Here is a 144,179-nt window from a genome sequence, read left to right on the forward strand (position 1 = left end):
AACGTGAAATCTTGGTTTCGATTACAAAGGGTGTAATTTTTATGTATATTTTTAAAATGTTACTTATATTCTCGAGAATCTCAACGTCTTATGTTTATTTCTATTAACAATTGTAACGTGGAGGTTGGGTTTCACGTTATTTCGTGGGTTCTGTCTCATGCTCGGGCGATATTTTGTAATAATGATAATAGGTATTTTTAGTTTTACATATGGAACGGACAAATACAATTTAGTAATTTGTCATGCTTCCATCTAACCAAAGGGCCTTCTTGAATGTCTTTCATGAAATATGGTACAGAGCTCGATTCATGCCGAATGTATAGAATTTTTGTTGTCACACCATTGTGAGACAATCGGGACCATTGGATTAAAAGATAACAAACCCCAATCTATACAGAATGAGACAACAACAAAATTATGTGAAGGGCTGACCACTTACTAATCAACTGAAATCCGTCTAATCGGCCATAATACTTCGTGGGTTGAAACGATAGAAAGAAAAAATAGTAGTGGTTATTATCCATTTAGCTATATTATTAGTTGGTTGGGTTGAGATTTAGCTTCCCTCTCAGCATCAAAGCTATATGAGACGTGAACTTAGAATGTGTGCTCCAGACCGCATGATCTCCAGCCGGGAATCGAACCCGGGACTTGAGCATCGAAGATGCGTATAGCCACGAGGGAGCTTAGCGGTATTATTAAAATCACTAAATCTACATAGTATAGGGGTTTGGAAAGAATTTAATCACTTACCAAGAAAAACAGAAAACACTTGAAAAAAAAAGAGAATAAATGAAATGCAATATTTTTTCGCTTGGTACGATCAAAATGTTTGCTCTTATGTCTGCAGGGAAATCACTCTCTATATTGCAGCCAATGGATGAGCCGAAGTCACGCGTGCGACGTCACAAACTTAGTAGATGTTTACGAAACAAACTGAGGTGCCCAGTCAGTCAAGATGAAGTGTATTGTTGAACAGAGTCATTTGAAAACACATCATGGAGAGCACACAGTTGTGAGTGCTTACCCTTTACGAGTTTAAACTAAGGCTTTTAACACACAATTATGAGTAGTTATCCTTTATGAGCTTAAACCGAGACATTCTACTATCTAGTCGCGAAAAACAATAACAATGCATTTTCTTGCCTGTGACTAGGGACTGATAAATGAGAACTATAGCAATCAACAAAAGGGATTTCTGATGAGCCCCTCAGCAATATCGTGGAAGCGGGCCCAGGAAAAAGTGTTCATGCCTTTGCAGACGAGTTGGCCATAGACTCTACCACTGTCGTTCGGTGGCTTCCTGTAATAGGTAAGGTGAAAAAGTTGGAGTGGGTGTCGTATGAGTTGACACCAGCTGACAAGGATCCTTATCTGGAGGTGTGTAGTTCTCTGAGTGTACTTAATAACCGGGAAGGTTTCCTACATCAGAGTGTCAATTAGATGAAAAATGGCTGTGCTGCGACAACCACAGTCGGTCAGGACTGGATGGACCGTGACCAACGTCCAAACTCACCTCTCCACTCGCATCATGCTTTTCTCCATCGATGTGAAACCGTCACTGCTGAACATTATAATGGAGAATTCCATCAAATCACCGAAAACGTGTCCACAACCATGCAGCAATAAGTGCCAGACATGATACCTTTCTGTTGAACTTTCATATTACGCTCGAAGGACGGTGCAGACTCTCCATAAGTTGCAGTATGGAACCCTTCCTCACCAACCATATTCTACTGTTCTACTGACATTTCTCCCACCGACTATCGTCTCTTCTGGCATCTTGACCACTTTCTGGCAGAGAATCCATAACAATCTGGCGTTGCAATGTGCAGTTGAGAGCTTCGCATCGCAGACTCTAGCCTTGTTTCGTCATGAATATGCTGCTATAGCTGGAGACTGTTCTAACCAGATATTTCTTCGGCCTTTGAAAGTTACACGTCAGTCGGAGATTTCAAGAAAAACAAATCCTATCTCTGTCTCTCTTTTCTCTTCTCTTCTCTCTCTCTCTCTCTCTCTCTCTCTCTCTATATATATATATATATATATATATATATATATATATATATATATATATATATATATATATATATATATATGGTGTGTGTTGTGTCATGACGTCTGTTAGCAGCGAAGTATTTATATGTTTTTTTTTTCCACCATTCATCTTGGAAACAGTTATATTGCTGTCGTTTCCATATTTGGGTAGGTAGTAAATATTACTTATAATAAAAATAATCCAAAGAACTAATCTCGTTTGGAATTTTTGGATTTATCATTAACTATGTTCTCATATTTTAAATTGGATTAGCTATAAGGAAACAAAAGAAACATTATGGGTTTTATGGTTTTAGTTCTTATAAAATTTTGCTTTATATTTTTAGTTCCAGTATTCTTCCACATAATTGTGAGAATAGCATCTCGGTGGTATAAAATTCTCTTCTGGCTTAAAGTATCGTACTTTAATCTTGGGTCATATGTGTGCAAATTAATGACATTATTCCCGCAGATTCTCCTATTTTCTTCCACATCCTAACTTAACTCCCCCCCCCCTTCTCTCCCAAACTTATTCACTTGCATCTATCAACTAAAAATTTTTATTCCATTTTCTTTCTACAGCACAACTCGTCCCATGGCAAATATCTTGGATAGTATATTAAACGGAATCTCCTTCTTTGTATTTAGTCATATGATTGGTGTGAACCAGTCCATAATGCATGATCATCTGCAAGCCCTTGTCAGTGTTAGTGCGTCTTTTATCCGTGTTTCGTAGCTTTTGCAACAGGTATCTTCTATTATCTGATGTATGCAAGGGCGTTCATCAGGGGGAGCAAGGTGGGGCGCTCGCCCCCCCCCCCTTAGAGGAAATTGTGCTTCGGAAGATTGAAAACCCAATAGATATTTTAGAATAGTTACGGCAAAAGTTGAGACTACATTTGAAATATCGCTTATACTTGCTCCTCCCCTTGGAAACCACAACATGGGCGCACTTGGATGTGTGTACTATAGTCTAGGTCTTACCCTAGGATTCTATCCCACTCTAAATCCTTCTTCTAACTTTTTAACTAGTCATCATGTCATAAGATGTGTTCACACCAGATATTCCTATTTTATCGTATCTAATCCTTTTCAATATTTTTTGATTTGTTACTCTGTCCACTCTTGGAATTTTGGAAACAAGTCTGTAGCACCACACTTCAAAGGCTGTTATACGTTTCTTATCTATTTGGCCGAGCATCCAGGTCTCGCTACCATATAAATATAAAGGTAGTTAGTAAGCTCTTGCGAATTCTCGTATCAGTATTACAGAAAGTAAATATATTCTGTTTACTGTTAAAGGTGGCTTTAACTTGGTTTATTCTACTAACAACTTTTACCTTGAATCTTCCATTTGGTGTTATCTTACAACAGAGCCGTAGCTAAGGGGGGGGCCAGCGGGGCGCCCGCCCCGGGCGCTGATAGAAAGGGGGCGCCGAACGAACAAGGAGAAAGAAAAAGTGGTGTTGGACATGATTAAAGATGAGTCGCCCCCAGAAAGTATTAGTGCCCTATTGGATCAATATTGCTGTCGGTTATCATTGAAATACATAGATTTCTTAAAAATTTTCTTGCTCGCTTCGCTCGCAATTCAAGAGTTTGAATAAGTCACAACAAGTTTTTACTTATTACTTAAAGAGTCATTATAGATGATTTCTTAATGACATGTGGTATACAAGGCGCCGAGTAATGACTTATAGTGTACGCAGGAGCATTTGCAAAATCCGAAACGAGCAAAGTCGTGTTCGGTGTTTTGACAGTGATGAGGTTGCTCAGTTCGAAACGTTTTTCTACCCAATCGGATTAATCACGAAACACAGTGGGGCCAAAGCACTGAATTCTTGACAAAAATAAGAATTCGCAATATGAAGCAGAACACTGAAAGAAAACCAATTAGTTCAGTGTGTGCAGTTGCTACAATAATATTATTTCGACATTATTTAATCAAAAACAGAGTTTTACATTATAAAAGGAAATATTCCTTATATTCGCACCTAAATTATATAACAGATTATATGATTGGCATAAAGAAACGCATGGGCAATATGCTTTGATTTGCCAATTTATGATTGGCTTACATTCTTACGCATGAAAGGAAAAAGTGTACTTATTTATTTTACAACTGAAGAGTAATAAAATTGAAGAAACGTTCTTGCTCCTCAAAATTATTTCAAAGTTGTGGAGGATTCGTTATGACAATGAGGATGCAAGGACGCTTCAATGCATAAAAATTATCTCATTACAAGTTCTCGATATGAATATATTATCAGATATATTAAATATATGATTTACAAACATCAGTAACCTGTTCAGGTTGTTTCATATATTGCATCGTGCATTACGTGAGCTCATTTCAGGGCTTGATTGGAACACTTCTGTGCACGCGTCACAGAAAATAAAAAATAAAATAAAATAAATAAATAAATAAAATAAAAAATAAAAATTCTGAATTGATCAACACCATTTTCAATATGGTTCTACCTTATGGTCCATAGATTGTTTAGCAAACATTGGCGTTTCAAAATGTCGCCACCATTAATCAAATATGTTTGACTAGAGTTTAGTTCTGTTGGTGAATGCCAGAAAAATATGACTAGATGTTGGAATCAAGATGGGTCCTGGGGACGAAGCCCCAACGAGGCCTGGGGGCAAAATTACCAGAATCGACCTATATTCAACCTTGTCACTGCGTACATGTGGAACACACGTCTAATAACCTAACACTTATTCTCACATTCATCCCAAATCAATTCAAAAGCAGCATTGCATCCAGAAGGCGGTTTTCCTCAAACATTTTCATGCGCTATTTTTTCCAAAAAGTGCAAATATGTGCAGGTTTACTCTTTGCATACAGTAAGAACAATGTTTTCGCTACAGGCATATTAAAAACTCACAGACATATTATGCCATATTTTCTACTAAAATGCCATTCTATCGTTTGACCATAGTTTATATGCTTTCAGTACCACAGCATTTTCCAAATATGATATTAAGTAGGGGATTATCATAGGAATATGATAATGATATTAGCATCATTCCAAATATGATTATTGACTACGCACCACATCAACATTCTAAATATATGATATAAAACGATACATACATGTCGGTTGTGTCACCATGTTTACCAGCCACTGAATATCTACACGTAATGGAGGAATAGTCGCATTCAAAATCAATTTCCTATTTTCTGTCACTAAGCAGCGCCTCTTCGACTTCGGCGGATAACCAAATTTACACGTCCCATGAGTTCATTGTAAACTGCTATCACCTCTTTTCCTGCACACTATCTTATGTGTACACTATTAAGGTTTCATTACAACAAATTATATCGAGTCAATCTTTTACTTCATTCTTCGAGTTTTTGCTAAGAATTGCCTAGTTTGGTCCCACTGTGCGACGGTGAGAATGAAGGAATGAAAGTGAGAAGAGTGAAGAGACACATTCAAACTGCTGTTTGCGCGGGAATATTAAAAAAAAAAAAGGTAAACGAGGAGAACAATAACATTTTCGAACTTCAATAGAATAGGGGCTTAAGGGATCAGAACTTAGCCCAACGAAGTTCGACTTTTGCCGACACTTATCACTACCAACGATTTATTTTTAAATTTCGTTGACATATCAAATGCTTCCAATTTGGAGGAATTTATTAGGGTCATTTTTTCATCAACTTTTTGTATCGCCAGCATATTATTTTGTGCATACGTGTCTAGTTGTGTGATGTTTTTATCTATCTACGTACATACAAAACGTAAGTACACACACTCTTTATATATGTACGTGTTAGTGTATTTTAATATGTTAATTAATAATAAGTATCTTAAATTCGGAACTTTCATTCATTAAGAAATTAAGTAATTACTATAATTTCAGACATATGTAGTAGCCAAAGTATATTTTGGATTTTAAGTACAAAAATTGAACATATTGTTCAACACCATCGATCAATACTTAGAAATTCACAAAGAAGGTTCCTTCTGAATTTCCATTACATTTTACAAAATATTTCTTACTGTAAAAAGATCGAAATTAAAATGCTATTGATGTGGTCACATAGAGAATAAAACTTAAAATTTTACATTTATTACTGGAAATTAATACTGTCACCCATTTCGAACAATTTAAAAGCACATAGTTTTTAATGTATTAAAATTTCATTTCGTATCGATAGTATGAAACGTTGTAAATAGTAGTAACTCTTCATAACTGTTCTCCTAGTGAATCTGTATACAACCAAAGATAGTTTTGTCAAGTTTAACAAAAAGGCCAAAATAAGACTCTTCTTGAAAAAGGATACATAATGATCGTTTTTGGTTCCTGCAATGGTCTTCCAAGAAGATTAATAAAAATTCATTGTACCATGACAACAAAAGCTGCTTTTCTGATATATCATAATTATTGGTAAGGTGAGTGTAAGGGGCGCCGAATTCTACTTCGCCCCGGGCGCCGAAATCTCTAGCTACGGCTCTGTCTTACAACCAAGATACTTGAAATCTGACACATTCTTCAACTTCTGTCCATCAATAGAACATCTTAATTTTGTTTAGTTCTTACTTGCTACCATTACCTTTGTCTTAGCTGTCTTAGAGCGATTGATCTTCATATTATAATTTTTGAGTACTTGACGAATCATATTAAGCACGGCTTTCTACTCTTGCTCATATTCTGCTAACACAACTATGTCATCGGCAAATCCAAAGAAGTCCACTTTCTCATCGTGTATCTCCATTCCTTTATTTATTTATTTATTTTATTTTCTCTTGTAATTCGTCCGTTCTGTTGAATATATTATCCATTAAATAGAATAGGTGATAAAGAACAACTTTGTCTTACACTTGCTTGATATCATCTTCCTCAATATATTCGCCACATCTTATCACAGTGGTTTATTTCTATACAACCGTTGTATGAACTCCCTATTTCTATAATTTACGCTCAACCGTTTCAGCATTCTAAACATTATTTTCCAATCAACTCTTCCAACTGACTTTTCCACATCGACAACAGCAATATACGTACTTTTATCTTTCGTATCCTCTTCTTCAAGACTAAATGCAATCCTAATATTGCTTTTCATTTTCTCTTACTCTTCTGAATCCAAATTGCTCATCTCAATGATAGATTCCAGCTTTCCTTCAATTATTCATAGAACGGTGGCTGTTGGTATTTTCAACTCATGAATTTATTAAGCTCATAGTTCTCGATTGTTCACATTTGATGGCAGACTCTGTTTTGCGTAATAGTACAGTAACACACTTTCTAAAGCCTTCCAGAAGTTGTCCTATCTCATACATTCTTTTGCACCAAGCGAAACAGTTCGTTAGTATTTGACAATCTGTGGCCTTGATAAGTTCTGTCAGAACGATATAAATACCCCCTTTCTTCTGTTTCTTTATGGTCTTTCAAATTCAGCGCCCAGTATACAATCTTCTTTCTCATCCTGTGCAGCCTTATCTTCCTCTTTCAATTCATTCCACCGTAGAACTTTTCCACGGAATAAACATATAATACAGAGTACATTCTGTGAACCACTTCAGCCACAAATAAGTATTCTTTGAATACTATATATACATTCAGTACTAAATTTTGATAAAGAAAAGAACAGAATAAAATATTTTATTGTCGTTAAACTTTACAATCTATAGGCAACGTCCATTTAGTATATAAATATAACTAATATTATTCATCAGTAATAATCAACCACAATATAGAAAATTTAGTGAATGGTTGATGTAATAACAAAATAAGCAAACTTCGTAATACTACAGAGATGATCAACCTTACGCCGAATTGACACCCATTCTTTTTCTTATATATATATATATAGTTTAGTATATAAGTCCATATGTTAACTAATGTTACTGAATACTTTGTACGTACTTAAGTGTTCTGTAATAAAAGACTAAGAAATCATGGACTCAATTTTATAAAGTGGTAATATTGATTTCATTATCATAATCATAATTTCTCAATATTACTTTGTTCTAAAGGTTATAGATGTAAAATGTAAAATTCAAACAAATAAAATTAGTTAACATTTTTTAAAAAAAATAATGTAAGCAAAAGAGGTATTGAGAGTACAAAAGAGGTTTGAAGTGACAAAGAAGGAATAATCTACATACATAATTTTATTTATTTATTTATTTATTTATTTATTCCAAAGTTCATTCTAAAGTTCAACATACTTTGCACATTATTGTTTAAAAACTTTTCCAAGATGAATTACTTGATCTTCTTGATCTTACCTGCAGAGAACTGCTCTTTGCTCTTATAATGTCTAAATCTTTTAAAATTTCAGTCTATGTTACTATATAGATTATAATCATAGGGAGCAAGATCTAGTGAATACAGTGGATTGGCCTTGCATTGAGCCTACAAATCCTTTAAATATCCAGTGATTTACTATCCTAGTATGAAAAAGATTTGTTGTTCGTTAAAAAGTAAACTTACATTTCATTCTCGTTTCCCTTTCAACACTTCTTAATTTTCTCCAGGACGTTTCAATTATAATCTTCATTAGTTCTTTGGCTCTTCTGACGATACTTTGTATTTGGTAACATTACTTCGCAGTTATAAAATAAGAACTATTATAATACAATAAGTAAAAAGCAATTGTTTACTCTTGTGTTTACCTTTACATTATATTATAAATTATTAATATATTCTAAACAAATATGTACTTTGAATTAAGAATAGATTCCTATTGTTTCTATTTGTTTCTTGTTACAAAAGTAATTAGCATTCTCAATATTTAGAGCGCTAAATATATTTTTGTCAATTTTTAGATCACTCAGAGTATGCAGCGTTGATTTTATGGTATGTAGCTTTAATTAAATGGTGTGGTTGGATCAATGGGTGGGTGGGGATCGTGTACCATCAATCTTCAGACACTTCAAAGGGTCAAAGGTGAAGATTGATGGTAGCTGGATTGACAGACAGGGGAACAGGCAGTGGAAGGAGGGCGTTTGGGCCGCTGGGCAGACGGTCGGATGTAGTTACGCCTTTTTTTTTTTAATCTGCGCTTTACATATTGATCTTTTTTTTTCTTGGGTGGCATCGGATTGGGTGCGTGGGATGTCTTACAGAGGTAATGCCAGTCAAGTCTAGAGATATCCCAATTAAGAGGCAGAAAGGTTTTACTCTGAACACACACACATCTATACGTAGACATATACACGTACGACACCACTTCCATGCACGCATACACAAGTACATACGTATAAATATATTAAATTACACACACACACACACACAGATAGATAGATAGATAGATAGATAGATAGATAGATAGAACACATACACATTTTGGCGCGGGAGATCCGGATCCGATTCTCGACGGGAGCTCAAGTGGTTTAGATCTAATGTTAAACTGTAGTCCACATCTCACATAGTCTCGTTGCTCAAAGGAATGTTAAACTCAAAAATCTAACGCTCACACATTTGACACTGCGACACCCACATCCATTATGTCATTCCTGGAAGATACTTGTTAACTGAATCCTGAGGATACCATAGTAATCCTAATTTTTTCGATGACTGTGCCTTACAGTTTCTTGCCAACAATCATCAAACATTAATATAATTCCAATCGCATCTATAAATAGCTATGAATTTATTTTTTAAAAGTTAGTCTGCTTCTTACAGGTTTTCTCTCCATTCCTAAAGCTGTACAAGGACACTGTTCAATTCACATAATATAGAGAAATGGTGTAAATTAGTCTTCGCTTCCACCCACCAAATTCCATAAATCACGATATAAATCGTAACCTGCTTTGATTTTAATTTGAACTTCGGAAACATAGTGACAACCATAAATCCATTTTTTACCAAACATTCACTGTTATCCCTTTCATTATGTTTTTAATATGCATTTTTGTCCTTTTTTATTATGTCCTTTGTAATACCTATAATTGTTTTCTTCGTTCTTCTCTCTCTACAACTTTTACTCCAAATGAATTCGCTGGTTAATGTTATCTCCTCTTGTTTCAATTTCGTCGATATAATCGCTTTTGTATCATTTATTTTCCAATTCTTTAACTTCCTCAAGCTTCCATCAAATTTTCCTTTTAATAATACTCATTGATCTCTACAGCTTTTTATCAAATTTTTATCCCTCTCTTTTTTCATTCCCACTATTCTGTTCTTTTCTAACCTTTCGTTTTCTTTACTCCGACATTCACGATAATTCAATAGTTACGTTGGAAATAAAATACTACCGGTGTGGTTATATCCAGAGATATGTCTTCAATATATTTTAATATTATAAAGCATATTTTTAATATTTTACAGCTGGCATGATCTTTATTTTTTTCTAATTTACTAACAGTGTGCCATACCGACTTATCGGCTTAATTTCATCACTGCCTTTATCATCTCATATTGTAATCTTGACTTTAAATGTTTCTACACATCTACATGTGTACTGCACATAATGACACTTCTTTAATAAACAAACGTACATGTTATATACAAAGAAGCATTTTATTGTTTTCAACTTTTTCTTTTCTTTCTTAATGACTGATACTGAGACATGGATCTATATCATAACATGTAATCAAAACCACATGATCTCCCACCGACAGTGGAACCAGAGACACCTACGATTTGTAGTTTTTTTTTTTTTTTTTACATTTTTTCTTAGTTTAACGTCCCATGTTTATGCACTGAGGCTAAGGAAGACGGTGATGATGATATGAATAATAATGTCGAAATGGCGAAAGTGGAAAATATGGAAAAACAACGAGAAAATCCATGCACACGGTGTTTGTCCACCATAAAGCTTACTTGGTTGGAGCTGGGATTAAACCAGGAAGTTACGCACCAGAAGTGAACGCTCTACCACTGAACCACCAAGATCTTTTTCGCATATTTTTACATAAATACACTCTAGACTGCACTGATATTTCCAAATACGCGCACTCTACCAGTTCAGTTCGTAAGTAAGAGGGATACCCAAACCAACCAGAATTGCAACACAACATGCACGCATTTTGTGGTTACGGAAAGCATGTCACTAGTCAAGTGGTGTCATCTCTGTGTGGAGTTGGAATTGTTTATCATTGATATTGCATTGTGTATGTTATTGCTCATAGCGTCCAGTGTGATGTATGACTACAAGGACTGAAGAGTGAGCCTGAAATTTAGTTGTTACTCGACAAGTTCTTAAAGATAATTATTTGAATAAATCACAAGTTTACATGTGTTTTCTCAGTTCAAGTCTCTTCTCAGTTGACTAAAAATTTATTAAGACTTGACCCCCTTCGTGTCTGAATGAGCAAGGAAGTCTTACGGATCACAAATGTCGTCTACTGTTACACATCCTTGATGAGTTCATCCACTTTAGCAACATGCTGGTCTGTAACACGCTTCGGTGCACCACTCTGCTTGTTATCCTCGAGCGACATCCGTTCTTCACGAAAGTGCTTGTTCTACTCATGAACGTCGGATAGTGATATACTATCTTCTTTTTTCTTTTACTCTTTCTTTTTCTGCTTATGTAGGATCGATATTTTTGAGTATTTGCTTCCACCTTGCTCACTCTCAAACACCAGTCTGTATTAACCTCTTTTCTTCTAAGTCAGTAGTTGTGCAATCTATCCACCTTGCTCTTCCTCTTTTGGCTTCTACTTCCAAATTCCCACTTTCTTGTCGACATAATAATCATTTCCTGTCATAGTATGACCATACCACTGGAATATTCTCTCTCGTACTTTCTTAGACATCTTGGTCATTTTAAAGCTATCTGTTATTCTTTTCTTTCTGAACTCTTTCAATATAGATTTTTCTGTTAACACCACATTTCTTCTGAGCACTTTTGTGTTGGCCAAGTCTAGTTTATTCTCTTACACCTTTCTTTATTTCCCATGTTTTTTTGCTCCGTACGAAATTGCAGGTCTTACTATGGTCTTGTAGACTCTTTCTTTCACCTTACTACTTATCCTTACCCTTACTACTTACTCTTGAAACTTACCCTTTAATTACAAAGAGTATCTGCGATCTTCTTCCATTTCATATCCCATCTTAATTGTGTGCTGTATTTCTCCGTCTAAATTCCCATTCTTATTCACCATGGAACATAGGTATTCAAATCTATTTACTTTGTTTATATCATGTCCTTCCATCTGTACGGTTTCGTCTTCATCTCCTCCAAAGTTCATATATTCAGTTTTCTTCCCTCTGGTTTCTGATCCTCTATCCGCCGAAACTTTTTTCCACTCTCCTAGCTCTTTTATGTTGGTATTATATTAAACAGTGTCATCTGCAAACAGCATATCCTAAAGGTGATTGATCTTTCATACCTTCCTTATACATATTTTGAATGAGACGAACACACCTTTCTGTTATACCTATACTTCTTATGAATCTTCAGAGCTCTTGAAGCGATATACAGTCATAAGCTTTCTCCAGGTCGAGAAACACTGCATGTAGTTCTTTCTTTTTTTCTTGGTATTTTCCCATCATTTGTCTAATTGCAAAAATCGCATCTGTTCTTCGACATGCATAAATCCAAATTATTCACCACCTATTGATGTCTCCTCCCGAAGCCATCTCTCAAGGATTCCTTCCCAAATCTTCATTTTATGGGACATTAGCTTAGTCCGTCTTAAACTACCGCTACCTTGAATATCATCCTTCTCCATAAAAATTGGTATTTTCATACTCTTCATTCTTTGGGTATTCTTTCTTCAGCAAATACCCTGCATCAAATTTAACAATAGATTTTCTCTTTCTTCGTCGAAGCAACGAATATCCATATTTCCACACATATTTCATTATGGCCGGTTGTGTCCCTATTCTTTGTTTTGAGTACCGCTAATATTACTTCTTCTTCTTTCCTTATGTTGTCTACAACTCCTTGGTTTGGTACATTGTTCTTCAAGATTAGTCACAAGTTTTCTTCATTTAACAGCTTTCTATAGAAGTCTCATATGTTCTTGTGACTTTATTCTTTCTGTAGTACTTCCCCTTTTTCGTTCTTTATTTGTAAAGTATGAGAGAAATCTTTTGTCGCTTTGTCTCGTGTCTTAGCTATCCACAGGAGTTTCCTCTCAGTTTTGCTAGTTTCAACCAAATGTCTTTATCTACTGGAGCACTTTACCTGAAGTCATACCTATTACTTCTTCCCCTATCTTTTTAATGTAGGGAGTATTCATCTTCCACCATTTCTTGGCTCCTTTCAGGGGTTGTACTCTTTGTAATACATTTCCCTTGGACTCGCATCTTAGATTTTGGTCTTTGAATTGACACCACTTAATGTTAGCTGTCGTTCTCTTATCGATTCTTGTCCTTTTGCAGGTGAATCATGATCAAGTACTACGACTCTTGTTCCAACTGCTTCTTTGTTGATTATTATAAAATTCTTTGCAAGTTGTCTTCTGCATAAGAGAGAATCTATTTTGGTTCTCCCTTGTTCCACCTTTATATGTAACAAACTGCTTTGTATTCTCTTGGATTAATGTGTTACATATAGTATAATAACATGGCAGTGCAAAATTTAATATTCTCACCCCTTACCCATTATTTTCTCTGACATTTCAACCTTCGTGGGCTTTTGATGATATAAGTCCTCCTCTAGTACCAACATACCCGTTTAGATCGCCAATTATTCTTCCTTTGGTATGTTCACTCCAAATCATTCCACAAAGTGTCATTTTCTTCGGATTCGCATCCAACTTGCGGGTTGTGCACGCTCATAATACTAAACATTTCCTCAAGACACGGTTTGATACTCATTGTTCTATAAGTCCTATTTGCACCAACTAGTTAGTTCACTAGTCAGGACAATTTCTGCCCCCATTTCTACCTTGTTGAATTGCTTCACCATACAATAGTTCATATCTATTTCTTAGGTTCTTCGCTGTATTTCCTCTCCACCTTGTTTCCTGCACACATAGTGCTTCTATTCTTTCTCTTGCCATTAGGTCTGCCATTTTTTCTTTTGTTCTGCTCATTGACCTCACATTTATGATTCCTAATCGTATATGGAGTAGCTTCTTTAAGGCAGGCTCTTATGCATCGCTTCCGAAGAACACTATCATTTTCTTAAGCATTATGTTGGTTTGACAGGATATTGTTACATCCGGATGCATTTCCTGACGCTAAACCTTACCATTTATCCGGGCTTTGAATCAGCACTAAATTGTACTGGCGTGCACCTCCAGTAGTTCGTTTGAGAAGAACATTAGGCTCGGGTAGGAGAATACACAATGTAGTATCAAGAAGGAACCACTTCACAAAGATTGACACTACTTATGACATTGATGCGGGAACTCCAAGCTAACAATGTCTAGTGGCACATTCCGTAACTACAAAACGTATCCATACTGTGTTGTAATTCCGATTACTTTTGTGTACCCTCTCCTATGGTTGATAGTTATATGAACAATTACACTTACACGACACATACCTTACCTGGCTCTCCATATGTTATGTATATTTCTACATAGCCTATGGCATTTTTATCAGCGCCCTAACACTTGGTCTGATGCCTACATTTTCATCTGACCCGATGTCCTATGGCCCAGATGTCTCTCCTGAAGTTTTCGTGCTCCTTTGTCTGTCTTCCCCCTATCCAGCCATTCTTTCAGCCACCCCATTGAAGCTGAAGGAGGAAAGCTGTTCTAAAGTTGGCCTAATAAAAAGGAATACTGAAGAAAAAGCAATGGAAGAAAGGAAGATCAACGTCCAAGACAGGAAATACCCTTCCATTAAGAAGATATGTAACGTTAGAAGAGATTCGTAATTTAAAGCCAAGTTGAAATCATAATCCAAGGAGAGGGAAGAAGATCGGCGAAGTACTAGTCAATGGAAAGCTGGATCATCAATAGAATGAAAAGAACATTAAAGTCAACATTGGATAGATTTGCTGGCAAGATCCATTATGTTCACATACTTGTTTTATAAATGAATATAAGAATTTGCTTTCAACTCAATACGTTTCTTTTAATTTCTTCAGTTTGTTTCTTAAAATATATTTTTTGAGACATGTTTTAGCGATGTTGAATACCTACGATATCTTTATTTTTTTAGCTTATTGATTTATACGGGGAATTATTTTTTCTTTCTTTGAAGTGAAAGGGAATTTTACTAGTTTTATTTTAAATGTACCTTTGTAAAAATTAAGTTTTTGTAATACAGTAATTTGATTATTTAATGATCAAATTTAATTTCAGTAATATTGTAATGCAAATTGGTTTCGAAAAAGTGGCAGACCAAGAAGAAATCAGTAAAATAAGATCTTTAAAATTCCAGTTTATTTCCAAGAAAACAGAAAAGTAATTCCATATACACAATAAATCAATGGGCTATGGAATAAAGATGTAGGTCTCAGCACGTGTTAATAAGGACATATTCAGTGGCTTTTAAAAGGGATGAAAAGAAAAATTTACGTGAGACCACGCATCCACATAACTTGTTAACAATAACGTTATCCATGAATTTCTTAAGAATTCAAAAACATACATTATCTATTGTCACTACTACTTATGTTCACTATCTTACCTCTCCTTTCCAAAGAGGGAGGGGAGGGGACTAAACTGCTATTTTTATGTCTTACCTTCAACTGGAGTGACCCTGACAAGTGTTGATCTGAAAAGTTGTTGTATTCTATGACTAAACAAAGTATAAAAATAAAATGATCATATCCAGGGAAAATGATTTTTTATTGTCATATTCTTTATATGAGACCCTTTCTAAACAATCGAAATGTAAACGGATAAAATTCTGGTAATTAGTTATGCTTGTACCCATCCTCTGTTTTTCAATGTGTACAAACATGAAATTTATTAGCATGCAATATATATATCTATTGTATAGAGAAATGAGCAAGTTGTCATTATTATTATTATTATTATTATTATTATTATTATTATTATTATTATTATTATTAATAATAATAATAATAATAATAATAATAATAATAATAATAATAATAATAAAGTGAAAACTTATCAGAGCTTAGACCTCGGAAAGAAACTAGAACATCATGTCTTCAGGTCGCCGTGAGAGGGAACTAGCACCGATAATGGAAGAGACGACATCCTTGAGAACAATTGAAACTCAAGACTTCCTGGCTCTTTGTGTATAGTCATGTACACTCATGTCCAAAATTATTGTCGCATGTCTATAAATATGTTGTTGTAGGAATATAATTTGATAACGAATTCCGCCCGGTATTTCTTACAATGTTAGTATGTGCTTAATCGGCAAAGACATGTATGTGGCAAATATCTTGTCAAAAGAGCAGTAAATAAGAACAATAAAATGAAAATAAGACTTTCTTGTCCATTTACCAACATTTTGTTTTACTCATTTTAATTTTCGTATTTATAATTCTTTTCCTATGAAATTTACCACAAGTATACATTTCCCGATTACAGACATAGTATTAGTATTAAAAGTATCCTGCAAAATCGTTATCAAATTAGTTTTATATTCTTACAAGAAGACAGTAATAGATATACGACAATCATTTGGGACATGAGTGTACAAGGAAAAATCATATTTAAGTAGAGTAAAAAATTATGGAGAATATAATTACAAAGTTCAGTACATGAAGTCTGTTGGCAAAAATATATTTCTTTGACCTCCAAAGTCTGATATTTTGTGGTATGAAAGAGATGATATTATAGGTTTCAACATATCTGAACCTCAGCATGTAAGCAGAATAAGATGACATGTTCAAATTGATCCAATTCAGTGGAAAGATTTTTGTGACTATTACAATTTGTAGTGTACATCAACTGTTGGATTGTTGTTTATTTATGTTATAGCATTATGTCATTACTACAACACTAATGTCATTCCAACAACGGACTAATAATTTGTAGTTAATATGTAAAGTAAACAGGTATCAGCTACAGCAAGGTTCTAAATGTACACAACTAATGCATATTTTTGGTATTACGCAATAATTATACTAAATTATTACTTAATTGTATGGTATATAGATATTTTGGTGTTACTTTTGTGTTCGATTACCGTACTTCCACAGTTATCAGTATTAAATAAGTATTTTTAGTTTGTTTTTCACTAAAATTGTTTATATTACTGTTCAATATATTACAATAGATCTAGCAGGTATGAGAAATAAAAGAAAATTGCAATACATCAATTATGGCGAAGAAAAATGTAAATGTGACGGTAATGACAAAAATTTGCAAGTACTTCTGGAAAATGAATAATTTCTCTGAAGTAGGTCATGTTTCAGCTCTGTCCTATACTGACAAGTATCTTAAAACTATGTACTATTATCTGATGTATCTTTGCTTGAAGAAATATATATTTTTTTAAACATGACGTCATTTTTGCCTCTAATCTAATATCGGCCCATATATTCCAGTAAAATAGTTTAGAATGATCGAGCCCCTGGTATGATGACCACAGTATTTCATGCCATGGACCCCCCTTTCACGAAATCCTGGCTATGTGCCTGAATAGACTCACTATGGAAGGTTAACGACAAAAGTGCAATTCAACATTGTAGAAAGTTCAAAAATTGGTAAAACTAAAATAAAGTATAAACAGGTAGATAAACGTGTTTCTTTTTCGTTATTTCCTAGCTTGTCGTATAGACTAAGAAAAATTGCAATAAACCATAACTTAAAAGTCAGCTTGAAACCACTTAAATAATTGTAAAGATCTTTGAGTCAATTTAAAAGCTATTTTGATGATAAGAGTTATGTTAACAACCAACAGCGCCGACTTTCCAAAGTTTGTGTGGGTGTATATCAATGGCCTGACGTGTTTGATTGATTTATTTTTAGTTAAAATATTTCATGAACACTGTCACAAAGGGCTGTACTGTGATGAAGTAAAATATACCGGTACTATAAGGATAAGTTGGGGCTGCTCTAGTTGAGTCGGTAACAGTGCTGACTTAAATGTAACAGAAACGGGTTCAAACCTGGGTCCAAACTAAAAATACAAATATTATTTGTGTGGGTGCTGGATCCCCGGAGCACCCACGTAGTCAGCGCGCATGTTAGCAACATTTACGTGGTATCTTGTTCGTGCTTAGACACTTATATTGGTATGATCAAAAGAAATATCAACACCACACTAAAGAAAGATATAAGAAAGTCATAAAATGATATATATTTTATTTCGGAGTTGTCCAAGCATTTATATAAAACCAACATTATGTGTAGGATCTTCAGGTTTTATATCAACGATTGGACGAAAAGTTTTTGAGGCTTATTGCATTAGAACAAAAAGTTCTAAACTAAATACCGCAAAAGGAAATTTGGATAGAGAATGGGATACCATTTTCACCAATCGTATTAACAAAAATTTAACTCTTACGCTTGTATCGTGTATTTTATTTTATTGTATACACGACTCCAAAAGTTCATTACCACCTGCAATTCTCCTTCTCCTGCAATAGCAGGCAACCCAAAAAGCTCGGCGGTTGTGTGGATTGCAAATTCGAGAGGCGTTGGACTAAACCTCAATTTTGTCACAAATATATCAATGTGGCAATCTGCAAATAAGAGAATAAAACAAATTGTTAAGAATAACAATTTAATTATTGTGACGGAGTTGGATGACATCAAAAGTTACAAAATGACTTAGTTAAGCAGTTGAAACAAGATGAATGGTAAGAAACATATATCAAAAGAAAGCATTTCTCTCTTTCTCCCCACCCCACCCCAAAATGAAACTTATCAAAAGAAAAAGTTACATCATATAAAAGTTTCATATAAAAACCTAACAGCACAAAAACAAATACCTACACGAAACGAAAAAGAGACAAACACAGAATAGGGGACACCAGTGGCGTAGGAGACTTGCGGCCCTCCCATGCAAGATAAAGAGATGGGACCCTAGTTGTAAACCCCATTGTTATAATAATAATAATAATAATAATAATAATAATAATAATTATTATTATTATTATTATTATTATTAAAAAGTCGTTTCCTTTTCAAAATCTCTGACTCTGCCTCAGAGCATGAATTCAAATAGCGATCATGTGTGCACCTTTTGTCAATGAGGGGTCCCAAATGCCAAAAGGGGTGGAAATCTCCTAGAGAGAGAAACAAAAAACTTTCTTATGGTAAATTCTAGTTCAAAGTTCGAAGCACTTGCTTTTGCACGTGGTTTTTTGTTTCTTTTTTCAGGTAACAGAAAAGTTCTGGCGCCTAAGAAATTACACAATATAATATTGCAAATTTGCAAGTGGATGTATTTACATTGCAATGTTTGGTAATAAAGATATTATGATTAGAAAACAATATTGCGAAAAGTTTAATTTCTTCATCCATCGCAAGTCTTAGGGGCCCTTTATACCTCGCCTCCCCATCCCCCGAATATCGATATCGAAAATTTAGAGTGATATATTCATGTCCATATATTTGCGATATCGAATGTTGATATATGATAATATAGATATCGATGATAGCGATATATCGACATATCACAGGCCCAGGTTCCGAGAAGTGATGCTTGAAATATACTGGAATCAACAATCAAATTCTAAATAAGTTTTCCATTTCCGTATCCAATGTTGAGGGGGAAGGGTATGGACCCGAATAGAAATTTTAAGAAAAAAAATGTTAAGATAAAAGTAGGTTTTCCGTTTCCCCCGATGAAAGTGAATGAAAATATTGTTTATTTGTTGAGATGTGCAAACTGAATGTGAATAATAAGTGTTCATTCACCCATACTCTTGTCCAGAGGCGGATCTACGATGGACTTCTGGGGGCTCGGTGGTTTGTAATACTGCTACTTAGAGTTACGTTTAAGAGCTCCAAACTCTGGAATGGGTTTTATTTATATATAAAATAAGGAAGATTTTCCTTCTGGGGGGTAATCGCCCTGATCGCCCCCTGGATCCGCCCCTGATCTTGTGTAGCAGACTTTGAAGACATTTAGTTCGTGTCTGCTCCTGACGCTGCTGATCCTGCTTTCTAGGGATGGGCAGATGCAAAGTGGAGCAAGTTTTATTTGACAATTAACTCTGTTTTTGTTATGTATTTTTTGGGGTATTCATGAGAGAAGGAACTTACAAGTAACACATCCGAAGTGTAACACTCCGATTTTGATGAAATTTGGCAGGTAGATACTACACACAAAATAATCGAATAGGTGTTTTTTTACTTTCTGCGGAAAAACGGTTTTAGGGGCAAAAGCCCAACCCAAAATTTTGAAAGTTGACACCCGAATAGCAATAACTAGTGAACCGAAGTGACTGAAATTGTGCACAGATATTTCAGACGTAAAATGAGAGAACACGGGTTTCGTATTTTCCTGAAAAAATAAAAAACGGTTGGGTGGAGCACGGACCCCTCCAAACCTTTGATCACGAATTATGAAAAGTGCTAGTAACAGTATGTCAAATGTGCGTAAAAGACATGAAGAATTGCAACCAAACTTTTTGTATGGACAATACGCAAAAATAAACGAATACGGTTTTCTATTTTCTGCGGAAAAATGTTTTTCTGGAGCAAAAGCTCCCACCCAAAATTTGTAAGTTGACGTCCAAAAAGCAAAAAGAAGTGAAAGGAAGTGAATGAAATTGTGCACAGTGAAGGAATGCAACTTTCGTATTTTCCTGGAAAAAACGGTTGGGTGGGGCACGGACCCACGAAACCTTTGATCACGATATATGAAATGTGCAAATAACAGTATATCAGATGTGTATAAAGGACATGAAGATTTGCAACGAAACTTTCTGTATGGACAATAACCTAAAAATAAACGAAAGCTGTTTGTTTATTTTTTATTTTTATTTATTTATTATTATTATTCTTTTTTGTTGCGGAAAAACGGTTTTAGGAGCAAATGTCCCAACCCAAAATTTTGAAAGTTGACGCCCGAAAGGCAAGAAAAAGTGAACCGAAGTGAATGAAATTGTGCACAGATATTGCAGACATAAAAGAAGAAATACGGGTTTTGTGTTTTCGTGGAGAAAACGTATGGGGCACGGAAACCTCGAAATCTTTGATCACGAAATATGAAAAGTGCTAGTAATACTATATCAGATGTGTGTAAAGGACATGAAGAATTGCAACCAAACTTTGTGTTTGGACAATGCACAAAAAATAAACGAATAAGGTATTTTTTATTTTCTGCGGAAAAAACACTTTAAGAGACAAACCCCTTCACCCAAAATTTAAAACTTGACGCCCGGAAGGCAAAAAGAAGTGAACCGAAGTGAACGAAATTGTGCACAGATATTACAGACGTAAAATGAAGGAATACAGCTTTCGTATTTTCCTGGAGAAAACGGTTGGGGAGAGCAGGGACCCCTTCAAGCATTTGATCACGAAATATCAAAAGTGGTAGAAACAGTATGTCAGATGTACGTAAAGGACATGAAGGATTGCAACCAAACTTTGTGTATGGAAAATATTCAAAAAATAAACGAATACTGTTTTTTATTTTCTGTGGAAAAACTGTTTTTTGGGGCAAAAGCTGCCACCCAAAATTTTGGAAGTCGACGCCCGAAAGGCAAAAAGAAGTGAACCAAAATGAATGAAATCGTGCACAGTGAGGGAATACGGGTTTCGTATTTAAGTTGGAAAAGGGACTGGGTGGGCATTGTCCCCTCCAAACCTTCGATCACGAAATATGAAAAGTGCTCTTAACAGTATGTCAGATGTGCGTAAAGGACATGAAGAATTGCAGCGAAACTTTGTGTATGGACAATGCGCAAAAAGTAAACAAAAACGTGTTTTTCTTGTTTTTTTTTTTTTGCGGAAAAACGGTTTAAGGAGCAAAAGGCCGCTTGAAACTTGACGCTCGAAAGGCAAGAAGAAGTGAACCGAAGTGAATGAAATTGTGCACAGATATTGCAAACATAAAACGAAGAAATACGGGATTCGTATTTTCTTGAAAGAAAAACGGTTGGGTGGGGCACGGATCCCTCCAAATCTTTGATCGGGAAATATCAAAAATGATAGTAACAGTATGTCAGATGTGTGTAAAGGACATGAAGAATTGCTAAGAAATTTGTGTATGGACAATACAAAAAAAATATACGAATGTGAGTATTTTTATTTTCTGAGGAGAAACGGTTTTAGGGGGCCAAAGCCGCCACCCAAAATTTGGAAGTTGACGCTCGAAAGGCAAGAAGTGAACGGAACTGAATGAAATTTTGCACAGATATTGTAGACAGAGTCAGGGAATACGGGTTTCGTATTTTCGTGGAAAAAAGGACTTGATGGGGCGCGGTCCCCTCCAAACCTTCCATCACGAAATATAAAAAATACTAGTAACAGTATGCCAGGTGTGTGTAAAGGACATGAAGAATTGGAACGAAACTTTGTGTGTGAGCAATAGGCAAAAAAATAAACGAACACGGGTCTTTTATTTTCTGCGAAAAAAAACTGTTTTAGGGAGCAAAAGTTCCCACCCAAAATTTTGAAAGTTGACGCCCGAAAGGCAAAAAGAAGTAAGCCGAAGTGAATTAAATTGTGCACAGATATTGTAGACATAAAATCAGGGAATACGGGTTTCGTATTTTCCTGGAAGTTCATTTACCGAAGTCTGGTTTGCTCCTTTATGTCTATTCTGGACTTTAAAAGATGTTATAGAAGATAACACATTATAAGAGTGCCAGTGTGACATTGCTCCGTAGAATCGGTAATGTATGGGATTCTAAATCCAAAGATTTTTAGTTCAAATCCTGTTATGGAAATTTTTTAAAGCGCATTGTAATCGCTACTTTGAGTTTTCTGAGTTATTCGTCGTTAGTTTTGGTGAAATCACATTTAATATAATAATAATAATAATAATAATAATAATAATAATAATAATAATAATAATAATAATAATAGCGCCTGTCATTACTATTATTCGCATGAGACAACACAATCCTCTTTATTGTTTTTATTCTTCACGCACTTAAAATTAGACTTTATATGAAACGCACATGGTCAAATGGGTTACATTTGTATGGTAGGTCTAATTCGTTATTTGTACGTCTAGCCGATTATCCAGTCTCGCATTATCGCTGTATCCATCCTTGAGCAGTCTTTGCAAAGCCGTAACTAGGGAAGTCGAGCTAGGTAGTTATTCCGGGCACTAATACCGAGAGGGCGCCGAACGAGCAACAACAAAAGAAAAGTGTTGGAAATGAGTAAAGGGTGCGTCGCTCCAAAAAGATATTGGCGCCATATTAAATCAATATTGTTGTCGATTTGCTAAGAAATAGATTTATTAAAATTTTCCTGCTCGTTTTGCTTGAAACCCAAACGTTAAGAGTCACAATAAGTTTTTACTTTTTATTTAAAGAAATTAATTATATATTTGTTAATGACAATGTGATATACAAGGTGCCGAGTAATTTTTACATTGTACGCAGGAGCATTCTGAAAATCAGAAACGGTCAAAGTCTGAAATACATGTTCGGCGTCTTCATGGTGATGATTTTGCTTAGTTAATCACACTTCTCTACCCTATCGGATTAATCACGACGGTGAGAATGAAAATATGAAAATGAGAGGAGTGAAGAGATATACGTAAGCTTCTATTTGCGCGGGAATGTTAGAATTGAATGTAAGCAAGGGGAATCATAATATTTTCGAACTTGAAGCAGCTGTAGAATAGGGGCTTAAGGGGTCACAATCAGGGACGTACCCAGGGGCGGGTCCTGGGGTTCAAATCCCCCGAAATTTCGACTTTTGTGTGCATTTAGCCTAATTTTGGGGGGTAATTTTAGGAATTTTAATATGAAATACCCTGATATTGAGTTTGGACTCACCGAAATAAATTTCTGCCTACGCTACTGGTCACAACTTAACGAATTTCGTCTTTGCTAAAGACTTGTCACTACTAGTGACTTTTTTATTCCGTTGGTATATGAAATGCTTCCAATCTGAATGAACTTGTTGGGATCATTTCTGCAACAACTATTTGTATCACCAGGATATTTTTGTGCATATATATCTATTTATAGTTGTGTGATATTTTTATCTATCTACATACATACAAAATATATACACATATGTGTTAGTGTATTTTTAATATGTTAATTAATAATAAGTAACCATAAATTCAGAACTTTCATAAAACATTTTGTAATGTACCATTACAGTTGAGAGTAATGGCAACTTTTTTTACTCACCCTGTACCTACTAATTTTTTTAAAACAATTCTATTTCGGTTTAATTACAGGATTTATTTATTCTCTCCACTTCAAATTAAATGTAATGAATCGAAAGGTCTCATTAGGAATCATATTTTCACTGAATAACATATTTATTTATATTTTGATTAATTGTAAATCCCATTTTCGCATATACAAGTTGAATAGTTACAAGGTTTACCATTCTGACGTCATACCGAAATATAGTTCCGCCATTGGATATAAATTTTCTTAATTTCAGACCAATGTAGAATTTGGTCAGGTACCTAAACTTTCCCTCACCCCCTCTCACTAGTCCATAGTCATTTTTAGATCCGGTTATATCTGGATTTCACCAATTTCTATTTGCTTTGTAATTTCCGCGGCTGAAAGATTTCGCCCTGATTGGTGGAATCCTCCTATCTCTGTCGTTTTCGGCGCAGTTATTATTATCATCGTGGACACATTAAGAGGAGCAACCTGCAACATCTTACGGCCACATATCTGCCTAAAAGACTAGGATTTCCAGGAAAATTAAGATAAAATCTAATCGAATGTCATAGTAAACACCGTGTGATCATTTAGGAGCCTACAAATCTATAATTTTGTTGAAAGAACTGTAAAACCAAGGAGAAATATCAGATTTCGGTTTGCAGGACCCCATATTGCTGCCAAGATAGAATAGACAAAGTGAAATAGTGATTTTTATGTTCCTTTTCTTTTAAAAACCCAAATTCAGTTAGGGATTAGGGAAAATACGACCTGGTTTTGTACATTTCGTTCGTGTGTATAGTAAATGTGATATATTTTTACTTTTCAGTAAGTGCATGTACGTAGTAGGTTTGATAGTTGTAATGTTAATTATGAGAATGGCAGCTTAATCTAACTAAAAGGGCTCCTATTCTCTCTCCAAATTGAACCATTTCTAGTGGGGGATGGGTTAGATAATATTCGTGATTAGGGCTTTTTCCCCTCTCAGGGGAAAGGTCTCTCAATAAACTTTGTTAAAGTGCCCCCAGGGCATCAAAACTCCAGTAAACATTTTTTTATATAATTGGCCAGGTCAATTGGACCTAGGGTTAACCTTCTCATTTTGTACCCCTAAAGTTCAATAGAGCCGACTTTATATACCGACAAGGGAGTAATGTGTTTTAAATCTAATATATCTGGTACTTGCCTTTAATATGCCTATAATAAATGGTGCTTGTTTAGTTAGTAGTATTTATGTGTAGTATTTATAGTGGTGTGTGTAGTTAGTAGTTCTGTGTGAGTGCGTGATTTTACTGTTAGGACAGTGTAGTTCACATGCGTTAATTTAATACCATTTGTCTAACTTGAAGCACACTAAACAAGAGTAAATATTAGAGTTCTGATTAATAAGTGTAAGGATATATTTCATTCAGTACACGGTAAATTATTTCTCCACTACAGCGCCATCGTGTCCGTTTTCGATAATCAATTGTTTGTTGACATTACGTCATTGCACGAGTTAGTGATTTAGTATGTTTGATTTTGGACCCTTCTTCTTAAATTACATCCCGTGGACATGGTTTTCGGTTCATATGAGTATACATTCATATAAAATAGCACGAGATCTTACTGTTCTGAAAATTACAGCTTGCTATGTCAATTAGAAACCGAAATATCCACTGAAATCAAGAATGCCTATTTTCTTAATTTAAATAAGCCTACATGATGTTACTGTTTGTTTCAAAATGTAATATTAAATTCTCTTTTCCCGTGACTGTAGGAAAATTCTATTGTTGCTTTAGTTTTATCAGAAAATCAGAAATAAAATAATCGTTGACAATTTAACTTTCAGTGAATACACATATGGTAAATACTGCGAGGTAAATATAATTAAATGTTTCGGAACAAAGAGTCCGTGGTTCGATGAATGTTATCGTGTAGTAGTTTAAGCGTGACGAATTGTGATAATTATGGATTTATTAGTGCATAATGTAACATGTGTATGGCCTGCGTGTAAATGTATGTAATAGGGTGTCTGTAAAATATTACTTCGTGTGGAAATGAGTAAATAATAAATAAATGTAACGATGTAATAATAATACGATTATAATATGAAATGAATGAGATGATATGACACCTATATTTAAATGGATAGGCCTAGTGTATATTATATATTGAGAATATGAATATGTTTTACTGAAAATCTCTCGCGTTTTGACTTCTACAACAATATATTCATCCAACCGAGTTTGCTATTGGATAGTAATGTGTAGTTGGGAATTGTATGTTACTTCGCATTTAAGTACCTCATACTAACAGCCCCGGTTCTTAAGCCTTTCATCAGATAGGGTAGCATCATGTAGAAATTACTTTTGAAGCTTTACAGAAATGATAAGTAAGAAAAATAACTGCTATATCCTGTGATCATCGAAAAGTACAGGTTTGGTCATTTGTACCTTTAACATTCATTGACTCCGAGATTTTTTCTTCGTTGCTTACCTTATTTACTGTGCAGTGTTCATATAGCTAAAAGCTCAGATCGGGCTATCCGATTAAATCAACCGCTACTAAATTATCTATATAGTAGAACAGCTTCTCTTAGTTGATAAAAATCGTAATTTGGTATTTATTAAAAGTAATATGACTGAGTCTAGAGACAGAAGAGAGGCAATACTTGTAAATCGAAAGTATACCAGCGTTTATTATTTCAAATGATGACTATCCTAAAAGAACAAGGAAGACCTAAAGTTATTTTTTAAAATGATTCTTACAAACAGCTTTCATTTCCATTTTCCAACCGATTCAAGTTTAAATCTTCAGTGATACTGCTCCAGATTCAAGGAAAATGTTAAACCATTCATCGAGATCAGTGTTTCTGAAGATTTCATTCCAAGGGCTGGTGGTTATATCTATATATAAAAATCCTTTATAGAAATACAAGTTCTCTTAATGCCAGTTTCATCAGTAACTAACCATTGTTTCATGAGTTTTTTCGTTCCGAACAAAGACAGAAACTTTTAGGCCTTTTTCTGTACAGTTTGAAAGGATGCTGGTTTGACAATAAAATTTAGTTTCTTTTTATTGTTTTATGATGTTATTCGAACCAAAGCCGTTTTTGAAATCACATAGGCCTTCTTATTTCTTAAGTGGCGCCAGAGGTTTTGAAAAAAGGATTTCAGAATAAGTGGGGAAGGCTTGCATTTCGACTGTACCGACGATATTGACAAATATTCCTGTCATAATTCATTACTGGAAACCATTGGCGCCCGAACAATTTTTAAAGGGGTCATCTCAATGGTTGCTATATTACGTCTGGTATTTAATATACGTAGTTTGCTATATTACGCATACATTTTCGTGAGCAAGGGGGGCCGGGCCCCTTCCCCCTTCCTTCGGGCGCCCGTTGTCGAAACTAAGTAGTCGTTGTTTTAAGCAGTGTTTCTTCCAGACATGTTTTTGGGGCGCTGCCCCTGGAACTCTGAAAGTTCTCTCCACGGGGAGACCAAAATAACACATCTATAGTATAATAATAAATAGAATAGTACCAGCAGTAACCCCGGAATCCTAAATGTACTCCCCATTAACATTTTTTTTCTGAAAGAAACACTGATTGGAAGATTGTGATCGTGTTGTGTGTTGTGCTGATAACCAAAGCAAAGTGGTTAAAAGCTGTAATTTTAACCACTTTGTATAACAGTTCCTTTTTGTAGGCCTCGTCCGCTCTAGTGTTGCCACGAGACGAGACATTTCTCGTGTCTCGTCTCACGAGACGAGACATGGGACGAGACGAGACAACCTGAAGTCTCCTCTCGTCTCATCTCGTGGAAACACTATTTCGACCATGTGGGTTACTGCCCCGATCTTGGAAGTGTCCTCGAAGGGATTGTGCTACGAATAACATTTTATTCGAACTAATTGACCGACCTTGATGCCATATTGTTCCAATTTCGCCTGATCGCAATGTAATGGAATAGACAAACATACTTTTATATGGTTACATGAAGGCGGTCCCGTGTTCGATTCCTGGTGGGGGCACTCGGTAGGAAAAGTTTAAAAGTTTTTCAGGCCAGCCACCCTGAATGAGGTTTTCCTTGGTTTTCCACATTCACACCAGGCAGATGCCAGGGTGATATCTTAGGTTTCAGGTCCCTTCCTTCCTTCCCCAATCCTTTCTTCCTTCCCTTTCCCCGGAAAGTGTGCTCCCCTAGGGACGTGATCCCTCGAATGTGACGGGCTAGATGGTCTCAGATGCCGAAAGCCCAGAAATCTAAATCCTAAATCCTAAATTTACAAAGTTACTTTTGGGAAACATTGTTCTTTCAAAATATATTTCTATATGTTGATATTTATTAATTGCTTATTATTTATTATTAATTGCTTTCTTGCATCTTTCCTATATTATTCTAGATTAGTTACCATCGGTTAGAATAGATTATCTAAAGTTAAATACGATTATGTATGTTTACCATTTCGTTTCTTTCTTTCAAAATACATACCTACCTGATCACATGTATTTTTAATTATTTATTTGTTGCATTTTTTAATAATTTATTCCATACACACAACAGATAAAACAACTCATACATTTTAATTACACAGCACATAGTACTTTGACATGGAGGGAAATCTCCTTTGGTTATAGCCACATCCAGTATTACCAAAGGGGATTTCCCTCATCCCCCTTGTAATTCGCACACCGTCAACAAATATAGAACATTGTTGAATATTTCTCGAACCACTTCCATCACACTCCTGGCCTTGTGACATGGTGCATTATTTTGTCGAAAAATACAACTACCGTTGGGAGACATCGTCGTCATCAAGGGGTGTAGTAGTCTGCAAGCAGTGTGCGATACGCGTCGGCCGTCATTGTGTCTTGCACGAGCTATACTAGATACATGCTCACGTGTATGTCCCCCAGAGCATTATTATTATTATTATTATTATTATTATTATTATTATTATTATTATTATTATTATTATTATTATATTTGAAGTACAATCAAATATCACGACATTAATTATTAGTTTTAATTAACTGAATTGAGCTGAAAATTAAATCTTGATTTCGAAAAATTAAGAAAGTTTATGCGTTCAGTGGCTTTCTAAAGTAATAAATGCTTGAATTGTTTTCAAGGCTGTTTCTGGCTGAATACTTTCTTCAAAATAATATTAAAAATTATAGAAAGATTTTCAAGACATTCGAGTCGAAACGAGATTTTTACGAACAGTCTCGACTCGACTAGTGTCTCGGCTCGAAAATTAGAGTCGTGAAATACGTTTGTCTTTAGTCGTCTCGAATTTTACAATGTGCGTCTGAACTCGATTTCCAGTCCAGATTCGAGACATGTCTCGACTTGTGCACATCCCTAAATATTCATATTTTAAATGTGCAATAATACCTCGGGAAAAATGACCCCGAAGTTAATTTACAAAAATCTACTTTCGTCTTGTTAGATTAGTGATCGTGGTTTAGGATAGATTATGTAAAGTCAGACATGGTTATGTATGTTTACACTTTCGTTTCTTTCTTTCAAAATGCATTCCTATCTGTTCCCATTTATTATTAATAATTTTTTTCTTGCATTTATTAATAGCGATCAGAAAAACCCATTATTCGCATGGTGACTGTATTTGGAAGTCAACGCCTGTATTAGTATCACCGTTGATTTCAGCGAATGCGAAAACTATGGATTTGACATTAATATCGGTCATTTTGGATTATTTTGACATGTCAGGTATCCCCTCCGGTACCCCGACCCGCAACTAAATGGGGTTAATTTGGAAGTTAATGCAATCGGAGTTTCACCATTGATTTCAGCGACCGCCAAAACTTTGAATTCGACACTAATATCGGTCATCTTCTACTACTTTTACATGTCCCTGTAAACGTCTCCTGTGACCCCCTGGTTCGATTTTAAAAAAATGCTTCGTCTTGATCTGGGACCTGAACCAAGGTACCAGAGATCAAAATTTCGTAACTCTTGGTCCGCTCGTCTGGTCTCCAGGCAGCACACAGATACATACATACAGACAGACACACAAACAAACTTTTTATTTTATTTATATTAAATTAGGTGTATTTCAAACAATGTTTCTTCCAGAAGTGTTTTTAGGGGGTACTGCCCGCCCGGAGCTCTGAGAGTTTCGCCCGGAAGAGACCAAAATAATACGTCTATAATATAACAATAAATAGAAAGTTATCAATAGTGCCCCCGGATTACGAAGTGTGCCCCCCCCCCCAGGAACATAGTTTCTGAAAGAAACACTGATTTCAATCACAACAGATAGAACCAACCGCGCCGACTTTCCAAAATGTATGTGGATGCATATAAATGGCGGGACGTGTTATGTGTTTTCAGCGGAGTTTCGAGTTTTTTTTTTTTTTTTTTTTGATTGATTTGTTCTTAGTTAAAATCTTTAATGAACACTGTCATAAAGGGCTGTGCTGTGATAAAATAAAATATACCGGTAATATAAGGATAAGTTGGGGCTCTCCTAGCTCAGTCGGTAACACGGCTGACTTAAACGTAAAGAAACAGGTTTAAACCCGGGTTCAAGTTTAATTACTGTAATCAGGGTAGATTGATTTAAATCAAGATTTAAATCACTTGATTTGTTAAATAAAAATCGTTGATTTAAATCAAATTCCGAAATAAATTAATTTAAAGTGACAATAAGTAAAATCCAGCCTCTGGTGTGTTATTTCAATTATGGAAGATAATCATAACACAATAAAATGCAAATGTATGTACAGCACAGTATGAAAACGAGTGTTTCATGCAGAGGATGATTAGGGAAAATCCCGTTTAGAAGGGGGTAACGGAGAAATTCTGCTTTCTTATCTTCGTAATATAAGGTTTTTAAATCGTTAACTATTCCAACGAGAAAATCACCATGGACATTTGAGACGAAAATTCTTTTGTGTGCGCGTCTGTTTGTTTGTTCCCAGATAATAAAGGGGTCCGATTCCCTCTCCGAAACTTAATTTTTTAGATTTTATAGCTTTAGGCGAAATTTGCGTATTTTATTTCGTGCCGCAAGCTAGTTCCAATTTTTTTTAGGTGTGCCCCTGCCAAATATGAGTAACTATTGTGAAAAAAAAAGTATCATGTTGAAAAACGTCGCCGTACTTTTTCCTTAGTGCGTAAGAAACATTGTTTGGGATTAGAGATTGATGTTTTTTTTACATAAAAAAGCCGGCTTTTTAGGAAAAAAAAGCAAATTTTGACCTTTTTCATTTTAATGATTTTTCTATTTAAATAGCTTTCTTATACTATACTCTACAGTTAAACAAAATTTCATGACCTAAATGCCATATTTCTCTCTAGAATTCACCATCATAATGAATGGAGCACATGTTTTATGAATTAAACATTAAGTACGTAGTATTTGAGAGTAATTTTTAGAGGCTATATAACTTTATTTTAACTTCTGAGTTGTCGACATTTTTTCTTCTTTAGATCGTTTCATTTTTAGTTATTCGTGTTTCATTTCTTAGTGCTTACTACTCTAGTTTCTAGCACATAGTTAAACTTACGTTTTTCAATATATCCGTCAGAGCATACTTCCACATTTCTGTTATACTGTAGCTGTGTAATGATGTAGCAATAGTCTTCCGGATGCAACCTTGAATACCATTTTATACAAATAATCAGTACGGACTTAGAAAAGTGTTTTGGGAGGGTTTCTTTCTTATTAATGGTTAGTTTTTTCCTAAAAATCCCTGATTTTCATTTGAGGGGAGCTTGAAGTTAATGAGTAAAGATATAACTAAAATTTCGTTTGTTTTAGAAATTCCGTAATTTCGGAGAACAGGCTTCAGTCCGAAAGACATTCCCACCCTAACCCCTTTCGCAAATCCGTCATTGCTGGTAATTAGTAATAACAACAATTTAAAACATAAGAAATGAAATCAGCCAGGAATCACAGTACACGCACTATCTCTACATTCACAGATTGAATTAAGAACTTTTGTCGAAATGGTCGAATGCGGGACTGAATCCCGGATTTCCCAATAGAAGCGGAAAAGCCAACCACTCACTCATTTTTGTTGTGCTTGACTTAAATATATTTCGTAGTTTTTCTTTTCTTTTCTTTTTTTTTTTAAAAACAAGAAGGGAAAGTTTCGTAATGACATGTTGAATTCTTGTTAAAAATTCAGAAACCTTCAGGACTGGGTAAACCGTGTTGGTGGTTATATATTCAGAATTTGGGACGTTACCGATTTTGCAGGTCCGAAACACTTGAGAGGTTGTAACAGATTATTACGTGTATAATAAATGAATAGAAAATACATTTTCAACATTTCTGTTCCATTTCAAAGAAGTTTCTGTACGAGTAGCAAAGCCGGAAGCACGAAGTGCATTAACAAATTAGGTGGTTTTTGAGCGTCCCATACAAAGATTGCATTTTTTTCAGTCTTTTAAAGTAATATGTTGAATTGTAATAAAACTATTATTTTTCATTGTTACTTTAGTACAAATGTTTATGAAAGTCTCGGAAGTCAGACATAACAAACTTATAGGCTATAACAGATTGACGAGGGAATGATATTTATTTATTTATTTACCAATCACCAGATGCAGCTCAGAGGCTATTTTATACTGAATATCTAAAACCAAATGGAAAGGATTTGGGAACGTATCGGCCAGGGCCTGTTTTAGTAGGTACCATCCCGGCATTTGCCTGGTAGGACTGAGGGAAACACTGGAAAACCTCAGTCAGGATGGTCGGCAACGGGAATCGAACCCATGACCTCCCAAATGCGAAGCCAACGTTGTACCACTTGAGCCACTTGATATACGTAATAAACAAAGAGAAGAACAAGTTATTTTTGAGAAGGCTACGGCGTCGAAACTTAAATTTGTTTTGTGCGTTTGTTCAGTAAATATATTATTATCTTCCCAATGTGTTATTTGTCTGAACTCACACACTTAGTGCAATAAATTCTGTATGTAACAGTTTTTTCTTGTTTTTGTATTTTTAATTCACAATAATAATATTGCTTATAATGCATATGACAATTATAACTCAACTGCAACTTATTATATACATGGATTAATTTTTTGGGATTCATAATAAAAATGTGTAAAGAATTAAAATTGTTTGAAATATGTTTTCGAAATTCATGTTTATTTTCGAGGTTTTGTATTATTATCTGCAACCACTACTAAATGAGTTTTTGTATTGTAGAGAAGCGAAACAAAACCTGCTTTATCAATTTAAAGCAGAATTGGGAAAAAGCCCAAAATTTCCCAACCAAAAAAGCGAAGCAGAAAAAACCGAGCCCCCCACAAAAAAAACTTTTTTCGAACCCTTGCATCTCTATTTGAGATTGAAATAAGTTAACGACTGGCAATCAATTCAAAATTCAAGCCCAATACTTTCACTTAAATGGCACAATTAACATTTAATATTAATTCCTAATGTTTCATCTTCAGTTCGTGACTTGTATTACGCGAGAAGAAAGATTTGATTTAAATTTAAAAAAATTGATTTAAATAAAAAAATCAACAAAAATGATTTTTGTAAAAAAAATCATGATTTTTCTACCCTGCTTTCAACTAACGGTCACCTTTCGAGTTTAGTACTTCATTTAGAGTTACGGAAATGTCGGTATATGTCTTCTGATGCTGAGGACGCCATGTTTTGAAATTAAATGTACTTAGTAATATGCGAATGTTTGAAAGTTTTGAAGAACTATCAGCGAAAAGAAGGTTAGACTGATTAGTGTCTATAAAGCGGAATTCCTATTTCAGTAGTGAACTATAAATTTTCATATTTATCCATGAGAAATCTGCCAGTATACCACACTAATAATAATAATAATAATAATAATAATAATAATAATAATAATAATAATAATAATAATAATAATAATAATAATAATAATAATTACTGTTGCTATCAGTCTATTATCTCTAGCGAAATGTGTTAAATATTTCACTTATTACATTTGTAATTCTTCCTTCATGACATAGCCACTGTAGAAGACGATGCATGAGGCACCAAAACAATGATGATCACTGGTCGCTTGTTTAAAATATTGAGTTTTAAAACTTTATTCAGAGATGAAATATGCTGCCGTAGAATAATTGCAAGAGAATCACCTTCTTAAAATAAAAATGAATAAACAACAAGGTTTTACTTTATCAAAAAATTAACGCAGCAAGTATTCAAGCAGTGATTTTCAGATTAGAATGTACACTTATGTCCAAAATGATTGTCGCATATATATAATTGTCTTCTTGCAAAAATATTATTTGATAATGACTTTGCAGGGTACTTTTAATACTGATACTATGTGTATAATCGGGAAATGTATATTTGTGGTAAAATTCATAGGAAAAGAATTATAAATACGAAAATTAGAATGAGTAAAACAAAATGTTGCTAAATGGGCAAAAAGTTTTATTTTCGTTTTGTTGTACTTATTTACTACTCTTTTGACATGAAATTTTCCACATACATGTATTTGCCGATTATACACATACTAACATTATAAGAAATACTGGGCGAACTCGTTATCAAATTATATTTATACAACAACATACTTATAGACGTGCGACAATAATTTTGGACCCACGGTAGTGTATGCAGAATTAAAAATCAATGGATGCTATTAGTATTAAATAGTTGTTTAACAAGTTTTATAGTTTTCAGTTTTAGATTGAAATTGTTATATTGTGCTCTGACGTAATGAGAGGACAGTGTAGCATATTTATATGTGTAGAGCTCCTTTGTATTGTGTGATAAGCATACGCGTCCTCGTGGCGAGAGACCTGGATTCAATTCCCAGCCGAACCTCATATCATTCGGGTTCCACATAAAACTGTAGATCCACGTCTCATAACAACCGCGCTGCTGAAAGGGACTGTAAGCTCAAATCAAATTAGATCAAAATTTACATAAGGATTGACAAAATAAATACGAAGTTTCAAGCATCATAATCGTCCCATTTATGTTAGAACCACAGGAAATACTGGGTAATATATAAGGTAAAGGTAGTTTTCACTTCGACAATTCAATATAATTAAGTATATACTGAAAGAGAAGAAAAATTCTGTTGGGCCATTTCATCAATGCGGCAACCATTTTGTGATAGTCATTGAATCGCTGTGATTCAATCAAGAAAAACGTATCTAGTTTTCAATTTATAAACCATATTGAAACAAATATAACATTTGCGTAGATGAAATGTGTCTGACCCGTCTTTCATATAATAATTCTTCTTCCAATCCATTTTTTTTCAAGCGGTAGTCTCGTAATAATAGATAAAACTATATTTTCGTGGAAACTGGTAAGAATGGAACTCTATGATTCTGTCATTCTTGTCGATTCATACTTATTTATCGATACCATTAGTTACTGAGACCAGAGAGATCAGTCGCTTTCCATCTACTACTGACTGCAGGCCTGGAAAGTGATAAAACTACTTCATACGTGTATATTGTACTGGATGGATATAAAAAGATTCCGTGAAAAAGCGTAATGCTTAGAAGAATGTTCTATTGAAACCATAATTTTGGAAGTGTATACACAGAATTTCATCATACCTTAATGCGATAAAATTTTCCATAATATCTTTAGAAAGATGGGATTAGAACCTAATAACACCCCTATTGTGTACTGACACTATATATATACACACAAGATGGATCATTTATTTTGATACAAATTGTAACTTTTAAATTAATAGATACAAAACGCTGAAGTTTCTTACCATATAAACATGGGCAGGAGAGATTCATAGACTTACTCTTCAATCTCACCATGTTAATAGTGTTACCAACTCAAAATAAAGTTGTATTTTCTCAAATGATAATATGTAAGGTTATTGTATATTTCAAATCTATATGCGATACGAAAACTTATAATTCCACCCTGATTATGCAGCATTCAAACTAAGGACGCTACACTATTACAAACATAAAAAACAATAAATTTTGAAGGGTTGTACAACAGTAGTAACGTAAGTGACACGAACGTGGCAGCGCACATTCAAATTACCATAGTGCTGAATACTATGGTCGTCTTATGAAGCGCTCAGTGGTAGAACGTTCACCTCTGGTGCATGGGATCCTTGGTTCGATCCGTTACCTCATATTTTCTTCGTTCCACCATTTCATTCATTTCTTATGATCATCGTCTCCTTTAGCCTAGCCGGTATAATCGTGGAACGTAAAACTTGAAGATTTCATTTTTCATCATATGAAATATGTTGAACAATTAGAAATAGAGTTACATGGAGTTAAAAATTAGACTATATTCAAAGTTCCTTTTTTTTTTTCAAAAATGTTTTTAGATAAATATCACATCTAATTACGTACGTAGGTAGTTTTGAATAGACATAAAGACCATTTTTAAATAAAAAGAATGATAAATTTTATTTTAATACTTAAAATTGCACTTTGTGGGAACTTTCTAAAACTTTTTTTTTAAAATTTACTTTGCTTCTATAACATTACAACAATACGTGCTTTTTCTTAAGTGCACTTACAAGTAGTTCTCAAAATTTCACAATTTTAAGCATTTTTGCAAATTTTACCGCAATTTACTGTATCTGCAGAACGGTATGAGATATCAAGTTGCTGTGAACGACGTTATGATCTCTACATATATTGGAAGCCATCTATACAATTGGATTGCGTATTTAGTCAAATAGTTTTCTTTTTTTGAAAAAAAAGAGGCTTTTTGAAATGAAAAGTGTAATTTTCGATTCTTTGTAAGTTTGTTCATATTTATTAAAATTCCGTCCTATCATGATCATAGTATTAGACAGAATAAAGAACTTTGGATGTGCATTGCCTCTTTTCATTTACGTTATTACTGCTGTAGAGGCAACCAAACTTTGGATGTTTATAATATTGTAAAGTCATTCGTTTGAAAGATTGAGTAATAAATGTAACATTGTAAGTTTTCGTTGAACATGTAAATTTGAAATAGGTTATAATCTGACGTAGGGGAATTTGTAAATATATTTTATGTTGGGTTAGCAACATTGTTAACCTTATGGAATTATAGAATATTCTAAACTATGTCATATTCCGATACATGCATGGTGCAAAATTTCAGCGCTTTTTTTTTTTTTTTTGTACTAGTTTAAAAGTTACAAGGGCGTGTCAAGATAAATAGTCTATCCTATATATACAAGGTGAACCATTTTTCTTGATACGCCCTTCTAACCTTTGAATTAATGGATACAGAATGCTGAAATTTCGTACTATGCAAATATCGACAGACGGACACTCTTTCACATATGCTCCAATACAAGCAGATAAATGATCCAACCAGATTTATGATAAATGATCCTTAACAAGATAAATGATCCACCCTGTGTGGGTTCAAATATATACATGAAGAGAGAGAAAGAAAGAGTAAGAAAATATAATGTAATCTCCCACAAATATGCCCTTTCAGTTAACAGAGACAAATTAATAATGAACTTGAATTATTGTTAAAGGATTAAGGAAAGTGATGTTCAGAGGAAATGCAGGAATCTCGAGAAAACGCACAGACACGATCTTGTCCAACGTAAAATCATATGGCTGGGACCGAATTGAAAACCTCTCGCACCAGAGGTAATGTTTTACCCACTGAACCTTCTTGTCCCCGATCATGTAATAATGAGCAATGACGTCATTCATACAGACACCACAAATGGATTGATATTACGTTCAGGGGACTGAGCAATCGAAGTTTTTCCTTCCATACTCCTGACATGTAATGTAGCACTTAAACCTAATTGAAGATTTTCATCTTATTTCAATCAATTGTTAAAAAGTATTGAGTTTTTGGATCTTCAAATAAAGAATATACAGCACTTGGTGATGCACAATACCTTTTCAATCCTACTAGTCGCACAATATAACCTTCCCGAGCGTCAGTGTGGGATTCGAAACAGATTATGGAGTTTTCCCTTTCTTAGGCCGCGATTTTTCCCCGCATTTTGTTGTAGTTTATCTATTTTTAATAACTTGTGATCAGCCGCTTCAGAAATCGCTCAAGTTCGTTACGTTTCAGTAGAAATTCGCAGATAGAAATTCAATCGAGTAAATATTTTTTAAGTCAGATCATTTGGCACACAAACATCGATCTTCTTTTTTCAGCCAGCAATCTTCAAACTGTTTAACACTGTTCGTGATGAACGTTTAGGTCATTGGGATGTGATGACTGCTTACATGTCGGTCTTGCTCGCCTTTTGCCAGCATAGTATCCACTTTTGCTGTGATTGATCGCCTACTGCGAAAAGGATCTTGGACATCTGAATTTCCAGAACGAATCGGACTGAACCATCTTTTGGCTATTGTTGTTGATAACATTATCCTGCTCATAAACAGGACAAATACATTCACGGACTTACGCAACATTTGTGCTTTTATAGAAATAAAATTGTAGAATGTAACTTAGCTTTCCGTGAAGTTCACTCCTCTTCACGGCACAATGCTTTACGTCTGATCAGGGGCGCATCCACGGGAGGCGATCCATCGGATCCGGACCTTCTCCCCCCCCAAAAAAAAAATCCTAACTCAACATATATTTGTACACTTTTTCAATAAATCTATACTTGAACAGTTTAGCAGGAAAATAATTGATGTAGTATGCAAATTTGATTTTATACTTCATCAGTACTCTTTCTCTTGTAAAAACAATCTAATTCTATATTTTTAATATAATTTTAAACAATCTAAAAACATAGGTTGAACTATTTAACAATTACTTATCGTCTTTCCGAGTGCAAAATAATGCCCGTTCAATACTACATATAGTGGCTTGTAGCATTGGATCCCTCCCAACGAAAATTTCTGGATTTGCATCTCATTAGAAGAACTCCAACACATTTTCCAAATCAACTAGTTTCAATCAGTCAGCTGTCAATTAACGTTAGAACTGGCCAGACGCGTATCCAGACATTTTTGTTGGGAAGAGTCCAGAGTTTGGGAAGATTCCAATGCTACGCTACACTACGTCTATGGAGTATTGAACTAATGTTATTCTTCATCCAAAAAAAAAAAAAATGATAGTGATTAGTAATTATTGTCTGCTTTATTCTGAGACAAAAATATAGAATTCGATTGTTTTTATGAGGAAAGAAAAAGTATGATACTAATGAAGTATAAGATCAAATCTTTGTGTTACATAAATCATTCTCTGCACAAGGAAGTATAATTTTATTTTAAAAGTATACAAATGTATATCGATTTACGAAGGGTTTGAGGACGGTTATGGACCCGGTGAACTCCCCCATAGGTGCGGTCCTGGATCTAATCCATTGTGACTCATTTTCTCTGAGATCTGGGATACTAACGCCATCTTGTGTGCAAAATATTCACTACTTTCAAACCATTAGCTCCTGTATTTAAAATTTTATTAAAGAAGAAATATTCGGACTTAATAAATCATAATCAAGTAATATAATAGATATACTTTATTTATTGAAAAATAACGTACAAACTTTTAGAAAAGTAGAAAAGTACAAATAAAGATTTTTCTAAAGCTTTTGTTTTTAGAAGTCAAAGTAGAAAAGTACAAAGAATTTTTTTTTTTTTTTTGGTAACTTCTTCAATTTTTCTGCCTCACATCTCCATGTTTCGCTAATCCTTCTTCAGTCCTAGAAATGAATAATATCAGAAATAAGGCTATGAACAGTAACCAACAAAATAGTGCATCTTAATAGGTCTTACATCACTATAATAGATAAAGAATAAGAAACACTCTTAGTAAATAACACAACAGGAAACTCAACATATTTTCAGGAATCGCAAACAGAAAAATAAAGTAGAAAATACTGACAAGTAGCCCAAAACATTAAAAAAAATATTAACAACTAAAACAGAAGGGAAAATAATATTAATAGTAATATTGTATACCAGAGTGATACACCACTCGTGGAAAGAAATAATTTGGTCTGTTGGAAATGAAGAGAAAGGTACGAGTGTAAGGAAAACAAACAGAAAGATCTATTAAACGCACGTAGAATAGGAACAAGTTTGAAATCCCCAGAATAAAGGAAAAGACACTGAGAAACAGTGATATACTTGATGATTTGTATCACTCGTTCAGATAAGAAGTGAAGAAAAATATAATATTGCTATTTTTGCATAGAGGACTGTCATTATAAAGTCATCGTACACTAAAGGTCTTTCCAATGTTTCTAATCTTTTCTTACTATTATTATTGTTTTGGTGAATAACCAAGTTATAAGTAATCATAAATTTAAACAGCTAATCATATACGGGCGGTATATTTCAAATTAATTTATTGTAATGCGTATTATAAAAGGAGTAAGAGCTTTGGTATGGGTGGCTGATAAATACGTAAATACAGAGTACTAGCTGAAATATCCGTTCTTCGTACAGGAGGGATAGGTTTCTGGAAAATATTTGAAAGGTACCTTTAAACCACCTCCGCCCCTCGAATGCTTATTTGATTCGAAAGCAAAATTATAAACCCTTATCTCGTTTTAAGCCCAATAAAGATCTCAGCTCAAGAATCGTTTTAAACAGTTTAATCCTTTCTTTATTTTCGCCATATTTAGCTTCAGATGATTGCGTGCGTGGATGTGGTACTTTATTCCTCGGTAGCTACTGGCAGGGGCTAAACAAAAGTTAATGGTCAACTAACCCATCATCTAAGGAATAAAATTAGCTATACATGTTGGCCGAAATCGGCCAGGGTCAGGCTCGGTTTGTATATGGTACTTTATTTTTTGGTAACTACTTGGCTTGATCTAAACCAAATTTGGTGTGCAAGTAGCCCATTGTCTACGGGATAAAGAGTGTTATATTTTATGGCTGAGCTCGGCGACGGGCAGACTTGGTTTGTATGTGGTATTTTATTTCTCGGTAACTACTGGCCAATTCTGAACAACATTTGGTGGGGAAGTAGCCCATCGTCTAAGGCAGCCTTTCTTAATTGGTTGCCCGCGGACTCCTAAGATCCGTGGAACATATTTAGAGGGTTCGTGCGATTATTTACATAAAATAATTTATAAAAGACACAATTAATACCATGCACCCCTACCTAAATCTCAGGTACTAAGCAAATACAAAAGAAAATTAAAGCTGTCTGCTCCGAACCTTACCTAAAACAAAAATATAAAGGGGATCCGCAATTCTGAAGTAATTGGGAATCACTGGTCTAAGGAACAAAAAGATTGCTATATTAAGTTACCACGCTCGGCTAGGTGTAAGCTCTATTCGGTTTATAAGTTGTACTTTATTTCTCGGTAACCACTGGGAATGTTGAAACCAAATTTTATGGGCAAGTAGCCCATCATCTTTGTTTAGAGGCCGAGTTCGAGAGTCTTGTCTCAGCAACAGATGCCATGTTCTACAACTTCACACGCCGGGACTTGTTAATTCGATTCACAGACTCTGTTTCCCCTGTATGAATTGAAAATGAAATTAACATTTTATATAATTCTCTTAGAAGCAGATTTTATCAGAACACTGAGACATGAGTCTGCTTATCTTTAATCAGCAATTCAGGTACAGAATTTCTTCATGTAACTTGAGGAACTCATAACACACTCTTATTTTTGGCATAATTTTTGAATCCCCAATTCTCCTTTAAGATACGCATTTTAGTCAAAGTCACATAATCAAATCTCAGTCATGACCAATTTTAATCCCAGGCACTGGGGATTATGGATAAGAGTTTTTAAAAATATACATTACAACGTATCAAAACCGAATGAATTTTAGAATATCTTCCGTGGAACTCTAAAACAAATCTGCAACGGTGGATAGAAAGGTTAATCCATTACTTTATTTTTGGATCAAAAGATCCAATATATTTCAATCAAAAAAAAAAAAAAAACTTTTGTACGTCTTGTATCTGGAGAACTACGTATAGTGTAGCAAAATCCAAACTATCACTTAACTCGGTATGATGTGATTATTCCGTAGAAAATGCGAAAACTGGAGTAGGGACCGTTCAAAAATCTTGTGACCCCTGATTCAAAAACTAATTATTGACCAAAAGATCGCAATCTTTTGATCTATTTTTTTATCATTACTAAAATTCTTGTTTACTAATTTTAACTCCCTACAGAAGGGATGCTTGGAAGCCTAAAAAAAAGCACACACACACACACATGCCAATCGAGTCAACTGGTAGAACCTTCGCTCGCTTCAACTATGTAGCAATCAAAATAGGTTTCCATAATCGGAGAAGTGGAGATGAAAGTTATCCTCAGAACGCTCAATCCATACCAAAAAGTCATTTCTCACTATCTCTTACTGTTCCTGCTCCATGGCGATCAAGGGGACTACGGTGACTCAGTTGGATCCCCGGCCAAGTAAATTTGTAATGGACTTGGTGGGCCGTGAAGCGAAGAAGGTATCAAGTGCATTTTGCACCTCTACTAGGGATTTGAACTTGCATATTCTACGGTGATTGCCCAAGGAATGGAACAGGTGATAATCGGACGGTGCAATATCCGGGGAGTATGGCGGATGCAATAGTGTTTCCCATCCAAAACGTGGAAGGGTGTCCCGGGTTATCCTAGCCATGTCAGGCTTAGCGTTGTCTTGTAACAGTAGGACCCCTTTGAGATTCAGAAGTGCTGGCTCCAGAGGTTTGAGATTTTCTTAAACACGGCTCGACTGCTGACAGTACGCAGTTGCATTGATGCTCTGACCAGCTGGTAGCAGTTCCCGATGCATGATGCCGCGAGCAGTTTTCCAAACACACAGGAGGACTTTTTTCTTGCGCAGTGCTGGTTTCGTCTGTTTTGGAACCGGTTCATGGGATGCTAACCAATGATGATGGCGTCGTGGAGCTTCGTACAGAACCCACTTCTCATCACATGTAAACACTCTGTTCACAAATGACTCCTTCCTAAGTGGAGACAACAAAGAAACACAGGTGTCTCCTCGCGTTGCCTTCTGGTCCGGAGTCAAATCATGTGGGTCCCTGACAAGTTGATAGAGGTGCTGCCGAATGGTCTCTCCACTCACACTCACACTGAATTGTAGTCTCAGTTCTTCACATGTTTGGCCACTGTTCGCCTCAATTGCTGCATGAAGATCTTTATTTTGTACATATGTTCTTCCTCCGGCACGTGGTGCGTCTCCGAGTGCTTCGTCACTGTCCTTAAACTTGATAGACCACCGGTGTGCTATCAGCGTATTCACGACAGCCTCATCAAAGGCCTGGCATATCTTCCGACCCCTGCAGCGGCGTTTGAACCCAGATTGAACTCGTACATCATACGCGCCCTTATGAGACTGCGTGGAGGTCCCATGATCAATTTGTCCTTACGAAGTTCACGATGTAACTGAACTGCCACAACCAGGTAGTATGTTGGATATACCACGCCAATAACTGACCTTCGGCATACCTCCATTCGCATTCAATTCACGGTGTGAGGGCCAATGGAACATAAACCTCCACAAAAAGTGACAGAACTCTCTTGGTTACCTTTGTATTTATTTTTTTCCATGGCGATCAGTATTGAAACCGGAACTAGTAATAAATTAATACTGCTTCCGGTTTTAATAGAGAGAGATACAGGCAGACATGGCCTTTTAAGTCGCTGAATCGATTCCAAAAACTGCTTGTTGCTATTTGTTATCTATTTTATTCTATGACGATTAACGTTGAAACCGGGAAAGGTTAATTTTTACGACTTGTAGTTCGAATAGAGGGATAACGGATGAGATGCAACACATTCTTGGGATGCATCTCGATATCTCTTACGGAGTTCAAAATTTCACGGTGCAACTATATATTCATTAATTACTCGTATTATATTTAAATATTATCTTTTTTATCGTTACACACCATGAAATATTTTTTATTGTTTCTAGGTGTATATACCTTTAAGAAAATAAATAATAATAAAATGCATACTTCGTTAAAATATACACTATGTGATCAAAAGTATCCGGACATACGTTTTTCATATTAGGTCCATTGTGCTGCACCTACTGCCAGATCAACGACCTCAATAGTCATTAGACATCGTGAGAAAGCAGAATGGGGCGCTCCGCGGAACTCACGGACTTCGAACGTGGTCGGGTGATTGGATGTCACTTGTGTCAGAAGTCTCTACGCGAGATTTCTACACTCCTAAACATCCCTAGATCCACTGTGTCTGATGTGACAGTGAAGTGGAAACGTGAAGGAACACGTACAGCACAAAAGCGTACAGGCCGACCTCGTGTGTTGACTGACAGAGACCGCCGATAGTTGAAGAGGGTTGAAAAGTGTAATAGGCAGACCGTCACAGAGGAATTCCAAACTGCATCAGGATCCACTCCAAGTACTATGACAGTTAGGCGTGAGATGAGAAAACTTGGATTTCACGGTAAAGTGGCTTCTCATAATCCACACATCACGCAAGTAAATGCCAAATGATGCCTCGCTTGGTGTAAGGAGCGTAAACATTGGACGATTGAACAGTAGAAAAACATTGTGTGGAGTGACGAATCACAGTAGTGGGTATGGCGAATGCCAGATGAGCGTCATCTGTCAGCGTGTGTAGTGCCAACAGTGAAATTGGGAGGTAGTGGTGTTATGGTGTGGTTGAGTTTTTCTTGGAGGGGGCTTGCACCCCTTGTTGTTTTGCGTGGCACTCTCACCAATCAGACCTACATTGATGTTTTAAGTACCTTCTTGAGTCCCACTGTAGAAGAGCAATTCGGGGATGGCGATTGCATTTTTCAACACGATCGAGCACCTGTTCATACTGCACGGGATGTGGCGGAGTGATTACATGATCATAACATTCCTGTAATGGACTGGCGTGCACAGAGTCCTGACTTGAATCCTATAGAACACCTTTGGGATATTTTGGAACGCCGACTTCCTGCCAGCCCTCACTGACCTACATCGATACCTCTCTTCAGTTCAGCACTTCGTGAAGAATGGGCTTTCATTCCCCAAGAAACCTTCCAGCACCTGATTAAAAGTATTCCTGCAAGAGTGGAAGCTGTCATCAAAACTAAGGGTGAGCCAACACCATATTGAATTCCAGCAGTACCGATGGAGTAGTGTTGCCACGAGACGAGACAGAACCCTTTTAGACGAGACATGAGACGAGACAGGCTACTTGTCCCGTCTCGAAAACGAGACGAGACGAGACGGGACATCTCGTGAAATGTCTCGTCTCGTCTCGTGTCTCGAAAATGAAAACGCTGGCGGGAATAGCCAAGATTGAAATTGCCAGTGGTCATATAGATTGCAAAAGGAAAATCCCCTTTGTGAGAAAACATGTTGAAAAGCCTTCATAGAAAAGTATCCTCTGTCTATTGAATGAAACAATCGTTATACATGAGCTTCCAGGAATATCATCCTTAATGTCTTGTCCCCAATTCCCCTTGCTGTAAACTGAGGAATTCTCATTTTTTTCATTTCTGCCTGGAATGATGACAAACAAAATCAAAGACAGGGAAGATTTTTACAAGGTCAAGAAACCGAACTACCACCATCATCTATTCAATTTGAAAACTGGGTAAGGTCTACACTCATTACAGGCTGTAGTTGAAAGTTCTGGCTAAGATGGCGGAAGAGAACAGAACAGACTACACTTTTCTTTATTCTCTGGTGGCGGTATTCTTTTTGCTATATGAACGGAAAACGTCAAATGAAGTATGTCATCTTGTAACTAAAATTTTGTCTTCTCTCTCTCTCTCTCTCTCTCTCTTTCTCTCACACACATACATACACATAAAAACACACTTTTACCATTTTACCAATCGCTTGCTTATTATACAGCAGTTATGTTGTAAAATTCACCTCTTCGTTTGGAAGCCGGGCGAAGGATAAAGAAAGCAAAAATATTGTCGACGAACCCTTGAAATTGTTTGCTTTCAGCAAATTTATGGCACTAACAATACCACTGGAGGTGAAGAGGTTTTACAGGGGGACCTTCCTTTTGTTACGCGGAAATGTTTGATCTGACCAGAGTGCGAAATTGCCCTCTGTTTCCATGTTGAGAGGAGGGAAATACTTCCCTTTCCTAGTGAATAATATTCATTAGGACCTGAATTATCTTCAAAAATGGTTTCTTACAGGCGCATAAAACCTTTCGAACTTGATAAATGTAAAGAACATTTGGTATAATATTAATGGAACTCCGTTGAAAGCAGAAAATATCATGAGAATGATCAAAATTCGAACATTGAAGAACATAATTAACAGAAAAGAAATAGGATACCCAAACCATAGTTTTAAACCTGCTATAAAATGTATATCCTATATTTTTACTAATTCTTTACTCCCATGAAAGTATCCTGGGAGGATATTCTCTCCAATTTTTCAGACTGAAATCCTTTTATCCCGTACGATTTCCCCACCTGACACAATACGAAAAAACAAATGCTGTTAAAATTCATACACATGACCCTTCCGGGACTCAACTTGGGGCCTTCAAGCAGATGGTCTATCGCCGCAGACCGTTCGGCTTGGTATGAAGATGTACGTTGTATGATTGCGAATAGATCACGACAATATAAGAAACTTTAATCCAAAATGGCCACCCAAAAATCAACTTTTTTTTTTAGACCACTAGCTAATCTGGGTGTACTGTCATGAGTTCGTTACACAAACGGGGCGACCACTACATAGTATCACACACCCCGCGGTTATGGGAAGAGATTTGAACCATGGAGGTGAAGACTGGCCCCAAGCATTCTTTCGTCCGATGTGTCGTTCAGCTCCCATTACTATAGCACTTTAAGTAGAGCTTACTGTGCAGTAACATAAAATTTCAATTAAACACTTTCCATTACTCAATAAAATTATTTGGTTCCGAGCTTTTTTTTTAAAAAAAAATAATTGCAACAAATCTAAACATGCTAAAATGGAAAGTAGTTTTTTGATTGGTATGGATTAACACTGTGAAACCTAAAGGCTGGAATATATGAAATCAAAATGTACACACATATCTATCTCTCTATTTATCTATATATCTTTCCATCTCTCTCTCTCTCTCTCTCTCTCTATATATATATATATATATATATATATATATATATATATATATATATATATATATATATATATATATACAGACACTATAAAGCAAGTGGGTTGATAGTATACGGTAGTGTCAGGGATGGTGACACCTTTACATCGAACTTTGCTTTCGTGTAAACATTATTTGACATTAGTGTCTTCATCTTCGACGTACCTATGAGCAATTTACTGTATATTCGTGTATTGAAACTGGTGAAACAAATTTCAATGTTTCAGAATGTAAAAATAATAATAATAATAATAATAATAATAATAATAATAATAATAATAAAATAAAAAATAAAAGCCAGGGTCGACAAGCCTCAGACAACTAACAGCAGAGATATATTATCTTGTAAACTATTTGTCTTTGCCTTGTGAGCTTATTTGAATTTATTTTTAAGACCTTTAGGCAACTTTGGCCGAATGGATGATGATGGGGAAATTAGTGGAATGAAGAAAGTAGTAGGATACTAGACGACTTCGAGAAAAAACACTCATTCGAAAAATGAAAGTAAATGAAATGAAATCTTTGAGTTTTACGTCCCATGGTTATGCCGGTTAGGCTAAAGGAGACAGTGATGATGAGTAATGAATGAAATGGTGGAATGAAGAAAGTGGGAGGAAACGGGAAAACCCCGAGAAAACCCACGCACACGGTGTTTGTCCACCACAAAGTTCATTTCGCGGGGCTGGGATCGAACCCGAGACCCCAAGCACCAGAGGTGAACGCTCTACCACTGAGCCACCGCGGTCCCCACACACATTCAATGTTTGTCCACCACAAAGCTCACATGGCACTAAGCGAGATCGAACCGACTACCACATACACCAGAGGTGAAGGCTTCACGGTGTAGCTGTGACATTTGTTGTCTTATGTGTTCTGGGTAATACTTGTAACTTAGTTGTATCTTGATTAGCATGGTGCACTCTGCTACATTTTACTTTCGTTCCCATAGTATGCTGCCATATATTTTACGAGACAAGACGAGACAAACGAGACGAGACGGGACAAACCTCTCGAGACGAGACACGAGACGGGACGAGCACATTTTTTCGAGACGAGACACGAGACGGGACATGCTTTGCACGAGACGAGACGAGACAGCCTGAAGTTTCGTCCCGTCTCGTCTCGTGGCAACACTACGATAAAGAGCGCCAAGAACTTATAAGTCATTTTCAGCCAGGTGTCCGGATACTTTTGATCGCATAGTGTACATTTATCCAATGAAATAATAATAATAATAATAATAATAATAATAATAATAATAATAATAATAATAATAATAATAATAATAATAATAATAAGTACTAAATTAAAAGTTTAGAAAAAATATTAACACAGCTTATAATGATATTGCAAAATAAAACAGGAACAATAACAAAAAGGTTAAATAAAATTTCTATGCATATGTAACGAGTTCGATTCTTGGTCGGGGTTTTTGCATCGGATACAAGCCCAAATAGAGGCTTATATCCCTTTCTAATCAATAGATGCCTTCAGTATGGCAAAGAAACATTAGGCTTGAATCAATCAATCTGTACAAAAATTTCAACTACCCAGATAAAAATAAAAAAGAATAACATTACGATTATGCCATTTTGACTAAGAGAAACAGATGAAATTAGAAAAGTGAATAATTATTAAATAATTGGTGGAATGAGAATTTGGGAGGAAAGGAGAGATCCTCAAGACAAGACACAGATACTATATTGTCCACCATAAACTCTTGTGACCAAGATCGAACTAGAGACTCTTCGCTCCAGAGACGAGTATACTACCAGTAAGCCCTTTTCCCCGCATTCCCTTGTAATGGTCACATTTCTTAAAACTCCGTCTTAACTTCAGCCTGAGGTTCAAGAACAATATTTATACATATTTTCATATTTCTGCTCCAAACATGAGGCAAATCTAGTGGAAAGCAAACAAATAAACCATTCCAATAGGTCATAATTTCAAAACTCCTTCTGCCACTCACTATTCATTTGGTCTTGCTAACATGTAAGTGAAAAAAAAATCTTGATTTTATGTTATTGTTTATGTGTTTGAGATCCGATTTCAATTCTAGTTGGAAATGAGTAGGTTCAGATTCTAGGCTGAGCCGAAAATCCACGTTTTATGTAATCTTTACGTTGACTTGTTGGACGTTAAATACCATCGAACCAAAAACAAATTCTCCACTCCTTTCGTAAGTATTTAGCTTTGTGTTCTTCGAACACAACACTCCGATAACATAGGCTAGATAATAGAGGTGGAAGTAAAACAGTCCTAAGGCTGTCTTCAATTTGTCAGTTTAAAATATCATTCTGTTTCTTAGAAAGCAAATGTTGTGCTTTGAGTTTGACTGATCGAGTACTGGAACGATTATTTGCAGTGTACGTGGTCATATAAGTAAAGCTTATTTTCATCATTTAGGGTAGAACCAGCCCTCTCCCCCATACACACACAAATATATAAGAATGGATGTAAGCATACCTTACTCAGGTTGATAAAATTATAACAAATGCAAATACAGTAGAAACTCGATTAACCGTCACTCTCTGTTATCCGTCACTGCTCCGGACAGTACTGTACTTTAAATGTGCCGTAATTGACGCCGTCCGCCGTGCAGAGCACGGAATAAAGTGTAAGCGAAATGGACTGAAATAGTCATGCGTCACTTCCGGTCATGCTAGTTTCCACTCAAAAACTTGGTACAGTACTGAAACCCTTATGGAGAAAAGCATGGACTTGAAACACTCAAGATGCCAGAAATTAAATTCCAAACTGTTATGAATTATTTTCAAGACGAGCCTATATTAGTGTAACATGGAAGGAATATGGTTTACTCTGGCCCTCTTCAATCATTATAAGTATTATTCACTTGTATAAGGTTATTTATTTCTTCCAGAACCTTTTAAATCTACTTACTGTATAGGTTTATAACGATATTTCTCTTATCCGTCTATTCGCTTAACCGTCATGGTCCCGGTCCCGAGGGTGACGGTTAATCGTGTTTATACTGTACCACTTTTCCATAGAAGAAGACCACAGCATTAAGCAAATAGAATTAAGCATTCTTTTACAGCAATGAGATGAATTAAACAATCTACACTTTAAAATGGAATGCAAACGAATATTCGTGACTTTATCAGAGACAACTATCTACATCTGACTCTAAAAGAAAGTACCATGCTTTGGGAATGTCGTTACTATGTAAATAGTAAACATTTGAGATTATGTGCTTTTATTTTCAAGCAACTTCCAACGAAAAATGAATGGTTTCCGTTGTTGAACGGTTGTTCGTCGCACAGGAAAAACAGGCTTATGGGAAATATTTCGAAAGTATGTATGCATGACCCTTCAGAAGACCCCGCCTTTACGATGCGTATTTCAATCGAAATGAAATAGTGGTAAGCTAACTCGAACCAAGTGCTAAATATGCCACTCGTTACCTAATCACTTCTGTGTGATTTCCTGTTATTCTAAATTAGTTGCTTCCTAAGAGTCTTCATTTACACACTGGAACTGTGTGGTTTGTATTGAAAGCTTTACATTCTTCTTTTCTCTTTTTAGACCTCTTTTATAAATAACGTTATCAAGTACAGACCTGATCCTTGCGTCTGATATCGTCTGTTTAATTCCTTTCTTAACTACTTGTGAGCTTACTCGTGGCTACATGGTTACCATACACGTCTGAGACGTGGATTCGATTCCCAGTAGATATGAATGTTGTTTGGATTCCATGTGAGGCTCTGGATCCCAATCTTATATAGTATCATATAGCTGAAGGGAACGCTTAACTTCATCCAACTAATCTTTTATATTTGTCAATTATGTCATCTAGGTTCGTTTAACCCTAAATGTTCGACGAAAGCTTATTTAACGTGTTTGTTATTGTTCCTGCTATTTTGCAATATAATTATATATATTTTTTCTAAACTTTTAATTTAGTAATTATTATTTTATCATTGGATAAATTTATATTTTGGAAGGATCCATTTTAGTAGGGTCTACTATTTATTTTCTGATTTATATATACCTAGAAACAATGAAAAATGGTTTATGGTGCGTAACAATAAAAAAAAAAAACATATAGGGCCTTATGCAGAGTAGTTTTGACGTATGTTTAGCGTCATACTAAAGGCCTGACTACTGCAGGAAACATATGTTAGTCGAACTCTTTAGTATGACACTAATCACGCGTCAGAACGACTTTAATAAGGCCTATTATATTTAAATATGATAATTAATGAACATAGAGTTGCAGTGTCAAATGTTGAACTCCTGCTACCCAATGGGTCCAGCTTGGCCATCCCACTCCCAAAGATTGCTTGGGAATCTTTTGCCCAGATCTTTACTTGAACATCTCACAAGGAAACAGACTAAAAAAAATGTATGTGGCGTACGTAACATCGTATGTTACCTTTGTAAATCCTGTAGTTTTTGGACTCAACGTGTACGTGTTCCATCTGTACGTACTTTCCGTATGAAACAATATAGGCGGTCAGGATCTCACAAATGGACGTATGTAACATGCAGCTGACGAAGGTAACATACATATATGTATGTAATATAAGAAAGACTCTTAGATATCAGACGTCCTGCAACGGCATGATGTAATATCTAAGGGCACTGCCTATGTAGCATACGGATAACATATGCTCCGTACTGATTTCTGTAGTAAGCAAGAGAATTTCGTATATTTGTACAGCGGGGGACACTTCTAAATGGTACACCTTAGCCGTAAATCTCCATATGGCTATACCATTTAGAAGTGTCCCCCGCTGTACAATATACAGCTGTCCGGAGAACGGATTTTTCTGTGTACACATGCCTGAACGCCTCCTTCCCTAGTTATGCAGAAATCAACACCGCTCTCACCACCACTTAATTATGCATTTTAGTGAAAATAACGTTAAAAACTTAGTTCCTTATAGATAATATGTTCAAAAGTTAATGTAAGTCGGTTCAACCGTCATTTGAACAGTTATAGAATGACTTTTAGTTTTATTAATATAAACTAGCTTTCGACTAGCAGGGGGATGCGCCCCCCTGACCCCCGTGTTTGCTGGGCGTACGGCCTTGTACCTCTCATCCCACAACTCTATTGAATTTCAAATTTCTTTTCCTATTTCAACTATCTAAAAACAAAACGCCCATTTAAATAACATGACAATTTCATCATACCCCTTTACACCCATTAAAAACTAAAAATATTCACTTTTGGCTTTTTCCTGTGGGTTAGTCCTGGAAGGCTATAATCATGGTAGATGTCCCATATAAATAACATGGGAAATTTTTTTCAATTCCTCATAAAACCACTCTATAGTTGGAAATTTTTATTTTTGAAGATTTAATTAGATAACGCTAACGGAAACATACAAGCACATCTAATTTCAAGTTTTTATTCCGATTCCGAGTACCTAAATATGAGATAGGTCCAAAAAAGGTCCATTTAAATAACATGGGAAATTTCTTGCACCCCCTTTTAGAGCCCCTAAAAATTAAAAATATTCACTTTTGGCTATTTTCCTGTAGGTTAGTCCCGAAAAGCTACAATCATGTCAAATTTCAACTTTCCACGTTAACCGAAAGTACCCGTTATTTTATGTCAGTTCTTGTAGTTTTAGATATCTTGATCATCCACTATAACGGACAAACCAAAAGAGAGAGAAAAGCGAAATTTTGCACGTAGCAACTATAAGGAGGGGAAAATGTTTGTATGTATTAAACAGAAAGATCCAACAAACAGTGTTGCCAACCCAATATAAAGTTTTTTTTTCAAATAGCACTACATTTATTTCAAATCAACATGTCAAACGTAAATTTAAAATTCTACTTTTATTATTCAGTGTTGCAAATTAAGGATGTTATAGTATCACAAACATCCAAAGTTCGGAAGCTTCTAACGCATATACAGCATAACGGAGATGCACAGAATAATGCACATCGAAATTACTTTAGTGTTGGATACCATGGCCATGGTATGACTTGTTTTGAATGAATAGGAACGAAGTTACCAGGGCATGAGAATTTTAATTTTTTTGAAAGCCTTTATTTCGAAAGAACGCTCAGATAAGTACCATATCTAGTTACTTGTATGGTTTGTAATGGATGTGTAAATTATTTTACTGTTTACAACACTTCGGTATCTCAAATCATCCCGGAGATATTATAAGCATTGCTGAAGTATGCCACACCGCTTAAATCGTGTAATTGCGAAAACGGTATAATTACAGCTACTAAAAGCTATTGTTGTAATGCTATAGAAGAGAAGGGAAACAACAATCATTTTAAATATTTTCCAGAAATACGGCATTTTCAGCAGTGTTGCGAACTTTATCAATGTTTATCATATCTCCGAAACGGTTAGAGATATTGAAGTGCTGTAAACGGCAAATAATTTATATATCCATTACAAACCACACAAGTAACTAGATACGATATTTAACTCAGCATTTTTCCGAAATAATGGCTTTCAAAAATAATTAAAATTTTCAAGCCCTGGTAACTTCGTTCTTATTCGAAACAAGTCATACCATAACCATGGTATCCAGCGCTAAAATACTTTTCATGTGCATTATCCATGCATCTCCGTTGTGCTGTATGTGTGTTAGAATCTTCCGAACTTCGGATGTTTGAGATACTATAACATCCTTAGTTTGCGACACTGAATAATAAAAGTGGTATTTTAAATTTACGTTTGACACGTTGAATTGAAATATGTAATAATCAGACGTAGAGCTATTTGAAAAAACATAACTTTATATTGGATTGGCAATAATATTTGTTGGGTCTTTCTGTTTAATACATACAAAGATGATCCCCTCCTTATAGTTGCTTCGTGCAAAGTGTTTTGCTTTTCTCTCTCTTTTGGTTTGACCGTTATAGTAGATGATCAAGATAAATTGTCCACCCTGTATACGCCACGGAAAATATCATTGTGCTTCCGTCTATTTGGAGGTCGGAGAGGATAGGACAGGAAAACACGATTTTTGCCAAATTTACTTCAACGCACTTAATTTCGGTTGTAGAAGATTACAAACAGTTTTGAAAATTGATGGGTACAATAAGGCAATGTGAGTGAGTATACAAGGCAACATTGGTTCCAAAAATTCTGTTGTGTGGACTTATGCTTGAAGGATAAGAAAGGTCAAGGATATCGTTCGACTGTTATTCAGTATGTATTGAAGCTGACTTGCGAATCAGTTCCTCCAAAACGGTACGAGAAATTGTACTAGAACTCACAAGTCAGAATTGTAATTCAACTGTAGTACGGTATTTAGATAAACTAGAAAAAATGAAAAAAAAACAGACAACTTGAATGAGAACCATGGAAATCGGCGATTTGGAGTCTGTTCTTCGCTGGTGCTGCTGCTCCTGTGCTATTAAAGATATTCATTTTTGAACATATCCCCCCACCTTCCACACACACACATACAGACAAACAGAAAGAAAAAAAAAACAGAATCTTGTTCAGTAACCGACATATTCTACCAATAGGTGGATCGAGAGTTTGCTCCACAAATATTTCCAGAGCGGATGTTGCACGAAGAAGTTTGTGGTAAAAGTGACCTACTTGATAGTTACATTAATCAATTATAGCTTCCAGGCGAATCCATCACGCCCAAGAATTCAGAAAATTGAAGAAATGCACGAAAGACTACAATATCTATTTTACGTATCATTCCTCCCCCCTCCAGAAAAATAAAAAGCAATAGCTAAGGGAAAACGAAATAATACTTGGCTATAGATACGCATACGTAACTTTACATTTCGTAGGGGCGTGGGTTTAGCCATCCAAGTCTCTAGGTAAGGGTTTATTCCTAAAAGGGCTGTCCAGACTCCAGACTAACTTGGTATTCATCAAGGTCCTTAAGCATCATTCTCCGGATGGGCCCTTCAGGACTCCCAGTCCGCCTCTGTTCACTAGTGAGTCCTGAACTATAAGTTGAGATTCCCTGCTACAAGCCTATATCGAGTGTTCAAAAAATGGCGCTTACGAACAAGAGAGCGCTATTCTACAGGTCAAAATAAAGCAAAAATGCTATATAATGGTAGGTCTATATCCTACGGGGTCTTCTTCAGCCGCTATAGGGATAAAGATTTCACTATGTGACAAAGTTGTAGATTAACATTCCTTTACAAATCCATCAAGCAGTTAAATCGAGTGTTACGTTAATATGTGATGCTATTGCCAACGTCTTTCAACTTTAACTGCAATCTGGAAAGAATCGATGTAACTATTTGTTCGACTGACATATCTTCTCTATGGTTTTTTATCTAGGACGTTGAAAGACATTGCCAGTGGCGTATTTAGGGGGGGCTTAAGCCCGGAATTAAGCCCCCCCCCGAAATCTTACTTACTATAGTAAAGTATATGAAATATCTTGCAGAATTTTCACATTTTCAGGCAAAGCCCTCCCCGAAAGTTAGCAAAGCCCCCCTCCCCCCCGAAAGAAAATCGTAACTACGTCACTGGACATTGCAATTCGCTTCTCCAGACGAGGACCCGAAAGATATACTACAATTATATACATATTTTTTCGCTTTATTTTTGATTTGTACAATAATTCTCTATAGTCCGCGGACGCCATTTTTAGAACACCCGATATATTTATTGTTTACATAGAAGTATTAGAAATTGACTACACCCAGAACAAAGGAATAAGAGTCTGTCAATGGAATCCATCATTTCAAATCATTTAATTACAAATACATATGTAAGCAATTCATCCAAGTTTTTAGGGAATTAAAGAGCTTTGAAACACGCGTGTTTGAAAATAATATCCTGTATATATGCAGAGTAGCTTACATATAATGATTAACAAATAACAAAATAACTACGAGGGCGGGGTGAAAAGTTCTCGGCCTGAGAATGAAAGACTGAGATTTTCAGTTCAAAAATGATTTTATTTTTCGACATAATCTCCCTTAACTTCAATACACTTGGTCCAGCGTTTCTCCAACATCAGTATTCCTTCCCGGAAGTAAGAGTCTGGAAGGTTGTGAAAATAGTCATCCACGACCCTCTCAACTTCTTCACTCGACGTGAAGCGCTTCCCAGAAAGAAATTTCTTCAAATTTGGGAAAAGATAGAAGTCAGATGGTGTCAAATCAGGAGAATATGGGGGATGGCCGAGCAAATCGTACCCCAAATCCCGCAGTTTTTCCATAGCCAACGCATTCTTATGCACAGGTGCGTTGTCCTGGTGAAAGATTTTTTTCTTCAAGCCAGGCCTCTTCTCGCGAATTTTGGCATCCAGCTGATCAAGAAAGTTGGAGTAATACTCGCCTGTAATTGTTCTCCCTTTTGCAAGGTAATCAATTAACAGGATCCCTTTCTCATCCCAAAGCACACTGGCCATGACCTTTCCGGCCGATACGATCGTCTCGCTTTCTTCGGCGCTGCACCACCGGCTTTCACTCACTACTTGGACTGATGTTTCATTTCTGGCGTGTAGTGGTGAATCCATGCCTCATCTATTGTCACAAATCGCCGCACAAAATCCGTCGGATCCCTTTCGAATCGGTCCAAAGATTGCTGCAAAAATCGTTTTCGCATTTGCTTTTGGTCGGCAGTCAGCAAATGCGGCACCCATCTTGCGCAGAGCTTTCGCATCCCTAGTTCTTTGTGCAAGATGATTTGCATCCGTTCCTCCGATATCCCCACAATATCAGCTCTCTCACTCACCTTCACTCGCCTTCACTCGCCTGTCGTCCAACACGATATCATGCACTTTTTCGATTGTTTCCGATGTGGTTGTGGTTTTCAGCCTTCCTTCACGTGGGTCATCTTCGAGGGATGTGCAACCACGTTTAAATTCAGCTGCCCACTTTCTAACGGTTGACATGGAAGGAGCAGAATTCCCGTAAACTTTTGTCAACTTCGGATGAATCCATCCAAAACGAAAGAAATGATCACCACACGATATTCAAGTGTATCCATTTTCATAACTAACACGCAAGGCGTCTAACTGCAACAATGCCTCCACACAAACTACTTGAGAAAACAAGTTGACACTTGTTATACGAACAACTGAAAAGCGCCCCTAGGCAAACACAATAAAATGTTGCTGATTGGAGTGCCATCTCTGGGTCAGGCCGAGAATTTTCACCCCGCCTTCGTAGAATAGCTAAATTTAAAGCTGTGGCAAAATGAAAATTTCACTAGCAGGATAATGGAAAGAATCGATGTAACTATTTGACGAATTGCTAGATTAACTGTATTGCCCTTTATCTGCAAAGCGATGTTGTCACATAGTGGAAATTGCATCTTCAGATGACCATCCGAAAGTTACACAATTTTATATATAGAGAGAGCTGTTACAAAATACAGTATTGTTCATATGGGTCACCGTTTTCAAAATAACCACCACGACGTGGTACCTGTATCAGATAAAACGTTCAGGATCATTCATATGAAAACGGTTAAAGATAAATGAACAAACAAAAATTCGAATAGGAAATCGCAGAGGGCATTTATCATTCGAAGGCTCGAGAATGTTGCAACAGACGGAAAGGTGATTAGGGTGAAAGTGCCATAACGCAAAGGAGAAAATCTAATTCCTAGATAATTACCGCTCCAACCCCCCTCTGTAAGTGAGTGAAGCGGGAAGGAACGGTAAAATTGCAAATAAGAACCTTAGTTCTTGCAAATTGTATCTACGCAACAAAATTATCTGAAATGTGTTTTTATAAGAGATAGATATCTCTGTAATGCGAAAAAATAACTAAAATTCTTGTTAAATGGTACCTTCCATTTTGACTGCAGGTAATAATGTGATGTAAAAATGAAACAACTGCAACTTGAAACAAATTTGCCAAACAATGCAATTTTAGAAGAATGTATAGAAACGTTGGTTTTGTTCAACATTCGTCTTCACGATACTGGTTAAATTCTTCTTGTTCAATGTCTTCTTGCATGTGATAGAAATGAGTTTCACTGAGCTGTTGTTCACAGTTACACTCCGAATAACTTTCAGCGGTAATTTCAGTTGTGATCCTCAGTAACGAAACGGTTCATACTGATGCAGATACCTCCCAGACATCTTGCACGCATTCCGTTAAATTATCAGGGGCGAAAGGGCGGGCAAATTGTTTGCAAATTCCAAAAATATATTATTAAAACTTATGCTTCTCATTTTAGTTGCTTCTTTCTTCCCATCCAATAACACTTTGCAATATAAATGGTGTTAAACTTGAAAGTGAATTTCACCTAATTTTTATTCATTACAGTACCAGTCACTTGTACACACAAGTGTTTCAGACAAACCATACTTATTGCAAGTAAACGTGCGATTCTCATTTGAGATTTTACCATTCATTTTCGCTTCACCCACTTAGGGAGGGAGATCGGAAAGATAATTTTCTAAGAGTTACATTTAATATTTTCCATTATGTCAATTATACTTTAATAATATTTTTCTCTGTTGTATTATTCTCGAGCAGTGAAATAATAAATACCCTTTGCGATTTCCTATACCAGTTATATTCTGTTCATTTATCTCCAACCGTTTTCATATTAGTGGTACTGGCCTTATCTGATACAGGCAACATATCATGGCGGAAATTTTTAGTAAGGTAACCGATATGAAAAATGTTTTGCCTCAACGCTTTTTAGTTTTTACAGATCTATCGAACGAGGTATCACTCGACCCATGTTTCCATTTAAAATTTTAAAGTTGAGCCTCAGGCCTCCATGAAGGGCAGCCCTGAAGGACACCGCGACATCACCATTCGAATTGAATCATACTATTCCCTATTTGAGTTTTTGCTTGTTCATTTATTTACAATTGTTTCTGAGATATTTCCGTGGAAAGATTAAAATGGAACACTTTGTATATAGTATATATAGGGTGGACAATTAACTTGGACATCCGTGATAACGGAGAAACCAGAAAAGGGAGGGAAACGAAACTTTGCATGAAGCAACTAGAAGAAGGAGGGCATCGTTTTAGGTATTAAACAACACCACCCAGTGAACAGTGTTGCCATCCCAGTATAAAGTTATATTTTTTAAAAATGGCACGACGTCAGATTATTACATATTTCAAATCAACATGTTAAACGAAAACTTAAAATACCACATTTATTATTCTGTGTTGCAAACTAAGGATGCTATAGTATCACAAACATCTAAAATTTGGAAGCCTCTATCACAAATACAGCACAACTAAAATGGGCAAGACAATGAACACTGGAAGTACCGTAGCGTTGGATACTATGGTCATGGTATGACTTATTTTGAATGAGTAGCAACGAAGTTACAAGGGCTTGAACATTTGATTTTTTAAAGGCTTTATTTCGAAAAAAAAATGCTGAAATAAGTGTCATATCTAGTTAGTTGTGGGGTTTGCTTTGGATGTGTAAATTATTTTGCCGTTTACAGCACTTCGATACCTCAAACTGTTCCGGAGATATGATAAACATTGCTAAAGTTTGTAACACTACTTAAATCATGTAATTGCGAGGACTTGTTGTAATTACACTTACTGAAAATTATTCCTGCAATGCAATAGAAGAGGAGGAAAACAACAACCAGCTTAAATATTGTACAGAGATACGCCATTTTCAGCAGTGTTGCGACCTTTATCAATGTTTGTCTTATCTCCGGAACGGTTTAAGATATCAAAGTGCTGTAAACGGCAAAATGTTTTGTTTGCCAATTGCTAACAACACAAGTAATTAGATACGATACTTACCTAAATGTGTTTTAGAAATAAAGCCTTTCAAAAAAATTCAAATTTTCAAGCCCTTATAACTTCATAACTTCGTTGCTATTCATTCAAAACAAGTCATACCATGACCATAGTATCCAACACTAAGGTACCTCCGATGTTCATTGTCTTGTCCATCTTCGTTGTGCTGTACGTGTGATAGAAGCTTCCAAATTCTGGATGTTTTGTGATACTATAACATCCTTAGTTTGCAACACTGAATACTAAGTGCGATATTTTAAGTTTACATGTTGATTTGAAATATGTATTAATCTGACGTACTGCCATTTAAAAATATATAACTTTATACTGGGCTGACGACACTGTTCACTGGGTGGTGTTTAATACGTAAAACAATGTCCCCTTCCTTGTAGTTGATTCGTGCAAAGGTTCGCTTTCTCTCTCGTTTGGTTTCTCCGTTATTACGGATTCTCCAGATAAATTGTTGTCCACCCTGTATATAGATACACCATGTCTCCACAGAAACACTCCCTGATTTGAACTGATTGTATAATGAAAACTTTTTTGCAATATGTTTGTAAGTAAGATGATAGAAGATGTAGTATCTCAAAATATTTTTGTTTGTTCCCCACAGGTTGTAACATTTACCCATTCTTTGTGCTAGAGGGCAATAAATTCAAGATGGCGCTCTCCAAACAGCAACGCACCTGGTGTGTGTGTTAGAATTCCATACAACGAAGAGTGTTGTGTCTGCTCAACGTGCGTGGGACAGAATCACAGAAGCTGTAAACACAATCACGCCGGATATGCTTTCCAGAATATGGAATGAACTGGATTATCGCCAATATGTTTGCCGTGTAGTAGGTGGGGCACAAATTGAGTGCCTGCAATGAAACTTTATGAGTTGTTAAACGTCTACCCCAAAATGAACACAATATTTCCCAAGGTTTTCATTTTATAACCAAATAAAATCGAGGAGTGTTTCTGTGGACACACTATATACTGTCCACACTACATACCATCATAAATACTGCCATAAGTTTGAATGTGAATAACACAGAGTATTAACACCAAGGCAATTTATTTTGGTCATGTTTTACATTGATTTGTTGTACAGCTGACGCATGAACCATTTTTCTAAATGCTCCCCCCCCCCTTGGCCTTGATGCAGGTACGAAGTTTGTCCGGCCACTGGACAATGGCATTACGCACCACGTCCATGGGAAAATTGTTCACTGCTCGGGTCAAGGATTGTTTCAGACCGTCGACAGATGAATGCCGTTTATGGCAGATCTTTGCCTGAAGGACTGTCCAAAGTTCGTAGTCCAACGGGTTAAAGTCCGGGCTGCTAGAAGGCCAATCAGCGGTAGAAATGAAGTCGGGGACGTTCCGTGCCAGCCAGTCCTGAGTTGTTTTCGCTTTGTGGCCTGGAGCGGGATCCTACTGGAAAGTCCACCTTTCTCCAGGGAACATGGTAGCAGACAGTGGTTTCACTATAGGTGTTAGCACTGTCTCCTAGTACACCTTGGCAGATGTTTTCACATCTTGTTCGCAAAAATGCAGCTGCGTTGTGTCTGAGTAGCTCACTTCCCACCAAACCATCACTGATGCAGGATGATGTGCCCTCTGAACCCTTGGAGTTACCTCAGCAGCTGCAGTAGATGACGTGGCATACACACGGTCATTTTGGGCGTTGTAGGGCTGCTCAATTGTGAACACCTTTTCGTCAGTGAACAGAATCTTTCTGTGCAGATTGTTGGCGTAACGCCGCAACAGTCTCTTTGATTTAAGGACCCTCTGCGACATTAATGTTCGGGTCAGAAAGTGACCAGTCCGCCTCTTATACGCCCGTAGATGTAGGTCACTCCTGAGCACACGAGACATGGAATTTCTCTGATTATGTTCATCTCAGCAGCCATCACACTTTGTGTTCGAACAAGATTTCTTCGAATTCTTGCTGCGACTGCTTTCTGGACCTGCGGAGTTCGCACCGTTTGTGGTCTACCACTCCTTGCTCGGTCAGCTGCCGTTCCAGTCTCGCTGTATGGCGCGATACACGAATCTCTTGCTGATTTATAAGGGTTTCAGGAGGTTGAAAATCTCACCTGCTGTCTTCCCGACCTTGTGTAGTGCAATTATTGCTACACGATTTTCGTAATCGCTTCACCCCATCAACGAATGGCATGAACAGTCAGTTAAACACACACTACATGTAATCTTTCGCTTTATACTCAAATGGCAGAAATGTGCCACTCCGGATGCCTACAGTGCCACTTCAAACTTTGTGATATATATCTGGGATATATAGGCCTATACAAAAATCTGGAAGGTATGCAATCCGAAATATTGCAGAAACGATTGGGTTGTCTATCTCATCACAGGCACTGTGGTCCACTTTGCTTATACCGTACATACTATAAATTTTGATCTCCAAAACATCATCCCTCGGGTCGAAAATCGAAAAAGAAAAGTTCCATGAGTAATTTGATCTTGTGACAGTCTATCTGGGCACACAATTTGGTGCTTGCAGTTTACTCCTTTATATGTAAAAACCTGATAGCAGACAGGCACACACATTTTTATATAGTAGTGCAGCTATATGGATATTGAGAGAACTAAAGTAGCTCTGGTTTTTTCTTTCTAAAATAATAATACATTTGTTGAAAAAAGTTATCATGTTAAATATTAATAGAACTTAAAATTAACTAGTGACTTACCGCATACAGTGTTGTGGTTGCGACGTCAATTGTGATGATTTGTGGCTGATGGTGTAGTTGCTACTTTTCCAACATCTGACACGGATGTTGCCCTTACGGTACCAGCTTCTGATGAAGTAGCAGTGTGGCCGAATCCTAAACTTGGGTTGACTGAGCCGGCGGAACCAAGTGTAGCTGTGGCAAGTGGATTTCCAGCAGAATGCATACCATTCGACACATGAACATCTCCTAAGGCATTAGCTTGTGGTAAAGTAGCAATGTAGCCCAATCCTAAACCTGGGTTGACTGGGCCGGCCGAACCAAGTGTAGCTCTGGCAAGTGGATTTCCAGCAGAATGCATACCATTCGACACATGAACATCTCCTAAGGCATTAGCTTGTGGTAAAGTAGCAATGTAGCCCAATCCTAAACCTGGGTTGACTGGGCCGGCCGAACCAAGTGTAGCTCTGGCAGGTACAGTTGCAGCAGATTGCGTACCATTTGATACATGAACAGCTCTTCCGGCATTAGCTTGTGGTAAAGTAGCAATGTAGCCCAATCCTAAACCTGGGTTGACTGGGCCGGCCGAACCAAGTGTAGCTCTGGCAGGTGCAGTTGCAGCAGGTTGGGTACCATTTGATACATGAACAGCTCTTATGGCATTAGCTTGTGGTAAAGTAGCAATATAGCCCAATCCTAAACCTGGGTTGACTGAGCTGGCCGAACCAAGTGTAGCTGTGGCAGGTGCAGTTGCTGCAAGTTGAGTACCATTTGATACATAAACAGCTCTTCCGGCATTAGCTTGTGGTAAAGTAGAAATGTAACCGAATCCTACACCAGGATTGACTGGAACTTCAGCTCCTGGGAGTGCAGTAATGCCAAATTGAGCTGCAGGTACGGTGTAAGTATCGCCGGATCTAACGGCATAACCTGTAACATGAGGTACGTTAGCAGCTTCAGTCACAAGAATAGCTGGAGTAGCATGAGCTAGTTGGGCTACTTGAGGTAAACCTGTAGACATAGGAACACCAATGTTAGCATACACAATGTTAGCATCCGCAGGAGCAGCTCCAATAGCAGGAATGGCTTCGATGGGACCATATCCAGAGCCGTAGTTAACTGTAGAAAGTGCTGTAGCGCCAACAGTACCGCCAATCACCGTAGTAGTAGTAACAATAGTAGTGCCGCAAGGAATGACAGGAACAGCAACAACAGAAGTGGCAGGAACAGCAATACCACGAATGGCATAGGCAGAACCTAATGTTCCTCTTTCTTGCATATTCGCAGCGTTGCTTGCAGTTGTGTCCTGTACGGGTGGTTGACGTCTTGCCAACCCAGCCATCATTAGCTTATCCTGCAATGAAAAAAAAGATAGGTATTCAATACACATTACGTAAATATAGCAAGTGAGACATTTAAAATTATTTTCAAAATGAGTTATTATATTCTCAAAATTATGTCAGCGACAGTGCCGTGCCGTTTAAAATCAACGTCCGGGGCGAGAGTATACGACGGCGCCCCTACCCATATGAGTGAGGTCGACAAACCAGCGCGAAGCGAAATAAAATTTTCAAAAATAAACCCTGTTTTTCCTTGATTTTGAGCACTTTTTTTAATTACTTTTTCTTTCCATTTTATATATATCTTTTCTTTTTTCCTCCCGAATTTTACGCCCCCTTACTTTTACGCCCGAGGCCGTAGCCCCACTCGCTCACCCCATGGCACAGTGCTGATTAGCCATTATTAAGATAAACATATCGTGTTAGTTTACAATATAATTTTTTTTTTAAATGGTTGAACGCTTCTTCCATTAAAAGATATTCAATAGCAAAACGGTACGTGCTAGGATTGAAACGTATTCAAACATATCCATTTTTATTGCACTATTTCAGTAAGTCAGGATTGATGTCTTTGGAAACTGCCATTCTCACTGAGTTACTGTACATTTTTTTTAATTCCACGGTAATAGCTTCATGGGTATAATAGCACCTTCATCTATTTTCAAGGGCTAAAGAAAAAGTGGTTTACTACGTCCATGTTCAGACACAGTAGAGAGGTAAGCACCATTACAGAAGACACGACTTTAAAACAGTGTTGCTAGAGGTAGTAATTAATTCTTATTAAGTTCTTAATTTCACCAGTATATGCCTAGAGTCAAGTGGCCCTATGATTTGGGCTGAAATTACTCTTTTCTTTTATGATTTGATAAATTTTGGCATATAATATTAAAAAAAAAAAAATGTGCCAGTATGCAGTGGCTGAAAACAAAACTTATACACCGAATAATACATTATTTTAAGACCAAAAAATGACAGATAACGTTACTATAATTACGATGAACAATGTATATATGCTGGTCTCTTTTTAATTTTAAGTCCAAAGAGACATGAAAAAAAAACTCAAACTATCCCAAATTTGAAATATCCAAAAATATGCATTTTTAAATATCTGTAATCTAATCAAGTGAACAGAGCTACTGTATAGTCAAGCAAGAAAGAATTCTGTCTTTCAAGTCACAAGAGTAGGGGAAATATTCCTAACCCTGTCTCAATACATGTTGCTGTGTGTCGTTTTGCCTTCAGGACGAGTAGATGCTTACCTTCATCGAGAAGAGAGAGCGCACGCGAGAGAGAAATCTATATAACACTTATTTCACATAAAGAACAAAATAAAATATGATATTTAACTGCTTCCGGGCATTTAGCGTTTACAACCCCAAATAATATTTCGGAACATCTATCTTTAAATTCTCATAAAAGAAGAAAGGAAATTGTGTAATACTTCTTACACAAAGATAACAAAATATTTTGCTCTATCTTGGCAGTTGCATAATGTTTAGAACTTTATTTCTTTCTTTTATTTTATGCCTTACGCATGAACACCTCGTATGCTCATACTAGTATATTAGATTTGAACAAAACACGTTTTCAAATTTAAAAGAAAACTTGCTATTACAAACATTTTTAGACTAATATCGTGTCAACATTCAATGTTGTCGTTTCCTGATGCCTTGTGTATTTCTGTCTTCTTATATGCTAAAATTAGAACTCTTTTCAGGTACATTTCTGGGGGTCAAACCATCCCAGATATAGAGAGTTGAGTTGATTTTGGGTTTAACGTCCCGTTCAGCAGCGAGGCTATATGAGACGTCGACCTACTAATTAACGTGGAATCCGAACTACATGAGCTCCCGCCGGGAATCGAACCCGGGTCTCCCACGCCAAAGGCGCGTACGCTAACCGTTTAGCCACGGAGGAGCTCCCAGATATAGAGAACCGACCCCTCCCACGAAGCTATGACTGAAGTTGTCCTCACATGTTACTCTTGTACATGGCACGTTCTTTAGTGAACAACATCCACTTGCATCCCATTCACATTTTGATTCTTTTTCCTGTGAACAAAATTTTCTGGAAGAAAGCTTGGTAGTATTTCCAAAATTAATTTTCGTTCTTCACTCCTTGGGCACTAATAATATTTAGTTATTGGTATAACAAGGTGCCCATGAGGGAGTCTTAGGAATTTGGATTCGCTCAGGAGATACTTTAGGGCAGTGGCGGATCTAGAAGGTAAAAAGTGGAGGGGTCGGCCAGAACCCAGACTATGATAGGTATATCATAAATTTACTATAAACTTTCAAAAATATATAAATAATAGCTTCAATTATTTTTGTCATTCATAAAACTGGGGGTGCCTAGGCCCCCCCGGCCCCGGGCTAAATTCGTCACTGCTTCAGGGAAGGCATAATTTTTAATTGAAATTGCTACAATCCAACTTCAATTCTACTGTAATGATTTCTTTAAAAACTGTAACCGTGAAGGATAACTTAGCGTGAATAACAGTGCAAACCAAGTTAGCTTCTTTCTAGAGTTGTGAAACTAAACCGCGGTATGCTTTCGAACTATGAGAATTCAATTTTGAAATGAATTTATCTACAATATTGAACCTTTCGGCTTTAATAAACGGATAATGTGAGAGATGAAATCTGCTAATCTGCGCGAAATACATATCAAAGACAGTTCCTGATATGCCTTATAATTATTACCGCATATGACTTAATCTTGAACAGAAAGATCTACAATTTCTTATTACTTTCGATTGAGAACAAATCTATTCCTTGGATACTAAAATATGGATCTATAAAATATGGTATGTAACCTCCTATTACTATTTCTCTTCTATGGAAATAATTATTGAAATCCGGAAGTACTAGTATATTTTTGCCACTTCCGTTGCATTAGAGGAATAAAATCGGAAATGGAACCTATTTTTATAGTATTAACTCAATATCAAAGAACTGTTTCTCTCTTCTATTACCATTTTACACTATTGTGATTAATATTAAAACTGAAAATCGTATATTTTTCACAACTTGCAGTTGACATACACGAATAAAAATCGAATTAAAGGTTTTTCTTTGCTGTGACGTAACTAAGGAAGGATACAAATGGAACTTGTGCCCCGGGCACTGGATTCGGGGGCTCAAAACTGAGCAAATATTTATTTTTACTATAAGGCAAGGAAAGGAGTTTTAACAAACTAAAAAAGAATATTAGTTCGACAAAAAATTTGTTTTCATCCTATAATTCAATGTGTTTTATTCACGTTGAAATTTGAAACATGTTACATCTATGAGAAACATAAACTTTTCCTTTCGAACATTTGTAACTTTTCACTTTGCCTCTCTGACCCGGGCATGTGTTGACGTAGGGATCTGAATTTTTCTAATAATATGTTGTTATATATGTAATACATATGCAAAATTTCAATCTTGCATCTTGAGAACAAAGGGAGGAAAAAATTGTTGAAAGTCGGAATTTAGGCTCTCTCTCTGTGTACACACTTATAGATATATATTATAAAAATTTACTGCATCATTACTATTTGGCCTAGAGTCATGGTTTAAACGTTATTTTCTTCAGCATTTCCAACGGTACCACTCACATGTCCCTATCATATACCTGAACCGGAAAAATCGGGAAAACCCGGATTTTTTTCTGAAAAATCACCCCCTCGGAACACTTGCACCCCTCGGGCCCTGCCCCGGTCTCACGTAGGGATCTCAGAAAAATGTTAGGAATATGCAAATGTACACACAATCCGTATGCAAAGTTCCAGTCTGATATCGTGAAAACTAAAGGCTTGAAAATTTTTTGAAATTTGGCTTAAGAAAAAATAAAAATGTAACGCCCCTTCGCCCTTACTTGGTGCCGCCAAGTTGACCATCCGGTTCCAAATCGCATCTGGAATGTTCTTTGGTCTATCCTTGACTTAACTAATAAAAACAACCGGCTTAAATACCAGTTATAGAACCTAAATAAGTGGTCAAAGACGATACTGCGCCATAATAACAAAAGTTAGCAAAAATCCTAAAAGGATTAAACGGTAAACGTAATATTCAGTTTTCTTCCTTGTGTGAAATTCATCATTAAGAATATATAGTTCATATCAATAAATCTACAATTTTCAAATATTTCGGTAACTTGAAATGAGTTTGCCCCATACTTCATCTTCTATCTTGTCTTCATTTTCTTTATCATTAGATGGGTCGTGTTTTTATATCACTGTTACCTACGGTTGATTTTCTATGGATAACTGAAAACCAGTTAAATTTGAATTCTGTTTGCAATGTATTCAACATCAAAAATCCTTTTAGTGTGCTCCTTCGAACAAACAGAAGGCTCAGAAGTTAAATTTACCTATGATTTTTACCATTATTTTCAATGCAGTTTTCAAGGAGAATAAATATTTGTTCGAATTATGCAAATTCAAATTATCTTTGTAACACTGACAATCTTTGGTTGGTGATTTCTGCTACCAAGATATGACGAAAAGTATAGACAAATCAGCGTGTACAAATGTTTCCTTTGCCGCTATGACTAGCCGAAAATTTGTCAGAAAAAATGTAAAAATAACTATAATTCGAGAACAAAATGTATCCAAGTCGGGTAAAAAAAAAAAATATCCATAATTTATAAATCATAGATTACATTAATACACAATTGAACTTAGTACAGAGGCAGCGCAGGAATGACCTCCAAAGGAACTGAAAAATTCCTAGTGTATTTTATCAAACATTGAGTGAGGAAAATAAACAACAATCAAATGCAATATTTCAACAAACAAATAAAGCGTTCAAGTTAGAAAAACACTGTTAAGAGTTCGAAAGAAACAGAGATACACATGTTTGATTTACTTTGTTTCAGTACAGAATAAACTCCCAGAGAAAGAACTGTCTCTCCAATTGATATATCCTTCGAGTCTATGACGTAATCATTTACAATAAATATTGAAATATATATGATGCGTGGGAATTCGCAGCTTTTATAACGTAAGTGTAATTATTAAGAATGGTTTGCACTTTACGAACAATCTACTACTTTAATTTTTTTCGTCTCATTTCTTTTAAATTCTAGAATTTATCCTTGATATTTACATTCCTGAACTAACACATTCTTGAACGTCCTATTACACGACACGTTTTACCCTCACTACACTATTATCTTCATATACACTACATATTATCTTCCTTTTACCCTCTTACTCTTGAAGTTCCTCTAGTTGAAGTTTCAGAGCCATGTTTCCTTCGCGGTGCCCTCCTACTTTTTATGCCCCAATACATTTGCGACGCCCTGAATTACGAAAAACTTTAGAAGACAGAAGAGGGACAGGAGGGCAAGTGCTCGCACCAAGTGATGACTTCTCATTCCAGATATGATGTCTCGTATTTAGAATTCTTTAGTGAGTTCCCTTATCATTTTCCTCCGAATTTAAAATACTATTCACTGAATATTTTACAGGTAAAGAAATACCGGTAATTAGTGTGACTCAATGAAGCAGTCTATACCAGTGCTATTCAACCTTTTTTTCTGGCGTACTCCTAGACACAGTTCGCCATCCAATTGTATACCCGTGAAGCTGCTTAAAAGAAATTAAATCGAAATGAACTTATTAAACTTAATACACATGTTCTGTTGATTAAAAAGGGGGACAAATAGAGACCCAATAAAAGGGCAACCAATGTGCCAATCAGAAGACTATTTACAGGTGGATAAACTGCACATCCCCAAAAAATTAAGATGGGAAATTTCAAAATTTTCTTCCACTATGATCACTCAATAAATATTGGAAATATGCTTATTTTAAGATTACATACCCACAGAAATACCTTAGCGTACCCCCGGTTGAATAGCACTGATCTATACAATTTAGTTCACTGTTGTTGACTACATACGTCTTATAAAATTAATCTTAAAACACGTCCCAAAATGCCGTACATCGTAATGTGAAATATGCTAATACCAAGGGCGTCTAGTAAATATCCTCACATCAATATAAATCGAAGTGACGCAGTGTTCTGTACTACTTCTCCACGCAGTGTTCTCGTCACTGCATGTTTTTATTAATTGGCTATGAGCTTCTAACTTCAACATCATGAAATACTGTTTCCCCATCCCTCCACTATTACAAAATTGTCTGAATCACTTCGTTATCTACGTTACAATTAATTATCTAGTTGAGGCTTTTATAAGCTATTCATTCAACTTGCTTTTTCTTATCATTTATCTAGAATAATAGTTCTCAGCCTTGTGAACACTATGACCCCCTTTTTTGCTATACCCGTAGACCCTTTCTTCCTTACAGAGAGTAAAAATAATAAAATGTATAAAAGTCACTTTAACGCCGACTCACCGACAATCTGTCCGCAACACTGGAGGGACGCATACCACCAGTTGAAAATAAATGACCTAGAATCTTACTTCCCGTTTCCGAAGGAAGAGAACTTTACGAATCTCATAATTTGAGTGTCATAACTTTTTTGTACATTGATTTACCTCGCATAATATTTAATTTACTGATACATCTATCAGGATCATTACTCTTCTTCTAAAGTAGGGTCACTGTAGCCCAGCTATACGTGGCGAATTTCTGATGCAAGGGACCCCTTGTTCAATCTCAGATTATGGACGTTTGTGGTGAATAACACAGCGTTTTGCTGTTTTCTCCTACATGCTGTTTTCCATGAATTATTTTGCAATACTTAGCTTTCGTTTATCTTTCATCTCTATTAACCTAAAACACATAACTGTGAGACATTGAAGTCTTCGTTTCATTTCAGTTCTTATTTTGAGAGTTATTATTATTTTTTTAAAGTTTAACGTCAGATGGTTATGCTCTTTGCCCTTAAAGCTAAGGAGACATGTTTAATGAAAATGAATGATTGTAAAACTACTTTTTGTTCGGTCTTACTGGGAATCGAACGTGGGATCATGTGCACAAAAGGCTTACACGCTAGCCACTAGACCAGTATGTAGGACTCGTACATAGTTTATTCTGTACTGAAACAAAGCAGATCAATCATATATGTATATCTCTGCTTCTTCCAAATTTGAACAGTGTTCTTCTAACTTGAGCAATTTAATATGACTTTTGTTTGTTGAAATATTGTATTTGATTGTTGTCTACTTTTTCATTCAAATTTTGATTTAAAAAAAAGAATACATCCAGGAATGCTTGAGGGTTATACTTGCTCCTCCATATACCATGTTCAATTGTGTTTTAATTGAATTTACGATTAAAAGTAATGGATAGGTCTATTTTCTTTTATCCGAATACGATTCGACATCTTGTTCTCGAAATGTGTTTATTTTTGCATTTTTCCGACAAATTTTCTGCTAGTTGTAGCACCGAAAAGAAGCATTTGTACACCGAGATTTGTCTTTACTTTTTCATATTTGTTAGTAAAAACATAGCTCAAAGAAGATAGTTGTCAAGAAAAGAAGTAGCTTTACGAAATCTAAAAATTCACCTCAAAGCAAAATTCATACCCCAGTTAAGTATGACAGGATTAGTGAATTTATCTAATTACAAAAGTAAATTGAAAATCCTAATACTAGTTCCCAACGTTAAACGCAGTAATTCTATGTCCGCTCGTAGTCCTTCACAGGAAAGGGTTTCCCGAAAATGGTGAAGTCTCTTTTTCGGGAAGCTAGTGGTAATTTACTATTTTACCAAAGCCAAAGCTTGTTTATTAGCATCAAAACAAAGAGAAATGTTCAAGGGAGAAAACGTTTAGTGATCGAATACTAGGAACAAACCATATGGTCTGTATATTAGGGTGGGCCGATTTTTTTTTCAGATATTCAGGATTGAGTAGTTATCAAAAGTTGTGTATTGGTACGAAATGAAGCCATGTCAAATATGTTGATTTTAAAACAATATTTAATCGGGCCCCCGTGACCCTAAAGTTCCTAATTTTTTGTTGAAATAAAATGATTTTAGGTAATAAGAACATTTTTCCAGACAATACTATTAATACATAAAACATGAAATACATGGTTTTAATATACACAAGTAGCTATTGAAACCTGAACTAACTTTCATAACTACCATACTCACCACGAAAAACCTTCGTGTTGAGCCCAGCTCAGAACTCTCAAACTTTAAGAGAATATCACTTTTTTGCATCTGGATGCAAAATGCACAACACTGGCTTTCCGAAGGCGGCGCTTACATTGCTGAATTCAAATAAACTAGAAACGATATGGCTGCGAGCCTCTCTTCCTGTATTGTCTTGCCTTCGAATTAAGGATATGATTTTGAATTACAAGTCAAAATGCAAAACGATCATTAACCCCATTAAGAAATAAGATACCTCCATTAAGAGCCAAATTAAAGATGTTTAAGAACGGTGCTCAGAAGTTATTTGATATTTTCTCTTGCAAATGCTGCGATAGAGTAACCTGTAAGTGTGATAAATCAAATTAAATACCGCCGTGGGATCTCATATTAGATAAGAGAAATCAGAGACAAATGACGAGTTGCAATGTAGATAAAGCAGAAACCCATAGGTTCAAAAGAAAGCATGACACACAGATCGATTATGATGCTGCGGTACCAAATACAAGAGGGTTACAATCGTTAACCTCAATCACGCACTTGGAACATACATTAAGTGCTTCCACCCCGAATTCAGACGATGAAGAGTTCGCATGGAGCTATCGTTTAGAGAATAAAATCTAAAGTAAACCTAAATTAATAATAGTGAGCCCTAAACAAATGAGTACCGCCAAAGATTTAACAGGTGTCTCGAATAAGTCGGCTGCTAAAATTGTATCCGCTGTTTTAGAAGATATTAATTTACGAACAAAACTAACCAAGACAAGGTAGTAGATAAAACCAGAATCCATAGGAAACTAGCAAAACAAGAAAAAAGAAAGAGAAGAAAAAAGAAACCGTCTACAGTGTAAAGCTACTAATTTTAAGGGTCTATTTTGATGGCCGAAAATACCAAATTATAGTTCTAATTGACAATTGCAGTAGGCAAAGCACTGAAGAATATGCGGATTATATCGATTTGACCGATTGGTCAGAAGTAATAGGAGCGAAACCTCCAATTTTGTCTAACGAATCAACAGAAGAATTAACCGAAATGATTGTGGAAAAGAGGAGGTTTCACAGTTTGTCACGTTCCCCTTCCACACACAGGCTTTGGAGAGGTGTGTAAAGGTAGTAACAGAACCTTCTTCAGAAGTATGCGGTAGTGTTGCACGAGACGGTTATATTCGCGCAAAACTGGAAGCACGAAAGTATCTACCAAGCTTCGAACATAAATCTCAATATTTTGTTCCAAGATTCAACTAAGGAGCTTTAAGTAAGAGGAACTCGCTGTGTAGCCATCTCCACGTGGTGAGTTCTGGGCTGGTTTGGTGTTTGTTGGTCAATTTTTCAATCTTACCTTATGTATTTGTGTCCGTACTATTATATCTACTAAACACCAATCAGACGAAGAGCTGCACATCAGATCAGAACATTTAAAATCCTGGGGTCAAGTTAAAGTATTAGGAATCTTAACCAATTTTCTATACATACTTAAAATAATGGTATATATTTAAAAAAAAATAACACTTTTCGGATCCGCAGGTCTGGTGAAATATTATCTGCCTCTGTTTTGGGGAAGAAACATAGCATTATACAACTTTTGCACGGTACTCAAACTTAAGTTTTTGAAAACAAATATTTCAATAATATTTTCACTACTCACAACCATATTTTTTCAGCATTAACATTCTTTCGGGCTCCCAGGGCCCGGTTAAATATATTTTTATCCGGCTCTGTTTTGGCGAGAAAACATGACATTATAAACTTTGCACGGTACTCAAACTTAACTTTCTAAAAAATATATTTCAATAATATTTCCACTATTTACAACTATCTTTTTTCTAATAAACGTTCTTTAGGGCCCCCGGGGCCCGCTTAAATAACTTTTTTCCCGGCTCTGCTTCTGTGAAGAAACATAACTTTATACAACTTTTGCACGGTACTGAAACTTAACTTTCTAAAAATATATTTTAATAATATTTTCATTGGTCGCTACTTTTTTTTCAAAATTACTGTTCGTTCGGGCCCCTACGGGGCCCGGTTAAATATCTTTTTATCCGGCTCTATTTTGGTGAAGAAACATAACATAATATTATACAACTTTTGCATGGTACTCAAACTTAACTTTCTAAAAAAAAATATTTCAATATTTCACTGCTCGAAACTATTTTTTTTAATTAACGTTCTTTGGGCCCCCCGGGGCCCGGTTAAATAACTTTTTATCCCGCTCTAGTTTGGTGAAGAAACATAATATAACATTTTACAACTTTTGCACGGTACTCAATCTTAATTTTCTAAAAAAAAAATTTTTCGGCCGTTTTCGGCCCACCCTACTGTATATGCCAAAAACACGATGAAATGGATATTCTTAAAATCAAAGTATGAGATGTGAGAAAAAAACTTAATAGCGAGGAAAACTTACTTATTTGTTTGTTTGTTTGTTCAAACGAAATCAAGTTTAACTTATTAGTAACCGACGTTGAAATAATAATGTGATGGTTGGAAAGTAGTTTTTTTTAAAAAAAAAAAAGAAATGAAGACACCCTTTTGGAAATATCATGGAAGACATATTGCTATGTTGATGTTGTTGTGGATAAACTTATTGAACCTAACAGCATGATTTTTTTTAAGCCAATTGATTTATATGGGAAATTATTCTTGATTTCTTTGAAATGAGCTGGAGTTCGCGTAATTTCATTTTACTGATTACTTGGTTAAGTCTAGTTAAATGTTTCTTGTTTCCTTATAATATATTTAACAACACTTAAATAAAATATGATTATTAAATACTAGTAGAATCCAGTTATTCTCACGGAAAGAATAAGGTTGGTGATAAATACATGAAGTATGTATAGATGTCTTCTTGGTCGTCTTATACAAGTTTCATTTTAGTGCTGTTGCATAAACCCTTACACAATTGCTTCTCAGCAACTTTTTCTGTGATATCTATTCGCACTTTCAAAATTTAGCTAAATCGACTTCTCACACGAGATAATAATTCTGTACGCCAAATGTAGCCTACAGTATACGAAGTCCGTGGCTGTAAGTAGAGTGCTTCAAAAGGAATTGGTAATAATACTGGAAAACGTTTTAATCAACCTATATGTCCATGGGAATAGAAATAATATAACCTCCGTCTTACATGCAGTTTAGTATATATAAATAATATTCGAACACAATTAAAACTCCCTAGAGCAAGAAAACGTTTAACCGCTTTTCCCATGCTCTTAGTTCTTGAATTTCGGAAGATATTGTCTTACCCATGATCAACAGTCTGAGCAGAACATTAGTGCAAAATCTCATTTACCTATGCCAAATTGTTTCAAATATCTATTGAACGGCGGAGAAAGTTCCAAACACCCTTTTTTCTCATTGCTAACATTTCGTTAAACTCTATATTATCCTCAGTCTAGGATTCAATGCGAAAATTTGCCAAATTAAGTTTCTAATCCAAACAGTTTCGGAAATCTGTTAAGTGGCAAAAAAGAAGTATTTCAAGACCTCTTTATCCTTCTGGTTAGAAATACAACCAGTTTTGGAAAAAACTGAAACTGGTTTCGACGAAAAACCGAATTTTCGAAAAATTTCAAAAACCGATTCAGCTTTTCCTAAAATTCGGAAACCGTAAAACCTGTTTTTTGCCCTTTATTATCCCTTACTACTTACCCTATGTAAGTGTTGTACATACGAACATTTGTAAAAAAAAAAAAAAAAAAAAAAAAAAAAAAAAAAAAAAAAAAAATCCGATAAATGACAAAAATATTTCTTATTCTCCCTCCTTCCACTTATGGGTCGCGTTCATAAAGCTTGTATTTTTGTCAACCTAGGGCAGTGTGGAAATTGAAGCACTTCGAGGTTGGAGGGGGGGAGGGGGAGTTAGTGTGTGCCTAAAATATATTTGTACTAGAGGAGTACTCTTGCAGATTAGGGGATAATTTCTCAAATAATTCCAAAAGGAACTTTTACTCGCAGCAAAATACCCTTGTATAGTGTTGCCAGAATCTTTGAAATGCTTAAAATCAGCCCTGCCCACGGCGAGCAGATAGTGGAAACTCTCCTCGTGAACGCTCACGAGCATTCTACGAGCAAATACCATTGTTCGTGCTTCGTGGATCTTCGGGTTTTGTCCTTAGAGGAGCGGAAGTGTTGTCAACCTTGAGGGTAATCACTAGCTTACCAAAAAAAAAAAAAAGTATGTATGGTAACTGATTACCATTTAGTGTAAAGTGTTTTTTTACAATGTGGTAACCGTTAACTATAGACAATACAAACTTGTAACAGCAATCAAATGATAAACTATGTACGTTCCTTTTCTTCTTTTTTCTTTCCTTTTGTTAAAGAGGGATGTGGGTTTGTTATATCCGAGTGTGGGTTTGTTATATTATGTTGTTTCGCTTTTTAGGAAAAGAGATAATCTGTTGATAAGAAAAAAAACTGTAGCACTTGTTTGTAATTATCTAAGTATATCTCCAGAAAATTAGCTTATGCATGTATGTGTGTACGAATAGGCTTAGCAAGGGGTTGGTTGTGGAGATTAGAAGCCACTATTACACTATCAATAGGAAGAATAGTATTTCTTACTCCACTTTTAAAGTTACTTTGATCGCAAAGAATCAAACAAAATATTAAGAGAGCCAAAGAGATTTTCCATTTTTAAGTGTGACCGTTAGTGACTGCAATTAGTTTTTTTTTTTTTTTTTTTTTTTTTAACAAGGAGTGTCTTTTTAATAAGGAAAAATGTATTGTCCCTGGCTGGTTGCTTGCCGGTGGCTTGTTAAAAGTGAAAAAGAATGTTAAATCATTTCAACGACTGAAGCTACAAGCTTGTCTTTCTTCGATAGTTACTGACTGATTTTGAAAGTCACAATGTTGTAGGCCTACTGTAATAGCGTAGGCCTACTGTAATAGCGTAGGTCTACTGTAATAGCGTAAATTCGAAAGGAAACGTTCCAACTGAATGATACGAACAATTATTCCCAATGTCTTGAACATGAAACGTGGGTTGCACGGATAACGCTTAAAGTAGGCTGGACTGCACTGGAATTTCCTTCCGGCAAATTAGTGTTTGGTCGAAACTCGGTTCTTCTGTGTAATTGTCTCTTAACAACATTTGAACATTTCTTTTAGATAATAATAACTAACTAACTCTATGGTCTATGGAACCCGAAGGTTCAATGCCGCGTTTACAAAATATTTCCACTAACTTATGTCCTTAGCCAACTGGATCCAGTTTCTACTCTGTACTCTTATTTCTGCAAGATCCATCTTAATATTGTCTTCCCATCTACGCCTAGGTCTTCCTAGTGGTCTTCTTCCAATTGGGTTTTCAGTTAAAATTATGAAAGCGATTCTAATTTCTTCCATTCTGGCTACATGGCCTGCCCACCTGAGCCTTCTACACTTCATAACCCTAATAATGTTAGGTGAGCGGTATAAACTATGCAATTCCTAGTTATGAATTTCCTCCAATCCCCATTTTCATCCCTCTTTGGTCCGAATAATAATAATAATAATAATAATAATAATAATAATAATAATAATAATAATAATAATAATAATAATAATAATAATAATAATAATAATAATAATAATGCGTATTATTATTATTATTATTATTATTATTATTATTATTATTATTATTATTATTTTCAACCTCCCATCGTTCTCCTATCAATCTAGCAACGAAAGGCGTTTACAACTTAGCAAACGTGAAGCGAATGACAAATTACAGACCGAGTGCTAATGTAATACAACGTCACGAATTGTGTAAGCAAGCTAAAAAGGTCTGAAACAATTCGTTTCCGATTTTTGCAGTCGTTTTTGCGTCTGTAAGATGACATGTTTAATATTAGTTTCTTTCTTTCTTTCTTTCTTGTTCATTTGTTAGTTACTTCAACGCTAACTGTAACCTCTATCATGCGTCTTCCTCAACCAAAAAACGTACCAATTTTATTTCCTGCAGTGTTTTCGCGTCACTGCTTTCGAAATGGGGAGGGGGAGAACACACCTGCACATTTCACGCTTGCGTCTGCACAATGCTTATCATCGTGCGAATTTCTGGCCAGGCTTGGCCATGGGTTTTTCGCCATCATGTGTGGTTGGCAACACTTATCGGATGCAGTGGAAGAAGCGAAGCTAGCAGCACCTGTGCTCACCTGTTCTTATCTTCGCTCGTGCCCGCTCACGCTTTGGCTCCAGGAGCCAATTCATGGACAGGCCTGCTTAAAATGAAAAAAAGTGTTATATACTAATTTACTTTCTTCCATTAGGTAGTTTAATTATTAGGTAATCACATTTTTAGTAATTTTAGTAGACCTTCTCCTCCCTGTAAGATTTTATTTTATTTTTTTTAATTTGTCAGGATCTATTATGTTTCGTGGCTTTCAGAGTCTGATTTAGCTCATTCAAAGAACAAATGCTTCGTTCAATATCATAGTAGTTAAATCGTGAACTAAATTCATGTTTTACGTATTCAAGTGTTCTTTAAACTTTTGAATAGCCATTCTCAGAAGTTGGAGAGAATAATTATATACATAATTCTGAAAAAAAAAAAAAAAAAACTATAATATTCCCTTCCTTTCTTCTTCGCTGAAATCCGAGACATTTGAGCGTCCCGAGAAATATTTTCGGGACGCAGACCTTGATTCCGTGACGGTCCCGAATTTTACTGGATGAATGGGCAACCCTACCCCTGTACCACTGGCGTATTTAGTGTAGCTATCGGGCTCAAGGCCCCCCAAAATAAATTTGTTAGTTTATCGCATTCCACTTACCTACAATAATAATCCTTCTTAATGTTTCTAAGAATTTCATTGACTTTTCATATTCTTATGTTCTTTGTTCAGAAATAATACTGAATTTGTCAAATTTCATTCCGTGTAAGAACTCAGTTCTTTTATCTTTCTTTCGTCCATTTTACTCTTCTGTTTCTTTTTCTTAGTTGTTACTTTCTTTCGTTTCTCCTATCACATTTTCGACCATTGTTAGTTGTGATTCAAGTCGGCCGTCGTCAAAAACACCAAAACTAAGATAAGATAATAAGATTTCACACCGACTTATACGGATATCAGCATAACGGGACTTTAGTTATTATAGCAAAGGAATATTTACATCGTTTAGTTATAAAGAAATGTAAATATTTGAATTAAAGAAAATCAAAAGCGGGTAGTCAGTAGCCCGGGAAATTAAGTAGGCCAAGAGAATGCTTTCTTTCTGCTATAAATAGAATAAAAGGTTAGAGTCACAGCTATATATTAATGTGTATTATATCACATAAGATTCACCAATCTATAATTCTCGTCATTAAAACTGCAATCAGTATATTTCAGTTTCAACTTGTCTCAATATTTTCTTTCAGGTAAAAATATACACATATAAAAATGAATATTTCCATTTAAAAAAAATGAAATCCGTTAAGGCGATGTTATACCTTTTGCCACTGGTTTCTCAGTTCCCATAAGATAACATGTAAACTTTATTTCATGAATATCTAACGAAATATGGTACGTAACAACTTAAAATTTTTCATATGTACACAGAAAAGCAATAGAAATGAAATGATTGTTTCAATTTCACGCTTAATGACGTAGATCATGAGTAATGAACTTTTTAAAGTAACATTGTAATGGACTATATATTGAAGGTTGTGTGTTCCAATGTGATCTTCGCGAACAGATGTCCTGTTGACAGGCAGGTATTTCCCTCCCCGTCTTAAGACCTTTTCTAATGGGTGTGGTAGAACGCCGCGGGGTGCCACCCTCATCCCATTTCTTTCCTCCGTTTCTGCAGAGCGGATAGATTTTCTGTAAATGTTACAAAGAAGGAATATTTGCTTCCAAGACAATTTGAAATATTTGCTTCTTGCGATTTCATGCTGTATGATGTATACTGCGAAAGCAAAGATCAGGTAGAGAACGCCAATTTCTTCATTACTAGTAACTCTAGTTAGATAATTATTGCTAACCCCTAATTTCATATTAGTACGTTCCAACTCTTTGTAATAACACTGCCGCAACAGTAGAAAATAGGGGAGAGTATATACTTTGAAGAGGAGGATCAACAATTTGATACAGATCATGGTTGAAATTTAGCTTTCCTTTGCAGCACTAAGTTTGTATGAGACGTTTGCATGGATACAAACTACAGAATTCCCTGTAGTAACTGGGATTTGAAATTCGTGACAGGTAGTTACTTTTACTTTCTGGCAACATTAGCTATTCAACACATATTTTTCTGGATGTAATAAAAAAAATCAGCTTTACTTCAAGCTAAATTCAACAGATTGAAACGATGGATTGAACCCGATGAACCAACTTTCCCGTGATTAAACATACATAAGTAACATTCTAAAAAATACAATAACCCTTCCCTTCGTCTGTCTAGTGGCTAGCTCGCGCACCTTTGGATCACAGATCTCGGGTTCGATACACGGCGGAAGAGCCTTGAAATATCAACAGATCACTAAGGACTCGGATTCCACTGAAGGCTCACGTCTCTTATAACATCGGTACAGAAAGGGACACTAAACTCTAAACCCACCAAACCAACCAAGCTAATGAAGAACGGACATAGTAATGTCACTATAATTTAGACTACGTGAACGATTTTTTAAAGTTTTCATTATGGTAATAAATATAAGTGGAACTAGGGCCTCGAACATTTCTAGATCTTGTTACTCGAAAATAAGCAAATATAATATATACACATGGTGTCAGGAAATAACTTCGGGATGTGAATCCTCGGACGAAAACATGAAAAAGCCTATAGACCAACCTTGGTGCACAGTTGGTTATTTCAGATATATTGTCCTCAGAAAATTGGTCGTAACGGTACAAGAAAGCAACAACTCGAGCAATATTTTGGAGTTTTCCGAAAACGCCTTAAAGTTTTGTTGTATTTGACAGCAACATAATATGATTTAACCTAAGAAATTTAAGCGAGAATGTTTTTAGTACGGTGACCCGTAACTTTCATTTTATGTTTTCGTGTAAGGATTAATTTCCTTAAGTAATTTGATGTCGTTTTCGAACACCCTGTGAACATACATAGCGAGACCTCGGGTCACGAACTTTATACCTATTCCACTGTAGGGATGGATACGAGTGAGTTTTCTTTGAAACTCGACTCGACTTGAAGCAGACATTTTTGAGCTCGGCTCGAAAAATTTCCTCCAACTCGACTCGAATTCAGGTCGAATTTCGAATCGAGTCGAGTCGTGTGTAGTTTCAATTACTCTTTTTAAGTATCCAACATGGATAATAGGTCAATGATACTACTACTACTACTACTACTACTTATTATTATTATTATTATTATTATTATTATTATTATTATTATTATTATTATTATTATTATTATTATTATTATTATTATTATTATTATTATTATTATAACATCATGTATATATAACCAAGAAAGTAGGCGGGGTGTACCTGTATACTAAAACTAGTTGACTTCCGATCTCGGTCGCCGAGAAGTCTTCAGGAGGCAAGGACATTGCTCACGAGGATCTGGGTTTGAGTTCCGGAGAAGCAAGTATTCAAAAGTTAAATTGTTAAAAGTTATAGGGCGCCGGTCAAACATGTTCAAAACTGCTCGGCTCGGGTCTAGGGTTGTCAGTGGCTCGAGCGGCTTGGTTCATAGCTCATTTAATATCGAGTCGAACCGAGAAGTGAGCCAAGCCAACAGCTCATCCAACCGAGCCAACTCGAGCAATCGGCTCAGTTGAGCCGAGTCGAACCGAGGCGATGAACTCGTTTCAACGGAGCTGGCTAGACCCGATGGCTCATCTCAGCTGAGTTGGTGAATCATCTGAGCCGAGTCGGTAGCTCATCCCAACCGAGCAAGCTCGGGCCAAAAGCTCAATTGTGCCAGTCGACGGCTCGTCTCAACCGAGATGGCTCAAGCCATTGGCTCAATTGGGCCGAGCCGATGGCTCATCTGAACCAAGCCGGCTCGAGTTGTTCGCTTAGTTGAACCGAGTGCCGAGCCGATTGACATCACTACTCGGGTTGAGCTTCTGCTTGAGCTCAAAAATTCGAACGTGCAGATCTCAGCTTTGATAGTAAGAGCTACAGTATATACTTATATTGATGCTCATGACACTTGAGGCTGTCTCGTTATAAAAAATTATTGTCGTCTCGTTATCGAGACGAGACGTGATGCGAGTAGTGTTCCTTGTCGTGAGCAACACTAAAAGTATTCCACACTACTGCTTACATTTCTCATGGTTTTTGCTTTCCAGTCTAATCAGACGATTATTTCAAAACGAGCTGAACGAGCGAGCCATTTATCAAACTCGACTCACTCGAAACTCAACGTCAAAAACAGTGACTCGGCTCGGAACTCCACTCGAGAAAATTACCTTTGACTCGACTTTAAACTTGACTCGAGGTTCGAGTCGAGTCGAATTTTAGCTCGACTGGTGCCCATCCCTGTTCCGCTGTGTGTGATCCAAAATTATTTTCCTATTGAAGTTCATAGAATTTGTATGTGTATGTTAAACAAACAATTGATTTAAACCAATAAAATAATATTCCAATTCTGGTTCAGAACCAGAGTGAACTCAATTGATTCATATCTTTATTCACTTCTTATATTTATATGCAAATTAAATTAGGTCGCTAAATTTTTGACTCTGTGAACTAACTTGGAGGAATAAAGTATATTTTCTGTACCTTGTACTGATTTCACTTGTGCAGTTTTTTTCTCTCTTCTTGTAAAGTGATTCTTAAAATATTCACAAGTACAGTACATGCAAGATCAGTACAATATATCTTTATCAGGTGTTCTCCGTGGATGAGTCTGTAGAATTGTCACTTTTGTAATCAGGCAGGGGTCCCAGGTTTGAGCCCAGCTAGAGGACAATTTCTCTCCGATTCAAACCGAGTAATGGTTTGTAACCCACTTTAAACTGTAGGTACCGTCCTTCATAGCCCCCCTGTTACATAAGAACGGGCTAGAAAAAACTTATTTCTATCCATATGTAATCTAAATAAATTAAAAGTTTTGTAGCCACGGCCCCTTCATTCGACTGATCTCGGTCTCAATCTTAAGAAGTGACCGCAAACCGGTCTAACTCGAGGTCAAAGATCAACTAGCTGTTTTCGCTCAGAATCAAGACTTTCATTACAAAAATGTGTTTTATACTTCCCGCTTTATCCCAACTTTGGCTCTAGCCCAATCTATCTTATTCTCTTATCAATTTCTTAACTGTAACTGTGTGAACCAAATAACCTCTCAGATTTTAAGATTTCTTATCCCTTATTACAAATCTAAAGTAGGTTTTATTCGTGCAAATAATCTTATGTATTAGCTTCCCTAACTCACTCCTTTGTTCAGACACGCTACTCGGTTTGGCTTATTCAATCTTGAACAGTAATGAATGGGCAGACTAGTAAATAATTTGTGCTCTACTGGTAAATCATTTGCAAAACTAGTTTACATATGGCCTCGAGTTTGACTTATTTTATTATTTTAAAAAAAAATAGAGGCCACGATTATCCACAAGATAAAGAAAATGGTTCAAAAACAAGTAGTAGTGCCACGTGTACATCACGCAAAAGAGTTTGGTATCTGTGGTACGATATTTTCACAATTAATATTGAAACTGGAAATTGTAGTAGATTTCTACCACTTCCGGTTTTAGTAGAGAGATTAAACTAGAGACGAAATATATTCTTGGAACGCCTAATTAATTGCAGAAAACCGCTTCTTATCTATTACAATTTTTTATTCTATAGCCATCAAAGTTAAAATCGGAAATAGTTGATTTCCACATCTTTTGGAAGACAGAATATAGTAGTTATTTTTAGAAAGCTGAATAGAAAGCAAAAACTCGCTTCATTCCTGTTCTATGGAGATCACTATTGAAACCGAGCTTTCAATTGAAGATCACAGGAGGAGATGAAAGGTACATCTGAGACGCTTGAGAGCTGCTCGATTGGAAGAAACCGTTTTCATCTATTTTTTTAACCGTTTTTGCTATATATAGATCAATATTTATTGAAAGCAGAAATTATAGTTGATTTGAACCATTATAGGTTGTAGTAGAGTTAATAATAGAGATTAAATATATTCTTACGAAGCAGAAAACCGGATCTCACTACATATTGCCGTTTTCGATCTATGGTGATCAAAGGTCAAACCAGAAATGGTTTATTTAAATCACTTCCGGTTTGGGTAGGTGGTTTTAATGACAAATAAAATTCCTTACTCTTGACTATATTTTGACCAAATTTGGTGATGATCCATCAAGCAGTTCTTTAGTTTTTTCTTTTACTTTTTTTTTTCACACACGTGCACACACGGGTATATAAAGGAGTAGGTAAACCAAATTCTAGTTATTCAAAAACCAAACAAGGAAAACTTGGTTTTTGCCACCCCTGCATACAATTAATCCATTCTAACCACAGAAACGTCGCACTGTCTGTTTTCTATGATAAATAATATAAAATGAAATGAAACCTATCCTTCCAGAAAACAAAAGATAGGTAAATAAGAAACATTTAGACTTTTCTTCGTTGTATAGTTTTGAGTGGCAGAGAGGTGAAAGGTACTGCTTGGAAGAAGAATCCATCCATTTCAAGAAAAGAAAAAAAAAAGATGTAGAAAAGCAATCGGAAACATATGTTCGATATTGAGGTTTCAAAGATCATTATCTTTGTTCTACCAAGTATTTTCTTGACACTTCACTCCAGTTTCCATCGAAAAGGCAAATTCAGGTAGTTGCCGTCTGGGGCGGGGAGTGGTAAGGAAAACTGCTCAAGGCGTAAACGATTATGAAAATGGAGGGATAGACATGAGTTTCGCTGTTCAAATTGCCACAATGCATCCTTCCCCAGCATGTGTTCTTCAAAGAATGTCACCTGTAGTAATTTGTGAAGTATGAAAGTGGTCTTTTGATCCTTTACCTGCAATAGTGATTACCTAATTAGGGAAGTAATTATTTCAATTAATCTAAGTCATTAAGTTTAAAATTGAGATAACCACCTTCTTTGTATTGCTCTTTGGTATCCGTATAGAAAATTGCAAGTTTCTAAGTGCAGTATTTTGTAAGATATTTACGAATTAAATTTTACATGTTACCTTATGGAGATTCTGAAGCCTCTGATGATGGGTAGACACCCCCTTAAGTTGAAATGAGATTACAAATATTCAACGCGTGTTTGCAGGAGCGTCATTTCAGATTTGCCTGGGGGGTGTTAGATCCTCCATCGACATGCGAGTGTCACATTTGTTCTTAGTACATAGGATGTTATAAATAGAGGATCTGCCCCTATGTATCTTCATCCTATTAAATCGATGAAGCCAAAAAACAACCGAGCATCGGCACGTCTGATTGGCTACTCTCGTTTCTGCCATCGTCTGATTGGCTAATTTCGTTTTCGCCATGATTGTTGGCTCAAAACATTGCAATCCTATTGGGTGGAGTGGGCAGAGTAGGGGTGGCAAAACTGTGACGTATGGCTTAAAGATTTTGTTGTAAGGGCAGATCCTCTATTTTATAAGATCCTTGATATATTAGTAAACAATTGATTAACCTTTATTTGGCACTGTTGCAATCAAGCAACATCGCATTCTACTGCGTTATACGCACGAATTATAACTTCAGTGATCATTTAATTTGTATTATTGCTTTCTCTAATCTTCGTCAACAGAGGACAGTCAAATTTAGTATTGTAGAAGCTCTATCTGCTACATTCCGCGGAAGTTCCTTTCATTTTCTTTATTTGTGGTTTCTTGCTCTGTAGGAAAACATTTTAATGAAACTACTGCTAATTATTGAGAGCATTCCTATGATATTTGACCATAATAGGACAATGCTGTTCAGTATTTACACATAAGACCAATTTTATGGCAATGTTGCTTTGAAATAAACATTCTGTATTTTGTAACCAAAGTACAAAAATACTTTAAAATTTACGAAATTATGATCAGGAAATCATGGTTCAACCATAAAAGCAAACTAAATATTTTAATGTTAATGCTACCAATGCTTGCCAATTAAAAGGTTAAAATATAATTCTTATTTAATTCTCAAACTCAGGTGGACAATTGGCCCCCTCCCCCTAAACAAAATCCTAAATAGCCTACGCCACTGCCCTGAACAAAATGGAAAAGGTTATGATTTCTCAGTTCACAGTATTTTTATCACAAAAGACTTGAAAAATCAGTTTTTCTAATGTACACTTATGTCCAAAATTATTGTTGCATGTCTATAAATATGTTGTTGTAGGAATATAACGATTTCGCCCGGTATTTCTTATAATGTTAGTATGTCTATAACCGGCAAAGACATGCATGTGGAAAATTTCATGTCAAAAGAGCAGTAAATAAGAACAATAAAACGAAAATAAAACTTTCTTGTCCATTTAGCAACATTTTGTTTTACCCACTCTAATTTTCGTATTTATAATTCTTTTCCTATGAAATTTACCACAAACATACTTTTCCCAATTATACACATAGTATCAATATTAAAAGTACCCTGCAAAATCATTATCAAATTATATTCTTACAAGAATACAGTTATAGATATGCGACAATCATTTTGGACATGAGTGTACATAGCGGATAAGGGTGCTTGGTTACCCTCTGAGAGCGTTTCCATAAAGTATGCTCATAATTGTAATTTTGTAATTGTAATTGTAACTTTGTACTATGTCTTCTCGGAGTAGATTCCATTTTGATACAGATTTCTTAGTAATAAGTTGAAAAACTAATTATTTGTTATTTGTTTATACATTTAATTTTCGTAACTGTACATGAAGGCTTGATGTTATTACGAAGTTCTCCCCCAAAGAAAGTACAAAGGGAACGAGGCTCCGGGGAAGTGTTCAGAGGTGCCTGGGAATTTCTCCCCTTCCCCCCTTCAATTACCACACTGACCTAAGGTAGAAGCAGAATATTTCTATGGAACTTTAAGCTCCTAGAAACCTGATTAACAATGAAAATTACATTCAACAACGGTCCCCTTTCTTGGGTTGCATTTCGTAAAATTCTGTGTTCGTACAAAATTTCAATTTTGTATTTCCATTTCAAAATACCTTCAAAACTCCTTACGCATGACGTTTCCTAAAACCATTTTTTTTATTCAGACCCTTCTTTTCCCGCCAGGAGATAGAATTATGTAAACCCCAATCGTATTATCAACCAGGATACATATTCTATACATGTACAAAATTCCAAATTTCAATGCCTAATGCGTGGGAAATGGGAGAAAAACAATCAAGAACTTTCCCCAGGTCTAGGGTCGCATTTCGCAAAATCCCGTCTTATATATAGCCCAGGACGCAATGATAATATTCACATAGAATTTCAAGGTTCTACGCCTAATTTGCAGAATGGTAAACAGCATAAAAATAAATCCGGCCCTTAGAGCCTTTATTTATGGAAATTAGATTTAACTTAGACCCTAAGATTGCAAGGAAAATTTCACAAAATTTCGTGAATCTACATCTAATAATTTCTGGAATCTGCTGAATGCAAAAAAGAAAAAAAAAAGAAAAGAAAAGAAAAAAGAAAAAGAAAAAAGTTCTGCTCCCTTCAGGATCGCATTTCGCCAAATCCCGTTTTATCTACACATAAGGACCCGAAGAATACTGTACAAAAGGATGTAGCCAAATAAGGGGATGAAAAGTGCCCTTACACAGATTATTGTGATATTTACACTAAAGATACCTTATACTCAAAGATATATTTGACCAGAAAATCAAATTTCTTCGAATTTTGAAGTTCTTGTTGAAATTTCGGAAATCAAAAGTTGTTCATATCTTGGAAACGACTTGAGTCACGAGATTGAAAAGAAAATATGAACTTCTTTGCTTGCAGGGCATTATAGAAAACGCGAAACAATGTATTTCATCCTTCAAATTTCTAGTGAAAAGCATGTCGAAAATATTCGAATTCAAATATATTTGCTTTATGTTTGAGTGACCACCTTCTATTTTCCACCATAGAAGCAGCATGAACCCTCCTGTAATATATTTTGACCATGGTTTCATGCTCTCGGTGCAAGTTAGTGTAAGATGAGGAAAACCAAAATCGGGCACACTTGGAAGATACGCAACCCGCATTACGTCATAAATGTTTTGGCCGATACGAATACTGTCAGAAGTCAAAGATGGTTAATTTTGACTTCTGACTCGTTATAAATAGCTCTACATGGCAATATTGCTCTCATAATCATCTCTCTTCCAGAAACCGCATGAGAGCGGCAGTACCACTAATTTTCAGTCTACCTTAGTAGGATAACAATAGTTTTAATCGTAAATTACAGAAAACAATGTTTTTAATTATACCTGTATATAATATATACTCATATATAATCTACTACATATTATAATGAACAAGGTTATGATAACAGAAAAATATGCAAAATGTACTTATTGCAAGGTCTTTCCTGGATTAGAAAATATTATAAAGAACATGAAGGACACAGTATTCGACACATCCGCAGGCTGAATCGACTCTGGGACTTATGGTGTAGGTCTAATTTGTAGTTTCACCCACCAGCCTCTGAAAGTGAGTACTGAGGATAAACCTGGTCGGGAAGGCTACTCAAAGTGACAGAGAACAGAGGTATTCTGACCACGTGGTTCCCGCAAAACCCGCGTGACAGTTTCTGGTCCTGCATAGGCTGTTCCGCCTTACAGTTGTTTTGTTGTAAGTAGGGCTTTTGAGCACCTAAAGATCAGGCCGGGATAGTGGAAGAGCAAGGATATGGAAAGGCAGCGGTCCCGGCCTTACAAAAAGTACTATCCCCGCATTCTCCCGGTAGGACTGAGGTTTGTAGTAATAAAAATTGTCACCCATGTGAATTATTAGTATCATCAACACAAATATTAAAATAAATGTTTGTGAGGGAAGCATATATTATCATGATTTTTTTTTCCAAAAATGTTAATAACGAAATAAATATTTATATGAATAATAAAATTATATGGATATTTTAATATTTATATAAATATGAATAAATGTAGAACATACTACAACGCTAAATATGAAGTTTGTTTTGTAACCAGGATACAAATCTTGCAGGCGGTGTGTCGAATACCACATACCGTATCCTTCATGCTTCTTGTAATGTTCTTCAGGAAAGGCATTACAATAAACACTTTTCGCATATTTTTGAATTATTTTCACATTGTGCGTTACAACATGTAGTACATTATATATGGGTATACGCTATATATATATATATATACAGGGCCGGATTTAGGGGTGTGCATACGTAGGCACTTAGCATTTCCAAAGGAATTCCTCTTTCACATCACAGATGCCTAAAGACATTTAAAAAACTCAAATTTAATTCAAATGTACTGGTAGTTATTGGTGCACCCCCTCAGAGAATCCTGGATCCAGCCCTGTATATATACATAATTAGAAACGTTGTTTTCTGTAATTCACGATTAAAACTATCGATATCTTACTAAAGTAAACTGAAAATTAGTTTCACTAGCACTCTCAACCGGTTTCTGGAAGAGGTAAAATTATGAGCGTTATATTCCATGTAGAGCCATTCATGGCGAGTCAGAAAATCAAAATCTACCGTCTTTGACTTCTGACAGTATTTGTGCCGGCCAAAACTTTTCAAGCATTACGCGGGGTGCCTATCTTGCAGGCGAAAGTATAGCGTCCCAACTTTGGTTTTCCCTATTTTACACCAACGTGCATCGAAGGTATCAAGCCATGGTCAAAAAATATTATAGGTGGGTTGGTGCTGCTTCTATGGTGCAAAAGAGTAGGTAGTCACTCAAACATAAAGCAAAAAGATTTGAAGAAATATTTTCGACGCACTTTTCACAAAAGATTTAAAGAGCGAAATACTTGTTTTGTGTTTCCTGTAAGGCCCTTCGAACAAAGTATATTCATATTTTCTTTCAACCTTGTAACTCAAATAGTTTCCAAGATACCAACAAACTTTGGTTTTCGAATTTTCAACAAGAACTTCGAAAATCGAAGAAATTTTAAGTTTATTTTCTGGTCAAATTTATCTTATAATTTGAGGTACATTTGGTATAAATATCACAACAATCCGTGTAAGGGCACTTTTCACTCCCTTATCTGGCTACACGCATTCAAGGTTCCTACATCTAACAGTTTCGTACATCTGGTAAATGTAAAAAAAAAAAAAAAAAAAAAAAAAAAAAAAAAAAAAAAAAAAGAAGCTTCCACTTGCCCGTCAGAGGATACATTTCACAATATACTCTTGTATCTGCAGCTTAGTACTCAAGGAGAATATTTATACGAAATTTCGATGTTCTTCGCTAAACAGTTTCAGAGATCTGGTAAATAAAAAATGGTGTTTCCGGTAGGAGTCACGATAAGTAAAGTCCAGTCCTGCAACCTAGGACTCAAGAAAAATATTTGGCGAAACTTAAACCTTTCATGCCTAATAGTTTTGGAGGGCTGGTGAATAAAAAGAAAAATATTCTCCTTTAGGGGTCACATTTCGCAAATTCCTGTTTTATCTGCTGGCTAAGATCCAAGGAAAATACATATTTAAAAATGAATTAAGGTTCTATGCCTAGGAGATCTGTTCATGAGTGAATCAGCACAAAGGTTTTTATATACATTATACATAGATTAAATTTAAATGTAACAAAATTTAATTTTCACGAAGTGAGAGACATTTAAATCGATTTAAAGAAGAAATAACCAAATCAAGAAATTAAAAGATCAGTTCATTTCAAGTAAAGCGGAATAACAACATATAAAACAATGGGCGGAAAACAAATATTGCTCAGGCATTCAAGATCGTTTGTGTTTATACGTAGACTCAATGACTTGTTACCACATCTTGTAAGGAAAAAGATATTAAATGTCATCACGTGGCTTATGGGGAACAAACAACGTGATCGGTGTTAATTACTCCGGCCTATGCCTCTTCGAGTTGTTTATATGATTCACCACTCATATATTACAATAAAATACTGTTCATGTGTTATCATAGAACACATTCCTCTAAACTCACGTAATTTCTGTAAGGAAGTAAAAAAATCAATATAGTACATAAACATACTCATACTGTATCTAACTAAAGTTAAGTATAGAGCGTTCACCTCTGGTGCTTGGGGTCCCGGGTTCGATCCCAGCCTCCGCCAAGTGAACTTTGTGGTGGACAAACACCGTGCTCGTGGGTTTTCTCGGGGTTCTCCCGTTTCCTCCCACTTTCTTCATTCCACCATTTTCACTCATCTCTCATAATCACCGTCTCCTTTAGCCTAACCGGCATAACCGTGGGACGTAAAACTCAAAGATTTCATTTTTTTTAAAGTTAAGTATATATGTATTTTCAATATTCATGAGGTTCGGGCCTGGAAGTGTTTTTTATCTACTCTTTCTGATGGTGCAACTTAGGGAGGGGGAGATTTCAAAAAATAAATAAAACTTAATAATTCTTGAACCAAACGACCAATCTCGATCAAATTCTCAATATAGATGAGGTTCGTAACTGGGGTGTTTCTTATCATGACGGAGCAACGTAGGGGAGGGGGAGAAGGGGGAGACATACAAAAATCAATACATATAAAAATAAAAGTGACTATGTTTGTGAGTTAATAACTCTTGAACCACTCGACCGATCTCAATCAAATTCTCAACATAGATGAGGATCGAACCTGCAAAGTTTTCTATCATCCACTTTGACGGTGGAACATAGCGGAGGGGGAGGGGAGGAGGAGAAATACATAAAAATGAATAAAACTTAATAACTCTTGAACTACCCGACCGATCTCGATCAAACTTTCAATACAGATAAGTTTTGGGGCCTGGGATGTTTTCGTCATTTCACTTTGATGGTGCAACCTAGGGGAAAGGGGAGGGTATATATATATATATATATATATATATATATATATATATATATATATATATATATATATATATGATCGAAAATGACCAATATCAATGTCGAATTCATAGTTATCTGGGTCGCTGAGTTGAACAGGGATACTTCCGATCCCGTTTACATCCAAATTCAGTCCTGCAACTTGGGGGAGGGGCTGGGGAGATACATAAAAATTTAAATAAAATGTCCAGTATTAGTATTGAATCCACCAGTCCCGCTACTTGGGGGAGGGAGGAAATATATGTATATAAATGATCGAAAATGACCAATATCAGTGTCGAATCCATAGTTTTTTGGGTCGCTGAGATAAACATTGACACTTCCGATTCCGTTTCAATCCAAATTCTGCCCGGCAACTTGAGGAAGCGGAAGATACATAAAAATGATTTTTAAAAAATACCAACATTGGTGTCGAATTCATAGTTTTCGGGTCGCTGAGATGAACAGTGACACCTCTGATCCCGTTTTCAACCTCTCCTCCCTCCCTGTCCTCCCCAAATGACGCTCCTGTAATGTGCATTTCATATTATAAACTACCAAAATATTGGAACAAGGATCTTCCATACATACCATGAGACTATTAATAAGTAAAGAAGTTCAAAGACAGTTAATAGATAATAATGATAAAAGATACGGGCAATCTTGGTCGCCTGAACCTGGGGCCTCAAAACCCTCAGTCCACCCAATATTGTCCTTGAAGGGGCTGAGATCCTCCAATATTTCAGTGAAAAGTTCGTGGTCTTATCTCTACAAAATATTTCTCCTGATCAAGTTTCAAAAATGACTACTATCCATGAAATTTTATACATGTTTATATTTGGGGAAAGAAGCGAAAACGGTTATGCGATGAAACTTCACATAACCCCTATAATGTAAATTTCGCAGTGAGACTTTACGGACCACCATACTGAACTTATTCCCATTTGCTACATAACATCATGCCATTGTGTGTTTATTTATGAAATATAAACAGTTTAACAGGCGTTTTCGGAAAACTTTGTCCCAAGAAAACTAACGTTCCATTTGAACATACTTTCTGAGTTTTCCAGAAAGAGATGAATTATCTATCTATGTATATAAATAAAAATGAAAGTGACTGTGTTTGTGACTTAATAACTCTTCAACCACCGACATATCTCCATCAAATTTTCAAGATATGTGAGGTTCGGGCCTGGAATGTTTTTTATGATTTCACTTTGACGGTACAATTTAGGGTAGGGAGGGGATATATATATATATATATATATATATATATATATATATATATATATATATATATATATATATATATATATATATATATATATATATAAATGATAAAAAAATGACTGGCATTAGTGCCGAATTCATAGTTTTCGGGTCGCTGAGATGAACAGTGACACTTCCGATGCCGTTTAAATCCAAATTCAGACCCGAAAATGACGCTTCGGTAATAACAAAAAGTGGCTGACTAACGGAACCTATTAGAGTACTATTTTTTAATTTTATTTTAACCCAGCGAATAGGGCAATTGACCCTAGTACCATATAATAGGAATGTGCGCGCACCCAGGAATTTGTGTTAGAAGTTTCCAAAGGTGGAGTGATTCCAACACTACAAGACACTACGTCTGTGTAGTGTTAAACTGGTGTTAATCCACACCTGAAAAAACGACAAGTACGTTTCAAGTACTTCCATCTATACTCTGAGAAAAAAAATATGAAACTAAATTGTTTTTTATAAGAAAAGAAAAAGGTCACATCAATCGTAGGGATAGTTTCGTGGGGAAAGTGTAAAAATGTCAATCTAGTCACTAAGAGTAGATGGACGTACTGTGAGAGGGTCCTTAATGCAGACAAAATACAAGTTTTAAAAAAATTTACGAACTTTCAGAGGGTCCGGCCCCTGCTAAGCAACATGAACTGTAAATATTGCATTGTTTATAATACTTTTCATTCCACTTGCTGCACACAGAATTCAATGTTCGACTTTATTCCAATTATCGTTTAACGGAAGTCAATAATTATTAATAGGGCAATCATACGTTCCGTCAGTAGATGGAAAATGTATTATTTGTCCCGTTTTGTGCAAGTGAAAGAAGTAAATAACAAACCCAGGCCTTACGGGTATGGCGAGAGATGCTGGTAGCTTGGCACCTGGTGGGCGAGGGTATTGGTTGAATGTTGGCAACACTGGAAAAGTCAGTAAAACGCAAGGAGATGTTCGTTGTCTACAGAAGGGTTATCCTTCTGACACGGGATGTACTTGAACCTGAACCCACAAAGTGGGGGTGATGTATATATTTCCTGAAAGCTTGGGTCAAGGTAAGATCAAAACCGGTTACCAAAATTGGGGAGGTCTCAAGCATTTCGCTTGAGGGCAGCACGCTACTCATTTTTATTAACATCTTTAAGAGTGTCTTAAAGTCCGTTGCAACCCCAAAAAATCTGAAATGGTGAGACAGATATGAAAACAGAAAAACATGTCTTTCATCATTTCAAAAGTATAATGTATCAAAGTAAAATAAATTGTCCCAGGGTCCCCCGCAGGGTCCTCCGCAGGGTCCCAGACGGGGTCCAACTCAAAATTTTTAAATGGAAAGGGGGATCAACTTGCACATCGTATGAAAGTTGGTGTTAAATAAAAGAAGATAAATCAAGTCGCGACTTTCTACGATAAGCCTGTGCAAAATAGCGGTGGGTCAAAATATCAACACAATCTTTATTGCAAAATCAATGTCCATTCGTATGAATCTGAAACGGTGGAATGGGTGTAGAAACAAAAACATGAATATGTTATTATTTCAAAAGTATAATAATTCAAAGTAAAAAAAATGTTCCAGGGTCCTTCGCAGGTCCCAGACGGGGTCAAACTGAAAATGTTGAAATAGCAATGGTTCAAATTGAGTATCGTATGAACGCTTATGTTAAGTGAAAGAAGAGGAAACAAGTTTCGATTCTTGATGAAAAAGTCTATTGCCACTCCTATTAATCTGAAACGGTGAGACAGGTGTAAAGAAAAAACTGTAATGTATCAAAGGAAAAAAGACATATCCCAGCTTCGACTGCAGGATCCCAGACGGGGTTCAACTCAAAAGTTTCAAGTGCCAAGGGGGGGGGAGTAAATAAGCACATCATGTGAAAACTCGTGTTAAATAATAGAGAATTGGACATTGGACAAGTCTCGACTGTCGATAAGCATTGCAAAATAGTACGAGTCATTTCATTTGATACATTCTAGTTTTTGTTTTGTTTCGTTTTGTTTTTGCATCTGTCTCACCGCTTCAGATTAATAATAGTGGCAATAGACTTTTTCATCAAGAGTCGAGACTTGTTTCCTCTTCTTTCACTTAACATAAGCTTTCATACGATACTCAACTTAATCCCTTTCCATTTCAACATTTTGAAAAAAATGAAATGAAATCTTTGAGTTTTACGTCCCACGGTTATGCCGGTTAGGCTAAAGGAGACGGTGATTATGAGAAATGAATGAAATGGTGGAATGAAGAAAGTGGGAGGAAACGGGAGAACCCCGAGAAAACCCACGCACACGGTGTTTGTCCACCACAAAGTTCACTTGGCGGGTTCAACATTTTGAGTCGGACCCCGTCTGGAACCCTGCGAGGGAGCCGGGAACATTTTTTTTTACTTTGAATCATTATACTTTTGAAATAATGACATGTCCGTGTTTTTGTTTCTACATCTATTCCACCGTTTCAGATTCATACGAATGGACATTGATTTTGCAATAAAGATTGTGTTGATATTTTGACCCACCGCTATTTTGCACAGGCTTATCGTAGAGAGTCGCGACTTGATTTATCTTCTTTTATTTAACACCAACTTTCATACGATATGCAAGTCGACCCCCCTTTCCATTTAAAAATGTTGAGTTCGACCCCGTCTGGGACCCTGCGGGGGACCCTGGGACAATTTATTTTACTTTGATACATTATACTTTTGAAATGGTGAAAGACATGCTTTTCTGTTTTCATATTTATCCCACTGTTTCAGATTTTTCCGGGTTGCAACGGACTTTAAGACACGCTTCAAGATGTTAATAAAAATGAGTAGCGTGCTGCCCTCAAGCGAAATGCTTGAGATCTCCCCAATTTTGGTAACCGGTTTTGATCTTACCTTGACCCAAGCCTTCAGGAAATATATACATCACCCCCACTTTGTGGGTTCAGGTTCAAGTACATTCCGTGTGAGTATCGTGTGCGTCCCGAGCAGTCTGTTGTGCAAATTAAATGAGGAAACAGGAATCGTATATTTGTTTCCAGAAGTGTGAACAAAGGACAGCAAGCGGACATTTTAAAATTAGTGATCCTTAGTTATGGCTATTCCTACATTCTGATAAATAATTTATGCTTACGTTAGTCCACTCATAATTAATTGGCCCCATAATGAGCATCTTGATGAGATGGCAATATTGGACCTCCCAAGTTAGTGAATTAATTTACTGAATGTAATAGGAATTTCAAGCGAGTACGATTGGAGTAATTTATGTATTCAATTATTAATTATCCGTCTTTGGAACTCTTGAGTTCATATCTTCGTCACGCGATACAAAATGTTTCAATAACTGCCGTTCGTACGTAATATAGATTTGCTGGACACAGACAGTAAATTTTAATTTTTGTCTTATATAAAAAAAAGTTTGATTAAATTACTCCTCTATGTTACAAAATAGGTTATTATGTTACAATAATTTAAAATGAATTTTAAACTGCAAATTTGTTTTTCTTTCACGATTTTGGTGTTGTAACGTGTTTTGAGTCGTTGGCCGGAAATCTTGCATACGAATGTGATTTATGGTTTCACTGTTGTATTCGTTTATAGTCCGAATTCAGTAAAAATTTCTCCTTTCCAGTAAATATGTTTGCAGATGTATATGAATGTGTCTATTTCCAGAATATATATACACACAGTGGTCTACTAGTACCTTTTTATTTGTTATTTTTTTTAGTTGTTCCATTTTTAGCTGTTAAAATTATGGCCACCCTAATTATACCTATTAAATAACTGCAATTAATCGACAAGAGTCAGGCTCGACCTAAAGAGAAAGAAGTGTCAACTCACCCAAGCTCGGCCCGATTCTAAGAAATATCGCATTTGGCCCGTCCAAGCCCAGCCCCTTGCAGGTCACTAGTACGAACAAGTGCGGACATTATGATCTTTGTGATCATAAATATGTAAACTGGTGGGTGCAGAGGTGACACGACATAAACTTATAATAGGGAAGAAAACCTTAAAGAAGTTACGAGAAGTTATAGGCGGAAAGGTAATAAATGATCAACAGATCATAGGTAGAAAGTAGCTTATGAAACAGTGGGGTCATTTCAATTTTGTCATGGGGGAGATGCTCCACCGATATAAGAATTTCCCGCCTATTATAAAACTACGATCAGAGAACAGTGAAGACAGGCTACATGAAATTTAAGTAGATGCTTATTTTAGATTAACTGTATTATATATTTATTTATTAGATGCAGACAAGTTTGGTGGAAATATTTATTGTCGTGTAACATGAGGAATAAGAAAACGGCCATTAAAGGATTTTTGCCCTCTCTCTTGTTCTGGACCATTAATTAACTTTTGTAGTAGTTATAGTTAGGGAATGATTATTGTGCTATTTTGATACTCTTGTCAACAGTTGGTATGTATCTCTCTAAAACTTTTAGAAGGGTGCAAGAAAGACCAACCGAAATTTAAGGAAGAAAACTAAATTGTGAAGACATAAAGTATTACAAACAAAAACTCCTAAATTTGGATGTACTCTGTAAGAATTTGGAACAAGTGCAAGGTGAGTCAACCTAAATTTGAGTTAAGAAACTAATATTTGAACACATTTATTATTAAGAACAAAAAAGCCAAAATTTCGATGTGCCCAGTCAAATTTGGGAGGGATGTTAGGTGGATCAACCGAAATTTGAGTAAGGAAACACATTTTTTTTTTTTTTTTACATATACTATTACAAATGGTAAAATTGCCGAAGTATAGATTTCAATTGTTAAATTTGGGAGGGGTTAAAGCAAAATGTAAGTGGGAAAGCAAAAATGTAAATAACTATACTAACTGTCACGAATCGTTACATTAACTATATTAACTGTCACGAATTACCAAAATATAACCCAATCAAGGAACTGACTGACAAATTTGGGTAAAGTAATTAAAATCTTACAAGGAAATGGTCCCAACCTGACAAGTCCGAATTGGACGAAATTTCGTATAGATACCAATTTGAGGAAGGTGAATAACGTGGGATAGTGATTCGATTCGCTTTTGCGTACTTTATGAGATATACGGGGTGATGCAAAACAGAATGCAACATAATGTAATCCGAGTCGGAATCGGAAGAAATTTCGTATAGATACTAATTTGAAGTCGGTGAAAAACGTGGGAATAGTCATTTGATTCGCTTGTGCGTACTATCGAATGTACTTGGATTAGCCTGTCGTATGAATCTGCTGTTAGTGGGTACGAGAGAGACTTGCTATATTTGAATCGTGTATGCAGAATGACAGTCTGACATGCACAGCAAGCGACATTAACAAGCAATACGCGGAATGCAGCACGCGAACATGTGAGTTGGGCTGTTGCTTTTGCCAAACTTTGTCTCTTATTGTTTACTTTACAGTTGCTGGAATCCAGCTTCCGTTCTAATGTTGACCTTCCAAGGTGCTACTGCAATTGGTAAACAGTGCGATTTCAGGGACATGTGTCCTCAAAGACTCGTACTTCTTTCCAGGATCTCAACATCGAACACTGTTTCTCCTTTCATTTTCATGTGTAACCCCGTTTACTCAACGAGAGATTTTCCTGCGACGCCACTGCGTTCCTCATTATCGCCATAAGATTCCGCATATTTATTTTGGTATCCGCGTGTGGGATTTCATCGTTCTGGGATACGGACAAAATCTCGCGGCCGAAACATCGCCGCCCAAAATCTCGCCGGCCAAAACCTCGCGGGACAAAATCTCGCCGGGCCAAAACCTCGCTTGGCCAAAACCTAGCCGCCCAAAACCTCGCGGGCCAAAATCTCGCCGGGCCAAAACCTCGCCGCCCAAAATCTCGCCGGGCCAAAACCTCGCCGCCCAAAATCTCGCCGGGCCAAAACCTCGCCACTCAAAACATAGCGTGGCCAAAACCTCGCCGCGAATGAAACTTTTCTTTAAAATTTACCCAATGAGTTTCTTAATATGCAATTCCACATTACAAATAATAATAATAATAATAATAATAATAATAATAATAATAATAATAATAATAATAATAATAATAATAAGAAGAAGAAGAAGAAGAAGAAGAAGGAGGAGGAGGAGGAGGAGGAGGAGAAGAAGAAGAAGAAGGAGGAGAAGAAGAAGAAGAAGAAGAAGAAGGGAAGAAGAATATACAAAACAACGTGTGCGTGGGCTTTCTCGGGTTATTCCCGTTTCCTCCCACTTTCTTTATTCCATCATTTCCTTCATCCTGGTCATCTACGTCTCCTTTAACCTACAGGACATAATCAAGGGACGTCGTAAAAACTCATATATTATTTCATACTTTCATAAATATTATTAGATCTTTGTTGAAATTTTAAGTTTTTGCTTGTTCCAAAGTTCACGAAACTAACCCTGTTAGTTATCATTACTTTCCTTATGCAGACTTTCTTTCCCTATAACCAGTTTAAAAGCATCCTGTCGCCCTATCTTCACATTGAAATCCTCTAATACAGAAATAGAATTTTCATATGGTATCGCGGGACTTGGTCAAATACCCGTGATACTTTTTCTGAAACAGCGTCTTTTATACCGTCATCCTTATCATCTGTTGGAACATTTACATTTTGGTCAGGCGAGATTTTGGGTATGGCGATATTTTGGGGCGCGAGGTTTTGGCAAGGCGAGGTTTTGGCCCGGCGAGATTTTGGCCCGCGAGGTTTTGGCCAGGCGAGGTTTTGGCCCCGCGAGATTTTGGCCCGCGACGTTTTGGGCGGCGAGGTTTTGGCCAGGCGGGGTTTTGGCCCGGCGAGATTTTGGCCCGCGAGGTTTTGGGCGGCGAGGTTTTGGCCAGGCGAGGTTTCGGCCCGGCGAGATTTTGGGCCGCGAGGTTTTGGGAGGCGAGGTTTTGGCCAGACGAGGTTTTGGTCCGCGAGGTTGTCGCCGCGAGGTTCTGGCCGCGAGGTTTTGTACCCAAACCCATCGTTCTATACCAGTGAATTACAGAATGCTTCTATGAAGTATGTTATTTTGCTTTAGCATCACCCTGTATATCTAGCAAAGTATTCAAAAGCGAATCGAACGACTATTCTCACGTTATTCACCGATCTCGAATAGTACCTATACGAAATTTCGTCCAATTCGGACTCGGATTACATAGTTGTCTTATGTTGCAACTGTCTGTTTTGCATCACCCTATATATATCGTAAAGTACGCAAAAGCGAATCGAATGACTATTCCCACGTTATTCAACGATCTCAAATTAGTATCTATAGGCTACGAAATTTCGTCCAATTCGGACTCGGATTACATTATGTTGCATTCTGTTTTGCATCACCCTGTATATCTCGTAAAGTACGCAAAAGTGAATCGAATGACTATCCCACGTTATTCACCTATCTCAAATTAGTATCTATACGAAATTTCGTCCAGTTCGGACTTGTCAGGTTGGGACCATTTCCTTTTAAGTCATACAGAGTGGCGGCTCTTGAGGGAAGTGAATTTTATTGCTACAAGCTAAGGAAAGAAAGCTCAGCTAATGTAATAATTATTGTATACAACTTTCTGAAGCTACGAGTATATGAAGTCTGCTTCCCTTAGCTTGTAGTGATAAAATTTATTTTTATTATCGATGTGATTTTCCTTTAGAGCCACCAGTGTATAAAACTATAAATTACAAAATAATGTAAATCTATAAGGCATGAATGAGAATAATTTGTATTGTCAAAAATTTGAGCGAAGGCTAAACACATGCCTTGTCACAGAAAACCAACGAAGTATAATGAAATTTCAGAGGTGGTATACCCTTAGAGGTATACGTGGTGAACGGGCAGAAATTGCCCCTATTTAAGTTTACTTAAGGTCATTTAAGTCAAGCTGATTCACTTACTATTTCCTTACTCTCCAACTTACTGTTACAAACCCGCCAGGAATAAAGAAGAAAAAATTGGTTTTTAAAGAAATATAAAAGCAATTTTCTGATAACAGACTATTCTACCGATTAAAATAAGTTTACGAGTTTACATCTCACAGAAAATATTAAATGGTAGTAGGTGAAAACTGGAACTGAACAGTATTAAAAGTACTGAAACAAATCATGATCCCGCATGCTAACACCCAATATTTGATAGTTGATCATTAAAACAAAATTTGAAACTGTTAATAAGCTTAAGTGGGAGGTAAACTTTGTAAATAATAATAATAATAATAATAATAAAAAGAATAGGCGGGAGCAGAAGGGATCATTCAAGCACTCATTCCTTCATCCAGCGATGAACCACAAACATCTTATGATTAGGATTAGGATTAGGATTTAGATTTCCGGGCTCTCGGCATCGAAGGCCATTTAGCCCGTCACGTTTGAGGGATGGCGTCCCTCGGCGAGCACACAATCCGGGGAAAGGGAAGGAAGAAAGGATTGGGGAACGGAGAAAGCGGCCTGGGACCTATAAGTTAGGTACCGCTCCGGCATTTGCTTGGTGTGAATGAGGAAACCCAGGAAAACCTCATTCAGGATGGCTGAAAAATCTTAATATCTTTTTATACTCTCGACCGAGTGCCCCCACCGGGAATCGAACCGGGGACAGCTCGCACCGAAGGCGAGAGCTTTAGCGACTACGCTACGCGGAGCCACAGCAAACATCTTGGCAAACGAACAACAGAGCCGAACTTCTCACTATAACAGCTATCCGGTAAGAAGAACGATTATGGTACTGGCTGTGGTGTTTGCTTTGTAAGTTTTTTTTTTCAATACCGACTTTTCACGGTATTCGCTGAGCTGTGGATTGGGTGGCATAATCGGTATTCGTGAGGGGATATTCTTTATACCATTACACATCTTGATTTTGTAAGCTGTAGCTGTTAATAAATCCTTCAGTTAAGTAAATCAAAAGATCTAATGTTATAATTCAATAGCAGACCTCTTCTGGCTTTAAATATCAAAACCATTTTACATTAAAAGATTAAAAATTTTAAATGATTAAAACATTATAACTAGCTTTCGCTCTCCTACTACTAGTACGTAAAATGCTATACTAATAATAATAATAATAATAATAATAATAATAATAATAATAATAATAATAATAATAATAATAATAATAATAATAATAATAATAACCTTTTACCTTCTACCAATCCTTACACTACACATCCATAACAAGATCATCTCTTGTCAAATAGTATCGTAACCAGTCATTTTTTCTTTTTCTGATTACCTCCAATATTAATCTTTCTCCGAGCATTTTCTAAAATTTCGTTGATTGTCTTCTTCTCTATATCGAATTCGCAAACTATTTCAATGCTCTACTCAAAATGTTTATCATCTCTGGATACAAGACGGAATACAAAATACAAGACGGAAATTTTGTTATCATTTTACAAAACTCTACTCAATCACATATGACTTTCTATATTCTTTCTTTTCTCCTAAAAGTTCTTTTCGATATTGCAATCGTTGCTTTTATTTCACGTTCGTATTTCATATTTTCATTAGTGATACTAAGTGCGGAAAACTAACAACCTGTTCCATTTTCTCTCCGTCAACTTTCATAGTTGACAGGATTCGTTTCATTCTTTTCGCTGACATTTTTCCATTTTAAACCTTTATTTTCGAGTTAAGAAGTATTAAATCACTATCGTGTATCAATACCTGATACAGTCCCCAGCAAAAAACCTGCAACATGAGCATGTAAGATTATTGTGAAACGACGAAGTCTTTTGCTCCAAAATAAGTGTACAGGGGAGGATGCCAAAGTTTCTCCTGGCGTGATTCGTGCCACTTAGACGTTATGTTGATTCCCTGCGCTGTTAGGCGAAGTTTCACAATAAACTTACATACTCATGTTGCAGTTTTTTTCTGTGGGCTGTACGTTTCCTTCCTCACGCTTAAAGGTGTTATGAATATGTAAAATATAATTAGATTGATTACCAACGTAAATTTGTAAGAGGTAAACAACATTTTATATATATATATATATGCACATTTAAGTCAATGGACTAAACAACTTGTCTCCTTATTAAGTAAACTAAATATTTGAAACGAAAGATTACAAATCCCTAGTTACATAGCTATCTGTCTAACGCTACAATGCTTCCATCCTTTCCCCCTTCTTAAAAATTACAATTCATTTCCTAAAAAGTCGAGACTTTAGTCTTGAGAATTGGAACTAAAACTAAAAATGTTGGCAGTATGGCGAAATTTTTCTAATCTACTAATAGCAAAACCTAAGTTTGGTGATCATAGAAAAGAACCTCATTTAAATTTAAAGATATGAATGGTATTTATCTTACTTTGATTGATGGTTCATTCTTGGGTGGGAAGAATCCAGACATTGCTGTAGTTGGATATACAGTTGTTGATATAGATACGAGGATCACAGATAACAAGAATAGGTGTTACCCGTAGTCTGTCTTCACATCAACTGAACGGCGTATGTCACTCAGATATCATTAAAAGCCGTGGCTGACCACACATCCTGCGCATGAACTGATGTAATTGTCATGCTTTTGCGCAGGCGGGAAGTTGAAGCAAAAACATTATGAATCATAACATAATTAAAACAATGAAGCTGCGACGGAGAACTTATATATAGTTAAGACCGAGGATGTACACAACAACCCTGGTATGGTATGTATAAATGCTTCACGTTATGGTGTTATTTACACTTACGAAAATGGAATGTTATCGAATGGAATTCTCTTTGTTCCTTTGTTATTTTAATTGCCTTCATCGAATTACAGTAGGTCAAAGTTCCTTAGAGCTGTTTACGAACAACTACTCGAATTCTTCTTACATGATAGATGACAGCTTGTTGTTCCTCCATAGAATTATAATACGAAAAAATCTTACAGTTTCGTAAGTTATGCATTTATAGTTTATATTATAACATTTAATAAAGAATTTAATAAAGATAGATTTAGAACATTTAATAAAGATAGATAGATAGATAGATAGATATACCTCGAGCCCTCGGGGGCCGTGGTGGCTCAATGGTAGAGCGTTCACCTCTGGTCCATGGGGTCTCTGGTTCGATCCCAGCTCGCGCCGAATGAACTTTGTGTTGGACAAACACCGTGTGCATGGGTTTCCTCGAGGTTCTCCCGTTTCCTCCCACTTTCTTCATTCCACCATTTTATTCACTTCTCATCATCACCGTCTTCTTTAGCCTAGCCTTAATAATCGTGGGACGTAAAACTCAAAGATTTCATTTCATTTCTTTCGAATCCTTTTCTGGAGACACAAATTGCACTATGTGGCAACGTCGCAAATAAAGAACCATAGATTAGATCTACCAATCTATCAAATACTTATATCGATTGTTTCCAGATGGCAGCTAAAGTCGATATTGATTGACACTAGCATCACTTATTAGTGTAGCTGCTCGATCGATTCAACTGCTTGTTGTATTCATAGTGTAATGGCTCCAAGTTAATCTGCGTTGCCACATTGTGAAATTTTGATTCCCCATAGCGATTGAAATAGGCCCCGGACGGCAAACCATCAAATAATATTTTCGCTTTATTTTCGCCTGTACCTAGTGCTCTGTGGTCCGTGGGCACCATTTTTAGAACACTCGATCTTATTTCTGTAAACTTTAAGGATTTGATGCTGACGATTGCAGTAAATACAAACAAAGAATACAATTTCAATCCTATTGTAAATAATAATCAAGCACGTAATTACCAGCAGAATATGCACATATAGTACATATTGATCTCATTTTGCATAACGTCGGAACGAAACAAAAATTGAGTACAGCTTTTTGTTCTTTTCTTATTTTTATTTGAAGTAGTAGCTACTTTGGTATGGAAATTTTGATTGAATTCCGATTGAAGTATGTATAATCAGTGACGAAGCGTACTATGAGGCTCTGAGGCCGGGCCTCCACTTTTTTCTATTGTATATTTTCTTTATCTTTGGTTTCTTATAAAATAAAGTCAATACTTTAACATTCGATTTTTCGGTAAAAAAAGATAGTAGTTTGGAAACACTTGGAGATCCTTTCGTCTGAGCCTCATCAGCTCGCTAGGCAGGCTGACGGGCTATGCTGCTCAGGGAGCGGAGCTATTATCGCTGGGGATTGCACGCATTCTTGGGAAGGTGCGAAGGCTCGCCTCTGGGAGTTTTGTTTTAGCGTTGGAGGCATCTTTCAATTCTAATACGTTATTAAATAATTCTTTTAACATAGAATAAGAAGTTTCTGTGTATTATGCATTTCTGCTAGTGATAACTTGTTTAATTTACTCTCAGAACTTAATCAGAGTAGCTGTTTTTTTCCCTACATGGGGCCTGGTTCATAATAGCTTGTAAAATGTAAGTCTGATACATTAAATATACTGTATGTATAAATTTACCAAACGCTGCCGTACAAGATAAAATAATAATAGTTTGTGTAATTTTAGTTGTTTTCCGTTTCATAGAATCAATAGTGTATTTACGATTTTATTTTGAGCGGCTTTGCTAACTTTATTCCTGGAAATGTGAAAATTCTGCAATATATACAAAACAATAAAAAATTGCGATAAAAGTTTGGTGAGTGCTTAATCCCTGAAGGAATCCTCTTAAATATGCCACTGCATAGAATACAATATTAAATATCTTGCGTTGATTCAAACGGAGTTCCTTCTGAGTATTAACATTTCTAGTGAAGTCATTATCACGTGATGCATTAATTAAATGCAGTGTTGTACCTACTTTAAAGTGTGAGATTCAAGTAACAAACACTTATTCAAGACATTTGACATTTAATTGTAAGGATGTACTTTTTTCCTCTCCCTCTTTTTTCAAATGTACAAGAAATGAAAACAGCAAGTGAGGAGGAAATTTCCCCTATTCCCGTCTGCAAATCCCAGAAAGTAGAAAATATGAACTGCACTTCAAAATATTTGTTGGGGAGTTAAATAGGAATATTAGTTTATCGGGCCTACCCTACTTCTGGGATTACGCTTCGCTACTGTGTATAATTCTCATTTCAAGTAATCTCGTATATTCATATATACGTAGCCTCAATACTGAAAATTAGCGTTTAAACATCAAAATAAAAGAAATACAAAAAATAAATTGTTGACAGAGAGAACACAATATTAATTTCAATTTATATCGGTGACCACACTTAAATAGGTTATTTCATATTACTGAAAAAAAATCATATGTAACGTAGGATGTACTGATAGTACCAATATAATATTTCAAATGTTGACTATTCTTCTCAAACTTCTTACAAACTGTATAGTTAATAATTTGCTATTCCAGTATATAATCATATATTCCTGAAAAATGTAGTAAAATAATATTGAGTGACTTTTTGTTATGTATGTGTAATAAAAATAACAATTTTCATTGAGAAATTATATTATCATCTGTTGTTCACACAAATGATAATAATTATATTTATTGCTCTATCCATTTACATGTGTTCTAGCAGAATTAATCCTGACACAACACTGCCAACTTTAATTTCTACTTTGTACTTTTAAAGCACTTCCAATTGGAAAATTATTATTATTATTTTAAAACCGGTTTTAGAAGACACTTAAAATCGGATGGGGAAGACTACGTACTACAGTAAAATTCAGAGCTGTGTAGCAATGGTACCCTACCAAATTGGTATAGGAATTGGGAATTAGATTTTTGGGCTGTCGATATCTAAGGCCATTTATCCCGTCATGTATATGAGGGATGACGTTTCTCGGCTAGCACACTATCCGATGAAAGGGAAAGAAGAAAGGAAGCGACCTGGGACCATTATCAGTTATATGCCGGCATTTGTTTGGTAAATGAGAGAAAGCCAGGAAAACCTCACTCAAGATGGTTGGCCTGAAAAAGCTATTACACTTTTCCGACCGAGTGTCCCCACCAGGAACCGAACCCGGGGCCGCTCGACCAAAGAGAAGAGCGTTAGCGACTACACCAAATTGGTGTAAATGGAATAAACTGGGATAACTACAGGAAGAGTGCCTTGGAAGAAGCAGCAGGTATTCCACTGGTCAACCAGATGGAAATTATTGTTTTCTCTATTTGGTTTAAATTTAATGTAGCGCCCCTTTCAGCAGCGTGACGTGGATCTACATCTTAACATGGAATTCGATCCATATAAGCTCCTGCTAGGAATAAAACCCAGGTTTCCAGCTCCAAAGACGCGTAATCTATCCTAATAGCCACATGGGAGCTTGCAGAAATCATAATGATTGACAATAACAGTAACAGTAGTCCCATAGGTGACCAGAGTGATTTGACAGCTGAAATACTGAAAAGTAGAAAATAACGGAGAACTCTTATTTTTCTAGTGTGTCAACAATACGAAAAGAAAATATGTGATATTGTCTTTAGCAAGCCAAAATATAGTTTCGGAAGTAAAATATCTCTTTATTCAGATCTTCGGCAGGGAAATGACTTGCGAAAGATTATTTAAAAAAAAAAGGAAAAAAAAGAAACAAGGTAGAAAAGATCGCTAGAAGAAATAACGATAAGCAAGAGCAAAAGTATTAGGATAGGGACATAGGAATACGTATTATGTTACAAGAATGAGAATTAGAAAATTACAAAGAAGAAATGAATGAAACTAACCTAGATTCCGTAGGAGACTGTGAAATTACATAAAAATATGATGGAGAATTGAGAATCAAAAAAAAAAAAAAAAAAAAAACTAGAGAATTTTTCATTCAGGTGTTGAGAAGCGAAGCCATAATGATGTATGAGTTATTTTGGAGAAATATAAAGTAAACTAGTGAAGATAAAATTTGTTGGTAATAAGAATATGAAGTTAAAGCTTAAAATAAAAGGATCTATTTGTTTAATTATGAATTTGAAGTATGTGAAAATGCATACAGATTACTGTCTGTACAAGTAAAAATGTGGAAGAAACTTATACAGATGAAATCATAGACAAGCAGAAAAATTATCATGTAACTGTGGTAGAAGATTTTAATGCAATTCTGCGGAAAGCATAGGAAGGTAGCGTCAAAGACAAATGTAGTTTTGGCGAAAGCAAAAGCGAGAAAGTGGTTAATTTATGCATGCAGAAATCGCTAGCGATTAGGATGACTTGTTTCAACTATTTATACGTCGAACCCTTCAATAGCCTGTCGAAGATATTAAATAGATTATACCATGATTTAGGAAAGATTCTGGAATAGCTTATTGAATGCGAAGTCCCTTCACAATACAAAAGAAGTAGGATCGAAATCAGAGAATGGTTAACAAACTATGGGTTACGGAACAGATGCTACAAAACATTAGGGAAAGAAATAAGGAAAATAAGATAATGCAGATGCAGATGAAACATGTACAGAAAGTTAAACAATAAATTCAGAAAGGAAACAATCAAAGTAAGCAGAGAATTTTATAAAATAAAATGTGAGAACACAGAAGAGTTAGAAAGAACACTGAGATATGAAGAAATGTATGGACGACTCCAAAAGTACATTCCCACCTCCAATTCTCCCGTAGGCAACCTCAAAAACAGGGTCGTTGGAATAGTTAAGAATTAGAAAGGCGTTGGATCAAACCCCAATTTTGTTATAAATATATCAGTATGGCAAACTGCAAATAAGAGATTACAATAAATTGTTAAGAATGACGGATTTATTATTGTGAGGGCAATGGATGACATAAAAGTTACAAAACGATATTACGTAAGCAATTCAAACAAGATAAATGGAAAGAAATAGATATCAGAGGAAAGCAGTTTCTCTTCTTTTTTTAAGAAAAAACTTGTAAAAATTAAAAAGGTTACATATTGTAAAGATTTAATATAAAAGCCTAACAGCACAAAAACAAACATCACAAGAAACGGAGAGACAAACACAGAATAAGGGACACAAGTGGCGTAGCAGACTTGTGGGCTTCCCATGCAAGATAAAGAGATGAAGCCTAGTTGTAAACTCAATTGTTATAATAATAATAATAATAACATTATTATTATTATTATTATTATTATTATTATTATTATTATTATTATTATTATTATTATTATTATTATTATTATTATTATTGACAACTCATTTTCTTTTCAAAATCTCTGACTGCCTAAGACCATGTCTGCATATAGCGGTCATGCGTGCACTTTCTGTCAATGAGCGGTCCCAAAGGCCAAAAGGGATAGAAATCTCCAAGAGAGAGGGATAGAGAGAGAGAGAAAAAAAAGATAAGTAGATTTACTGGTATTCCTTTCCATGCCCGACACGATGAGAGAGATTTTTATCATTTGGTAGTTATAATGAATGTCCAGAAAGCAGGAAAGTCTTTCTAAAAAGAAAATTTTATCTCACATAATCTCTGAGTTATCAGTTTTTCCTGTTTTTCTCGAAACATTTTATGAAAGAGATGGCGGATTTAGAAACTATACGCCTCATTTGAGTCCTTGGAAGTCATTATGCATCACAAAACCAAAACAATCATGCAGATTGAACAGCTCAGTTGGTTTAATTTGCAATGCATATCAAAGCTGTCGTATTTTGATTCAAAATGTCATTTTTAGCCGAATCCACCTTCTTTATGCCGCTTACAGCGCCATATACTGATATTTTTTAAAAACATTTTCTTATGCTATACCATTTACTTCTTCTTCAAGTGTATTCAGTTGAAATTTGAAGTTATTCTGACCAGTGGTTCCGTATTTTTACATCATTTTGAAAGTGGGATTTTTATTATAATCACCCTGTAGGACTCGTACGGTGTAATTAAATGCTATTACTGTTATTTTAATTTTTACTAGTTAAGTTACATTCACATTATCTTTGAGTTCTAAGTTCAGAAAACATACACACAGTCAATTGTAAATTTTGTTTTTGTAACATCATGATCTTTATAGACTTGAGAATTCGAGTGTCCAATAATTTGGACATCATTTGCGTGATAACCTTTCGTCTGTGTTTGCAATTAAAACTACAATGGGAAGGCATTTCCTACTTAGTCTTAATTGATCTGTATTTATAACATCGCAATTTCTTATTAGGACTCATTAAATGCGTTTCTTCTGTAAGCACAGAATATCTATTATTAGCAATGTTCTAGTATGCATTTAGCACTGTTGCCATATCTCGATAAACAACAATTAGCTCCCTCGTGGCTAAACCGTTAGCATACGAGCCTTTGGCGTGGGTGACACGGGTTCGATTCCAGACTGGAGCTTATATGGTTCGAATCTCACGTTAAGCTGTTTGCCCACGTCCCATATAGCCTTGCTGCTAAACTCAAATTCAAATCAAACCAAATTGATTACACAAATACACTCTAGAAACTGCTTTTTAAACTATGATTTTATTTTATAATTACAAGTATTATTTTCCGAAGAACAGTGGCTTAGTTGTAAAGTGTTCATCTCTGGTACAAATGGTCCTTGGTTTGATTCTAAGTCGTGCGAGTTTGAGATGGACACTGTCTTCGCGCTTCGACTGTTTATCTCACCTTTCCACCCCAAAATTTTTCGATTGTTAGTCACTACATTTATTAAGTTTTTTCATCGGTAAACAGGAAGGAACTATTGTACGTTTAGATATTGAAATTCCTTTAGTTCCTTATTTAATACATTTATTTATTTTACGACATAATAGTTGAGTAGTAATAGCTAACATTACCTTGGACAAGTTTAATATTTCTTTGGTATCAGTTCGAAATTACACGAAATTATATCAGTCTTAGAGGATAATGAATTTGGTATGCAAATTTAGTATTTAAAATAGAAATGATAAAGGAGTGAAGACTATTGAATTGACCTTTGCAAAGTAAGAGGCAAGTGAAGAAACAGGAAATATGATACTAGCTAATAGTTGTTGAGTAATCTTGACCCATTTTCTATAGTTCATACAGTTCTGTCAGGAAAGATCCACCAATGAAACCAATGCACGACAGTCATTCCTAATCTTGAGATTAAAACGTATCCCTGCTGGAAAAATTCGTGTTGGGAAGGTTACGACTGAATTATCGTACATGGCGTTTCATGAGTCTGGTCAATAGTCTGTTGTTATTTTCTTTTAAAAGAAATGAAGTTCAATACTGTGATTTCTTTTTGATGCTTTTATAAAGTTCATCTTGTAGTAGTATTATAATTGTTTTAAATATATACTTACATTTATATATACAAACATACATACATATACACACACATACATTCGAAAAGAGTGTATATATGATGTTTATATATGTTACGTTTTGATATGTATTTTGGTCGAATAAAAGTTGTATATTTGGAAGAAGTATTCGGAAGTTTCTAGAAGAAAGTTTAAAAGGTAGTTCACATATATTTGGACATTAGTTGTTTTTTTTTTTTTTTTTTTTAATATATGTTTACCAATGGCGTGCAGAAAAATATGCACACCCACGGTTGCTGAAGCCTATATCTATGAAAAAGATCGACAAGGAAAACAGAAAGATCGACAGGTGATCGATAAGAAAGTCTGTTATATCCGAAATCGAGATCACAGATGACAGTGGTCAGCATAGGGGTAATTTGGATGAGTCGATGAAGTGCAAGCAAGTCAATGAAGAAGTGGATGGTGTTCGAGGAGTTCGACGGTAAAATAGATAGTGGCTGAGGAAGTCACTGTGAAGTTAAAGAGTCCAGGAAATGGAGTAAGGAGTTGTAATATACGGAAAACAAAGGTTATTTGCTTTTAGGTAGACCAGGAAGAATGTAGAAAAAGTTGCGATTGGATTATTGGACATGGTGTTTCATGAGTCTGGTCAATATTTTGTTGTCATATTTTTTTAAAGAAATGAAGTTCTATATTGTAATTTATTTTTCTGCTTTTATATACCTCGTAGTTCGTCTTGTATTAGTGTTGTGATTGTTTAATTTTATGTTTATATATGCTACGTTTTAATATATGTTTTGATCAAATAAAACTAAATATATTTGATAGAAGTCTTTGGAATTTTATGGAAGAAAGTTTAGAAGATACTTTACACACACACACACACACACACACACACACACACACACACACACATATATATATATATATATATATATATATATATATATATATATATATATATATATATATATATATATATATATATATATATATATATATATTCAGGATTTGGTTTTATAAATGTTTATCACTTTGGTACAGTTTTTCGCCAGGAAAAGCAATTTCACCTTGATATGGTTGATATTTGTTATGCTGAATTGAATCAACAGCTTGCAAAACTGGAGAAGATCTAACAATAACAAACGAAAATGTCCAAGGAAAGTAAAATTAATATGGATGACTTGTGACAATGGACTTCAACCCAAATGCTTCTAAGTTACAACAAAGAAATTATAAGAAATTATAATTTTTCAACTGAAGCAGTTCATAATTCATTATGAAATCGGCATCATTCATGTTTGACTTATCTTTATATCGATGTCTTGTAATTTGAATTGTTGTAAGTACAAAGAATATTGCCATAGTTATAAGAAAAATATAATTCTTGAGTATGTTTAGTACTCTATAATAATATATGATACTTACAATATAAAGTAAAAGTAATACACAGTATTAATTGTTCGCTATAAGTAAAGAGGAAAAGAGAAAGAAGTCTCAAGGAATTGCCCAGAATAACTTAAAGGTATTCACTCTTCATGGTATTCAATATATTGGGCACTCTTCACCCTCTCGTAAATAGGTGAAACGTAATTTAGAACATTATCTTTAGAATTTGAGTCTCTGAATGACAATTTTTATATGAAAAGTATAATTTAGAACTTTGTAATACATTACATTCTAATGGGTTAATAATCCTACAATATGACGTAGATTGCATCTTATAAGAAATACATAAAGAGTAATTTCCCTTATGGGTCTAAGATCTTTTCAAATAATTTCCCCCCAAAATATTTTTTCATAGTCATATTTCATGAATATATCCGTAAGAGGTAATTGACTCTTAGATGATGTTTCCACAAAACAGCTATTATAATTTTGTTCATCTATATATATATACAAAATTGAAAATCACTATGTTTGTGACTCTAAATCTCCTGAACCGCCCTACCGACCTCGATCAAATTTGTAAAATGGATGAGGTTCGAGGCTGGGCTGGTTTTAGGCTATTCACTTTGATGTTAAAACAGAGGGGCGGGGGAAGAGGTATAGACAAATAAATAAAACTTAATTACTCCTGAATCACTCGACCGATCTTGATCAAATTTTTAACATAGATGAGGTTCAGACCTGTAATAGCTTTTATTGTTCAAATTTGACGGAGTAACGTAGGGGAGAAGAAGGAGGGGAAGATATATAAAATCAATTTATATAAAACTCAAAATGACTATTTTTGTAACTTAATAAGTCTTGAACTATCCGACCGATCTCAATCAAATTTTCAAGATACATGAGGTTCGGATCTGGAAACATTTTTGTAATTTCACTTTAACGGTAGACCTTAGGGGAGGGGAGGGGGATGTGTAAATAAAAACTAATAAAACCTAATAACTTTCGAACCACTCAACCAATCTCGATCAAATTTTCAACATATATGAGGTTTGGGCCTGAGGTGTTTTTTATCGTTTCACTTTGACGAGTCAACCTAGGGGAGGGGGAGGGGAGATATATATGTAAAAAAAAAATAGAAATGACTTCTTTTGCGACTTCATCATTCTTGAACCACCAGACCGATCTCAATCAAATTTTCAACATACATGAGTTTTGAAGAAGGAATTACTTTAGGCTATTGACTTTGACGTTGCAACGTAGGGGACCGGGAAGGGGAGAGAGAAATTTAAAAATGATCAAAAATGACCGATATTAGTGTTGAATCCATAGTTTTCGGGGTCGATGAGAGAAACAGTGACACTTCTGATACTGTTTCAATCCAAGTTTAGCCCTGATAGTTGGGGAGGGGGAGAATACAACGTATTGGAGGGGAATAAACATTTAAAAATGATCGAAAATGACCAATATTAGTGTCTAATCCATAGTTTTCGGGATCATTCAGATGAACAGTGACATTTCCGATCCTGTTTAAATCCAAAATCAGTTCCTCCTCTTGGGGAGGGGGAGAAAGAGATACATAAAAATGATCCAAAATAGTCACTATCAGTGTCGAATTTATAGTTTTCTGAGTCGCTTAGATGAACAGTGATACTTTTGATCCCGTTCAAATTCAAATTCAACCCTGCAACTTGGGGGAGGGGAGGAAGAGATATTTAAAAATGATCGAAAATGACTGATATTAGTGCTGAATCCACAGTTTTGGGGGGTCGCTGAGATGAATGGTGACAATATACAATGCAACCCGGAGTTTGGGGTGGTAGAACTTTTGAACCTGAAACGATACACAAATAATGGTTATACCAAAATGAAGCCTTGTTCATGCATATAATTTTAAACTAGAAAGCAACGATTGAAGTACAATAAAAACCACACAGTGTTGCCAGATGTAGCCGAAGGTGTAAATCAATTTTTTTGTAAAACATGTAAATTGACTCATAACTCATATATATGGATGTTCTGTCGTTAATTTTCAGTTTGTTTAGTTGGAGTAGCTTGGAAACTATGGAGCAGAAAAACGAATTTTTCATTTCCACCGATAACTAATCGGATTAAGCCTCTGTAAGGGGGAACTAGGGAAATCGTAGTTTTCATAAATTAACACTCTGAATTGGCAAGCCTGCTGATGTTTCAGTGCATCAAAAGGTGTGTACTATCTACATTATGCAATTCCTGAAAACAATGAAAAACAAACTTTAAAATTATCACGATAAAATTTTTACTTACATGCACCCGGCAAACACTGCTGTTCACTCCTATGGGGCTATTTAAAGCAAGAGATATACAAGAACAATTCTCGAAGTATTCCAGACTGGAAACGAACACTCGCAATGCCATTGAGAACATTAACGGTTCTAATCTTCGTGTAGTTGCTGCCAACCTGATGAAACGTGTGAACCAGTGTTTGAATCAAAACAGGGGACACTCCCAGCATCTGATGTAGAGCTGGTAACTCATTTTTGATAGTAGCAGTGTTGCCGGGTGCATATATATATAAATGGTCGAAAATGACCAATATTAGTGTTGAATTTATAGTTCTTGGGATCGCCGAAATGATCAATGATGTTTCCGATGCCTTTTAAATCTTTGCCATTAAAAACGAAAATAGCATATTTCATGGGTACTAAACACATGAGATACGAAGTTGTGCATTTAAATTTTCATTTCAACCCAGCTAAGCGGGTCATATATGCTAGTACGTCATAAATAAATGATTTGTTAATTACTGCAGCATAATATGATTTCATTTAAGAAATTGGAGACAGAAAATTTAGTGCAGTGAACCGTACGTTTTGGTTAAGTTTAAAGTTTCTGAATATAATTTTAATCAAATATTATTGACTTATATGGTTGCTTAAAATAATAAACTTTAGTTATGTTTAAAATATAATAAGACTGTGTTATATATGAATTGCAATTTAACACAAACATGTTTCCTGGAAATATTGTGTATATACATTTAGTAGAAGACGAATTAAAAATTGCTTTCAAGGGCCAATCAAGCGTAGACCATACGTGTTTTATGTGCATTCATGTAATTAGTTTCACGTGTTCCTGTATTCAGATTTCACTTTTAATAACCAAATAAGAATTCCAGGGCAAATATTGATCAACTGTTTTGTACATAAGGAAATTATATTTCTTTTTAATTACTTTTCAACATTTTATTCTTCTAGAGCAAAAATATTTTCATTTGCTTTTAATCAATGGAAAAAGAAAATTAAAGTTTTCGAGCCTTTATGGGTCTCCATACACTTCCAAAACTACGCTATAATAGTATAAGTATGGGAAGTCATACAGATCTTCTATGTTCATCCGTTAACTACTCTGTTTGTCTGTATCAATAAGAGATAGCGAAAGGTGCTTTTAGACGATTAATAGAGGTTTCATAGAATGCCTGTGCCCGTCCATCTGTCTTTCTGTAGACAGATATAAAAACGAAAACGCTCAGATACAAGGAAACATGATTCTGTTATGGATTCAGCGTCCCAGAAATAGGATATATATATATCCTATAGGATAGGATATATATAGGATATATATATATATAAATTATTATCGTTCTATTCCAGCTTGAAATGGTAGAAATCTGGAATTTCCAGTTTGAATGTTAATCAAGTGCAACAAAAATTATAAAAGATAGTGAGAATTATTTTATTTCATTTTTTTTTTTAATTTATCATCTTAAGAACAAATTGCTTCTCTGTCGTTTAGAAATTCACTTCATATTCTGGTTTCAACATTGATTCTCATGAAACAAAAGCAGTAGTAAATAGGGGGAAACTCTTTATTGATATGAATTCAGGATCCCAGAATATCTCCGTCCTTATTTCTCTTATCTAATCGCAAATGGTACAAATCTTTCTTTTCTGCTTTCAATGTTAATTGCAAACAGAGTAGAAATGGAAACAGACAGCATGAAACATTTCTTGATATGGATTCAGCTTACTAAAAATAGATTCCATCTCTCTTCGTCCTAATCCTACTATTGAAAGCAGAAACGATAAAATTCTAAAACTGTAATAGGTAACAAGAAACAAGTGTTTTTTCCCTATTATAACGAATTCAGGAAGTCCAATCATTGTATTGTAAGTCGAGACCCCTGAATATGAAACAAGCAGGCCCGTGCTGGGATACTAACGATTGCGGTGGACAAGTGACCAAAAGGGCACCCATACAAACATGAATACGTACTATATATATATATATATATATATATATATATATATATATATATATATATATATATATATATATATATATATGGTGTATCAAATTAATGTAGTAAACGTCGGGAGATGATTTCTGTCCCCGATATAAAACAAAAAGTATAGACCAACCTGGATGTAGAAATGCCTCGAATGAACAAGAATAAATATTTCAACAATCAAAAATAATAGTACATTGTTCAAGTAAGAAGAACACCTAACATTCGGAAGAAAGAGAAATACACATTTGTTATTGATCTATTTCGTCTCGGTACAGAATAAACTCTCGGAAGAAGAATTTAAATGAAACGAAGTATTTAACGTCCTATATCTTCTAGGCTAATGGTATAGGATGATAAATTAACGGCTTTCTGTCCAAGTTACGAGTGTGTGAAAATGGAAAAATAACTTTTATCCAGATTAGTTTTATGTCGACTGTGCATAAGACAGTCAGGAGACCATGTATAATGAATAAGAGTATAAGAGATTCTTCACATGACAACAGTGATTCCCACAAAATATGTGAATACAGTTTGGACGAATGTAAGCTGTATTAAAAGAAGCCCTCCTTGTAATACGTAAATTCGTGGAAGATAACAATTCAAAGCACAGAAGCAGTGAAACTGGACGGAACACAAGCTGTTGCGCGTGTTGCAGGTTATACAAAGAAATACCACTTGAAACTACCGATTTATTCTGTTTCGTACAAAATAAGATAACTGTGAAATACTCAGAGGTACCTTGTACAGTATTTGTGCAATGTAGTATGTGTATACGAGCCAGCTGTGAAGGATAACAGTTCACAGTCTGATATTGTCGACCGTTGGCCGCATTGCAAAGATGACATCGGCGAAGAGAATCTTCCCACGATCTGAAATTTCGGTGATGACTGCCGCAGCTGTAACTCGCAACCAGTTCTTCGGTTGTTGTGGCTGGTGTTCCATACAAAGGGCGTTTCACAACACCCCTAAAAAATCAAGGGGCATGAGCTAGGGTGAGCAGGTGGCTATAACACATACCCTTCTCTCCCAATCCAACGATCTGGAAATGTTTCATTTAGGTAGGTCTACATATTGCTGTCAAAATGTGCAGGAGCAATGTCATGCTGGGATCACATCTGCTGTCTTATGTTCAAGGGGACATGTTCTAACAATTTTGAGAGAACATTAGTAAAAATAAATGATACGTGCTCCCACACAGGCGGACCGATAATAAATAAGGCCTGCCCACAAAATTATCAACCATACCGCATCGCACGCTCACACTAAATCTCTGCTGCTGATCGTTCACTAGAGTTGCATGTGGACTTTTACGTACAACACATGACTACTGCTAGTCTTCCCAGTACGCTGTCTTCAAATTCGACTTTCCACTTGGTGTGATTTCCTCCGATTTCACGTAGGGGAAATTGAAGAGACCCTATCTCTCGAAGGCGATTATGGAGGCGTGGAAAAATACTTTCACATAGGAAGATTACTCTTCTTCAGGATCGATGGTTACGATGTAAACCCGATGGTCAGATTTTCGTTCATATTTTGGATGTAATTCCAACTATGCTTCTTCTAGAAAATTTCTGCAGCACTGACAAAATCAAAATGTAAATGAGCTACACGAGGACGCTATTTTAGTATATTCACAATTGTAATGTGGTTTTTCGTAGCTAAGAGAAAGAGCAGTTTGTAAACTGCAAGGGAGGAAAAAAGCCACTCGAAAGTATCCCTGTAAGAAGATTCACCTAATCGATAAATCAAGTATACTGTTCCAACGAAATTTCTTTGAATCGTTATGCAACATGTACAACATCTCGTGTTTCTTCCATTTTTTGTTACTTCTTTGCACAGAAGTATCATATTTCACGGAATTACATATTTCGATGAAAAACCCTTTAACGCAGCTTACTTTTTCCTAATATGTATTTACGCAATATTTGGGAATCCCTGTGTCATGCGGAGAATCCCGTGTACATTCGTTCATCACATATGATCTTTGCATTTTTGGATACTACATGTTGTGTTTCTTTACATACCGCCTGACTGTTCTATGCACAGTCGTTTTAAATCTAATCTGGATTAGGGTTGCCATATTACCCGAATTTAGCGGGTACCACCCGATTTTCAGGCCTTATATTCGTCCCCCGCTTAATTATCTCTTAATCACGAAAAAAAAAAACACTCGATTTTTTGGATTGGAGAAAAATCTAAGAGGATTTTGTTGATAAAGTATTGTTATATTGAACGTAAACCGCTACATCTCTGTGTCAATCTCAATCGCGATTGAGTTAAATTTGGACTCGCACTCAGGTTCAGGCTGTGAGCTATTTGCCCAGTGTGCGTGCGCAGAGCCTTTGCTAATAAGAGGTTTGCTCTAATGCACAGTGTTTTAGCTTTCTTATGGTTAAAATTCAATGATTATTTTGTGATTCTTAGAGAGAAAACCGTATGAACAATGTTTGCCCTTATAGGCCTATTGCTGGTTTCTTTTTGCTTTGGAAAATTTGTCTTACAGATATCCTTACAATTACAAATATCTTACTGTAGTACTTACTTAATACATACTTCACAATTCGAGACTCATATTTGTTGAGCTTAATAAAACATTAAAGGCAAAAACTAAATTTTCTTTAGTTTCGATAGAAAAGTACGTAATACACAAGTTCACATCAGTACTTACGGTTTAGAATCCCCCACTTTTCTAATTTTAAAATATGGCAACCCTAATCTGGATAAAAGTTATTTTTTATTTTATCACACTCGTAACTTGGACAGGAAGCCGTTCATTTATCACACGTTACCATTAGCCTAGAAGGTATAAGAGGTTAAAGCCTTCGTTTCATTTAAATTCTTCTTCCGAGAGTTTATTCTGTACCGAAACAAAATAGATCAATAACACATCTGTATTTCTCTTTCTTCTAAATTCTAAGTGTTCTTCTTATTTGAACGATGTACTATTATTTTTGATTGTTGAAATCTTGTACTTGACTGTTGTTCACTTTCCTCATTCAACGTTTGATAAAATACTCAAAGGAATACTCCAGTTTCTTTGGGAGTCAACCTTGCGCTGCCATTGTACTATATTTTACTGTACACTAATGGAATCTACGACTCAAAATAGTGGACATTTTCTTTTACCTGACTTCAATCCGACGTTTTGTTCTTGAGTTATGGCTTGTTTTACATTTTTCCGACAAATTTTCGGATGATCAAGGTGCCGAAAGGAGACGTATTTACACCCAGATTGGTTTATACTTTTCGTTTTATCTCAGTGTCAGGAATAACCTCTATACGTTTGTTATATTAAGCTGCACCTTGTGTATATACGGGCGCCATTTTATGTATTAAAACCACCATATTTGATTATTAACGTAAATGGCTAAACTGTAAACGTCTTTACTAGAGAAACACTTTTTAGTTCTATAGCTATATTTTAGAAATACAATAGGCACTAAGTATTCGAACACTGCCCTAAAATACATAGGAACAATCAAAATGTAAATAAGGAGCTTATAAAAGAAACTGCGCTATATTGATTACGCTTAGTTTCTGAAAGCTTTTTGGCAATAAATGAGTAGCAGTACGAAAAACTATATTATCTTACCAAATAGACCTACATATTAATTGCTTTACTAGCCTTATACATATTTTTTAAAGGTGATTGTACTCTTTACTTATTCTCTGTTAATAGCAACTGCCTAAATGTATAATACAAAATTGTTATACAGAAGAAATACAAAATATTTATAATGTGATATTTCGCAGGCCGGCATTTAAAAAGACGCACTGTACCTTCACAGGTTTTTTATCAACAGCCACTATATGAATTTACTACACAGAACTGGTGTACAGAAGAACATTTATAATGTGATGTTTCGCAGGGCGCTTTATGCACAGGGCGCACTGTAACCTTCACGGATTCTTTATAAGGAGGAACAGTATGTATTTATTGTACAGAACTGTATTATAAAGAAGAATAAATAAAACACTTTATCTTTGACCTAGTTTCGCAAGAGCGCCTTACGTAAAGAGCGTACTGTACCCTTCACGGGTTCTTTACCAACAGTAACAAACTGTACCATGCAGAAGAATAAATAAAACCGTTTATCTTTGATGTGGTTTTGCAAGGGCGCCTTATGTAAAGAGAGCACTGTACTTATCACGGGTTCTTTACCCATAATAGCTGTAAGAATTTATTGTAAAAAAAAAAAAAAAAACCTGTACCTTTATTTATAATATGATTTTTCGGAGGGCGCACCGGGACATGTCCCGGTGTCCCGGTGGGCCAGCACGGGCCTGGAAACAAGGATGTTATCTATGTTATTAACCCTAAGTTGTCTTATCTAAACATGCCTTCATGTCTTACAGCGGGCATTTTTTGTGTTCTTCCTTCTGCTTATCAGTACAGAACTCATTTGAACTTGAAGTTTTGCACGAAGTTTGAATAAGACCTTAGTAATCTAGTAATCCATCCCCACTCCTTTTTCTAGGTCAAATATCAAGAAAAGCTGAAACCTGTGTTGAATTAGTGTTTTAAATGAAAACTCTAATAATAAATTTCATATCTCTAACCTTAAGGTATTCCGAGATTTGAACATTTTCTGATAATAATTGGAACTCCAATCTTCCTTGTATTCGGAATGTCCAAAAATTATGGTGTAGTGGTACCTCATGTCATAAAATTCTATGTAATGCTCAAATTTTAAGTTTCTTTCTTAAATAAATTAAAGACAGACAATTAATATAATAGCAAAGTAACAATAATAACAATGAAATTTCTTCAATTCTTTGTTCGCTTTCTAAAACTTAATAATTCGAATTTAGTTGCTAGTTAGAAGTAGTGATAAAAAATCATTGTTAATAGAAATGAGAGTTATGCCGAGAAGCCTTAAGAAAATTATTATTTCATCTATCAGTATTGAAGAACTACATTAAGGTAAATGTGTATTATGCTCTTTCTTCTCAAATGTGATAGTTTCTAGGATTTAACACTAACTTGCCGGGAAAAGGAAATTAATATAAAAACATGCATATACACATTGTTTTCTTTTTCTTTTTTTTAAAAAAAAGAACTTCATTTAAAACAAATAATGGGGGAAATTGAGATAGTTTTGCCTTCTTCATAGCCAGCGAAATGCAGGCATCTCAATATTTTAAGGCATCTTCAGAAATGCAAAAGAACAGACTAATAATTTAACTATTAAATTTTGCATTGCGGTGATTGAGAAGATTTGCTACAACTGTTGCCAGTTTGAGTTTCGTAGCAAAATATCATATCCATCATTAGAAAAATGTAATAAAAGAGGTTTGATTATTTTCAATTATATCAGATGTGTTTTATACAGTATTGCCATCGGAGTCCAAACGATCCCGAGTTGGAACAACTTGGAATTCAAACACTCTTTTTCTCGAAATTCCAGTACATATTTGTATGAGAGAGATATGTTCAAATTTCCTTCCTTTCAGATGTCCTTTTTCAGCAGCGAGGCTATATGGGACCTGTACCTACAGTTTAAAGTGAAATCCGAAGCAAAGTAAAGAGTTCAAATTTTAATATTCTCCTACCGCGAATTAAATTCTAGATCACATGCACCGAAGATCCACTCGCTAGCCACTAGACTAGCAGGGAACGTATTCATATGCTTGTGTGTACGTTTCTCTATTATAGCTACCTGTTGCTACCATGGTAGGTTATTTGCATTCTAACCAGTAATTACTTCTCCTCCAATTTCCACATGCTCCATCAAACTTTTTTTTTTTAATGTAAACACAGGTTTTCAATATTTTAAATGCTATTCATTTAAATTTTAATCCTTATATTATTTTCAATTGTGAATATTTTATCTCAGAATGCAGCGTATTTACTGTAAAACATTATTTTGAAAATTGGAGTCGGATCGAACCAAGGACCCCATGAATCAGAGGTGAACGCTCTATAAGTGAGCCACCGCGGCCTCCTCTTTTTCAAATTTATCCAGTAACCTTAGTGTTGGGATCCTTCCATGACCAGATGGTTAACGCGTCTGATTCAACATTCGATCTTCAGTGAAAGTACCTGCATATAAAAGAAGCAGAGTAGGAAATTAGTCTCACATTTCAAGCAGTAATTCCTATCTATACGACTTTTTTTTTTTCTGAAAATAAACGTTAAATCAGGCTCCATTTACCAAGCAAGATCAATCTAGTAACTAGCTAAGAGGACAGTTAGTCGAAAAAAGATACCGGTACTAACTGTCTTCTTAGAATTAGTATTTTTTCATTATCAGTATGAATGCAATTTAGACAAAGAAACAGACTGCATTTATTTATTTATCAGGAATTATATGTATGCAGTGGCGTATTTACGATTTTCTTTCGGGGGGGGGCTTTGCTAACTTTCGGGGAGGGCTTTGCCTGAAAATGTGAAAATTCTGCAAGACATTTCATATACTTTACTATAGTAAGTAAGATTTCGGGGGGGGGGCTTAAGCCCGGAAGCCCCCCCCCTAAATACGCCACTGTATGTATGTAATACTACACTTATTTAATATGTTATTCATTCGAAATTTCCTTAATGAATAACTATAGCCTAATGGCTTTAATATGAAAAATATTTGAATGGTACTAACACTACAAATGATATAATCACATCGTTAAAAGTTGCATATATTTTTTTGTGTCTTCCTACTGGCTAAACAGATTTGAATACATTTTGCAAGTTATAAATAACGCATTCAGATAGAGCTACAGTTCTTTAATATCATTTAATGATATTTGAATAATTTAAAATGCATTGAAATATATTTATGTACCACGGCTTTCTTTTATTAATGCAATTGAACTTGTGTATGTCTCATAAAAGAAAACTCTTTAACTAGTAATACAAAAAAGAAAAGACTTCAAAATATGTATTACTTTCAAAAAGAAAACCAACGTGCATTGCTAAATCACTGAGTAGTTAAGGTGGATCACTAGATGTTCTCGGTGCTATGCTAAACACTGCTTGAATAGTGCGGCGTTGCCAGATGTATCGAGTGCTTACTGATGCTAGATAATAAAGGAAGTAATCATGGAATTCTGGTTAGATATTTATTGGAGAAATTTGTTTTCGATCTTACCGGAATTCACAGCTAACTTCCGCTTCTCAAATTGCAAAGCTAGAATCCAGGAATTTTGTTATTGTGATTAGCACAGTAAATGTACAAATTTGACAAGAATGCATTATGGCGTAGTGGGCAAATTTTTTCTCAAAATCTATTTCCTTAAATGTAAATTAATATTTAAATAAAACTGAAACATAACACGAAAAACGGTCAAATCATATATTTATTTCGTAATAAGACTGTTACTTTAAAATACTTTGCACATACAAATAAATATTTCATAAAACTGAGCACTTCTAGTAAGATCTAATAGCAAGGGCCATCTTGTGTGCTCATTGTAAAACGAATCAAATATTTTCTTTTATTTGTTACCTTTTTTGATATCAGAAGACACAATTAAATGAATCAGTGTGTTGTAGCTGAAGCATAACTCTATCTTATAGTACAATATTTATAATATGTAACGTTTTATTGAACTGTAGTTAAGGGAATGAGCTAAAATATGTACTGACTTCCGGGTGGTGATCCACCTTAATACTATTCTGTGTTGTTGTTGTTATTATTATTATTATTATTATTATTATTATTATTATTATTATTATTATTATTATTACTCTGAGCTATATTGTAAAAGATGTTTATATATGAAACGTTGACCGCCAGAGACTTCCATCTCCATCCATGGACATAATTGTTACTTTTATCCTTTGATGCAATCAGAGCCGTAGCTAGAGATTTCGGCGCCCGGGGCGAAGTAGAATTCAGCGCCCCCTACACTGACCTTACCAATCATTATATATATATATATATATATATATATATATATATATATATATAAAAGAAAAGCAGCTTTTGTTGTTATGCTACGCTGAATTTTTATTCATCTTCTTGGAAAGACCAAACCATTGCAACAACCAAAAACGATCATTATGTACCCTTTTTCAAATAAGAGCTGTTTTCAAGAGCCTTATTTTGGACTTTTTGTTAAACTTGACAAAACTACCCTTGGTTATATACAAATTCACTTGGAGAACAGTTATGGAAAGTTACTACTATTTACAACGTTTCATACTATCGATAAAAAATGATTTCAATACATTAAAAACTATGTGCTTTTAAATTGTTCGAAATGGGTGACAGTATTAATTTCCAGTAATAATTGTAAACTTCTTACTTTTATTTTGTATGTGACCACATCAATAGTATTTTGATTTCGATCTTTTAACGGTAAAAAATATTTTGTAAAATGTAATGGAAATTCAAAAGGAGCCTTCTTTATGAATTTCTAAATATTGATCGATGGAGGTGAAGAATATGTTTTCAATGTTTGTACTTAAAATCCTAAATATACTTTGGCTACTACATATGTCTGAAATTATCATATAGTAATTTCTTAATTTCTTAATGATAGAAAGTTCCGAATTTAAGGTACTTATTATTGATTAACATATTAAAATACACTAACACGTACATATATGAAGAATGTGTGTACTTATGTTTTGTATGTATGTAGATAGATAAAAACATCACACAACTAGACACGCATGCACAAAATAATATGCTGGCAATACAAAAAGTTGATGAAAAAATGACCCCAATAAATTCCTCTGAATTGGAAGCATTTGATATGTCAATGGAATATAAAAATAAATCATTGATAGTGATTAGAGTCTGAAAAAGTCGAACTTCGTTAGGCTAATTTATGATCCCTTAAGCCCCTATTCTACAACTGCTTGAAGTTCGAAAATGTTATTGTTCCCCTCGTTTACCTTTATTTTTAATATTCATTCTCACCGTCGCACAGTGGGGCCAAACCAGGCAATTCTTAGCAAAAACTCGAAAAATGAAATAAAAGATTGACTGGATATAATTTGTTATAATGAAACCTTAATAGTGTACACATTAAATAGTATGCAGGAAAAGAAGTGATAGCAGTTTACAGTTAACTCATGGGACGTGTAAATTTGGTTATCCACCGAAGCCGGAGAGACGCTGCTTAGTGACAGAAGATAGGAAATTGACTTTGAATGCGAGTATTCCTATATTGCGTGTAGATAATTAGTGGCTGGAATATATGGTGACACGACCCACAAGTATGTATCGTTTTGTATATTTAGACTGTTGATGTGATGTGTAGTCAATAATCATATTTGGAATAATGTTAATATCATTATCATATCCCTATGGTAATCCCCTACCTATCATATTTGGAAAATACTGTGGTACTGAAAGCATATAAAGTATAGTCAAACGATAGAATGGCATTTTAGTAGAAAATATGGCATAATATGTTTGTGATTTTTAATATGTCGTAGCGGAAACATTGTTCTTACTGTATGCAAAGAGAACACCTGCACATATTTGCACTTTTGGGAAATATAGCGCATGAAAATGTTTGAGGAAAACCGCATTCTGGATGCAATGCTGCTTTTGAATTGAGCTTGGATGAATTTATGAGCAAGTGTTAGGTTATTAGACGTATGATCCCCATGCACGCAATGACAAAGTTGAATATAGATCGATTCTGGGAATTTTGCCGCCAAACCTCGTTGGGGGCTTCATTGTCACAACGAACTTTCCACCAGGGGCGGATCCAGGGGGGGGCGATCGGGGCGATCGCTTCCCCCCAGAAAATGGAACTTTCTTATTTTATATATATAAATAAAACCCATCCCAAAGTTTGGAGCCCTTAATAGTAGCAGTATGACAACCCACCGCCCCCCCCAGAAGTCGGTCCTGGATCCGCCCCTGCTCTCCACAACTTTGAAATAATTTTGAGAAGCAAGAACTTTTCTTCAATTTTGTTACTATTCAGTTGTAAAATGAATAAGTACACTTTTTCCTTTCATGCGTAAGAATGTAAGTCAATTGTAAATTGCCAAATCAAAGCATATTGCCCACGCGTTTGTTTATCCCAATCATATAATCTGTTATATAATTTAGGCGCGAATATAAGGAACATTTCCTTTTATGATGTAAAACTCTATGTTTTTGATAAAATAATGTCGAAATAATATTATTGTAACCACTGCACACACCGAACTAATTGGTTTTCTTTCAATTTTCTGCTTCATATTGCGAATTCTTATTTTTGCCAAGAATTCAGTGCTTTGGCCCCACTGTGCGTCGAGATTAATCGGATTGGGTAGAAAAACGTTTTGAACTAAGCAAACTCATCACTGTCAAAATGCAGAACACGACTTTGCTCGTTTCTGATTTTGAAAATGCTCCTGCGTACACTATAAGTCATTACTCGGCACCTTGTATACCACATGTCATTAAGAAATTATCTACAACTCTTCAAGTAATAAGTAAAAACTTGTTATGACTTACTTAAACTCTAGGATTGCGAGCGAAGCGAGCAAGAAGATTTTTAAGAAATCTACGTATTTCATTGATAACCGACAGCAATATTGATCTAATAGGGCGCCAATACTTTCTGGGGGCGACTCGTCTTTTACTCATGTCCAACATCACTTTTTCTTTCTCCTTGCTCGTTCGGCGCCCCCTTGCTATCAGCGCCCGGGGCGGGCGCCCCGCTGCCCCCCCCCCTTAGCTACGGCTCTGGATGCAATTACTCGTATAAAAGACGCAAGTCCCCAAGACTTTTTCAAGGTTAAACTAAGAAAAGAAAGACAGAAGTACCGTGTACATACTGAAAAGTGGTCAACATTAGTTTCCAACTTCTTCGTTTCCATTAGCAAGTATTTAGCGTACTCAACATTTCAGCCTTCCTTATTGACTGTTAGTGTTTAAGAAAAACCCTGAGTGCTTATATTTTAATTTTAAATTTTAGGATAATGTTGTAAGTGCTTGGAAGGTATTAGTGGTTAACCTTTTCTATTAATATAATTTCAAATATACGGTACCGCTTGCTGGGAGGCAGGTTTGAGTGCTAGTGAGAATGTATAAGGTTCAGAAAACACTAAATTTTAGATTCATATTTTCAATTAAGTAAGCGATACACGTGTATATATTTACCACGTAAGTTGGAAAGCATTCTCAAAGTACTTTATATAGTATGTAAGAGTTCATAGGATACTGACATTAAGACCAAAAAAAAAAAAAAAAAACTAATAATATTACTAAACAGGTATAGCCTGAAAATCTAAACTGATAAATATGTCCAGATGTTTACTGAATAACAGAATAGATCATTCATCTAAAGTGGGTATCTAAATAGAAAAGATGCCGTCTGGCACAAAAATACGGATGTGAAGTAGCCTTAATACTCCAATCTCATTACTGCATACATTGTTAGGTTTCCAATTGAAAAGGAAGTTTACTCTGCCAGTAGGTATGACTAGTCCATCGCTTTAATAAGCGTATTCGATACCCGTACTGTGAAGAGTTCAATTGTAATTCGAACTGAAATTTGAAGGAAACTACTGTAATTCAGATTACACTTACGGTAAGATGCACATTAAACTCATTACAGGGTAACAAATAGTACATTTCTGTTTGACTAACAATACATGGAAAGCATATTATATGAAATACAATAATTTGGTTTCGTACACGGGTTCCTAATTTTCTGTTTAGAAAAACATCTCACATATCGCACATAAGCAAATGAATAGAAGGTTGTCAGTACACTAGGTGTATCGAAAGCAATAGTGTGTAAAGCAACGAGGACATACAGTACAGTATGGTCTTTGAGGAAACACCGATACTCTAAGAACATTAGCACTACTAGGAGATAGTAATGAATTATTAAAGAAAAGAATTAAGCCCATGATTATGTATACATTTCATACATATGTATAAAGACAATAATCCTCATGAAACCACTGAAAACATTTTGTACATTGCACCCAATCACCGGAATTGTTTTGTCTTAAAAATCAACCTCTGCAGATAGCACAATAATTTTCTTTTTGAGTTTTCTCATTTTTGTTACTCTATTGTGCAACATTTTTATGCACCTGTACAGTTTTTTTTTGTGTGTGTGTGTGTCACTACCATTTAATGTTTAATTGTACTAGTTTTGTGTAGAGATGCAAGGGCTCGGAAAAAAACCGGCTTTTTAGGAAAAAAACTCGGTTTTTTCTGCTTCGCTTTTTTGCTTGGGAAATTTTGGGCTTTTTTGAAAATGTTGCTTTAAACTGATAATGCAGACTTTGTTTCGTTTCTCTACAACAAAAAAACTCATTTAATTAGTGGTTGATGCAGATAATAAGATGAAACCTCGAAAATAAACCATGAATTTCAAAAAGATTTTTTTTTAATTCTTAACATTTTTACATTATGAATTTCAAAGGATTAACCAATATATGTAATAATATTTTAGCCTCTTATATACAATAAGTACTTAAAAAATGATACATAAATAACTAGCAAAATTGTATGTAGTATTTTTACTTCAAAATATCACACACCCTCTTTTTGAAGCAAAATAATGAAAAACATGAGAGAAATATGTACATCAAGAGCTTCGTTTCGAGTAGCTCTGTACATTCTTGAAATTTTTCAGTTAAGTTTTAACTTTCATATACATTGTATGAATATTTCGAACAAATTTTTCACTGATTGACCACAAACGTAATAATCTGTTACCACCTATCAGGTGCTTCGGATATGCAAAATCGGTAAAGCTCCAAATTCTGTAATGCACTGACTGTTCCTTAAGCTTGTTCAGAATCGGGAAAGTATCGAATTTTCTGTTCATGGATCATATACGTAATAGACGGTTCATCTGAGCGTATGGTTTCCTAGGCTGTAGAATATATAACCACCATCATGGTTTACCCAGTCCTGAAGATTTCTGAATTTTTAACAAGAAAATTCAACATATCGTTACGAAACTTTTTTTTTTTACCAAAAAGAAAAACTATGGAATACATTTAAAAGAGTGGAAGAATCAATCACTGTTCCAATTCACACGAAAGGAGACAAAATTAATTGTAATAATTATCGAGGCCTGTATTAATAAGATTGACTCCATACGGAGATGAAATTATTGGAGATTATCAGTGTGTATTTAGTCGAAATCGATCAGATATTTACCATTCGACAAATACTCGAAAAAAATGGGAATATATTACCCAGTACATCGGCTGTTTATTGATTTTAAAAAAGGCTCACAACTCGGTTAGGAGGGAAACATTGTGCAACATTCTTACAGAATTTGGAATACCGAAAAAGCTAGATTTACTAAGTGTTTAAATGAATCCCAGAGTATAGTCCAAGTAGAAAAATACGAGCTTCCACGTCGAGATTGGCCTGAAACAAGGATATGCGTTATTGCCGTTATTATTCAGCTTTGTTCTGGAGTATGCTATAAGAAAAATCAAAGATAGGAACCAGGGCCTAGAGTTGAATGGTGTTTACCAGGTATGTATGTATACTGATTATGTAAATCTAATAGGAGAACAATCGAAAGAAATGCAGAGGCTTTATTAAACGCTTGCAAGGATATGAGTAATGGCAAATTATGAGTGCGTTAAAATATCAATTAATACTTTTGACATAGTGGATATTTTCAAAAATCTTGAATCAGTATTACCAGACCAAAATCATACCCACAAAGAAATTAAATGTCGACTGAAATCAGGAAATTCTTGTTATTATTCAGTTCAAAATATTTTGTCGTCGCGAATTCTGTCAAGGAATTTAAAGCTTAAAATATATAAAATGATAATCATGCCTGTTATGCTTTATGGTTGTGAAACATAGTCGTTTACGCTGAGGGAAGAACGTAGATTGAAATTATTTGAGAATAAAATTCTGAGACGAATATTTGGACCCAAGAGGAACGGGAATGGGGAATGGCGGAAACTTCATAAGGAGGAACTACATAATTTATACGGATTACCAAACATCGTTAGAGTCATCAAGTCTAGGAGGATCAGGTGGGCAGGTCATATAGCCATAATGGAAGAAAGTAGGAACGGTTTCAAAGTTTTAACTGGAAATCCAATCGGGAAACGTCCATTAGGAAAACCTAGGCCCAGATGAGAGGACAATATTAAGATGGATATAGCAGAAATAGGAATACAGAGTAGAAACTGAATTGAATTGGATAAGGACAGAAGTCAATGGAGTGCTTTTGTGGCCATAGAGAAAGAGAAAGAGAGAATACATTTAAGTTAAGCACAACAAACATGAGTGAGTGGTTAGCTTTCGCGCTTCTATCGTGAAGTCCAGGATTCAACCCCGCATTCGACCATTTTGACAAAAGTTTTCTTAATCCCATCTGTGAATGTAGAGATAGTGCGTGTACTGTATGTCCTGGCCGACTTCCTTTCTAATCGTTTTTAAATCTTTGTTATTACTAATTACCAGCAGTGATGGATTTGCAAAGAGGGTTAGGGGTGGGGATGTCTTTCGGATTCAAGCCTCTACCCCGAAATTACGGAATTTCTCAAACAGACTAAATATTAGTTTTGCCTTTACTCATAAACTTCAAGCTGTCCTCAAATTAAAAAAAAGAATTTTTAGAAAAACTAAGCATTAATAAAAAAAGCCCCTCCCAAAATACTTTTCTAAATCCGCCACTGATTATCAGTATAAAATGGTATCTGAAAGATTATAGCTGAACATACAAACGAAACGAAATATTTATTATGCCTGTACTCATAAACTTAAGCTCCTCTTAAATAAAAATTAGGAATTTTTAGAAAACCAAACATTATTCAGAAAAAAAACCCTCCCAAATATTTTTTCTAAATCCGATACTGATTATTTCTATCAAATGGTATTCAAAGTTGTGTCCGGAAGATTATTGTTAAATCATTGCACAGCTACAGTATAACGGGAATGTGGAAGTACGCTCTGATGGATATATTGAAAAACATAAGTTTAATTATGTGCTAGACGCTAGGGTTCTAAGCTCCAAGATATGAAACACGGATGAGTAAAAAGAAATGATCTGGAGAAGAAAAAAATGTCGATGATTCAGAAGTTAAAATAAGGTTAAACAGCTTCTAAAATTGCCCTCAAATACTATGTAATTTATGTTTACTTTAATTCATAAACCATGTGCTCCATTCATCGTGATGGTGAATTCCAGAGCGAAAAATGGCATTCAGGTCATGAAATCTTATTTAACTTTAGAGTATAAGCTATTTAAACAGAAAAATCATTAAAATGGAAAAAGCCAAACTTTCCAAAATTCTCGTTTTTTCCCCAAAAAAGCCGGCTTTTTATGTGCAAAAAACCATCGATTCAAAAAAGCCGGCTTTTTTGCATCTCTAGTTTTGTGTGATGGGACCGCGATGGCTCATTACTAGAACGTTCACCTCTGGTGTGTGGAGTACTTGACTCGATTCCAGCTAGCGCCAAATGAACTTTTTGGTGGACAAACACCGTGTCCGCAGATTTTCTCGGGGTCCTCCCGTTTCCTCCCACTTTCTTCATTCCACCATTTCATTCATTTCTCATCATCACCGTCTCCTTTAGCCTAGCCGGCATAAAAGTGGGACGAAAACTTAAAGATTTCATTTTCATTTCATTACTTTTGTGTGATGAATTCAATAGATGTTGCATGTATGTTACAAATGTTGAATATTGCGCACTATCATACATTAAAACGTATTATTTTCTTGGATGAAGCCACATGCGTCTAATGTAATAGCCTTTCTTCTCTCGCGTGCTAATCTTCCTTAGAAAATATATTATATGTCCGTAGTACTGTGGATAATCGAGATTCCACAGTATTACGTTGTTCGCAAACTTATAAAAGTGAATGATACATGTATTAACATGAATTTCAGGTACAAATCTTGATATAGGAAATTACAGTTAAAATTTTTAACCTCTGTCGATCCACACTGATCTCTCACTGGGAACTAAATCTGTGACCTCATGAATCAAAAGCACATGCCCTAATTACGTTTTCTTCTTCGTCTCAATCGTATATTTGTCTCAATGATCTTTCGATTATTCTCTGATTTACTCAATTAGTCCGGAGGATAACGGAAAAATCGTGCATTTTGGTATACCAACATGAAATTTGGTACAAACGTTCTTTGTGACTATTTGGTTATTTTAAGATATGGAGGCATTTTCAAAATCACGTTAATCCAAAATGGCGTTCAATTTTCAAAATGTCTAAACGTAATTATTATGAAACAACACAAAAGTCATGTTTTTCTTAAAATACTAATACAGTGAAATTTACTATATATGTTCTTTACGTTCTACTTGTCATTTTTACATGCGAAACAATAATTAGTTTTAAAGCTCCTTATAAAAATGGAGGTCGATTTTCAAAATGGCGGATGGTAATTAAAAGAAATAGACGGGAAAATTGATAGCTTGAAATTTAGATGAAGTATTCTGTGAATGCTGGTGGTCAGTATACAGAATAAACTATTTTCAAATCATAGCGATCTAAGATGGCGGCCAATTTTCAAAATGATGGATTGCAATTTGAATAAACTAACGGAAATATTGCTTTTTTGGTTTCAAAACATTTTCTACACGTTTCATTTGCAGTTTCCCAATATGAAGATATTTGGAAACAGCTTGCATGTTATCTCAATATCACCGTTAGTACTTTCAAGATATTTTTTTCTATTATCATCTGCTGATCTTGTTTACGTATTTATGCTCAAGAGTTCTGTAATATGATTCATAGACTAACTCTTGTTCTTATCGGGGCAGCGGTGACTCAGTGGTAGAGCGTTCACCTCTGGTGTATAGGGTCCTGGGTTCTATCCCAGCCAGCGCTAAGTGAATTTTGTGGTGGACAAACACCCTGACTATATATCATATTAACTTTCCTTGTTTTCGTGGCAGGAACTTATAGTTTCATTTTCCGCCATTACTTTTGAGACATCTTGTATATTATATTTTTTTGAGAGTTTACGTTTTACGTTTAAAACATTTAAAAGGCATTTACTTTGTAACAACCAAATTTTAGATAATCCGTATGTAAAAAATGAAAACTTTCTTAAAACAGATGTACGCCATTTTGAAAATTAACAGCCATTTTCGATGAAAGGTATTCCTAGAAGGTCCTGTATATACATATAAATGACAAGAAATGTACAAAACATTTCTGTATCAAATTCCAGCCTGTTACCTCGAAAATTATTATTTCCACTTAGTTCTCCTGAATTTACTTCCGACCATTTCGAAAATTGATCCCCATCTTGAATATAGGCGATTCTCGAAATGCCTCCATATCTTAAAATGAACAAATCGACACACATAACCTGTGTGCCAAGTTTCATGTTGGTATACCAAAATGCACAATTCTCTTGAAATGATGCATTTATCTTCCGGACTAAATAAGACAGGAACATGAATAAAGATATTTCGAGAACATTCAAAGACAATCATACACTTAAGAGGGATCCGAAATTTAAATTGGGTTCACTTTACAGTCGAGGACCTAATACCTCAGATCACACTCCTACACCACAGCAGTGATACTAGACTTACGAGGAAGGATATTTGTACCTAAGAAAGATCATATAGAATCTGACAAGTTTTCATCCAATATAATGTGGACCTGACTAATCTCGGATAATCGGGATTCTAATGTTCTAGTTAGAAACGTCTATTGGAGTCCTTAGCAACTACACATTTCGATTTTCCATCGTTTTTCTCTGTTCCGGCTAGGTTAGTTACCGTTTGCAGATTATTCAAACGAATTCTATCTAAAATTATATTTGTGTGGGTTTGCTAAGATTACTGTAAGCTACCTTTCACCAATAATTTGTAAGGAAATAATCGAGATTTAGATTCTTGAAATTGTAACTTTTAAGAACTTTTTTTTTGTGGCATTACATAGATAATAATTTTAACAACACGAGTCCTCTTCCACTAGCATGATTCCCTTTAATTATTCAACGAGTGATGGTATTGTTGTTTTCTGTGCATTAAAATCACTAATGCCTTCCAAAAATGATATAACAAAAACCCTCATTGCCTTGTTTAAGTAATTATTGAACGAATGATGGTGTTGCTGTTCTCTAGAGGCATGTAGTGCTGTGCATTAAAATCACTAATGCCTTCCAAAAATGATATAACAAAATCCCTGAATGCTTTGTTTAAGTAATTATTGAACGAATGATGGTGTTGTTGGTTTCTAGAAGCATGTAGTGGTGTGCATTAAAATCACTAATGCCTTCCAAAAATGATATAACAAAAACCCTGAATGTCTTGTTTAAGTGATTATTGAACGAATTATGGTGTTGCTGTTTTCTAGAGGCATGTAGTGGTGTGCATTAAAGCTGTGTACAACACTTGGCATGCGATGGGATTTCCCTATATAATAACATGGCATATTTCTTTCCAAAATATTATGGAAACTATTTATTTTATACATTTCAAAATTCGTCCAAATGTTTGTTAGTATTAATATTGCATGTTCACTTTTACTTTTTCTTCCTAGGGTAATGTAAAAGCGCGCTAAATAAAAATTAATTTTCTTCCATTTAAAAGCTGTTTAATTTATGGTCTATATGTTGCAACAACGCAGAACAGCAGATAGGAAGCTAAGCATGTAGTTTCTTTCATTCTCTGCCCCCCGCTAGGTCACGTGCTTGAACTTTGGGTTGTCCCCGCAGACGAAGATACCAATGGAATCCAGATTGACAGCAAATAAGAGCAAAGTCAGTTTTCTCTCTCTTCATAGATCATAAAGTTTTCAATGATTCTGCGTAAACATCTTGGCGAATCGGTACCTGTAGAGGCATATTGGAACTAACGACGTACGAAAGTTTCAGAAAAGCTCTTTGCGTTGCTTTCCAGTGAGGGAAGTGTTCATCTTATAAAAATAGTTTTGAACTGTATAGTGAACTGAATAGCAAACTCGTTTATTTGTCGCATCAATTGACAAAAGTTTCCATAGAAATCAAAGAGGATTTACTCGTCTCGTCTACTAAATTTAATAGGTCTTGTCTTGTCTCGATCCTCGAAGACTTCTTTCGATCTTGTCTCAAAATTTTATTCTTCCGTTTTGTTAATTTTTGTAAAAAAATCATGGCCTAATTGTTTTTCTTAATTTCAACTGGAAGTTATAACAACTGTTCTGTGTCACGATTGGTCCACGAATAGTGTGATATAACAACATTTTAAACATACTTATTATCGGAGTTAATTGTGTAATTACTTTTATATTTTAAACATAGATAAATGCTCTTCATTGTTTTCGTACCATTATTTTATCAATTTGTATTTTTTTACATATGAATCAGGTGACACTAAAATAGTGTTTGAGATCCAAGACTTGGGTGAATTAGTGTTGCCCACAGGACTTGACGAATTTCTCGTCTCGAAAACACTATTTTATGTTATGTTTCTTACCTCGTCTCGAATTTAAAAAGGTGAAAAATACAATATTCAGTTTTTATTTTCTTGCGCCACAGTGAAATATTTTCCAGTATAAATTGCCAATGCACGTGTAGAGATGTTAGTTTCAAATGCAAATTAACAAGTATCTATGACATTTTCATTCAAGAGGTCAAACCCTTTGAAACTTCGTTGGACCATACGACTACAGTTATTAAGATCTTAATTGTTCTTAGTTCTGTGATAATTCAGGTTTGAACTTCCTATATAGTATTACTGCTTATAATACGATTCAAATATTATCAAAACCGGTGGCAAATTTAGGATCTTGTTTCGGGGGGGGGGGGGGCAGAGAATCAGTAAGATGCATTTGTGTTGTGCGTATAATGAGAAAAATAATAATGAAATTATTTCAGGGGGGTTTCGAGTTCGATAGGCCCCCTAAATATGCCACTGGTCAGAATATATTTGTTATAATTATTAGTGCATAAATGTAAATTAACCTTCATAATATTACTAAATACTTATCTTCACTGCATTATTCACATAGAACAATATGATGGTGATGGGGCAAACTTTTTTAGCGCTGTATCTCAGTTACATGAGTTAGACGTTATTCGCCAACATAAATAAATTCTTCGTTTCTGAATTAATAGATTTTACACGTAAATTAAAAAAAAAAAAAAAAAAAGTGGCACTCCATTCTTGTTCTGCACTTTTATCTAATTAAATTATATGATGAGCGAACTGTGAAGATCTCTCTTCGATGCAAGTGTTATATTAATAAGCCGGGAACTAACTGCTTAAATATATTTCCTTTCATCTTTCAAAAATTAATAAAATCACTTATTATGTTCTGCCTTGTCATTTATTTATTATAAATATTATTATTTTCCAAGTGTATAGTGAACATTTTATGGACTAACTGGGAAAGGATATGACAAAGTTTGTCGTCTAAAAGTTGCATGACATTTAATGTCCTTTCGAATGATTGCAACAGTTATACCACTTTCCGTTTCAAATTTTGAAGTTGCTCCCCGTTGGAGGTCTTCACGAGACGCCACTGGTCTCGCTACTATTTTTATTGCATTCTACACATACGATTTGGTAATGCAATTTTTTGTTTGAAGGCTCTACGTGCAGTATTAGCTGCGATATAGGCCTGGTACCTTCTTATTGAATCACCCTATATATAAAAAATGATAACACTCATGCGAGGTTAATTGTCGAAAGAGTTAAAGTTTGAAAAAACAGTGTATTCATTATGCTTTTTTTTAAAATCTTGAATTGTTTCCGCAATTCAGCTCACATGAATGTTATTATTGATTTCTGTAACCTTGTAACCAACTCACGAGGTTTTAAAATTAGAGTTTTCGTTGTTTTCCCCCAAACTTTTCAATCAATTCTGTAAATTAGGTTTCCAGTCAAAATCAAGTGAAAAAATATTTCACTTGCTTATCCTTGGAATGCCAATGTCGGGTCCAAATGATCAAGATCCTAAGAAATATTGTAATATTTATTTATTTATTTTGTATATTACTGTTAGGCACACGCCTGAAATTCCATGATTTGTTCTTTCAACTTCCCAAATATTTCTTTTAAAGTTTTATGTTTTAAAGTTACATTCCTTATTTTGGAAAGCAAAATATTGATAATAATGCTTTTAGTTTTGCGTTTCTTCTGTTGTGTCTCATCTTTTTCATCGCGCAAAAATCAAGACTTAGGCTTAAAAATGGTCGAAAACTGAAAATAGAGAAAGTGCATCCTGTTTGACAAGGCTTGTTATAAAATACAAGTAAAAAGATGTGTAGGCAGGTAAGGTTGTCTCATTTCTGACAGTCTTGCCTTCCGCAACCCTTTCTTATTCCGAACTATATGATCAGATAGTCAACTAACATAACTTCGAACACATATACACTCGGGAGTAACATACACATTCTCCACATTATTAAATGAACAACCTTTCCTCATTTCATAATTTATCCTCCCCTACAATTTTTTTGAAGATCAGTGAGGAACAATGGTGTGAATGAATCAGGAAAGATTGTATCTGCAACTTCACAAGAAGGAAAACAAACCCTGGTGATTCTCCCATACCTGAATTTGTGTTTATTTTAATATTATTTCCAGCATTGTCACATTTATTTTAAAATGTAATATTAATGAACTATAAGAGCTAGTTTGAAAATAAAAAAGTGAATATGTAGTATTGAGGTAGGTTAACAGCTGGAAAAAGTTTCAAGTGCATAAGACAAATAGTTTTCATAATATTTTGGAAAGAGGTTCACCATGTTATTGTATAGGGGTTCATGATCTCAGCTGAAAACGTTAGACACGGCCTGCCTTCCAAAAATAATATAATAAAAACCCTGAATGCCTTGTTTAAGTAATTATTGAACGAATGATGGTGTTGCTGTTTTCTAGAGGCATGTAGTGCTGTGCATTAAAATCACTAATGCCTTCCAAAAATGATATAACAAAAACTCTGAATGCCTTGTTTAAGTAATTATTGAACGAATGATGGTGTTGCTGTTTTCTAGAGACATATAGTTCTGTGCATTAAAATCACTAATACCTTCCAAAAATGATAACAAAAATCCTGAATGCCTTGTTTAAGTAATTATTGAACGAATGATGGTGTTGTTGTTTTCTAGAAGCATGTATTGCTGTGCATTAAAATCACTAATGCCTTCCAAAAATGATATAACAAAAACCCTCATTGCCTTGTTTAAGTAATTATTGAACGAATGATGGTGTTGCTGTTCTCTAGAGGCATTTAGTGCTGTGCATTAAAAGCACTAATGCCTTCCAAAAATGATTTAACAAAAACCCTGAATGCCTTTCTAATTTAAGTGAATGTAAGCAAGCAAATTCAATTTTTGTATGAAGAATCAATTTTTGCAAATGTACTCCAAACTAAACTCTGAGTTTAAGAATTACTTAATTATATATTTGTACTTTTTATAGTTTTATTTTAAACTGATAGAACAAAACAAATATTTACAAAATAAGCCTTTTAATTATCCGTTTAAGGTTCAGAAACAATGTTATGTAGGTGAATACAGTCACGGACTGACACCTATCCACCGCGTTTATAATTAGGACTACTTTTTAATTTATAGTTAGTTTCTCAAACCAGAAAGTTCGTGCGGTTTTGAGAACAGTTATTTTGCTCATATTGGTGTGGTAAATTTGATGTTGATGACGTCATATGTTTACATTTGTTTCAAACGTTATTCAGTAGAGAGTTGTTAAATGCATCGAACATTTTGGCTATCAGTTTTGAAGGAAGCGCAATCTTCGAAAGGACATGTCATTGGAAAGGGGGATTTTGAGGTCTATTTTGCTTTAGGAATACAAATTAGGAAACAAAGCTGCAGAAGTGGCTAGAAAAATACGCTTCGCCCTTAGAGAGATGTCAATGAGTAAATGGACTGTTGAAAATTGGTTCTGTCGCTTTTCTTCCGGAGACGCTAGCCGTGAAGACAAGCCTCGTGTTGGTTGTTCATCCATCCTCAACAAAGTCCAGCTGGAGGAGGAAATCAAGCAGAATGTTAATCAAGCTTGCACAGTTAGCATCCGACAAAACCATTCGACCACATCTTCATAACTTTGGGATGTCATGGAAACAGAACAAGTGGGTTCCTCAAGTCCTGTCCAAGGGAAACAAGCTCCAATGGTTGAATATCTGCTTGTCGTTGCTGTCGCGCCATAATAAAGCCTCGTTCCTGGACCAAATTTTGTCATGTGACGAAAAATATATCATGTGTGACTATCGGACGAGAGAACATCTAAGGTAACCTTATGGTTTGGTCTCATTGCCCGCTAAACCGGATATTCAACAAAATATGTTAATATTGTATTTGGTGAACCAGCGCTGCCATGGTCTACTGACTATTTAGAAAGCGGAAAAATCGTAATAGCTGAGGTCTATTGGTCACAATTACAAAGAGGTTTATCTGTACTGATCCAGAAGCAGCCGGCATTGGTCAGCAGAAGAGGAATTCCCTCCACGATTTTGCCAAACCTCGTACGGCAGAAGCGATTCCAGAGGTGATCAAAACACTGGACTGGGAAATTCTGCCTGATCCACGCTATTCTCCGGACATCGCCTCATCGGACTATTAACCTGTCTTTGGTCATGGATAACCACCTAGGAACAGCAGTTCCGAAAACGCAGCGGTATCACAAAGGCTATATCATAATTTTTGGACTCCAGAAAAAGTTTTTTTTTTTTTTTTTTTTTTTTTTTTTTAAAAAAAAGGACACTTATAAGCTTGTCTCTCGTTGGGAACATATCATTGAAGCCAATGGCGATTCTTTAGAAGAATAAATCTGGTGTTTCAGATTTTTATGGGACGTGTTTGGTGAGTAACTAAAACCGCACAAACTCTCTTCGTTAGCTGATATTAGATGCAAATAATAATTTAATTTATTAACAGATTTTTAAAATCTTAAGTTACATTTTCTGTACAGACACTTTCTGTTGTGCGAAATTTGTTCGAATCGAGTATTGTATGAGTTTATTTTTAATTTGAAAGAAAAAAAAAACTTTTCTATGTGTGTATTATTCTCGTTCCTATATTAATTTTGTTTTAAAGCAGCAATTAAATATAGATTTTCAATGGGAATAATTATTGTCTTGTCATACAAATTCGGAACTTTTTTTTTTGATGGGTTGCATATTGTATCTATAATACACTATAGACTATCATTTATTTATTTATTTATAAAGATTTCTGAGCAGTACCGGCATCTATGTCCTTCTCTCTCCCCCTTTGAAATGAAATTTTGGCTACATGCCTGCCTGGTGTGGGGAAAATTTAAGACATCATCACTCAGAATGACTTGCCTGAAAACGTTTTCACGCCTTTAGGACTACGTATCACCTAGACTATAAAAAGTATTCGAAGTGTGTGTAAGAAATACAGAATCCTGAGAAGAAAACTTCGATTTTACTTTTAATGGTATGAAATGTTTAATATAGAAATCATTTTATTTTGAAAATGAATTGCAATTTTAGAATTTCGACAAAGTAGAGTTATCACTACTTTAGTTATCTTTTAAAATAACTATAAAGTAAAGAAGGAAATTCATATTAGAAAAGGGATACGGACAAAATCTCCCGGCCGAAACCTCGCCATCCAAAATCTCGCAGTCCAAAACCTCGCGTTGCCAAAATCTCGCCGCCCAAATCATCGCGGGCCAAAATCTCGCCAAGCCAAAACCCCGCGTGACCAAAACCTCGCCGCCCAAAATCTCGCTTGGCCTAACCCTCGCTGCTCAAAACTTCGTGGACCAAAACCTCGCCTGGTCAAAACCTCGCCGTCCAAAACCCTCGCGGACCAAAATCTCTCTTCGGCAAAACCTTGCAGAATGAAACCTTTCCTTAAAATTTACTCAATGACTTTCTTAATATACAATTCCATATTACCATTATTATTATTATTATTATTATTATTATTATTATTATTATTAATAATAATAATAATAATAATAATAATAATAATAATAATAATAATAATAGAAGAAGAAGAAGATACAAAATATCGTGAGCGTGGGCTTTCCTGGGGTATTCCCGTCTCCTTTAACCTACAAGACATAATCGAGGGCCGTAAAAACTCAAATATTATTTCATACTTTCATAAATATTAATAGATTATTTTTTTAGAATTTCCTAAGGTCACCGTCAAAGTGAAATAAAAATCATCCCAGGCTCAAACCCCATATATGTTGAAAATTTGATCGATGCCAGTCGAGTGGTTCAAGAGTTGTTAAGTCACAAACGCAGCCACTTTCATTTTTATGTATTTCTATGTCTCCCCCTTCCCTTCCCCTTCTCGTCAAAGTGAAATGATAAAAAGCACCCAGGCTCTAACCTGATCTGTTTAGCAAATTAGATCGAGATTGGTCTCGTGGTTCAAGAGTTATTAAGTTTTATTTATTTGTAAATATCTCTCCCTATCCTTCGTTGTACCGTCAAAATGAAATTATAAAATACATCCCAGGCCCGAACCTCATCTATGTTGAAAATTTTATCGAGATCGGTCGGGTGACTCAAATACTATGATGTCACAAGCATAGTCATTTTCATTTTTATATAGGATAGATTTTCAAAGCACGCGTTAGAATTTTTTCTCTCATTATTTTAATGCAATTATGTGTTATTACAAAATATATACTGTACATATAGCAATATATAGAGCAATTTACATCGAAGAAATCGTCGTGACGATGTTTTATACTAACGAGATTTCTTCCCAGGCGAGATTACGTCCCGCGTAGGTTTAGACCAGGCGAGATTCTGTGTCCCGAGATCAGAACCGCGAGGTTTTGGCCTCGCAGACATTTTGGGTATGGTCAGATTTTGGGACACGAGGTTTTGCTAAGGCGAGGTTTTGGACAGGCGAGGTTTCGGCAGGGCGAGATTTTGGCCAGGCGAGGTTTTGGTCCGCGATGTTGTCGTCGCGAGGTTCTGGCCGCGAGGTTTCGTACCCAAACCATTGGAAAATTGTTGCGAAAATTTCCTCAAAACAAAGCGATAATTCTTTGTGAGCTATCACTTGTACCGAGGCATGTCCTATATCAAAACATTACATCATCAGGCATTTGCGACGTTGTTTCATTCTCTTTTTTAAGATTTTTTTAAAGTTCTATGTACGTAGGCTGATCAATAAAGGCTGATTATCAGTGTTTATGAGGTGAATACAACAACAAGACACAGAAAACGAAACACGTCTGTGTAGTGGGAGAAGTGACGAATAGATGGAGCAAGTTTGAAGGCCATGACGTCAGGAATGTGACATTTGCAGCAATTCAAGCACACGTACTTTCAGTTTCAGAAAAAGCAACATGGAAGTGACACGTGAAGAACAGTACAGAAATTCTGATGACTATCTTGCTAAGATCAACGTTCCGTGTATACCTCCATATAGCCCTGATTTAGTCCCTTGCAATCTCTTTCTTTTGCCGAGTTTGAAGAAACACCTCAGGGGACGGGGTTTCGCATCTTTAGGGGCAGTAGTGAAAGATGCGGAGGCAATTTTGAAGGTTCTATCCAAAAACGGCTTCCAACATGTCTTTGCTGACTGGCAAAAACGTTGGAAGAAGTGCATTTTGAGGATTAGTACAGGTAATTATATTTTATTCATTTATGGTTATTCTTTATTGATCAGCCCTAATAACAATTAATTTAATATGTGACTAATTTCAATCATTAATTGAATTAAGTTAATTTATTTAAATTTGTCTCTTTCTATAAACGTACATGAGTGGCTGGCTGTAATAGTTGAAAGAGAATGAAGAAAGTGTGTTCTTAATTAAACAAGATATTTGATGTATTTACAAGTTGGAATGAGTTTATAATATAAAATCCACTACACGAAAAAATATGAAAACTTTACTGCTGTGGAGACGGTGTATCCTTCTACAGAAAACTAAAGGAAAACTGTTAAGAGGAACAATTAGCGAGGAAGATTACCATAACCAGGAAAGTGAGTGATTTTATTTTAAGGTAAGTATTTCAACACACACAGCTTCCATATATCGAGTTATTTTCCCTGCTAATGTAGTATATAGGACATTGTAAGATCTGTTACAATTCTCCAGAAATATTTAACATAAATGTCGTGTTAATTTGAATTTCTCATCAAATGATTCAGTGTAAATAAAGGAAAATACATGATTGTAAAGGGACTCCTTTTCACTGAACTCGATACAATTGGTTGCTGAATGAGTCACGTTGTATGTCTCCTGTCAAGTTCACCAAAAATAGTTCGGATAAAGTACAACGGACTATTAAAAGTAATAGGTTATGTCTAAATGTGTAACGTATATCGGTATATGTATAAGTGAAGGTGGTTTATTAGTTATATACTAGCTTCTCGCTAATCCGGCCATTTCTTGCAAAGAGGGCTGTTGCATTAACGAAAGTGCCGGATTATTGAGAGGGTCTGAAATTCAATTTAACACATAGGACTACAATACTATACTTTATATTGTTCGTAGATTATCACGGATAATGGAACATATAACACATTTTCAGTAGAAGCAATGAAGATATTCGACGGCGGTAGGCATTATCACGCATCCACTTTCCAAGCAACAATAAATGGAAGCCACAATTTATCCACAGCTATAGTATAAACAAATACAATCGTTGATAGATTGTTTTAACGTTATGTGGCAGACTCCGGATGCGATACCTGATTACTGACAGGACGAAACACTGAGGGCTGGGTTGGAGAGATTATAATGCGAATTTTTAAATAGAAATACAGACATTAATTTATTCGTTCAGTTAATGCCTATATCTTGTAAATACAGCAAAATAACACAGTTGCAGTGTATATAACGT

General features: G+C 35.5%; 1 protein-coding gene across 1 annotated transcript; it reads right to left on the minus strand.

The window, feature by feature from the left end:
• Positions 1–39,491: 39,491 nt before the first annotated feature.
• Positions 39,492–103,229, minus strand: LOC145664538 (uncharacterized). The gene is made up of 3 exons (XM_081731297.1): positions 103,109–103,229; positions 62,425–63,757; positions 39,492–39,689 (listed from the first exon to the last, which is right to left on the minus strand). The coding sequence occupies exons 1-2, from the start codon at positions 103,148–103,150 to the stop codon at positions 62,450–62,452; spliced, it is 1,350 nt and encodes a 449-aa protein (XP_081587423.1). The 5' UTR covers positions 103,151–103,229; the 3' UTR covers positions 39,492–39,689; positions 62,425–62,449.
• Positions 103,230–144,179: the final 40,950 nt, after the last annotated feature.

Source organism: Thermobia domestica, chromosome 11 (genome assembly GCF_964235325.1).
Source record: "Thermobia domestica chromosome 11, izTheDome1.hap1.1, whole genome shotgun sequence".
NCBI lineage: Eukaryota > Metazoa > Arthropoda > Insecta > Zygentoma > Lepismatidae > Thermobia > Thermobia domestica.

Bases quoted from the DNA above. Each gene is read 5' to 3' on its own strand.
- LOC145664538 (XM_081731297.1), bottom strand. From the start codon at position 103,150: ATGTCTGGATTCTTCCCACCCAAGAATGAACCATCAATCAAA. The intron at 63,758-103,108 runs GTAAGATAAATA...TTTTCATTGCAG, and splicing joins AGAATGAACCATCAATCAAA to GATAAGCTAATGATGGCTGG.